General features: G+C 31.1%; 10 protein-coding genes, 1 long non-coding RNA gene and 6 pseudogenes across 13 annotated transcripts; 11 read left to right on the forward strand and 6 right to left on the reverse strand.

Annotated features, from left to right (window-relative positions):
* Positions 1-15,787: 15,787 nt before the first annotated feature.
* LOC114407123 (zinc finger protein ZAT5-like) lies at positions 15,788-16,906 on the forward strand. The gene has a single exon (XM_028370101.1). It carries the CDS (start codon positions 15,994-15,996, stop codon positions 16,852-16,854), a length of 861 nt encoding a protein of 286 aa, XP_028225902.1. The 5' UTR covers positions 15,788-15,993; the 3' UTR covers positions 16,855-16,906.
* A 3,698-nt stretch (positions 16,907-20,604) lies between these two features.
* On the reverse strand, positions 20,605-24,465 carry LOC114407124 (annotated as a pseudogene). The gene is made up of 6 exons (XR_003665603.1): positions 23,804-24,465; positions 23,264-23,332; positions 23,018-23,083; positions 22,293-22,414; positions 21,379-21,507; positions 20,605-20,961 (listed from the first exon to the last, which is right to left on the reverse strand). The product of XR_003665603.1 is annotated as a ras-related protein RABC2a-like (transcript).
* Positions 24,466-29,608: 5,143 nt separating this feature from the next.
* On the reverse strand, positions 29,609-37,624 carry LOC114407125 (phosphatidylinositol 4-phosphate 5-kinase 9-like). Of its 2 annotated transcripts, none has more exons than XM_028370102.1 (10): positions 37,455-37,619; positions 36,702-36,736; positions 35,315-36,594; positions 34,270-34,437; positions 33,763-33,928; positions 33,130-33,240; positions 32,711-32,898; positions 32,069-32,226; positions 31,796-31,958; positions 29,609-30,102 (listed from the first exon to the last, which is right to left on the reverse strand). In XM_028370102.1, the coding sequence occupies exons 3-10, from the start codon at positions 36,532-36,534 to the stop codon at positions 29,820-29,822; spliced, it is 2,457 nt and encodes an 818-aa protein (XP_028225903.1). In that variant the 5' UTR covers positions 36,535-36,594; positions 36,702-36,736; positions 37,455-37,619; the 3' UTR covers positions 29,609-29,819. The 2 variants fall into 2 exon arrangements, with proteins under 2 accessions (XP_028225903.1, XP_028225904.1); XM_028370103.1 differs by lacking the exon at positions 29,609-30,102 and adding an exon at positions 30,115-30,253 and having other exon boundaries at positions 37,455-37,624.
* A 9,115-nt stretch (positions 37,625-46,739) lies between these two features.
* Positions 46,740-55,599, forward strand: LOC114407126 (WD repeat-containing protein 3-like). Its single transcript, XM_028370104.1, has 12 exons — positions 46,740-47,027; positions 47,117-47,332; positions 47,893-49,020; positions 49,722-49,844; positions 50,921-51,102; positions 51,213-51,444; positions 51,584-51,793; positions 52,375-52,500; positions 53,785-53,853; positions 54,278-54,400; positions 54,879-54,929; positions 55,009-55,599. The coding sequence occupies exons 1-12, from the start codon at positions 46,794-46,796 to the stop codon at positions 55,144-55,146; spliced, it is 2,832 nt and encodes a 943-aa protein (XP_028225905.1). The 5' UTR covers positions 46,740-46,793; the 3' UTR covers positions 55,147-55,599.
* A 547-nt stretch (positions 55,600-56,146) lies between these two features.
* LOC114405288 lies at positions 56,147-57,467 on the reverse strand (annotated as a pseudogene).
* Positions 57,468-61,473: 4,006 nt separating this feature from the next.
* On the forward strand, positions 61,474-68,681 carry LOC114407127. Its single transcript, XM_028370106.1, has 9 exons — positions 61,474-61,932; positions 62,916-63,141; positions 63,250-63,397; positions 64,924-65,003; positions 65,095-65,137; positions 65,620-65,676; positions 65,824-65,911; positions 68,150-68,244; positions 68,328-68,681. Exons 1-9 carry the CDS (start codon positions 61,779-61,781, stop codon positions 68,421-68,423), a joined length of 987 nt encoding a protein of 328 aa, XP_028225907.1. The 5' UTR covers positions 61,474-61,778; the 3' UTR covers positions 68,424-68,681.
* An 8,163-nt stretch (positions 68,682-76,844) lies between these two features.
* LOC114407128 (UDP-glycosyltransferase 73C6-like) lies at positions 76,845-78,519 on the forward strand. Its single transcript, XM_028370107.1, has one exon. The coding sequence runs from the start codon at positions 76,954-76,956 to the stop codon at positions 78,481-78,483; it is 1,530 nt and encodes a 509-aa protein (XP_028225908.1). The 5' UTR covers positions 76,845-76,953; the 3' UTR covers positions 78,484-78,519.
* Positions 78,520-81,873: 3,354 nt separating this feature from the next.
* Positions 81,874-83,656, forward strand: LOC114407129 (UDP-glycosyltransferase 73C1-like). The gene has a single exon (XM_028370108.1). It carries the CDS (start codon positions 81,982-81,984, stop codon positions 83,461-83,463), a length of 1,482 nt encoding a protein of 493 aa, XP_028225909.1. The 5' UTR covers positions 81,874-81,981; the 3' UTR covers positions 83,464-83,656.
* Positions 83,657-83,663: 7 nt separating this feature from the next.
* Positions 83,664-86,959, forward strand: LOC114405289 (annotated as a pseudogene).
* Positions 86,960-89,308: 2,349 nt separating this feature from the next.
* On the forward strand, positions 89,309-90,921 carry LOC114407130 (UDP-glycosyltransferase 73C5-like). Its single transcript, XM_028370109.1, has one exon. It carries the CDS (start codon positions 89,350-89,352, stop codon positions 90,814-90,816), a length of 1,467 nt encoding a protein of 488 aa, XP_028225910.1. The 5' UTR covers positions 89,309-89,349; the 3' UTR covers positions 90,817-90,921.
* Positions 90,922-91,779: 858 nt separating this feature from the next.
* On the forward strand, positions 91,780-94,590 carry LOC114405290 (annotated as a pseudogene).
* A 2,390-nt stretch (positions 94,591-96,980) lies between these two features.
* Positions 96,981-98,719, forward strand: LOC114407131 (UDP-glycosyltransferase 73C6-like). Its single transcript, XM_028370110.1, has one exon. The coding sequence runs from the start codon at positions 96,981-96,983 to the stop codon at positions 98,445-98,447; it is 1,467 nt and encodes a 488-aa protein (XP_028225911.1). The 3' UTR covers positions 98,448-98,719.
* Positions 98,720-101,398: 2,679 nt separating this feature from the next.
* Positions 101,399-103,259, forward strand: LOC114407132 (annotated as a pseudogene).
* Positions 103,260-103,638: 379 nt separating this feature from the next.
* Positions 103,639-105,330, reverse strand: LOC114405547. Its single transcript, XR_003665262.1, has 2 exons — positions 105,228-105,330; positions 103,639-103,997 (listed from the first exon to the last, which is right to left on the reverse strand). It is a non-coding gene; the product is annotated as an uncharacterized LOC114405547 (long non-coding RNA).
* Positions 105,331-110,005: 4,675 nt separating this feature from the next.
* On the forward strand, positions 110,006-112,360 carry LOC114407133 (UDP-glycosyltransferase 73C6-like). The gene has a single exon (XM_028370112.1). The coding sequence runs from the start codon at positions 110,093-110,095 to the stop codon at positions 111,554-111,556; it is 1,464 nt and encodes a 487-aa protein (XP_028225913.1). The 5' UTR covers positions 110,006-110,092; the 3' UTR covers positions 111,557-112,360.
* A 231-nt stretch (positions 112,361-112,591) lies between these two features.
* Positions 112,592-116,578, reverse strand: LOC114405291 (annotated as a pseudogene).
* Positions 116,579-129,902: 13,324 nt separating this feature from the next.
* Positions 129,903-133,231, reverse strand: LOC114405292 (protein DMR6-LIKE OXYGENASE 1-like). Its single transcript, XM_028367888.1, has 5 exons — positions 133,036-133,231; positions 132,448-132,749; positions 131,952-132,199; positions 130,877-131,198; positions 129,903-130,433 (listed from the first exon to the last, which is right to left on the reverse strand). The coding sequence occupies exons 1-5, from the start codon at positions 133,229-133,231 to the stop codon at positions 130,182-130,184; spliced, it is 1,320 nt and encodes a 439-aa protein (XP_028223689.1). The 3' UTR covers positions 129,903-130,181.
* Positions 133,232-144,179: the final 10,948 nt, after the last annotated feature.

The following is a 144,179-nucleotide window of genomic DNA, read 5'->3' on the forward strand; positions in this document are numbered from 1 at the left end:
TTTGGATTGTTTCAATGGAAATTCTAGCACACTATATGTATTCGAAAATTCGTCCAATTGAATTGAACGTCAATCCACGTCCTTTCTTTCTTTTACGCTTACTATTTGGGAAAGTGGAACTTTCCGTTTACAATCTTTTCAACAAATTTTGAAACACACCATGAAAAATTTAAACAATATAGTTGGATTATGCATTCAACCATTTCAAAATTTCCACTTTAATTTTATTTATTAATCATGAATAAAGCTATTTGTGTATATAATTGTGGCAAAAGGTTAGAACCTAAAGATCTTATGTAAGTTATCCAAATTTTCTGTCACTAGATTGATCCTAATGGTTCATATAAGGTTTAAGATTTAATATTATAAATATAAATATTATGCAATGTAGGTAAGAAATGGAATTAGAAAGGAAATTAAGAATGGAAAGAATACAAAATCACAAATAGTAGGTTTAAGTTAAGAGTTTTTTTAGCTTATAGATGGAAAAAATGTAGTTAAAAAAAACCTCTCCAAATGATCAACCAAAATTTTCAATAAAAATTAGTTTTGACAGTTATAAAAGATTTTGTTCAGTTTTTTCATTCTTCTAAAAAATAAAGTCAATACCTGTAGTCCTTTTCATCATATTTGATTAAGTGCTTATGTATCGAATAGAAGGGCACATAATCATTCTAGTTAGTACCTAATAATGTATGTTTAGTGTGTTGTATTTCAAAAGAAAAAAATAGTGTGTTATGTCAACACATGATTTCTAAAATTAACTAAAGCACTGAAATAAATTATATTTATTTTTCTTAAGATGAAAATGGTAGGGATTAAAAATAATGAGTCCAAAATTTAAACGGATGAATTTTTTATTTTTTTTCATAGAAACCAAAACAAAAATTCACTCAATTTTCTGTAAAAATAATGATTTCGAATTTTAGAGGGGTAAAATCTAAATAAAAAATATTTTATAGACTGAAATAAAAATTTGCTCAATTTACATAACCACAAACATAGTTTACGCTATTAGAAATATACACATGATAATTTCATCTAGTTTTAATGTTCACAGGTTCTTAGTTAGTGGTTATTAGGTACTAACACATTGCTATTTGTTTTAACTAACATATAAAAACAAAATATATATATATATATATATATATATCTCATTTTGGGAGTCGGACTCTGTAGCAGAAGATTAGTATCTTACTAATTAGAGGGGGAAATTAAAATTGCATATCATTAATGGTTTTATATTGACTTTATTCATATTTTTACTAAGGGCCGGCACCGCTTTTCAATTTTTTAAGGATCTCCACCAAATAATGGGACCATTTAGTGGTTGGATTTCGATATTATAAACAATGAGTGGATTATGTAAACCCAGACAAGGCTGCAGGTCGATTTCAAACATAATATTGCTAATGAAGTTACGCAATATGATTTGCAAATTAATGAATCTGTTGGACCTGTTCAATTAGCCATGAGACTGGTGTTTTCATTTGATATATCGTGAAAACTCAATTATTATTGGCTACAGCCCCATTAATTACTAATTAGTACATTTTCCCATTTTGGTACTACAAAATTCAGTTCTTTAATTTCTTCCTTTTGAGACTTTTGTGCTTGCATGATTTGCGTGACACAACTAATAAAGGAAATATCAATATCTTTCGGTGGAAAAAGTATTTATATATTCAAAACGAATAGTTGTTTTGTTACTTGATGACCCTCATCCGGAACTGGTAGAAATATATATTTGATCAAGGTATTATTGGTATGGTGGAAGAAAAATAGAGAGTTTTGAAATTTGAATACAAGAAAAAGTAGAAAAAAGAATTTTTTTTTTTTGTTTTTGTTTTAAGCAATCAAATTTTGTTAATTTATCTTTTTCCGGTTTTCTTTCTAACCAAATAGAAGAAGGTACGTCCTTATTTGTGTTTTCTTTCCTCCAATTAAAATTAATTATGTTAGATAAGATATTTAAGTTGATTTTTAACTTTTTTTTATTAATTGAAAAACTTATTTGATAAATAATTTTTTTAATAATTTTTAGTTTTTTTAAAACGTTAGCGTTTAATTTTTAATTTTTTGATATTTTTTCATTTTTATTTTTAATATATTTATCTAGTTTTTTTATTATGCTTTTCAAATAAATTATTATTTTATTATTTTTATGTCATTTTATATTTTTAATTACTTCAATTATTAGTTTTATTGAATATTTATAATTTAATAAACTAATGTTTTAGCTATTAGCTTTCAGATATTTACTAATTTTCATCTTTCAATTAGTTTTCTATCTTCTAATTAATTTTTCTAATCAATTTTTCAATTAGTTTTATCGAACATGATACTTGGAAGCTTTTAAATTAATTTAGTAAATCATATCTATTTGGTAAGTGTTGAAGTAGATGAAAAATATAAAAAGACATATATAACATATTTAAAAAGGATAATAAAAAAATTGAATAAATATTTAAAAAATAATAACTAAATAAATAAAATATAAAATTATAAATTTAAAAAATATTACTCCAAGTAATATTTCAAAAAATAGTAAAAACTACTTAAAAAAAATTAGTTTAACATTCAAACAAAATTTTGAGCTAATTAAATCTATAAACTAATGGAAATAATTTGTGAAACATAACTTAAATATAGCAAAAATATTAACGATAAATCAACATAGTATTGTATGGTTACCGACAATTATATCTTTTAAACATATAGTTCTTTAAATGAGTTTTTATAAACAAGAGAGTTTAGTTTTAATTTTCGACAGTCGTCAATATTATGCTAGACACCCAGAAAAACAAATAAACATTAAGGATATCCCGTAGCATATGCCAGCTTTAATTCTCTGTTAATTTTTATTTGTGAGTCTCTATGTGTATATGATGGAAGCAAATTGAGAACAGAAATGGCCCACCCATGGGCTCCAAAGTCCAAACAAACCTCTTATAATTCACGACCTTGCATATCGAAACAAAAGAGCAAGTTATAGTTTTCACTAAGCCGAAACAAAACCAACATCATATTCTATGATTTTGTTGTCAGACTGCACATAGTGTAGTTTATCAATGATTAGGTGTTTGCAGGAGAAGTTGTGTGGCTGAGATTAATTTAGCGCTCGCATAACAGCGATTTATGTATAATTCATGTACGTCAACGTGCTAATACAAACAATTATTCAATTAACCTAATAGAATAAGAATACAACGAGAGTGACTATATTTAAAAATCAGCCACCCAGTGGCACATGAAATATTAAAGAAGAAACTGGGTGGGAATGTGGAGAGGAAGTGTAGCGTTGTCTTAGTCTTTGGTCAGTTACAGTGTAACCATTTGCAATTGCATCACTCACCAACCTAGCTTTTTTCTCATCTTGAACCAAAATAAATACCAAACAGCTACGGCTACTGCTTTTCGTGCTTAGTTCATTCCACGGCCGCTATAATGTTGTATTATTAATTGTTACCGTTCGTTATGATCGATGTGTTTGGGTTGAATTAGATATCCTTCCGCCCAAAGTTAAAAGACTAATTTGTTAAGATACCCACATTCTTTTAAGAAGTTGACTTTTTTTAATAAACATATATTTAAGAGATAAAATAAGGTTATTTATCCATTCATATCACGTATGCTATAATTGATGTCACCACTCACAATTCACACTTTCACATGACAAATTTTTATTACTAAGAGAATTTGTTTATAATGTGTCTCAATTTAATTCTGTTATATACTTATTTTGTTTTAAAATAAATGTTGTCTTAGGTTATCTTACACAAATAAATAATTTATAAATAGATGAAAATTAATAATAATTTAACAACACTAATTTTGTTGATAGAGTTTGAGAGAGAAAAAAGAAGAAGTTAAAGATATTATTATTACTGATTCAAAATGAATAGACAATTACAAATGATTAAAAAGTTATACTTAATCTGATTAAATCAGTTAACTAATGATGGTTAATAATTATTCTAGCAAAAATAATAATTCTAACATAACAACATAAATAAAAGAATTACAATTGTTCTAATTGAAACATACATAACTATTGTAATAAATTACATAATAATTCCAACTGAACCATAAAAGTAAAACTTAGTTAATATTACTGAGAGTTATGTTAATCAGTGTCTTTAAATAATTAATTAATTAAGAAAGTAAAAAAAATAAGTATTTAGGGTGAAAATCACAGGAGAATACAAAAAAATCATAAATAATGTAATTTTACTTATCTTAATAAAAATATTATTCTTTTTAATTTTTTAATTAGTTTCCTAAGACATTAATTAAAACATATCAATATTACATTGAAAACGTAAAGTGATATTTTTTAGGAGTTTTAGTGGAAAAAAAATTATTATTATATTAAAAAATTAATATAAAACTTATTTTGGAATGATTTTTTAAAATATGACATTTATTTTAGCACAAGAGGTTAATGTTAACTTTTAAAATAATAATTATTTTGATAAAAAAGTTAATCATTAATAAAAGTTGTGAAGTTGCATACTTAAAAAGAAACATGATAAAAAATAATTATTGTATTTAAATTTTTGAAATGATAATGGGCATGTGTTTTTAGAGTGAAATATCAATAGGAGATCTCTTGAAATATAAAAAAATGATTAATTTCCTTAAAATCACATCTATCTAACAGAATGAAACAGTGTAGACAGATAAGAGAAAGAGAAAGAGAAGGTGGCATTGGCGTGGAGGAAGGCAGAACATGGCACGTTAGTTTACAGGCTGCCACTGTGATTGGTCAATGCAATACTGAGAAGCAGCAATTACAGCTGTACTGAGTGGGCCATCACGTGTTGAGTTGGGTAGCCCAGAAGGCAGGTGAGCTTCTAAAATATTGGCTCTCCAAATTAAATCAGATAGATATCTACAACTTCTTTTGCCACATCATATAATGAGATTCTGTTTGAAATACACTATAAATTTATTTGAATGTCTGTCTTAACCCAAGTTTAAACCATGATTTATTATTTTATAAAGGTAATCAATTCCATTTAGATCAAAACCTTGTTTTTTGTATAATGATTGTAAATTGAATCCAAGTTTTAACCCAAGTCAAAACCTTGTTTGTAAATTGTCAAATCCATAAAATAAAAAACTAAAACTTACTCAAATAAAAAACTGTATAAACAAAAAACTTAAAAAATTATATATTTGTTGATTTGATTTATTTTTGGATCTAATTATAAAAAATCGAATCAAATCCAGTCATATATTGTATTAATTTTTATTGTAATAATTAATAATAAATATTAAATAATTTATTATTTTTTCTTTATTTTATAATCAAGATATATATTTTATTTTCATGTGTTAGAAAAAAATGTACTTGTTAAAAATTAATATTAAATATCAAATAATGCATAAATTATTATTATTATGTTATAAAAATAATTAATAATATTATTTTAATTAATACTAAATAGAGGTGAAAATAATAATTTTTAACTGAAATATGCTAAAAAATATTTAATAAAAAAATAAAATTTATTTTTAAAATAACATAGCAATTATGTAAGTTTAATTGATAGATTTTAAATTATGAGAATATATTAAAAAAATGACGCAACATAATAATTCTTAAAGATAAGACAATTTTAAATCATTTTATATCTTGCAACTCATTTCCAATAAAGCTATATTACGAAATCATCTTCATCGACAAGAAATAGGTCATGCATTTACATTCATATGAGGGAAAAGAAGATTAAATAAACGTACTAATTCTTTTTTCAAAATAAACTTACTAAGTTTTAAAATTCCATTAGATCTCTTAACCTTTTATTTATTTATAAGAATCCATGATATTTACAAAGAGTTTATAACTTACACACTATATTCAACCATATGTGCAAGATCATCTTGATTTGCTTGTCTATGTTTGGTATGATGGAGAAAAAGTGAAGAGAAAAATTTGAAATATTTATCTTAAAAAAATAAAAGGAAGGAAAAATTTGTTTTTAGGAGATTAGGAAGATATATGAAAAAAAAAAAATTCTTCTCAATTTTCTTCCAATGCGGATACGGATTATAGAATATCAGGATAACAAAGTTTATATTGAGTTCAGGCTCTAAAAATAAAAATCAAACCTAGTAAAACTTTAGTTTTTTCATTTAATTTTCCTGAGTTTTGTAGACAAAATCAAATCAGAGTATCAGACTATGACCAAACCAGATAAAAGAAGAGTGGATTCAATTCGGGATCAAAATTTAAAACTCCAGCTTTATAGTACTTAATTGAACCACTGTTTCTTTATTGCATGAAGACCACTACTTTGATTTCGTCAAAAAAAAAAAAAAAGTAAAAAGTAGTTTAACGTAGTGTTTGGATTTCATCAAGACCTGTTATGTGACTTCTAGATCTTTTGATGAACTAATCATTAATTGTTTTACATTGGTTTTGCTAATTTGTAAGCATGATAATTTTAGGAATTAGTAAAATTCTCAATAAGAATTTATATAGGAGAAGAAAAATTGAAGTTAAATAAGAAAAAAATTACAAATTAATCTATGCATAAATTCATTTTAATTTAAAAAATAAACAGTCATTATACCTTCGTATTTTTTTATTCAAAATAACCTTATAAAATTAAAGAAAAGGAAAATAAAAGCCAGAAACTAAGAAAAGTCGATTTGGATTTGTTGTGGAGAATCGAAAATTAATTTGTGGGGCAAACAGAAAGTGTCCCCATTTTCCACCGGCCGCGGGATGTGTGTATATAAACTGTGTTGCGAGAACAAAAAAGACAACGTTTGGTACATTTATCATCTATGTATGTATTATTATTATTATTATTATTATGGAAACCAAAGCCGTACGCTAATCAGATGAAAAAGAAAATGTCGTATGGGTTTATTCCACTATAATGAAATTTGAAAATTACAACCGCTCATATATGTTCTGTTCCACCTAATCATCAATATAATAGAATGTTTTGGCCTTGTCGTTTACATGCAATTTTGTCTGCATTCCATTCCGATGAAATTTAAATAGCTAAGTGATTATCGAAAGCAACAATTTTTTTTATTTTCCTGTGAAACTGTTATTAATTACAGTATTAGTTTATTACTGATGAGAAGCGCTCCAATAGAAGTCAGTTCTGTTTTTGTATTAGGTACATGTTTTTATTTATTTATTTATTGTTAAACAAAGTTTATATAAATCTTATATTAAACAATTGTGTCGTTATCGTATTGGGGTTGCAGATCGTCAAGAAAAGGAAAGAAGTTTACAGAACATGTCACCACATTCAGCAGTCAATTCATTCGGCCGAAATAAATGAAAATCTTTGGTTAATACGGGACCCATATTTTCACAGGGAGAAGATTATTAATTTATTCTGAACCACACACATTCCATCATCAAACATAAGATAGAACTATAAACATGTTTAAAATGGTTGTGGGCTTGCAAAAGTGATTTAGCTAGTAGCGTGTGGTTGGTTTCTTTCTTGTGATCGAGTTCTTTACAATTACAACATCAAACTCAGAGAGTGGCTGTGTGTCAGGGTCAGGTTCCTGGTCCAGGATGAATGGTCGGTCAGGTCGGCCACACTCACATTATGATTCTGGGACAACAAGGGCACCATGTCTCGGGTGCTAGTGTGTGCTACATGTTCAAGATATTGTTCGGATTTGCGGGGTCTTATTCTGTTTGTTTTGCATTATTGTGAAATTATCAAGGCTGTAACACAAAGTTTGTGTGTAATTGACGCTACTACCATTGTATAAAGTTTAGCATTTTTAATTAAAATTATAAATTCTTTTGTATGGGTATATGTAACTTTTGAGATAACATGTAAGTTATTATTACTTAAAAAAAAAAACACTCTAGTGAGGTCCTCACAAGTCACGACCATACACTTTTTGTGATTAGGTTCATTCTACCATAATGTAGAAGGATCTTAAGGTGTCATGTGCGTTTATTACGGGTCAAACATGGCAATATCTTAGTTCTGTGAACAATTGGGTTTTAGTCACTCCGACGGGACCCCTCCTAAGTCCTCATTGTTGGGAGTGGCAAAAGTGAGAAAGAAATTTCACATCAGGAGATAATGAATAAGTTAATAAATTATGTATAAGTAATACAAGAGATGTGATGTTCAATTATTACATTTATGTGATTCTCACATATATAGCTCCTTAATGAGTATTTAGATGATGTTTTAAACTTTTTTTTAGACCCAATAAAAAAGGTGATTTTAAAGTAATTTATTTTGTTTACTTATAAAAAAATAGCTTTTTTTTATAATATTACAAAAGGGAGTATTTTTGTTGTTGATAATAGGAAATAATCCCGTTGAAAATGATAATTAATTTTTATTTTTGTCAAGATCCTGAACACATATAATATTAATATGTTTGTTTCAATAAGTTTTATTTTATATTTAGGGTCAATTAGGATTTACAAAAGGTAGTATTTACAAAAGGAAAGTATAAAGTTATTTCTAAAAGGTGATTTTTATTTAAAATAACTTGCGATAAAAAATAAAACGAAAAATAGAAAATAAAAAATAATCTAATGGTTTCAAATATAATTTTCTAAATTTTGTTTCCATTATTTCTAAAAATAATTTAAGCTTCAAAATCTTTTTTTACACAAAAGTCAAAGATGACTGAACAGTTATTTTAACACTTTTTTTTAGTGAAAAAACTTTATTTTTTTATTTTTTTACCTATAAAATATTATTTAGTCTTAGTAAATCATATCAATTGGTAAGATATGCTATCATGCATTTCAATTTTTTTAAAATTAAAATGTTTTTCTTTATATTATATTGGAATTTCAATCTTTTTAAATTTGAAAATAAAAATTAAACTATATAAAAGAAAATATTATTATTACTATCATTAAATAATAATAAAATTACCTAGTTTAAGAAAAAATGTATAATAAAAACCAACTTCATTAGTAATAAAAAAATAAGTTATGCATTAACAGTATAAAATAATTTTATATCATCATCTTATCATAATTCATCATATGTGTTAAAATTTATATTTATAAAATAATTTTAAATGTCATATAAATGATTATATGTGATTAAATGATAATGTAAAATTAATACATGATCATTAAATCCATATTAATAATATTAGATAAAAATATATTATATGAAGTGATAAATTTTAAGATAAAGTAAAAAGTTATAATAAATTCTTTAATTTAGGATATATTTTTTCCATATTTTTTATTTATAAAGATTGATAATGTTTACATTTTGAGCACAGCAAGAATTTATCCCTTTTGCGAGTGTTGTAGCAGTGCATTCTTTTGTCAAACTAGCTTCGCTTTGAGTGGACAACAATTTATCCATTGGGCTCATGTATACTTTTTGTATGATCCAGCAAACTTTTTTATTTGGATATATAGCCCAGATTATCTACGGACCGAAAAAGGTAACGCTCAACTATTTTATTTGATCACTTTTCTCTTCCTTTTATAAAAAGTAGTTAATGGTATTTTTAATTTTTAAAAAGTTTTCAAATTTTGGTTTTAGTTCTCAATTTTTAAAAAAATTACTTTAATCTTTGTATTTTTTTCAAATGCTTTTTGATTCCTGTATAGGAGGAAAAAACGTCAGTTTTAATTATTAAATATTAAATGAAAAGGACCAATATTAAATTGATTTCGATACCTTAAACTAAAGTGTTCCATCCATAAACCCGTAGTTGGTACCGTATTTGATTGTTTTTAAATGATTTTTCTATTTTCTTTCACTCTCCACGCAAATAGTGACAATAAGTAAAGAAAAAAGGACTAAATTGATGAATGTTGGGTGGAGTTGGCATAAAGTCGTTATCTTTGGAGAACTATCCATGACTTTAATTGCTGAGTTGCCCTTCGTTTTGCTGAAAATGCGCAATTGGTACACAATATACAAATACTTACTAATCCATTGGAAGTTGGGGCAGGTTTACAAGAGCTCTACCAGATGTTGAGGATTTATAAGCAATAAAACCGTTTCATCTGTTTCGATAAAATTTGGTTGAAATATTTTTAAATGAATTTCAAATCCATTTTAACTCAATTTTGATACCTTGAAACCATTTAACGTTATTTAGGCTTAGCAAGTAAAAAGCTCACATAAATTAAACTTTTATCAAGATTAAACTTTATTTTAAATATCTAAATTGAACTTGGATCTTTGTCCCGACACGCAATAGTTTAAGACTAATCTAATCTTAACTCGTCTAATCAAATGTAGAGTTTGAAGTTTAAATTTTGATCATGAATTAAGTATATAGGCCTTTTATCTAAACAAAATTTTTGTTCAAATTTAGGCTTAGTCCACAAAAAACTTGTACAAATTATGTTTAAATCTCATCTTAAAAGCTCAAATTGAATTATAGTCTCATAATCTGACCTAAAGGTTCATAATTTGTCTTAATTCACAATGACTAATTCATTTAAATTTACCAGAAGAAATTTAGGATTTAAACTTCAAATTTTATGTACACATTAAATTTAGATCTTTTTAACTTAATTTAGTCATAGCTTGATATGAGTGTAAATCATAAAATCTAATTAAAAACGTAATTCTTTTTATTCTATTATACCCTCACTCCATATTCTCTCATCATACTGTTATGTGAAAAGTCTCACACCTTTTTAGTAAAATTTTAAAGAAAAATTGTAAGATTGGCAATAAGTTTTTAAACTTATATATCAAAACTAAAACCACAAATTAAAAATTGAAAAATGGTTTCAGTTTTAAAAAATTTAAAAACTAGTTAAAACAAGAAACTCCCAAAACAGGGCCTTAGCTCGCTCCTATATTGTGTTTACTTAGCTAAATTTTGAATTGATCAGTTTTAAAAGGACTTAATTAATTATGTTTCTAGTCCTTAAAATTTTGGATAAATCTATTTTTGGTCTCCAAATTGAAAAGGACGACATTAACGGGCATGGTGAATATATATACTTCTACCTTAAGGAAATGGAGAAAGATAGTTGGCACGCCTTAACTACTGTTGTTTCTAGAACAAAGCAATACACAAGAGTAGTAGTTTTGCTTGCCATATCGCGATTGTTGTCGAAAATGAAGTCGCAGGAAGCAAGTGAGGATAAAATTAAAAGATCACCAAAGTTTTGACTCCTACTCTAACCATACCAGATAACTATATATAATATATTAATGTACTTTGCATGGACTTGTTCTGAGTTACAATTAATTATAGCAGTGATCTCGTTGGCTAGAACCTGCTTAAAGTTTCTGTGGGTAACGTTCTTTTTTAATCTTTAATTTCCTTGGTTTCAACTTTCAAGCCCTTTGTTTTTTTTTTTTTGTTTCAATTATCAAGCTTCTTAAGATCTTAAATTGTATAAATGCAGATTAATTACATATAATTATAGGTCAGATATCGATGCATGTAAATATGTACTGCTGCTGTCTATTTAGCTAATTAATTGACCATGCTAGTGATGGTGCATGTTTTTATCTGTATAAACAACCAAATTAAAAAAATGTTTTCTATTAATTATAAAGGTAAGAATCGATACCTTCGTTCGTGTCAATATGATTCAAATGACTGGTGATGTGGGTTTCTTCGTCTGAATTACAATATCATCGCTGCAACATAAGATATGTGATATTTAATAATATTTTCTTTCTAATACTTATTATTAAAAATATTGTTAAATTTATTTTACAACATTTAAAAAAGTTGTTAAATATAAATAAATGTTATTAATATATTTTCATGATATTTTATCAAATATGTATAGTTCATGTTGCTAAAATCTTTAAACTACAAAAAATAACATATTAGTAACATTTATTTTTATTTGATAATATTTTTTAAATGTTACAAAAAGCTTTTAAAAATATTTTTAATAAATATTAGATAAAAAAAATATTAGTAAAGATCAAATATATAATAATGCATATACATATACGTTCAACCCTCCTAGAAATGATTAAATCTGGATAGTCTAATACCATCAGGTGTCGATGATCTCTTGATCGATCAATATACATAACTAATTTTTATTAACCTTTTCTCTTAAATTTTAAAAAAATAAAATTGACTATATGTTACGATGTCCTCCCAAAGAACACAATTTTTTCTAGCAAACTTTTGACTGTAATTTTCAATGGGTATGCAATGTGTTTATAGCGTGTTTGACACAAACTATTAGTGGGTGGGTTTGAGAAAGAATGAGATCTATTGTATATTACACGTTGTTCTGGTGGTCGACCGGCAACACAGAGTCGCTTTGTCTTTTAATCTGTCTAAGCAAGTAAGCAACATATTGATGATAAGTATATTATATATTTTCTAAGAAACGAGAAGGTGGAGAATAGTGCGGCTACATATAGGTATTCTTCTTGATTGTTTAAAAGTTTAGATCCACAAGAGTTTTATTAAGATTAAAGATTAATATATATGCACGTACTGATGATGAGGAAGATGCTTTGCTTTGAGTCACTGTCAGTACTAGCAACACAAACCTAAACTTGATGCTGAATTGCTGGCCAAGACCCTTTACGTGCCTCTCTCAAACTCAAAGCCCCTTTCATTAGAATTCCTTACGCTAAGAATCTTATCTATAATAATCCTTATATAGTCTATACCTTACACCACGGAACCTCTACACCACCGCCGCAGCAACCTCCATCTGTACTACTCCTTATTCTTTACTTTTCTTCATTCATTCGATCTTCTGGAATAGAAATGGAATGATGTTAATTACTTACTTACTTTTCCATGCATATTACAAAAAAAATAATAGAAATATCATGACTCCACATTAACTGTTAGGCATTCATCAGTTTGTTTGTTTTTGTAGTTATAAATTATATCTAACGAAAAATTAATTATTAGTATAAATTGATTTTTTTTACTTCATTACATTATTTTATTTTGACTGATAATATTCATAACAGTTAAATATAAACTGTTTTTTGATAATGAAAATATCCTTAAAAATAATTATTTAACATTTTTTCATGCTTAATTGTTAAGAATTAATTTTTTTTCTATTAATGGCTTGCAAATGTGAAAAAAAAAGATTAAAAGCCTAAAAGATGAAGAAAATAGCAAAAAGTTGAAAAAAGACCTAGTCCAACAAGTGCAGGGGCGCTCAACGCAAAAGCAAGCATTGACGTTAAGCGAGGAAGAGGTGCGCTAAGCACGAATAGAGGCACCCGCGCTGTGAGTACGCATGGTCAAGTCCACTCCAACAACCGTAAAAAAAGAGTTAAGCCGAGGAGAAAAGACACATCGAGTCTCAGAGCACTCTCTAATACACACCTAAAGTCTGAGAACTCTCCCTTAGGGGATTCTTTCTCCCATCATTTTTTGTTCCCTTTTTTCCATTCCTTCTCTTCCATGAGTTTTTAAACCCCTTTTCAAGTGTAAGACTCTTTATGGCTATGAGAAGTTAAACCCTTAGTTAGGATCTGACAGGCCTAAAAAGCCAAAAGATGTATTGTATACTTCATATTTATCAATGCAAACAAATGTTTTCTTTCCTATTATCTTTTCTTACTTTTAATTTTATGCATCATTCATCATTGCATCATCTTTAGGGGTTAGGTGTTCGATAAAGGATAATCCTTAATAGAAATACAAAGAAGGTTTTGCATGTATCAGTTTTAGGAATTAATCGTTAGATAGAGAATAATTTCTAATAAAACTAAAGGGAAGACTATCTTAATAAAATCATTGCTAGACATAGAGTGATTGCATTATGCCCATACATTAAAGAAAACATTTAGAATTAGAACTTAATGCATTTTATCTATTGAATCTTTGCAAAGACATTTGAAAGATAAATAGGTAAGATAGACTTGTTTGTCGTCGTGTGAGACATCAGGGACAAATATTCTAATAGATGTGGGTAGGAAAAATTCACCTAATTAATAGAGAAAAATCCAAAATAATACATCTTAGACAAATAAGACATACTAGGTCCTAACATTCTCATCTCATTGAATTCCCTACTATTTTTTTTATTTTCTATAATATATATTATTTAGTCAATGTTCTTTTAACTCATCTTTAATTATCTCATCTTATTTGTTTTATCTTATAAATTAGAAATTATCCAACGCAACTACAAAATAAAATTTATGTAGAAATCAACACTCGGACTTCTAAGTCTCTTCTGAGTCTTTACTACTTACGTATTTGATACACTTGTCTAACGGTTAACAAATATATTATTTAATATATATATATATATATATATATATATATATATATATATATATATATATAAGTAAATGTTATCATAAAATATTACTCCATAATCCGTATAGTTATGTTAATTAGTGCATGCCCATATATCCTATATACATTTGTTTTTTATCAGTAAGAAGAGATAATAACAATATAAGCCTTTTTGGCCCCAGGAAAAGCAAAAAAGAAAAAGAAAAAAGAAAAAAGAGGAGATAACAAGAGAAAACCCAAAGGCAAGAAAGGTTACAAACGTTAGAGAAATATTGATCCTAATGCTTATGCTTTTATATACATGTTCACTTAGAGAAATACATCTTTCAAAGTACGTTCTGTTTAACGAGAACTAGGATATTGTTGCATTTAGTCAAAGATACAACTATCCATCTTGACTATCTTACCATCTGACTGTCTAACCCTATGGCTTTTGTAATTCCGCTCCCTATTTAACTAAAGAGCATGTTAATTAACAACACATTTTTTAAATATATTTTTATTATCAACTAAAATTTATTACAAATTATAAGATTTCAAGTAAAGATTTACTACACACAATGCACTAGACCCCCTTAATACATCGCGTGAATGTATATAAGATAGCAAATTTTGAGCAACAATGTTGCTAATATATCTTGTTATTAAATAAAATAATTATTAATGTTTCACAATTAATTTCTTGTTACTATTTATAATAGGTGTGGTTTTTATAAAAAATTCTTTGTAAATATTTTGTAATGATGCAAATAAAGACATACATAATATTGTTATGATTTCTTTATGCTTGATTGAAAACTTATATTTATGTATGTTAACTTTAAGATATATCAATAAAATTAACATAAAAAGTAAAAAAATAATAATAATTATGAACATTTAGTTCTGTAGTTTTTGAAAGAAAATAAAAACTCATCTGATAAAAAACATTTTATAATATGAAATTAACTTCAATTTATGCTACTACGCACACGTAAGCTTATTAATTTATATACCAATGCTATTTGGATCATGTTTATGGCCGTCGTCTTGATTATATTATAGACTTGTCCGGTGAGGCCACTGAGTTGTGATTAATAATTTGTAATAAGAAATGGTTGGGTCAACAGCACATGAATTCCCTCATTATTTGGCAAGTATACGTAGTTTAGTAGCATTCCATAAATAATCAATCATGTAATAGCATGGCAGACATTAATTGCTCGAATGATAAATTAATGGAAGATAATCTCGTATATCACAACTCGAAATTAATTGAGGATTGTGTTCTACCCATAAAAATAATCCTAAACTTGGAAGTGATTGATTGTTACTTGTTAGGTAAAATGAGGTTAGAATTAGTTAAATTAAGCCGTAGTGCTTGAAGTAAAGGAAGCTAAAAATTAAGAGCAAACATATATAAACACAATCTAATTAAGAAGGAAAAACTAATAGAAGGAGAGAGATGAAAGTTTGGAAATATTGTGTGGTTCCAGGCTTGCAAACCAATCCTCCAGAAAGGAATCGTTGCGAAAAAGTAATGGGTTTGCTTCAAAGCCAACCGAATCTCACTCGTTTCCTCGCCTCCTCATGCTTAACATTGCATCTTTCTCTCTCCCTCTCCCTCTCCCTCTCTCTCTCTCTCTCTCTCTCTCTTCACTTCACACCTATAATATAAGACTTCCAAGTTTGGAAACGCAACTCTGGCAAACCCAAAACACGTTACTAGCTATTAGAGGTACCCTTTATTAATATTAACTCCCACTCTCTTCATTGCTTCTATCATTCTCTCTCTGTCAATTCCTCACCATGCAAAAGCAAGAGGAATTGAATGCCGAGTGCAAGGATCACATGCAAATCATCAAGGGCAAGCGCACGAAGCGACAAAGGCTTCCATCTCCACTTAGGTTAACCATGTCAACAACATGTTCCAGTTTAGGAGGAAGAAGCAGCACCGAAAATTCCCTAGGATTTGATCTACCAACAACCTCAAATGAATCAAGGAACGAAGAGGAAGACATGGCAAATTGTTTGATTCTCTTAGCTCAAGGTGATCGCAACAATAGTACCCCAAAACCCTCACACAACAACAAGGGGGGGTTATACCTTTATGAGTGCAAGACTTGTAACCGATGCTTCCCTTCATTTCAAGCCCTTGGTGGCCACAGAGCCAGCCACAAGAAATATTATTCCAAGGCAAGTGCAGAAGAAAAGCAAGGAGTTCTTGCAACTTTTGTGAATGAAGTGGATAATAATAATAATCATAATCATGATGATTATTATTGTGACACCACAAGCACCACCCTCACCTTACAATTATCAACGGCTTTGTATAATAATAATAATAGTAGCAGCAACACTAGGATGAGTACTATTAATGCTAAGTGTAAAGTTCATGAGTGTTCCATATGTGGGGCAGAATTTTCATCTGGGCAAGCCTTGGGGGGACACATGAGAAGGCATAGAAATTTTGGGAGTGCACCTACGTGTGGGGCAATTAATGCAAATAGAGAATCCAAGAAACACAACAAAGATGTTTTGAACTTGGACTTGAATCTTCCGGCACCTGAGGATGATCATCACAGAGAATCCAAGTTGTTTCCTTTTCAGGCCAAAGAAAAAGTTATTGTCTTCTCAGCAACTTCTTCTTTGGTGGATTGCCATTACTAAAGTTGAAGTTTGTCCTTTCTCTATAAATTAGCCTCACCGAGAACTTCTCATTCATCTGTTTTTAGTATTGACCTTCTTTATTGTTTTTAGCCTTGTATGTACACAATTGTTGATTCTTTCCATTCATATTATGGTACACAATTCATCAATTCAAATTGATTCAATTAGTGGGGATGTAAATATGTGATTCACACTTTTATTCATTTCTTTTATTATAATCATTCTAGTTTTTGGTGTTTAATGTTCCTTGGTCCTTTATTTAAGTCGATCACACACACCACCGTCATGCTGTCAAGCATGTGAGAAAATTGAGAGAGAGAGGGAAAATATCAAAGCAAAAGAGAATAAAGTGCAGGTATATATGAATGTGGTAGAAAGATAAGTTCCATCAAACTGATCAACGGAAAGCGAAAAAACCCGATGGCAAGCAAAGCCACTGCCTAACTGATAGAACTTGTGTCATCAACTACGTGTAGTAATTAGCTGTTTCAGTACTCAAAACTTGCCTTACTCTGCAGTTTATCGTTCTAGCGCGAGACCAGCCATCCAAATCCACTACTTACTGCTAGTATTTACATTAGCATCTTCCTAACTAATATTCTTATGTTATCATGATAGCACATTTAAAAATCATAGGATAACGCATTTTTACTAATTCCTATAAAAGTCTTTTTCTCTTTATTTTCTTAACTAGTATCTTAATGGACCTAGTTAATTAGCATGTCGTTACTTTAGCTAAATTACTAAATTAAATAAATGTGACTCTTTACTTTGTGTTGTTACTTGTTTCTCTACAATTAATGCTTCAGTTAAGTGTATATTTTTTTTATTCTTGATTTTGAAATTTAAAATGATTTATATTTAAGTATTTTTATTTTAATCATAAGTTAGTAATAGTAAAAGTCTGTATAATTTTTTATATCTGACACAGGTTACAAAGTTATTTCAATTCAAAATCCACTTTAGATGTAAAATCAATTTTTTTAAGTGAAACAAAACATATAAAATTTTATTTATAATTAGGTTAATTAGATGCATTTTAAGAGTGATAACTTTTAGATATCTCCTTTTTTACTGTAAAATAAAAGATATCTCTTTTTTTTAAAAAAATATCCCACAAATATTTCTTATTTCTTTCTTCTTATCCCATTATATTATGTATTATATATATATTTTCTTTATCACTAAGTATTGAGTAGTATTTGGGGTGTCTAAAAATCATTTTTTATGTTTTAATGTGATTTTTGAATTAAAACATGCACTGAATTTGGGACATCCACACAGCACCTTCTCCAGCGTGAAGTCTCACTCCACGTTTATACATCTGCATTTTGCCCCAAAATTAGTCGCACTCCCCTGTTCTTCAGCGTCGTCAACTGTGGTAAAATTTGTTTGAAAACTAATTGACAACGTTTTCTTTCTGAACTTGATTTGTGACTAATTGCTATTACACAATTTTTTTTAGTTATTATGTTGTGAATGAACAAATAAGTTTCATTCATCAATATCATTGATTCACTTAAGTTGGATAATTTTGTGTTTAGGTGGTTGGTGGATTTGCTAGCATTTCTATTTAACTGCAAATTTGTTTGCAAGGGAAGTAACTAGACCCTTGGCATTTTTTGTATTGGTTAGGTGAGATGAGAATGTACGAATACAAGCTTTTATATTTTTGAAACGTGTGGAGATGGAACATCACAAACATTGCTACTTAAAGTTACACGTTAGCTTGTAGTGAAGCCATTTCTTTGTGAGAAAGTAGAAACTAAAAATGGGAGGTTTTAAATAGTTTTATATTTTAACATGGCTATTTTTTTAAAAATGCGAGGCGTTTCCTTGTTGGAGAATGAATTGACAACACCAAAATATAGTTGTTGCTTGGACAAAAAATGTCAACACAAAATTCTTTGGGTATACCAAATAGCCCCATGAAAATATGCATTCACAAACTGATGCACATGACTTGAATTTCGATCATAGTTGTCAACCATATAAAGATATGTATATCAGTATACTGCAGAACCCGTGGTAGCATCGCCTTCGACGGAGCATGTGAGATAATTCCATATATTATGTATTTTTTTTGCTAATATTTTATAGGAGATTTAAGCCATTTATTGCAAATTTGGGCTTAGATTGATCATCAAAAAAATTATGTGCGTCAAAGTAGAAGAAACCATCTAGTTTACTTTTCCAAAATTTAGCTAGTTAGAATTCAACTTTTATCTCTCTTTTTTCTTAGGTTTCTATGTTGGGTAATAAAAAATGGAAAGAGAGCAAGTGTAAAATAACCAAGAAAAGAAACCAAAATGCAGTGTTTCAAAATGTTTTACGGATTGCTCGATTCATAATACTAATAGATTTGTATGTATTATGAATTGCTTAATCTATACCTAAATGGAGGTGATGTGGCGCAATGCAGGTTTGGTGCAGTGTGGAGGTTCTTGGGTCATAATAATGCACATGGCAGTGGTGGGTGATTGAGCGGCGGTGCAATGGTGGGTTTGGTGTGCAGTGGAGGGGGTGTTGGGTGGTTGCCGTGGTAGTGTTTGAGTGTGGTGATGGTGTTGGGTGCAATGGTCATGGGAGATTGATTTGGGGAAGAGGTGGATAGGTTTTCTTAGTAGAGGGAGGGTAGGAAGGGAATATTAGGAATTTGGGGAGTGCATCAAGCAAAAATTGGGGTGCATTAGGTAATTGCCTATATGAAGTTTGAACTTGGCACTATGCACCTCTTCTGGATATTGCTTTTTCTGCACTGATTGAAACTTTTCTGAATAGCGTGGCAAAACAAATTTAAAGGTGGAACAGATTTTTTCTTTCCCAAGGTACATAAAGCACAGATTTTTCCAGTGTGATCCAAAATCAGAGGTACATTTTTTACTTACTGCATTTTCTTATACAAGTACTTGATTGATTTTCTATACTACTTTTGACTTTTTAATTTATTATGTAGTCTCAAACCATCAAGATCAGTAAACCTCAACCAACCAGAGGCTCACTACCTCAACAGCATCCACCCTGAAACAAGCATGCTGCAGCTTATGAATCTGGCAGTTACTGAAGATTCAGCACGAGTTCCAGACATTATGGTGTTTTATACAGTTTGCAAATGCAAACTATAAATTTTCTATTGAGGAAGAAAATCATAAGGATATAAAGAAAATGATGTAGCTGGACATATGTTTAGGAAAAAAAATTATTAGAGCTTCATTTTGACTAGTCAGACTACTTATGGGCATGTGAGATACTTTGCTGGCAACATTAGATTGAGCTGTGAGATGCTTCTAGCATAATCTCACTTATGCGGATGTATTAAAATTTTCAGGTACAATAAAATATTTCAAAGAAAGGTAGAAGTTGAGACACCGACACGATTGTTTGCAAGGAATTTGACAGCCACACTTGTAATTATACAACAAAAAGTTGCGTACAAATTTGCAATAATATTTGCACAACATATTCTCAAACATGTACTGATAACAACGCAGACTATATTATTGCATTCTTTGACAAAGCCATCTGTATAGTTTGTATAAGTTTGTGAGTACCAAGTCTGTGCTGGTCATGTCCTACATTGCAATGCCAATCTCCAAAAGCTGGTTATGTTATGTAGAGCTTCAAATAGTACTTTGTAGTGAAACAAAATTCTAGCTTATTTTACTTTCATTTTTCCTTTCAACGGGGTTAACAAAATTGTCGGATTAGTTGGGTGTAGTGTGAGCAATAGAAAATTGCATGAAACTGCAGTTGTAGTATCAGGATTGACTTGTGACTTGGGAGCAACACATAAATGATATAGTCATTCGTAGGCAAACAAATTTACACAAGCTAATAGACGCCATTGTTGCCAATTTCCCCATTCCGGTAATACAAGTAATTACGCAATCAAAAGACAGTGGCAGAAGAAACTAAGGAAGAAGCTTACATATACAAGACTTGTCAAAGATTGCTAGTTAAGAAGACTCAATGTCCACACCACGATGTTGTATCATTTTAAGAGCAACAACCACCATTTTGGGATGCTTGGGATTCTTGTTTTGGTTTTAAAACACTCCTTTTAACTGCTGTTGATCCTTCTTCCAAAAGACTAGGAGCTTCCATTATCTACGAAATGGTGCCATATTTGTCATGATAGGAAAAACAAAAGACAGCAAACAATTCACTCATTCAAAATATTATCTCTGTCTTATATTTTCCAGGTAATAATTATTTCCTATAATCAATAATGAAACTTTTTTTAGAATAACCAGATAACATACTCATTCTTCACTATTATGTCTATTCTTACTGATAACTAAAGCAAATATTAGGTAGGAACTTCTGCATCAAAATCTGTTAATGTAAGCCCAAGAATTACTAGCTAAAACACCCACACTTCACACAAATTTTTCATTTGAAATATTATATTTTTGAAGCAAATGATTAGGCTTGGGTTAATTCATGACCCTACTGTCAGTTAATTGGAAAATTGACTTATGTACAAGACATAACAGCACTGAAGCAAACTTCTAAAAACTGTACCTTTAGAGCAAGTTCCTCAAAGCACTGCTCCACATTTTCCCTTGTTTTAGCACTACATTCAAGAAGCAAACACCCCAATTCTTTAGCAAGTGCTAAACCCTCTTCTCTGCTCACAGCCCTTTCAGTATCCTAGAAACAGAGATAAACCATTAAGAAATTAATGAACTGAATAAATTATGAGGACAGTGCTGCCTGTCAAGTGAAAATCTCATGTGGGAGGATTCATTCCTAGGAATCCTAGAAAGTTGGGGGTCTATATTTTTTTTTTATTTTGATAAATTTAAGCATCTTATAATCTTAATAACCTATGCTATATGCATTGGGAAATGACACAATGCAACACAATGTCAATGTCATATTTCACATATCTCCACAAGGTTCTTCATCAGTTTCAGAATGTACATTAAATTGTTAATTTGCTGGCTTAATTAGGTTTCCCTGACAATACGGAAGGTTCCAGATGACAGTGCCGCATAAAGTGCATGCATGTAATAATCCAGATATTCATAATTCACTGAATTGACATTGAGTTAAAAAACAAATGCTAGTATGCTACATGAGTATGCAGTGAAAGTGTTAGGGTGCTATTTTGCACTAAACTGGCTGATAATGCAAGGATCCAATTTTCTGATGAACCTCATCAGATAGACGACTACAGTGGCAGAATAGTATGGAGCTTTGGTATGAGCATCATATGCATATCCGTGGGTATCAACCATAAGCTAGACAATGTCTTAATTTGCTTCAGATGGAAAGACAAAACTTGAATTTTGCTTCATTGTCTTAATGCATATAAGAATCATAAGATTAGAGTCACTATTTTCAACAATTTTAATGAGGAACATTTCATGAAAATTACAAATTCATCGCCTTTGGTCATATATTCAGGCCCAATACTGGAGCATAAAACTTACTCTATCAACTTTATTTCCAACTAGTATCTTCACACAATCCTGATTAGTTGAGTAGAGTTCCACTTCCTTAGACCACACTTCTGATAAGTTTGTAAAGGTTTCTCTCCTTGTGACATCATAAACTAGAAGTGAAGAAAATGAAGCACTCTATAAGTAGAAATCATTAAAATTTAAAATATGTTAACTAGCAATGATTAAAATACATGCTTTAACCAAGTTAGCTATATTACAAAATTATGCTTTCAGAAGGCCCCACCTTAAGCCCCAAGAAAATAAGTTTACGAAATTCTTCACACCATAAAAGGGACATGAAAGACAATGGCAAGAACTGTGTTACTACCAAAAAGATAAAGCAACAGGGGATGTCCTTGAGAAAGGCCTTGTTTCCCTAGTTGCTAATGTAAAACCTATCTAATAATTGATAAAAATTGCAGAATTTATTTTACTACAAATATTTAACCTAAAACATCAAAGGCATACCTTGAAAACCAAGGTTCGTAATAAATGTTATAATTCCTTGCAATTGCTTAATTTTAATCCAGCTTTATCAGGCATCACACTTGAATAACAAATATGAAGAGCATCGATGGGAGTATAATGTTAAAACAGAGTTCAAAACTAGTTGCAAACACAAATTTCTCCCTAAAGAAATTCTAGAGAAAGTTTCTGTTGTGGATGAATCAAATAATCCTACATTATTGTGTACACAAATAAAGTCAGCATACCGAGAATGATTCCTTGTGCTTTTCTATAGTAGGAACTGTTTAGAGTCCTGAACCTTTCCTGCCCAGCTGCAATAGATGTAATGTTATTTTAAGTCAATATACCACTTGAATTGGTCATTTTGGTCAATGAATAACCAAAACACTATCAGAGATATTTCATTCTATCTGTTTGAATCACATGCTGCAGGGATTGAACAAAAGGTCTAATTTCAAGAACTGAAAGCAAAAGATTTGACTCTATATTACCAGTATCCCAAATCGTCAATTTCAATCTCTTGCCACCTACTGTGAGAGTTTTGATCTTAAAATCAACACCTACATAACATAGAAAAACCATTAGATCATATCAAAACTAAAGTCGGCCAATACATGAAGAACATAAATTGAATTGCTAGTTAATTCCAGTGGCATAAAAGAACCATAACAATAGACCAGTTAAATCCTCACAAGTACAAGGCGGAGTCAATTAACGAAGACCAAGAGATTCAATCATGAAAGCAAAGTAAAACATAGAAGAACTTGGATGAGCCTGAAATGCAAAGCAACTTTTAAACTAAAAATCATTTGAAAAATCACAAATTTAACACTCAAAACTTCATCAGTGTCACTTTAAACAATAGATCGACAAGCTTGAGACAGAGACACCTTTTGGTTGCAAACAATGTATAAGAAACAAGTGTGACACCTAAATTCCAAGCATGCAAAGGTTCAACATAGAAATAACAAAACTAAGATAAATAAATAAAGGGGGGGAAGAGTTGAATGTAATGAATGGATTACAATTACCAATGGTGGGGGAAAGATCTTCAACAGAACTTGAAATAAAGCTGACAAGTAGGCTACTTTTTCCCACCCCGGAATCTCCAATCAACAAGATCTTGAAAGAGAGATCATAGCCACTGCTCTGACCTGAGGATGAACTCATTCTCTCTTCCTCTGATGAATGTCTTAGGTGTGTGTGTCAAAAAGTACAGTGAAAGGAACGTATGCAAGGGTGAGAGAGAGAAAGAGGCTTATGGGGTTGGGCTAGGGAAGGCTAAGCTGTAAGGAAGTGCAATGGGGCAAGCCCTTTCATTTATTTGGGGTGAGAGTATAAAGACAGAGAGAGAGAGAAGATAAAAGAAAGGAAAATGGCCACCCTTTGGCTGAGTTCAGGCACAATCACTTGTCCAAAGCTCACACCCCACACACACCAACAACTTATTTATTCTTTTCTTTTTTTCTGTTTTCTGATACGTATAACATGTTGAGTTCCCAAGTTCATGCGAGAGGGTCTTGTCCCATGTCCCAACTTCATGCCCCACGTGCAAGGTACTCGCAAAGCATGCTGCTATGCTATCTGCTATTCAAGCACTTCTTCCACCGAGTTTCGATTTAACCTTCAAACTAGCTTGCTGCTTTTTCTCTTGCCTTTTCCTTACACTCCCATCTTAAGAATCACTGAATCACATGTATTGGAGGAAAGTTTTGTTTGAGAGATTATAATGGCTGATTATTTCTTTTCAAATATTTAACGTTATTATATACTCAAAGGATATTATTGGAACACAATATTTATCATGAAGAATCTGATTTATAAAATCTTTCGTCTTATTTTTTTTCATTCATAAGTCTTAAATTAAAATCTTGTTCAATGAAATCAAATTCAATTTCATTTAAATTATTGACTTGTTAATTAAAACTATCAATTAAGATAAAATAACTATATATATTAAGGCGATAAAAATTCAACTCGTCCCACTAATTTAATTTGGTTCTAAAGTTGGTTTGGATGGATACAAATTTTGAAATTAGACTTTATATATTTTTTTCTTTGTTATGTGTCTCGAATACTAGTATTTATTTTATTTTCACTTTTTATTTTTCTTTAATTTATAAAAAACTTTTATAATCTTGTTGTATAAAATAAATATCTCTTAAAATAAAGGATGTGATAACTGCCAACTATTTATAACTAATTACTACTAGTTGTTTATCTTCAAACACCATAATTGATTATTGTCTATTGATGCCTTTCATTCTCGTACTGTCTCCCCTCCCTGAAAATTCAAGTTTTTTACTGTAAAACTTGTACATAAATTTATACACTATATTAATTGATGCCTTAATCTTTCGTAATCTGGTTGTATACTTTTCTACGCATTCCACAATCTACCATTATCATGCTTCTTTCTCTTTTTAATATGGGCGTGCTCGTCCCATCTGTCAAATCTGCAAATCTAGATATTTTATAATTTAGGATTCATATATACTTATCTAGGTGTAATAGTATGTGTTTTTGCACCAACTAATAAATTGTTTTTTGTAATGTGATTTTGGAATTCGTACAACGAAAATTAAACGTGAACACAAGCATGTTATAACATGTGGCTAGTAGGCAACAATGATAATTCATTGTGATATTTTAATTTATTTATTTTTGTGACCATCCTGGCGTAACCAAAACTAAAAAAAAAAAAAATCAAATTAAGTAGGGGTTAATGAATTCAATTAATTTAAAAACATAGTCGGATACCAAATTTAGAAAATTTGCATCTGATCCAATCCGACTATACTTAATATAAAAATCTTACCAAAATAAATACTAAATATAATTTTCTAATTTTTAGTTTTTTTATTTATTCTTTTTTATATAAAACTCCTAAGATAAAATATCTATGTTCTTTTATTCTTTATATGTATTAGTTTTTTGTTTTACTTTTAAAATTTAATTTGATGATCCACCCAATTCAAATCGATCACAATCAAATTGAGTTGAAACTTGAGTTAACACTTAATTACAAATTGCTTAGAAAAAAAACACTTAATTACAAATTGAATATATTCAACCTGACCTTTCTTTTTATTCAGAGTTCAAAGTTCCCTTAAACTTAACCTCTCTAAGAGTAATTTTGAGGGGATCAAAAAAATTCTAGACAACTTTCATGTGAGAAGAGATAAAAAAAAAAAAAAATCTTCAACTTTCTTTAACAATGATACTTCAACTTGGTCTTCTTTGCTTCCTAAATCTTTTCAATTCTCGAATTTCAACTCATCTAAGCATTAAGCTAAAAAAAAATACCATGGTTGAAATTTTTTTAATGATACACAACAGTTTTATGAGTAGGAAGGTGGTAATTTCCACCAGAAAAATTTAATGCATACTCACATTCAACCACCACGGTCTTCCCTAAGCAATTAAAGAATTTGAAATCATTTTTTGGATTTTTATTTGGTTCAAAAAAGGTAAAGTCATTAAATGATAATGAATGCAAAAATATTTTGTTAATTGTCACTTTACCCTCTTCTTATGTTGATTTATTGGATGTTGATTTAGATCATCTTTTCTCTAAATTGAAAGAGTTGCAAATGACTTTGTCCACTGAATTGATGTCAATCATCTAATTTCTTGAGTTTGTCCGAGCTATAGATTGTTCTTACATAATGTACTTGCGGTAGATCAGCTTAAGTTTTTTATAATTAAAATAAATAAAATAAAAAAAACACTCAAGGTCATAAATGCCACAACAATATTTGGTTTTGAAATTTTGTCTAGAGGATATGTTGAAAAATATTGATATTAATAATATTATGGTTAATGATTTTGCATCTTGAAATAAGATAAATTTTTTATGATGATTTGTATTTTTTTTTTTGGGGGGGGGGGGATTTTGGATTTTTGGATATTTTATATTTTATTTTGTAAATGACAGACAACAATTCTATGGTATAGTTTGTATACTTAATTATTGATATGTTATAATTAATGATTTTGTATTTTGAAATACTTCAAGAAATTTCCTTTTATGATAATTTGTATTTTTTTTAATGATAGACAGCAATTTTATGAGTAAGGAAATATTTTTTATGTAATGAAATGTACCGGTTTTATGAAATTATGTGCGTTATTTTTTTAAGGAATATATACTTATATTTTAAAATTATTTTACAAACATGCATTAAACTCAATTTTAAAATACTCATACATATTACATAAAAAACTTTATATATTGCTTCACTTTAAACCCATAAAATGTTAGGACCTACACTACATATGAACCATGTTCATTTCTAATAACATGTTTTTGAAAAGGGATTTTCGATAACATGTTAATTATCATATTTTAAGGCTGGCCTAATTCAATATTATTATTTTGGTCACCACAAGCCCATAAACATTGATGTGAAGTAGTTATTAATTTAGTTAATAATTAATCTTCATTTAAAAATGTGATTACTCATCTTTAATAATATTTTTTATTAAAGTTTTTTCATGTACAAAATTTAAATATTTAAATATGAAATCTCACTCAAAAACATCAAGTCAAGATGTACTAAAACTAACAACTTATTGGTGATCTAATTAATTCAGTGTTCCAATAAGATAAAAATGGGAAAACAAAACGAAATCAACACGGAATGCAAGAATGACATACATATTATCACGAAGTTTAGGCAGTGATCAATTGAGATGGGATATTGCTTTCTTCACACAGTAAATGGAAACAACTATGGATATGGGTCTTCAGGTGTGCATTTTGTATGCCCCAGGTGCTGAACCTAAGAGGGATCACCCCCGCGTGAAAGAAACTCCATCGGACCCAACCCCATGATGGCCAAGACATGAGGTGGAGTTTCGCTGTCACCAATACGAATGACCCATGTTATGTCAAGACGAAACTTCCATTGTTGACATTGGGTAAGAGGTCTTTTCCCCTCATTCATTGCATATTTTAAACCAAAAATGTTTCCTTTGGAGAACACTTTCTATCCTCATTAGAGTACTGTTTAGATGGATAAGTATTTATTGAGTTAGATATTATTTTTGGATTTGTTCTCTGGAAGGATTGAAAAAAGACTGATCAGTTTCTCCTTTTAAGAATATTATATGGATTTTCTTTAAAAAAATATAAAATAAAATCAAAGATTATAAATGTGACTTTACTGCCATAAAGTTACCCTTCAGTTTTTTTTTATTCCTAGAAAAAATATAGGATCATTAAACCATATTAAAATAGGCACACCTTTTATGCTACTGATGGTGATTAATTACCCAGTAAAGAGTATTAAAAAATACTCGTATAAACCTAATAAACTTAAACAGTTTCGCAAAAAAAATAATCTTAAATTGAATGAATTAGGTCAATTATATCTTTGATGATGATAGATTATTTGTTAACAATAAAAATGATAATGATAGATCATAGTAACTGATCGTTGATTAACTAATGATTATTTATTAATTAATAACATGACTTGCTTCTAAATATATGTAAACATTTTTTCGTAGGCATCATCACTCTTAACTGGAATTTCCATGATTCATATCTATTTATTTTAGTTTTTAAGAAAAGACGTTAATTATGGAAGCTCGTAATGATAGTCGATTATATTGGTTGCTACACCTAGAAAACACTCTTGGCATGGCAAATGACCACGCCTACTTAAAAATTTCGATTAATCATTTATTAAGTGATGCCCCATGTTTTGATGACCATGTTATTTTGAATTTTTGATGATGTATAGCTGTATGTGTTGCCAAATATTGCTACGCATTTATTCTGCCCAACCTCCTTCCTATCTAGTCTCTGCATGGAAATGAGATTATTTTCATTACAGATTGATCAAAATGAACATCAGAACATGAAATCATGTGGTTTTTATCTTCGATGCCTGGCCAAAGATCCTTATTTCATGCGCAATCATCTTGGCAGCTATGAATGCAAGCTTAATTAGCCTCACTTTAAACAATTATAAGGCCAATTATTTTGCCCCCACCCTACACTAATTAGGCCAAGAGAGCATCGCTATACGCCAGCCCAAAGACACTCCTGCCATTTGGTTTTACTTTTTTTTAATTTTTTTTATCGATATGAATAAAAAAAAATTATAACAATCAATGCACGTTCAACCAGTTAGACGTACTCCTTTAATAAAGTTATATGTTTAATCTTATTGTAACATATAAATTACAATTAATCCATATTAGAATATATCTGAAACAACAATATCTTAATTCTTATGTTATTATCCAGTCTCACGTTAATAAAATTTATTAAATGTTCTATGAAAGAAAATCAAAATTACATAATTACCATACCTCAAACATCCAATATTTGTAATCCAAATTTGAGTGACAAAAATCACATAATTGTGATACTTGGAAAAAGTAGAATTAAACCTTTTATTTATTTAAATATTTAAATAATAAGAAAGCTTAATCGAAGGATATTTATAAGAGAAGTGCTAATACTACACTCTTTATAAATTTTTTTTCATTTTTTATGCTTTAACCAGTATCCACTAGGAGTGATTGTTATAATTTTCTTTTCTTTTATTTACATAGAAGTTATATGAGTGAGAGAATTTTGATATATGAAAAATCTTGATTGTATTATAATTTATAATATCTTTTTTTTTCTTGTAAAAAAATTCAAATCATAGACATCTACAAAATAATGACATTCTTAATATAGACTATGGAGTATATTTTAGAAAAATTATTTGAGTTATCTTCTTTAAAGTGAACAAATATATAAAATTAAGATTATATATGCACCGTTGTTTTAAAAATTGGTTAAGATTATTAAAAACTTTAACTTAAGTCAATAATAAATATAACACTTTTTTTTTATTATATATTTACTCACTTTACATGAGATAAATCTATTTACCTCATTATTCACTTGATTCCTATTACCACCATCAACAAGGTGCCCACGTGGCCACCTACTATAAAAATTCTGGAGCAAGCATGAAAAGTGCAATATTCACACTTTCTAAATAAACTTACTGGTTAAATATAACCCCAAAATTATCTTGATTAACCTGTCGTTGCATTTGGTGGAAACACCTTCTGAATAAATTCCAGGAAGCGATGCGAATAGAACGTAGGGTCCACAGCTGAGATAGACAATGAATCAAACTGAAGAGATTTATAAGCATGTTCAATCCTCTTAGTCATGTTGTAGTCCTGCAATATGTCAATGATACCAAGGTACAGCACCACATCGTACACTTCATGAAACATTTGCTTTTCTTGTTTTTGTTTTCCTAAAATCTGTTCTGCCCTTGATGGCATGTTCACACCAAGCTGTATTTGGAGTCTGCTCAACAAATTGGAAAGAAAAAAATATACATATTAGTCTGCAATATTGTGGCAATAATTAATACATATGGTGTACAGGAACAATTTTAATCATTATGGTCTTCATATGAATAGCTCCAATATATCATGTAGCAATAATCTGGTAGTCTCTGCATAATAGCAATAACACATTACACACGTAACCATCTGAAGGAAATGAATAGCCAATTTATGATCTCACTTTCAGACACAATTAAATTTCGATGATTAATAATGAAATTTAAACTTTGAAGTCAACGCATAATTAATACTATTTTTCTTATCTTTTTCTTGTGTTTCTTTTCTACAGATTTTCAGAAGCCTAAGGCTAAGACAACAGCAAGAATGAATTCAAGGCATCGTCCATTACATGCTTGTGGAGTCTCCATCTTAGCAACTGTTGACTTTGCCATAGGAAAAACACAACATATCAATGGACCAATAGGTTCAACACTGAGAAGGGTCGCAAAATTAGCCAAATTTGCCACCCCTTTTATCTACGCCATGCAAATCCAATGGCTAACATTTCTCTCCTTTATCGATGATGCCATTCTAGCAATTGAAAAAATTACCGAGAAATTGTTTCCCCCTTCAGCCCGCGTGTTCGACAAAGTTGATGAAATTGTGCTAATGATAGTGTTCCTCCCAGAAAAATTTGATGGTGCGCTGAACAAGTTTTCTACAATAATCCACCGAGTGCCATTCTTAGATCGGGCACCGACCCTTGTGATCACAAGTTTGAACAGTTTGGTTTCCATGCTGAACTATTGGGGACATGAAAATTCAAGAGTAAACGAGAAAACAATAGGTGTTGATAGGAGTTGCAATATGGATTCCTCGGATGATATTAACCATGCGAGTTTGGAAAACTTTCCTCCGATGATATCAGAATGTGAACATAAAGCGGTTCATGACATTTCATTGTCGAGTCGTGTGAAAGGGTCATACAAAGAAGCACTGGAGAGGGGGAAAGAAGAGACCCCAAATGAGATAATGGAGAAAGAGTGTGAGATTGAGAAGAAGATTGTTGAAAATTGAGATTTTTCAAGGCTGTTACAATAAAATATTTTATCGTCTTTGTAGTTTTTCTCATTGCTTATAAAGTTGGTTAAAAATGTTGCTTATATTCAGAAAAAGCTAGCTGAAATTGTAGGCTAATGCTTTCTTTTTAACTTAGTCATTTGTGCTTTTTACTTTGCTCAATGAGGGGTTTTCATAGCCTGTGTATTTATATTTGCTGGTTTCTAATTTACAACCTTTTATTTTTCTGCATTTAGGCTGTTCAGTGCGATGCATAGCCTGTTTTTATAGCTTAGTCTGTGAGTTTTTTTTCTGTTCAGTCTTATACGATCTTCTAACAAAGATGGACGGAGGTGGTTGTGAGTGTGAAGGAAGAAAGAAGAATGATGGAAATAATGATGAGAGTGATGATGCTATTATGAAATGTAAAGTTGGAGGGAGCGAAAGTGTAAAGGATGCTCTTCTGAAATGTGTTAATTATGCGTAGACTTCAAAGTTTAAAGTATTCATAGACTTAAAATTTAATTTTTATTTCCCACGGATATCTTCTTTGGGAGACACTTTTGTTCAAGGCATGGGCAAGTACTAGATGTTTACAGCTATTTAACCTGAAGATTAAACAAACCGAGCCAAAAACATCAAGAAAACCATACCTTGCTGTACCAGGTAGAAGTAGATCCACCTCCTCATCACCAGCAGATGAAGCTCGCAACCGGCTACCCCTCATGTGTGAGCCAACAACAACACTGTCATCATCTCCTCCTCGAGGAACTAGAACAAGGCCTTGCGGATAGAATACTTCATCCTCTAGAGGATCTATCAAATCGTCATTAGCATAGCAAAGTTTTTAAATGGATCAGTTCATGATTATAAGTTGTACTTGAAAAAGCAATAATATAAGTCAATAAAGGAGACAAAAGATTCACCTTCCTCTGCAAGCATTGCTAATCCATCCACACTTCTACTTTGGTTGTATGAAACGTGAGAACGTAGATGCTGGGGAGCTCTATAGTGAACACCTAGAAGAAGGCTGTAATCCATAATGTGCTGTGCTTCCAAAAATTTGCTGTCTATTTCAATCTGCCTGCATATTTTTGGAGCTGTCTATTCAGTTTTTGCAGTTCATTAGAAAAATATGGCTTATATTTTATCAGGCTGCAAGCTTGAGATGTATCATGCCAATTAACACTAATATTCATAAGCATGCAGAAATATACGCATCATAAAATTTTGGAGCAAATTAGCTCATAAAAAAAATCCGCATCATAAAATTTTGGAGCAAATTAGCTCATAAAAAAAATCCGCATCAAAACAGCCATTAGGATTCACTACTTTTAATAACAGCATATTTTGTTGGGGGTGGGGCATTATTATCTCTAGACAAATATTTGCTTATTCATATAATAGTACAGTGTCAAAATATGATCCAAGGATTTTGCTGCATACTTCAGAAACCAGGAATATCTTATCTTCCTTTTCTTTATATTTACCTTATAATAAATTTTCTTCTTTTACCATATCTAAGAAATCCAAATGCAAAAGAAGATTTATTTGTAATTGCCACTTACTTTAGTAAAGACTCTCGCCAAGATGGTTCCAGGTAGAAGCTGTAGTTCAGATCCAAATCTTTGAGCGTAGTACTCTCATCAATTTCTATCTTGTCTGATGATCTTCCAAGGGAAGAACCTTTTAAATCAAACCTCCGATGGATCCTTAAGTCTGTGCAGAACATATTTCCCATTACAACAAAGCGAAACTGCAAGACAGAAAATCATATTCAAGTATTAGCCTCCTATTTGAGGAAATGTACATGAAATTGAAGATGCAAGTTATGATAGGCTCAAATATTTGATCATTTGATGCCGTATATGATAATTTTCATACTTGATGTTTCATATTGCAAGTATTAAGAAGTGTGTCATGACATCCTTATTGATACAGAAAACGACTCGGGCTCTGAAAAATGCTGAGGCAATATGCACATTACCTTTTGACCACTTGAAGGTTTAATCCTGTGCAGACCAAAAAATTTTGTGATAAGTGTATTTTCATATGACTTCACATGATGATGATAGTCTGGAAGCATTCTTAGAAGGACCTGCATGTCAAATTTTGGACAAGGGAATTAGTATTTTATACTGAAAAGCAAGTAGAAAATAGCAGGTAAATACTAAGATATCATTACTAAACATTTAAAAGTTGCTTCAGCAAGTATTAGCTGATGCCTAATAGCTTAGTTTCCTTCAGTAAGTATTAGTTAAAAGCTTCTTCTTTACGAGTTGCCTCTGAAAAATCTAGCATTGTTCTACAACTACAACAAAAGCTCTATTGCAAAATCTGAACTCTGCCACAGAATTATTTCGGACTACTTGTTTCTCTGGAAACCTTTAAACCAAGAGAACTTAATTAAAATTGAACATTCACTCTTTATTTCTGTGAATTCCATCCTGAATTTCTTCAAATAAATTGTTAGCTTCAATTTACTACACTGTATGTACACAATAGAGACCATTCAGAATATAAGAGAGATCGACATGAAACATTTGCAAATGTTATTAAAATACTAAATGCAACCTTTGATCTTCTATTGGTCCTAACTGAAACATTTATTTGAAAGTACCTTGACTTCAGATCTTCGCAGTGTCTTGATCATGAAACGATCATCCTGAGACAGGAAGAAGACACTACCACTTTTCCCCGGAGAAGATAGTTCCCTCAGAGTATCGTTTCCACAAATGGACATCATGTAATCGGCAGCATCAATCTTGAACAGCTCTCTCAAATTTCTGCAACAGGTCTCTAGAAGGTTATATCTAACAAACTTATGAAAAGTGAAAGGAAGAAAGAGAAGAGAAAGATGAGCTGTAACAGTTGTCTATAAGAACAGGTATCTTCCAAAAGAAGCAATTCTGTTCAAGTTAGAATTTAGAAACATCCAAAATATGATGGAGCTAACAAGGCTAGCTCTCCCAGCAAGGTTTTTTTTTTTCCATGCCCAAATTCCCAAAACTTGAATTCAAAATCTTGCTTAAAGAGAGATTTACATGCACACTTTAGTCAGTACAAGAATGATACAAGGGCCACATGAAAGAAAGAAATAATCCAAAAATGAGCGTTTACTACTAACCTAAATACCATGGGACAATAATCTTTCCATTTAAAATCATCTGATTGATGAGTAGGTGTTAATTGAGAACCTTCTTTAGGAAAATCCATCCAAAAGCTTGCTTTGGGACCAAAATCTGATGCTCTAACTCCTCGAGTCGGTATAGGTGTTATCTTGCCCACAGTATACCTAACCAAATAGAAGAACATTTACATTATCAAGGAAATCCATGCAAAAGCAACCATATTGAAGAATGATAGGACACTCATGTGAATAGCACGATAGTTATGGATGCATTTAGCAACTAAAGGGCAGTTATGTGTTTAGTAATCCTGCTACAATTATGTGTGTCTCTTATGTATATGGCATGTGAGTTCCTGCATTTTGGGTGTAGATTGGTTTTTGAGTTGGATTGAGGGAGGAAGACTCTCTGTAAGGGCTTAGGCAAATTTATTGTGTATCAAAAGAGGTTACTCTCTGACAAACTTTGTCCAGTGTTTTTCTTTTGCTGTTTGGTATCTGTTGTAACTTTTTTTTTCTGGTTTAATCCAGAAAATATAAAAATAAAACTACTTAGTTTGTGTGTAGTTCTCTTGAGTCTAACAAAGAACGTTTGCATTATTAAGAAAATCCATGCAAAGAAAATCAAGATACTCTTGGATAGAATTTTAACTTCAATTTAGGTGGATTTTGTGCCTTCAATTCATAGTTTTTAGCCTCATGACCCCTCCCAAGTCTCAAAATTGGATTAAGAAAACAAGACAAGCTATCTAAATTCAACTGTAAAAGTTGATCAACACAACAAAAAACATTTGTCAAGTTTATTAGAGCACCCCAGTTTCTATTGAAATGATTAACGAATAGAACCATCAACCGTACATATATCCTAATTGTGGTTTTATGACTTACTAGTAGTTATTACCTTCCAACATGGATTCATCTTGAAATGTTAGCATATACCATGTGCAATAGAATAAATATAGAAGCATGTAGATACTTGCAGAGAAAAATCATGCAGCATTGTAATAAATTATAGTGTGCTACAAATCAAAATAGTGCCATTTACCTTATTCCAAGCTGCAAACTGAGCATCAGATCATAACTCCTGTGACCTTTAATGATTGCCTCACCAGGTCTTTTAATCTCTTTGACAAGCTTTTTTTGAAGTCGCCGTGCCCTTCTAGACATTGATGAAAACATATTATTTAACACAACCTCACTTATTAACACACCTTGCATGTACTCTCGTTCCAAAATTGGGATCATTGCATCAACTTCTCCATCTCTACTTTCTGGTACAGATTCTGCAAATCTTAATGCTGAATCATATCCAATCACCTTCTCAATAGACACCTCAAGACTCCAACGCCTTTCGAGAGAGACATTTCTTCTATTAGACTCTTCCAGATTTAACAGGTTTCCTTTTGCAAACTTATCAGATGAAACATGACTTGACATATGGTTCTCTGGTACCTTGACATCTCTCACCTGTTTCTGTTTTCTCAAATCTGGCAGCAACCCTCTTTTTCTCAAGGCACTGAGGTAAATTTCTTGCACCCAAGGAAGACGGCTACCTCTCGGGTAAAAGGTTCCTTTGCCATCTTTTAGACCAAATGTCCAAGTCCCAACATAGCATCCTCCATCACTCCAAGTATAAACTCCAAACCCATGCATCATGCCATTTAACCAGTTTCCTTCGTATGAGTCCCCATTTATCCAAGTAAGAGTTCCTTTTCCTGACATTATCCCACCTTTCATATTCCCTACATACACATTTCCATTGGTCCAGGTATACTTGCCAGGCCCCTCTTGTGTTCCTTGCATCCAAGACCCTTCAAAGGTATCTCCATTAGGATAAACTTGAAACCCCAAACCATGTTTAAGATTCAACCTCCATCTACCTTTATATTTCAATTTATCAGAACGAATGTATGTGCCCGTACCATGGATATATCCACCAGAGAAATCACCTTCATACACTGCTCCTGAAGGCCATCTTAGTTTTCCATAACCATTTCTCATCCCTCTCCTCCATTCACCCTCGTATACGCAACCATCACACCACACGTACGTTCCATGGCCTTCAGAAACATTGCCATAAAGGGATCCAGAATATGACTCCCCATTAAAAAGTAAGAGTTGTCCAACACTAAAGCCGTCAATTTCACCATTTGTCAATATTGACAGATGGTCTAATTCAGGAATCGCATCAACAGATTTTGTTCTCTCTGCACAAGAAAGTGCTCCTCCATTTGAATAATCAGCTATGGTCACGGGGCCAGACATGCATAATTACCAGATGGAAAATTTCCTTGTAGAATATTAAGCACCCCAATTTTTCAACAGCTACAAGACAAGAAATATGTTATTACTTAACCTGGAATATATAATATACTCAGCGTGTGGATCAACAACTGACGTAAATTTGTTTCAGCTTAACAGTATGATCTTACCTGACACCAGAAAAATTGGCTTTCATAGAAGATACCTGTCTCAAACAAAAGAAAAAATACATGTTATATCCTAGCTATTATAGAGGAAGGAGAAGAAACAAAGATCCTTGAGAATTCAAGAATCAATATCATATTCGAGTATGTATATCAAGAAAAAAAATTGTAATTCTAAACCGCAGGGTGACTAAACACACTATGTTCTTCATTGACTTTTGCAGACCACAAATTACGAAAAAAGAAGCATGGCAAACCACAACGTACGATCATAGTATTAAAATGGAGAACAGAAAGCAATTAAACAATAGTATCAAAATTTTATAAAAGGATAAAGATTAAAAGAAAAAAGTAACAATATTTTTCCTCATTATGAGAGCATTTATCTAAGAAAGTAAATGAAGCAAAATAGTATACAAGGCAGAGTAGGTGTTTGGGAATGTTAAAGAACAATAGAAGACTAATAATAATAAAAACTAAAGCAAATGAAGCTCCCTAGTCCATACATCATTACATGGCTAAAGAATACTTGGAACTCTAGTTTTTAGATATATATATATATATATATATACACACACACGCTTATAAGGATAGGTTCCGTAGCTTTGAATTCAGAAGGAACAACTTAATATCATAAACACGCAAATGACAGAAGAGATTGGAAGGTGAAGATAACAAAGATTATGAGATACGACATTAATGAATATGACGTTGACATCCATTAACTAACAATAGAAAGGAAGCATGAGAGGAGTTTACCAGAGAATTATAAGCAATGATGGAACAGTGTAGTTGCCGGAGAATGGAGGAGGAGATGAACTCTGTTCATATGGAAGATTATTTCAAAAAAGGTTATAGGCTAATTGCAAATGTACCATAGAACTTGCCTATATAAAAATATATCATATATGTGAGCTTGTATTTGGCATTCATAGTTGTTTAAAAATTTCTTAGGGTGAGACATGGGGTGTACTCTAGTTTAGTAGGTCAAAAATTAATTTCATTTGTAAGTTTAAGAAAATTTTACGACAGATTATTTTTGTAAAATATAATATTTTTTCACGTGTGAAAAGTAATATAGTATTACAACACACTGAGCCTTACATTTATAGTTCTTCTAAAATTTTTAAAATTGAATGAGTTCATTTTTTTAAAATACATTATTTAATTACAATTTGAACCATGAACATGAGTTAGGTCAATTGATCCAAAAAAAAATGATAGGTTAGCTAACTTACAAGAGCTATTTTTTAAAAATAATAGCAAAGCAGCATATTAACGATAGAAAAGTAAAAACAAAATATATCTATTTATTATTTGGTATGATTGTCAGTATTAGGTGTAACAAGTGGTCAGGAAACTACTTAGTATCGATTAGTCATATAAATAATCTAAAATATAAATGGGAATTAGAGTACCGAATGATTTATTAGGTTATTCGTTCAATACGATAAGGTTGAGAAATTAATTGCCCAGATACTAGAGAAATTGTCTCTGAACAACATTTTTATACAATAAAGAGACATAGAGCACAGAAAAAAAAGTATGAAATGAGATAATTAATATGACGGAGAGAAATAAAGAGAAATATTAACATTGTTGAAAATGTTGTATAAGTAGTATAACTCATTTTATTATTTTATTTGCATAATTTTATAATAATTTGTTGGGATTTTGTATCTTTTATTTAATTATATTATTGTGCCATTTAAAAACTTTAATATAATAACAATTATAATGAGATATTATGATTTAATAATATAAAAATTATCGTAAATACAAAGTCATTAGCAAATTTGTAATATATAGTAAAAACACAAATTAAAAAAACCTCATAAGTGATAAACACATGGCTATTGAGAAGACAAGATTATCATTGACAAAAAAAAACGGAGAAAACAATATTATCCCCTTTGAGGGGTTGAATCAGACTTGGTAAATGCTATAAAATTAGAAAGGATAACTCTTATGCAATATTGTTGAAAATACCATGTCAAAATTTTAAAAACATATACAACACATGATACCATATATACCATATACATACATATATATATATATATATATATATATATATATATATATATATATATATATATGTGTGTGTGCGCACGCGTATTATTCGATAAACCTAAATAAATTATGTATATTCAGAATATATTACTTTGAAAGTACTATAAATATTTCTTTTCAAAATGCGGATATTAAACAGTCACTTGAAGTGGCCTTTGAGAACGCTTTCGAGAAAAATAACAGATAATTTTTAAAATTTGTTAAAGAAAGGTAATTATTTAGTGTTTGATTTTTATAAACACTCAACGTAAAAAAAAAATTATGTTGTCAATCAATATAAAATTTTATGATAAGAAAATTAACAAAAAAATTATCGTTAGTATAACCTAAAATAATTAATATATAAAACAACAAAATTATTACACACGATGCGACAGTTTACGATTAAAAAATAGTATAAAAAATTTATATTACGAGTACGTACATTATTTATTCATTAGTTTTATTAAGAATATTCATTAATTATAAATACAACTTAACCTAAATGCATTTATTTTTCAAGTGTAATAACTAAAATAAAAATCCATACAAAAAAAATAAAAAATTCCAAACAGGCATGCGAGCTAATACAGCGGAGCGTCCTGATTAAATCTTATTCATGGCCTACATTGTCCGTAATTTCAAAGACGGTTGGTGAATTGGTGTCCCTGTTACCTAACCAAATCTTGTTCATGGCCTACGTTGTCCATAATATTTTTAATTTTTTTAGTCTCTAGTTAGTGTGAATAATTACGGGTTAAAGAATTAATAATAAATTTTTTATTAAAAATTACTTTAGATATCATATTATCAATTTTGAATCATTATAATATTAATGTGAAATATCTATCAATTTTATTTTTATTAAAATACTGTTTAATTAAAAGGTAAATGGAGTGGAAGAAAATAAAGGGAGGAGTTTTTTTAAAAAAAACTTTTCTTCTAGGAGGGGATGAGGTTGAGAGGAAATGAAGGCGGACTAAAATCATTCCTCTACCTTTTACTCCCCTCAAATATTGGAGGGGAAAAAATGAAAGTTAAAACATTTTAAAGTGTATGATTAAGATAATCCTATTTTATGTTTTAAAATCCAAAACTATAAATAAGAGTATACAAAAAAATAAATTTTTAATTTTCTTTTCTCCCCTTATAAATCAAACAAAAAATAGTTATATCTATTCTCTATTTTTCTCCTTCCTTCCTCTTCACCAAATAAGATATCTAATCAAAATTTGTCAGTTTTTTTTTTCTTTCTCTTCTCTCTCCTCCCTTAAACTCTCTCCCTCTTTTTTATCCTTTCTTTTGAATCAAATAGTTAATAATAATAATTTAAAAAAAAATATGATTGATCACTTTTAATAAAATCTTTTTTAATTTATTTTTTATTCATAAAATTTAAATTTAAAATTTTATTCAAAAAAATTGAGTTTGATTTTACTCAAACTAATGACATGTTCATTTAGTAATTGTTAGTCTAATTAATTTTTTATCAAATATTTTTTTGCCATATAAACCCAAATTTAAATTCAATGATTTTACACAAATCAATCTTCTATAAAATTGTATAAAAATCTTAATAAAAGATCATTGATAATGAGAAACAATAAATCAACTTACAAAATTAAAGTAAATCTAATAGTGTATAAATATGTAAATTAATATATTTTTATTTATCATGATATTCGATGAAATATTTACCACCTTGCTAATAACTAATCTCAAATTCGTTATATTGATTAAAGAATTTGAATTTAATTTACCAGGACCAATAACATGTTGGCAGTAAATTAATGCATATGATATTATAGAAGTTTAGTTTTGTTTAATTTACCTTAATTTAAATCAAGATACACCGGTGAATTTTTACATTAACAAATAAACGAAATTATTAATTCAATTGATTTTATTTTCTTTTATTTTTTTATTCAAATTGATTTAATTCGGTTGCAATGACTCTTGACCGATTGCAGTTGTTTTTTTTTGTTGCAGAAAATTCTGTACGGTCTTTTACACAATTTACATGATAAAAAAAAGCATTTATTAATTTTTCCTCATGTTTTTTGGATTTCCATTTTTAGTTTCTTGTAACCTTTTTACTGGTCTTATCCCCTAAAAAAATTCCTTTCCATTTTTGGTGCCTATAATCTTTTCTGTTTTATTTTTTAGTCTCTAAAAAATTCTACATCAGCGACCAAAAATATACTTTTTTTGAAAGACTATAAACCGGAAAAAAAATGAGAGACTAAAAAGAAAAATTCACAAAAAATGAGGGAAAAAATATAATAAACCCTAAAAAAAAAATACTCTGCTTATTTGTACGATGAAAACTAAACGGGCAAAGCTTAGCTGTCCATTATTTTTCATTTTTTTCTCCTATTCTTTCCTTTTCATTGTGTCTTTTGTGTGCTCTTACGTTGCTATTATACTAGGTTATCTTTTTTCGGTCGCTATTACTTTAGACAAACTTATTGAAATGATCAGCGAAAATGAAATTAGATGAGCATGAAGATAATGTATTTTGGTAATAACGTGCATTCTGAGTTCCAAGTGCTTTCAGGGAGGCTGTTACATTTAATTTTTTAAGTATTCTTTATTGAAATTTGATAATAAGATAAAGTCAATGAAAATAAAAATCTCGGATATTTGAGAATGTTATAATTAAATAGGATAAAAATAGTTAAAATTTACATATATTTAAGTCATAAAACTTTTTTCTTTGGTTGTTGCTTATAATTGAGTAATATAATTATATAATCTTTGATTGAAAAATATAACTATTAAGATCATGGCAAAATACATCATAAATAAATTGTAAATTTTTTATTTTTTTAATTTATTAAAGTCTTAATTATCATTACTTTTATTTTTCTATCTATTGTTTAAGGTTATAATATAAAGTTTAATTGAGAAACAAAATGTTTTTATTTATATTAAAAATAATTGTAATAATGAGCGTCTCATTAACCCACCAAATAAAAAAAATATAAATCAAGCATAATATAATATCACCAAGAAGATTATCTTATTAAATTGTCAATGCAAATGTTTTCTTGAAACAAGTCAAATAAACATTACAAAAATATAATTTAACGCAATAAAATAACAAAACTATAATAATTTTTCAAAAAAAATTGATCCTAAGTTAGAGTCTCTCATAGATCATGGATGTACTCTAACTCACATGATTATAGATTAATTTCTCTTAGTGATATATAATTATCATGGGTTAAAAGAAATTTTACTCACGATAAAAATCAAATATAAAATCTTTTGTTAAATAGATCATTTTTATAAATATGAATATAACTAAATTTTATAGGAAAATCTTTTATCTTATAATAATTCATAATATTATGCTTAACAAAATAATATCTATTTATCTATTATATCTAAGAAAAACAACATCTATCCAGATAATTCTTCAAAATACCTAATAAAAAAATGTCTAACTCAACAAGTTAATAATCCAGTTTGTTATTGACTTGTTGAATTAATGGATTTTGTATATAATTAAAGGATTGAAACGTATAATTCAATGTAATTTGTTGTTTTTTATAATAAAAAGTTAATTGAAAATTTTAAATTTGAAATCTCTTCTTTCTCTTTTCACTCTCTTCTTCTACAGACTAATGTTATATTTTCCAATGTAATCCATGTTTAATGGTTAAATTTAATCCCATTTTGATAAGTGTTTGTTGGAGTGCCAAAAACTATTACTAGTATTATGAAAGGCCACACATCTATCAAATCAATTTATTCATGTTAATAAATATTAAAAAAACTACTAGAATTTATTTAATAATGCTAAAAGAGAATTAATTATTCTATTTTGATAAAAGAAAAATGGCTAACAATTTGCCTCCTAAAGTTTGCGTAGGGGTATGAAATTTACAGTAAAAAACTAAGGCAAAGCTGAACTCGCATTCATTTTGGGCTGAATAAGACATATGGAAGTGGCCAATTTAAGCTTTGCTAGTGACTCTTAAATTCACATATTAATGTTGGGGCTTATTATGGCCACATAACTTTATGATAGCTCAGCCCCACTTTTATCATCTCATGATTACGAATTATTACATCACACCCAAAATGTCGGTAATTATTATTCTTCAATTCTCTTGCAGTTATCTACTATGTTTTTTCTTGGCACGACTATCCCTTAATTTCTTAAATAAGATATTAATCTTATTTGTAATATTGTAATTGTCGCTCACTCTGAGGATTTTTTCAAATAACAAACATTAAATACAAGATTTCCTGTTAAATAAATCGTCATTACAATATTTAAGCGCGGTGTGTTTAGCCACTATCCCAATTAGTTAGATTAATTTCTTTCCACGTTTGGTTGATTAATTTGTTATAACGTTTGTTCCGGTTGGATAATTACGTGGATTTTTTAATTTCTATGGCGGCAACCGACTGGCCATCCACACCCTCCTTTCCTCCATTTAGTAATTTTGATTGTTTGAGCAAGTTGATTACTTAACTCTTTATTTGGTTTTCATGTTATAATAAAGTCTGAAAAAACAATAGAAGCCACTTCTCTTAGTCTCTCAAATTTATTTTATATTGTTTCTATGAGTTTTTATTTATTTTTGGGTCCTTTGCAATAGCAATGCTGACGTACCATTTCTAGGGTCCAGCCCACGTTTGACGTCGCAACATGAATTTGTATTGTGTTGGATGGCTGCTCTGAGACCTATACGATGTATTATGTATTGGTGGATTTCTTATCAAATCTCAACCACATAATTAGTCAAAAGCACGCATGGAAGGAAATGAAATAATGCAGAAAACGTTAAAGAATATATAATTATGCATATGTGTATTGCGCTTACATTTTAGAAAATTGTCTCTATCAAAATGAATAAGTATTTCATTTATTTATCGACTAATGTAAAATAAATCTATGCTAGTATATAATTTTATTAGATCTACACGTTTTATTAGATAATTAAATTCTTTAACTGCTCTCAAAAGTTCAAACTATTTATTGTCTTTTAAACTACACTAACTACTTTCCTTTTCCTTTTTCGTAATCATATTATTGATTGATATTTATTGAAAAATTTAATTAATCATTTTTAGTGAAATTCTTTTTCCAATCATATTTTTTTTTTCCCATAAAACTTGAACCTGAGTCTTACTAAAAAAAATCGAATTCAACATCACTTAAAATAACAATATTGGTATACTCTCATTTTCCAACTTAACCTTTATCCTCTCTTTCCTTTTTTTTTATTTTAATAAAATGTGGAAAGACACATGGTGTCTCTCTTTTCCCTGATCTTTTATAATGGAAAAACAAAATGAATGAAAAACTATATTTTTTTTCTTTTTTTATAAGGGAATTAGAGAAAAGTAATTTTGAAAATTAAAATAAGTAGATTTGAAACAGGTAAAAACACTACAAAACACGATAAGAAAAATTTGAATGTGAATCTCGGCATCTCGCTATAAAAAAAATGCTACCTAGCTTGTTAATATTACATGTAATGCGATATTAAATCATACATGTATTAAAATATTAACTATTATTTTCTTATAAATATTACGAGTCTATACTAATGAAATAGAAGGTCCTTTTATCAAATAATTTTGTTAAAATAAAAATTGATATATTATCATTATATCAAACATTAGTAATACATTATATATAGGGTAGAATCACTATATGTATACTAATAGTTTCATTTTCCTATTACTATTTGTAGTTACAAACCTTGTTAGTGGTGTTATGTGCATTTTTCCATGTTAATGATTATATCCACTAGATCTTGTCAAGTTAGTATATTGTGTTGACTTATGGGATGTGGATCATGTGATCGAGTAGTGGCCCCTTAAGATAGTGTAATTTGTGGGTTGTTTGAAGAGTGGAGGTAATTTTCCAAATAAATGTCTTGCTGCAATTAGAAGTTGAGGGCAACTTTTAGGGTGGGGATTGAAACAAATCTCTCCTCTTGGGAAATAAATATGATTCATAGGATATATGCTTTTTTGAGATGTGTATGAGATTACTGTAGGCATACATATACTAAAACAAATTTTAAAAAATACACTAATCTAAAATATTATTAGAATATCATTTTCGTCTTCTCCATTGTTCTGCTGTCGTCATCAACACTATTCACGATCAGGTGCGATATATGTTCACGACACACAACAAGTCATATTTTTAGGTGAAGTTCTTCCTCTTCGTCCCAACACTGCTTCATTTGACTCCATATTGCTTTTAATGATGGATCGAGAACCCTTTTGGGTAAGGACTTAACCAAAAGACACCTATTGAGTTTTAACTCCATACAATTGATTCCCCATACCGTTTTAACCTCTATGGTATATCGAATACATCACCATCGACTCCATCAGAACATCTCAGATTTTAACCCACATTGTTAAAATGGAGTCCACAACAAGGTTTTTCCTCTTCACAACAACTCTCTTGTTATTACCATGCACCCCCCACACGTCCTTTGTGATGTTGTGTTCTCCTTGCGACAATAAGTGATTATGAACTTGAAAAAGGAGTTTGGATTCAAAAGCTTTTTAGGTGTTTTTTCCCTAAGCACAACATCAACATGAACTTGAATGGACTTTGGCTTTCAAGCTTAGGATGAAAAAAGGAATGATTATGAACTTGAAGGGGTAGTTGTGCTCCAACACGAGACACTCATTGTTAAATGTAGGAAGAGAGGATTTTTTTTTATTTCAATTTTTTTATAATCTTCATGGTGTATGCATGTCTACTATAAATCATTCACATCTCCAAAAAAACCTATATCATGTTGACTTGATTTGTTTCTCATGGTGGGGGATTTGTTTGAGTTCCCCACCCTAAAAGCTGTCAGAAGTTGAAACAATGTTCCAATAATTTTTTAGACAAAAGGTCTTGAAAGTTGCAACTATTATTAAGATATATTACTCTCTAGAGTTTACTCAATATATGCCCTTCTAGTTGTGTTAGTTTAAAAATCAAACTTATAAGTTATGCATCATTGGTTTGCTTTTATTTATTTTTTTGGATTGTGGTCTCTTAAAGGATTAGTATCTAGTGAATCCTCATCTATCAATATTGTTGATATCTTTTTTTGGTGAATAAAAATTATATTGTTGATATTGAGGACAATACTTTGATTATTTAAGATTGTATTTCATTATGGATGTGTTTTCTTCAAATTGATCTCATCCTTATACTCCCAACATGTAACTTATATTTTAACCCCTTCAATTGATTCCACATTTATAAAGAACATTTTTTTTGGAGGAATCGATAAGAACATAAACACTTAAAATAAATACTGGATTAAAATGTACGATTATCCTAAAATATAAATAATTTGAATGAAAAAACAATTAATTTTGATGTTGAGTACTTAACCTTAGTGTTAAAATGAATAAAAAAAAGACAAAGAAGGAAGAGACCAGTAATGAGACAAGACCAAATTCTAAGTTATGTTTGATGACATCTCATGATCAAGTACATGTTTTTAACCTAAAATCTATTATGAAATTAATTTAAGTATACATTTTAATTACGTCTAACAATTCAAAATAAAACAAATACTAGAAAAATTATCATTATATCATTTTTTAAGTTGCCAACATTGTTTAAATTTCATATTATGTATTCAAACATGTCGGGTATATGTTTATGTGGGTTTGTTGTATCTATTTATAACTATTAATATTAAAAATTATTTCATTTGGTATTCATATTTTATTGGATAATTTTATTTTTCTTAAATTTTAATTTTTTCTTCTAACCTAAATTAACTTTTCAGTACTTATATATTATTAAATTTTTTTATTCTGTCATTTTTTTATTAACTGTATTTAACTTTTATATATTTTATTATTTAAAAAATTTAGATCCCCTAGTATTTAAAATAAAAAACTTTGTAACTCAACTGCAAGTTTGGGCTAAACAAAGGCCCAATTTTTGGCAGGCTCAACGATAAAAAAAAGAAAAGAAGGAAAGAGTCCTCACTCATATCATAAACCCTGCCCCTTAAACCTCTCGACTCTGATAGAGTCACTACAGCAACCATGGTGAAGGCCTACCTTCGATACGAGCCGGCGGCGTCGTTTGGAGTGATAGCGTCGGTGGTTTCCAACATAACATACGACAGCTCTGGCAAGCACCTCCTCTCTCCGGCACTCGAGAAGGTCGGCGTCTGGCACGTGCGCCAGGGCCTCTGCACCAAAACCCTAACTCCTTCCTCTTCGTCGCGCGGTCCTTCTCTCGCCGTCAATTCCATCGCCTCCTCCCCTTCCTCCCTGGTAATTATCGCTGTAGTCACCGTCGAATCTCGATTGTGTAAACGTGAATTCGCGGTTTCCTTAAACGGTTTCTTATGATTGCGTTGCAGATTGCTAGTGGTTACGGTGATGGTAGCATAAGGATTTGGGACTCTGATAAAGGAACGTGTGAGACTACGTTGAATGGACACAAGGGAGCTGTCACTGCTCTTCGTTACAACAAGACTGGCTCCTTGCTCGCCTCTGGTAGCAAGGATAATGATGTTATTTTGTGGGATGTGGTTGGCGAGACTGGACTCTTTCGCCTTCGCGGTCACCGCGATCAGGTTCGTTTGAATTTGAACTCAAGTTGTTAGTGCTATATTTAATTAATGTGGTTTCGTTCTATGGTAGGTGTATTTTATTTTTATCTTTGGGTTAGGTCATGTTTGGCCAAACTTCTTAATAAGCACTTGTAGGAGAATAAAATAAAAAGCAAAAGTAGTCAAACTTCTTTCATAAGTTAAAATGAGCTTATGCACCTCAGCTTTTAGAGAAGTTTGATGAAAGAGTTTATATGCTTATATAGAAGTTGGAGTGAATAAGTTGATTTTAACTTATGAGAGAAGTTTAATTTATTTACCTTCTTATTTTTTAAGCCTTTGGATACTTATCGAGAAGTTTTTCTGAACAAGGCCTTGAAAGAGTTGTATAGTGTTTGGATAAGTGATACTGGAAGGATTTGTGATAATATATCATCTTGTTCATTTCATTCTAAAAGTTCTTAAATTAGAGAATAGTAACATTTACCTGAAATGAGAGTTACTTTTCATTTCCCTCCAAAACCCTCTGTCTCAAACATAGGTTGAGAGTTTTTTAATATGTATTTCTCATTCATTTGTGGCAGGTAACTGACGTTGTTTTCCTGAGTTCTGGGAAAAAGCTTGTTAGTTCCTCCAAAGACAAGTTCTTGAGAGTGTGGGATATTGATACCCAGCATTGTATGCAAATTGTTGGTGGCCATCATAGTGAAATATGGTCCCTAGATGTTGATCTGGATGAAAGATATCTGGTCACTGGTTCTGCGGATAATGAACTTCGTTTTTATTCAATCAAGCATGAGTCTGCGGATGGGGAGTCTGTAAATGGCGGTGAAGAATCTTCCATTCAAAATAAATGGGAAGTGTTGAGGCATTTTGGTGAAATTCAGCGGCAAAGTAAGGATAGAGTTGCGACGGTGCAGTTCAACAAGTCAGGAAGTCTGCTAGCTTGCCAAGTTGCTGGAAAAACGGTAGAAATATACCGTATATTGGATGATGCTGAAGCAAAGCGCAAAGCAAAACGAAGGGTTCACCGTAAGAAAGAGAAGAAACATAGTAAAGAGGCTTTGGAGGGAATAGAAAATGTAGACGGGAATAATGAGAACAAAGGAAATGATTCTTCTGTCACTCACGGGCCCATTGAAACAAGTAACCCCACAGTTACTGTGCCTGATGTTTTTAAGCTGTTGCATACTATCAGAGCTAGCAAAAAGATATGCTCCATTTCTTTCTGTCCAATCACTCCGAAGAATTCCCTGGGTAGTTTAGCATTGTCCCTCAACAATAATCTACTTGAGTTTTACTCCATTGAACAAGGGGAAACCAAAAAAACACTTGCTATTGATCTTCAAGGGCACCGTTCTGATGTAAGAAGTGTCACACTTAGTTCAGACAACACTTTTCTGATGTCAACCAGTCACAATGCTGTAAAGATTTGGAACCCAAGTACTGGCTCTTGCCTAAGGACCATTGATTCTGGGTATGGACTATGCAGTTTAATTCTTCCCACCAACAAGTATGGACTTGTTGGAACTAAAGATGGAACCATAGAAATTATTGACATTGGAAGTGGAACTTGTGTTGAAGTAATGGAAGCTCATGGTGGTTCTGTTCGCTCAATTGCTGCCCTACCGCATAAAAATGGTTTTGTCACAGGAAGTGCAGATCATGATGTGAAATTTTGGGAGTACCAAATTAAGCAAAAACCCGGTCAAGTGTGTCCTTCATATCATTTACTTTTTTTTAATAGAAAATTGTTTTTTTTTAGAAAATGCTCAAATTTAACATTTTGTTTTGTTTTACTCTGCACATAAAACATAGGTAAGAATCTAGAAGTCATTATGTTAATATGCAATATTTCATTGAGAAACTTATCTGTATTAGTCTTTCTGTTTTATATTTAATTCATAGAATCAATTTATAAACATTAAACACATAACTGTTTGCATTTACATATTATAGGTAGAAGCTACTGAATACTAATAACAATGGAGATGAACGCATTGGATCACTGCAAATATTAATAAATTTAAACTAATAATATTCTATCTCTCTGCTCTGATACTAAATTTATCACTAAATTAGCTTGAACTAACATTATAAAAATTAATAGAGAAATTAATCAAAATTTCTCTCTTATCTTTCTTTGTAGATGCACTTAACCTACTTCCTCTCTAATAAATTTCTTTTTTGGATCCTACATGAGAAAGGTGACAACATTTTTTTTAATGTTTATACTGGTTTTTCCATTTCTTTTTTCCTTAGATTTATGTGCATGTACTCCCCTGCTCTCTTTTGCTATCTCTTCTTCGTTATTTATATGTCCTCTAATTAGTTTCAATTTAATGCTTGTGAAATCATCTCAGAGAAATGATTATATCAATATCTTATTTAGTAATTATTTGTTCTGTTACAGGCTGCTAAGCAACTCATTGTGTCAAATGTCAGTACCATGAAAATGAATGATGATGCTCTTGTTGTCGCAATTAGCCCTGATGCTAAATATATTGCTGTTGCTCTCTTGGATAGTACTGTGAAGGTTAGTAATCTTGTCTCTTCGAGTTCATAATCTTTGGTTTCCAAAAACAGAAACTAAGTTGTAAGTTTCACTTTGTTTTTGCCATTTTCATTTCACCTGTGCACCTCAAAAATGCATATTCACAGAGCATATATTCTTTACCATGTCTTGGTAATCTGGGAACTTTAGCATTATTTCTGTATGAGCACAAACATCTGGAGACTGGGAACACACACATATATGCATTACACAGAGAGAGACTCAGCATGAAATAGGAGTAACATATAAAGATCTAAATTGATAATCATACCTACATTCTTGCATATTGACTTTTTTCCTCACAAAAGAATACTAAGAGACATTAATTTACTAGATATAATGAGACACATTATTTTCAATATTTTATTTTATGCTTAAATATGTTTTTAGCCCCTGTAAAATTAGCGAATTTTGATTTTAGTCCTCATAATTTTTTTCTTTAATTTTCTTTTCTCAAAAAGTTGAAATTTTGTTTTTGGTCCTTACTATTTTGCGACACTCATTTATTGAATATGTGTCTAGCGGATGGTCAAGTGAGCATCCTAGGTAACATTAGTGTCTATGGTACAATGTCAACATGTGATATCTAAAAAATTTCTATATCTCTAAAATAAATGCTATTTATCTACCTTAAAATAGACTTGAGGGACCAAAAATAGTGATTTCAGATTTTTGGGTGATTAAACCCAAAGAAAAATATTTTACAAGGACCAAAACCAAAATTTGCTCATTTAATCGGGACTAAAAACAATAATTTTAAATTTTTGAGGGATAAAAAACAGAGAATTTATTTTACAAGGACCAAAATCAAACAAGTTCCTTTTATAGGGACTAAAAACATATTTAAGACTTTATTTTATATTCTAAGCTGACTTTTCTGAAAATTTGAAAAATATTATTTTGCTAATAATATTAGCCTGTGTACACCCACATGGAGGTGTCAGTTCAAGTATTTGAGTTGACAATTTTGTGCTATGAGCTTCTGGTTGTTCATTTATGCATTAGCCCTATTTTACTATTTCAAGTATTTTTTAATTATAATTTTTTTCATTTTTCAGGTTCACTTTGCAGACACATTCAAATTCTTCCTTTCATTATATGGCCACAAGCTGCCTGTTCTGTGTATGGATATCTCCTCAGATGGAGATTTAATTGTAACTGGCTCTGCAGATAAAAATATAAAAATCTGGGGTTTGGACTTTGGTGACTGTCATAAATCCATCTTCGCGCATGCTGACAGGTGCTACATAATCTGTTTCTCATGATAGTTGTTTTTTCTTTATTTCTTTTCTTCATTGGGGAGCATGGATTGATCTGTATTTGAAATATCTAATGCGATTTATGTGGCAGTGTTATGGCAGTGCAATTTGTTCCCAAGACACATTATGTGTTCAGTGTTGGAAAAGATCGCCTAGTAAAATATTGGGATGCAGATAAATTTGAGCTGCTGTTGACTCTCGAAGGACATCATGCTGATATTTGGTGTCTTGCAGTCAGTAATCGTGGTGATTTTATCGTCACTGGATCTCATGATCGTTCTATTCGCCGCTGGGATCGCACTGAAGAGCAGTTCTTCATTGAGGTATACACAACTTGTATGAGATTGGCTACACTTAATGCAGGACAAAGTCTAATTACAAATTTATAACATTAGTACTTTTCATAGGGTGTTTTTCTTCCTGGATTAAATTTTGGAATGAGATAGACCATTTCATTTGCAGGAAGAAAAGGAGAAAAGGTTGGAGGAAATGTTTGAGGCTGATATTGACAATGCATTTGAAAACAAATATGCATTGAAGGAAGAAATACCAGAGGAGGGAGCTGTGGCTTTAGCTGGGAAACAAACCCAGGAAACCCTTTCTGCAACTGACTTAATTATTGAGAGACTAGACATTGCAGAAGCTGAAGAAAAGTGTATTGCAGAACATCAGGTTTACAATGTTTTCCCTCTTAGATGACTACTGTCATCTGGACTGATGTTTCATCTCAAAAGTGAATCTGGAAAACATGCTTGCATAGTTATATGGTACCGTTGCATAAACACATTTATAAACAAGTATGCTAGCCTGTGGTTGAAGTTTAATAACTTGACCACCGGAAGCAGTTCCAGAATAGAATGCACCCACTTTCATCCATAAACTGCAAGCAAATTGTTCCATTAAGCAATATGAATCTATCAACTTTTACCAAGTTATTTGTGTTAATCCCTATCAAGTACTCTTATTCAGACAAAAATCTCCTCTCTTGATTTCCACTAGTAATTATCAAATTTTATGTACAAGTTAACAACTTTAGCCTTGGAAATATGCATACCATAACTCCAGTAAAGCCTTATCCCACTAGGTAGGGTCAGTTACATGCATCACATTACACTCTTGGTTCTATTAAAACAAATTTCAATAAATCCAATTCATCTTGAGTGTGACAGGTAACAGAAAGTGCTAAGGAATTTGTCTTGTATCTTTTATTTAATAACACATAATGTTGTTGTTGCAAATTATTTTGCATTCAGGAGAAAAATAGCAGAAATGTTGCTGTTTTCCAAGCAAATCCGCTTATGAATGGGCTTTCACCTTCTGACTATGTTCTAAGTGCATTTTCAGATGTTCACTCCAATGATTTGGAGCAAACATTATTGGTATGTCTGGGACTTGTATTTTTATTCCATGTTGTTCTCATGCATAAATATAAGGCACTTCAGACTACTATCTTTGGGAACAGTTCATTTTTCATTGTTATTAAGTTAATCTCATTTCTAAATCATTGCTCTGAATGAGCAATATCCTAATGAGTAGGTCGGACTTCTTGATCCAGTAGTAGTTAATTTAGTTTTTCATGTCTCATTTATCATCTCTGTTAGTTCTTCTTAGTTCCTTTTACCTTTAAATGCATCCATTTATGAATAAAGTTAATTAAAATTTGACCTTTTCTATGGTAGTTTGACTTGATTACATTTTCTCATCAACTCTATTTGGTTTAATGTATTTTTTCCTGGAGCATAATAATATTTCTGCATCTCATATCCGGCTTATAAGCATGTATAGGGTCAAACAAGTGGCTCAAGGGCCCGTTTTGATAAAATAAACAGCATAATTAAAGATTTATTGAATAAGTACATATTATGGAAGCTCTTGTGTACTTGTTTTTATAATTGTTGAGGAAATAAGGTTAAACTGTTTTCATATAAGATATAAGCTATTTTCATAAGCTATCCAAAAGTGCTTACTGAAATAAGTTGTCATAATATAAGTTCAAATAAGCTCTTTCAAACAAATACCAAATATATTTTCTGTTCATCTAATCAAAATTATATTAACTGTATGATTAAACTTGTGACCTGTGACTAGTTAATAAGTTGTACATTTCAGTTCATGTCTTAGGGTAGCTTGCATGAAGTTATAGGTTCAAACCTCAAAGCCACCATTATAACAAAACAAAGTTCATGGGTTCTTTATTTTTTAAGAAAATAAATTAAATTGATATAAATTTATAAGTGATAAAAAATCTATGGTAGTTCTTTTAGTTTAATGTTTTTACCATTTTTTGTGAAAGTTGAAGTGTTGAACTCTAAAACAGTATAACTTTGATTACAAAACTCACTGTGATTAAAAGTTAGAACTTCTATTACAATAATATTTGTTTATATAATATATTGTTTAATGGATATAATTTGTTAAACAATTATATGGTTTACAGAAGAGCATCAGTGCATCCGGTGTTAGTGGAATGGCCATAGGTGTATGTAGTTTGTCTTTCTTTTTATACTCTGACCCAAAATGTAAAATCCAAGAATATAAAGAAAGATTATCTATACTTGACTTTTTTCATGTAGAAGTGGCTCAAGTACAACCACCAGAAAATGGTAGCTATACTTTTTTAAATTGTAAGCATTATGTCTAATTTGTACCATTCCTTTATGCAGGCTTTACCATTTTCAGATGCTTTGAAGCTTCTGTCGTACTTGAAAGACTGGACTTCATACTCTGATAAGGTTACTCTGTCTGCCTTGTGAAATTTCGTTGTTCTTTAAAATATTGTTGTGTGTATATCTCCTTTTCTTTTCTTTTGTTGCTTGGTCTGCAAAAATCTTATGCTCATTCTCTTTGTAATCCTTTCCTTCTAATAAAAAGTTCTTTCAAAAACAAAAAGTATGCACATATTTTCTCATGTACCGAAGTAAGTTGTATTTGTCAATCTCTAGTAGACTCCGTTTCCTTATTATCACCCCTTTATCCCACGTGTATTTATATGCCCCTCATATCGTAATTTCTAAGTAGGATATATTTATGACTTATCAGACATAATAATGATGATGATGATTAACTTATCACTTATCAGCAAAAGATGTATAGAAATTTACTTAAAGCAGATTTTCCCGCAAAATATGAGTATTTATGTTTTCCTTATAATTGCAGGTTGAGCTTGTTTGCAGAATAGGCACGCTGCTGTTGCAGACACATTACAACCAGCTTCTTGCCACGCCAGCTGCCCGACCTATCTTGACAGTTTTCAGTGACATTTTTTATGAAAGGGTCAAGGTAAATATGCTACGGGTTTTTATGTTTTTCTATAAATTGAAGCTTTGTCATGTTTGGTACATCAAAACTTTGCTGTCAGAAAGCAGGTTTTAGTCTTAAAATAGGTTTTTAATACAATTATCCTAAAATCCCTGGTGTCTTGTATTAATTAATAAATTATTTAGGTGTAACATGTCCGTGAGTGTGGGATGTTTTGTGGAGAAATTTATGATACTTATGTATGTTTCTTTGGTTGTTGCTTTGTTATCAATTTGAACTAATAGATTGCTGGATAATTTTTAAATTTAATTTATCATGTCACTACTATTCAGCTTTTAATTTAGTGCTAGAGAATATTTTCTTCCAATTAGGTAATTCATCCTACTCAAAGGATTTCTATTTTAAAATTAAATATTTCTGTTATTCCATTATTTTCAGTATAAATAACTGATGAACTTGACTGTATCATTGACAATTTGGTGTCTGAACCTTGTGCCAGGGATGGAAAGACATCTTTGGTTTTAACCTTGCCGCCATGGATCATATTCAGGTTTGTATCGAAGTTTCTGCAGAACTGTCACTAACCACTCATAGACACAGGCTGATTCAATTTTGAAATGATCTTTCAGCAAATGATGGCTTCAAGATCAGATGCTCTTTTTCATGATGCAAGATCAAAACTGCTAGAGATACGTGCTCGGCAATCCAAACGCTTAGAAGAAAGGTCTGATACTGGGGAAGTGAAGCGGAAGAAAAAGAAGACATAAAGTATCGTGTATATTTGGACATGGTTACGCACTTAGATTATGTCAATGACCTGAGTATTTCAACCACGGTGGGAGAAATTTGCGTCGACTGTCGGAAGTGATTGATGAAACACTGCAGATTCAAAGCAAAGTTGTCATAATATCACCTTCAACGAGTAGAGGTTTGGATCACCAGAAAAAGGCTTTATGACCTTGTCAGCGCGATTCCTTTTACCAGATAATTTTGCTGTTTTAATCTGCGGCTTATATCTTTTGATGTCAAGATGATATCATTTGAATTTTGAAGAGCGAGTTTTTCGGTATACGATTACTGATGTGGGTAGATCAGAAAAAGGTCATTACTTTTTTATGTTATAATGTGTAACATTAGAAATTTCACATAAGTTTAATATATTATACAACTTTTTCTCATAATTATTTACCCTGTCGGCGAGTAAAATTTTCCCCATGTAATGTTATTAGTGCATGCTTGTGTTTCAAGTTTCCACAATTTTTCTTCTTTCCTCCCTAGTGAATGAATTTGATAAATAATATATAGCGAGGCTAAAAGGAAGAATATGATTGTAGATAGATGAATGCACTGCCTCACCACCACGCGATGTGTTTTTAAGCATGTAGTATTTTGATAAGTTACATTAAGGAACTTATTGAATAAGTTAAAAGAAATTTATAAGAGTTACAAAGTATTTTCGCAAGTTTAAATAAATTTCTCGCGAATTATTTTAACCGCTAAAGTGAGGAAGAAAAAACCCCTAAAGAGTGAGGAATAAGAGGCCGCCAAAGAGAAGAAAAAGGATAAACTACAATTTATTTTTTTACATCAATTGTTCTAATTAAATTAAAAAATATTATTCATACATCATACATGTCTAAAAAGATGTAATGTACGAGTAATATTTTTCTTCATTAAAGTTAATTTCGACGTGGCCAAAGAAGCCACGATGCCTAAACCAAGAAGAATATGCACCAAAAGTCGAAGTTGGAGAGAAGCATGCATATTTTATGGGAAGTTTTTGCCTTCAAAGGTTTGACCAAAACTGCCATCACTGGCTTTAACCCTAAACGTCAATGTCTCTCCCACTAACATGGCATTAGTCTCCCATTTCTCACCCCAATTTCGCTTCAAATTTGTCCAATTGAGCAGCTTCTTGTCACCCTTCACCTGCACTTTTGTGATGTCCCCAGCTCCTCCCACATTCCACACTTCTACTAGGTTGAAGTAAGGATTCCCAGTGATTGTGAACCGAATACCTCCTTGCTTCTTGCACGGTACCCTGAATATTTTGAAATGAAAGACGCATATTTTTAATCAATAAATTAGGACACTTCAAAAATACTCATAAAAATTTCGTATTATATGTTAGTTTTGTACTCAATATTATAGTTAAAAAAATGTTTAACATTTTTTAACACTTTTCTTCACACAAGTTCTACTAGTTATAAGAGTTTTTTTTAAACTAGTGGGATTGACATAAATTTTAAGTAATAAAAGTGTGTTAGAAAAAAAAATATTAAAAAGTATATTGTTAATACGGTTGTACTCTGGATCTAATCTTTTTAAATTTATCATATTCTTTCCTATTTATTACTAGTATGTTGTATTAGGTATAGGTGATTAAAAGCGCTACCTGATCCAATGCAAGTTGTAGGTTATAATGGGTCGGGTCATAAAATTCAAATTTATTTTCGGCCTAAAAAACTGAAACCCAGTCCTGTAAACACTTAATTTTTGTGATTTTTAATGAATTTTTGCGGACTTAAACCACGTTGAATCCTAATTAAGTTAGACTAAAATGTTCAAAAATTTAGTCTCAAATCTTACATTTTATTGGACAAGTTTGGGATCACCTGATCCATCTTGTCACCTTTACCTCTAGTATTAGGGTTTTGTTTAATATTGTTCGGACTTAGTTTCTAGCTATTAATTCCATTCCATTTTACTTGTAGCATGCAAATAAGGTATGCTATGAACATTCACGTATATAATTTCTGTAATTATGTATGTAACCTGCGATATTGGACTGGGACGATGCCAGCCTTATACTGTGCAATTTTGAGATACGCAGGTTTGGCTAAATCAAAGTGCTGGCGTGGAGGGTTGCACCATCCTCCATTGTCACCTAGTTGAGCATAATTGGGGGGGCAAAGGTTGGTTGCCGTGACAAAATAGAGGGTTTCCCTGGCTTACACCACTGAGGAGAGTTTACACATTTGATCTCATAACATGCCCCGCATGCCTCACCGTGGTTAAACAAAACTGAGCTCAATGCTGCCATGTCAAGCCCATAACCATCTTTAACAACATCATCATAATCCTGCATGCATGCAATCAAGTTAATATTCTTCTTCATTAACAAATCAAAATTAAAATGATAGTTAAGGCATTATAATTTCAGATAATATTCATTAAAGGTACATTTTTTTTCTAGTCAAGGGTATTTCTGACCGAGAGCTAGAGAATAATTCCTTGAAATACAAAAATTTATTTAAAAGATTAATCTTTCTCCGGATATGTTTTTCTATATACATGATCAAATCCTTAACTATTTACTAAAACAACATTAAACATATTTTTGTTTTGTTTTAATCAGAACATATATGAAAAAGAATTCAGCATGACAGGATCAACAAATAATTTAATTCAAGAAGTACAAACTAAAGTTTTTTTAGAAGTTTCAAAATCACCCATCCCTGACAAAGATATATAGTTGAATCATAATGGCGTGGCTCCATGACAAAGAAGCACGTATTTCAAAATTTTCCCATTTTAATGGTTTGATTTGAAGGGAGCTTCAAAAAAATCTTGGTCTCTACTACATCTTTCCTCTTATGTGTTAAGCAATGCTCCACGACAAGGGGGAAATTGATGTTGCTGCATTGTTGTATGCCTGTTGCATTGCAACCTACATTAGTCACGCATATATAAATCTGCACTTGCTTCACATCTCAACTTTTATCACCTAAGATGTATAAATCTAATTAATGGCCAGTATCTCTGCTGCAAAGTCAGCAAATCCAAATTAGCTATGAAGTTGCCTCAACATGATAAATGGCCAAACACAATTAAGTGGATAAATTTGCTCAGGCTACTTGAAGGGAATGTGAAGCAACCTTTTGCATTCTAAACCAACACCCGAGATTCTCTCATACTCTCATTCAAGAGCAATGGCTTTTAGTCAAACAACGAAAGAGGCTCCTTTTTTTTAATTCTGCATATATGTAATGTAATTTAGAATGGTACTGTCTCTACTCTTTATCAGTTTTTAAAATGGAAACCATGTTCATGATTATACATTTATACCAATATCAATTAATATATGCATCCATGAGTAACTAGGATAAATAGAGCTATAAAACTATATAAGCCTATAAAGAACTCAAATACAACGGAAATCTAAAAAAAAAAAGATGAGACTCGATAGTTGTCTCTTCATGCATAGACTTATGTCGTTAATTTAAGTTTATAAATTTTTTCTTGTTCAATTTTCTTATTTTTATCTAATGCGAAAGTTCACTTTACAGTTATACTTCAACAATAATCAATTGTTCTTGTAACTTGTAAGACAACTAGATAAATGCAAAACCGGTCCTAAGAACATGTGAAGTAAAAAAGAGAATATAATATAATTATCAGAACAATTTAGCCGATAACATTGTATATGTCGGAATATTAGCCTGAAATATGAAGTTCTTCCTTTTAAATGCTTATCATCAATTCTACTTTATTTTTCCTTAAAAACAACCTTTATTTTCTTTATTTCTTTTTTATTTCTGATTTTTTCTTTTAATTTTCACCTACTTACCCTTTATTTTTTTCTCCCTCTGCCAAACAAAGAGTTACACACTTACACCTCAACGACAATTATCTCTATCCTTTATCTATGACATCAATGTCTAGTGTGTGTAGCTTTGAAATGAGGTTCAAATTTCAACATTTCTCTAATATTTGGCGGGAAGTGAGTTTCTATTTTTTACAACTGTTTTATGGAGGTGCAAATGACAACAGCGGGATGGAAACATAGTAAATTACGATGTGTTGGGTTTAGAGGAGAGAAATAAATGAATTTTTTTTGAATTAAAACAAAATAAAAGAGATGTATACAAAATTTCTCTTGTATATTATTTCTTTCCTTCAAAACAAACACATCCATCGTGTTTGGTTTAAGCAACTAGCAGGCATTTGTGAAAAATAATTGCATTCGTAAATCATCTCCAAACACATTATAAATTCAAGTAGAAATGTAGGATAACGGCGTCCCCCAACTCCGTCCTTTCCCGGGTGGCACGTGGGTCACTCCTCTTCCCACTCTTGCCATGGCCGTGGCTACCATATCCTCCGGCCCAGGGATACTCTCCGTTTCTGCTGCCTCCCCAACTCCGCCTGCAACAATGGAAGGACACGGACAGATTCCTGGGCTGGAGATTTGGTCGCCACGACTGGTGGCGGATCCACACCAAATATATGTTAGTGCTAAATTAGCAGCTGCTGTGATTGAAACTTATAGTCCATTTTAATTGTTCTGTTCATAAGCAGATTCACAAGATTTTGGTTTCTGCTAATGGAAACTAAGAAAGAATATAGTTTGAATTGGGCTTTTGCTTAAACAAGCCAAATTGCTTTTCCATTTGGGAAATGAATTTTGATTTTAGATTTGTTTAAATCTGTGTTGCCTTTTTGATTTGTTGGGGAATGGCTAAAGAACTAATTCACGTGATTGTTTCCCAAGCAATGAGTCTTATCTGGGATTTAATGTTGGAGCTGGAATGCATGTAAAGTTGCTTCATGATTGGGGACTTTGACCCGTTTGATGAAGTTCTGGATACGATGCTTCATGAGCTTTGCCATAATGTCCATGATGATCATAATGCCAGCTTCTACAAGCTCTGGAATGAACTTAGAAAGGTTGGACTTGTTACTTTGATGCATGTTGTTATAATCTATGCAAAATGATCAGATTTCATGCCTTTTGTAACACTCTTTGCATTAGAGAAATACCTTCGTGATTTTTTAGAGGTTTATTTGTCATATTTCTTTTCTAGAGTATTTTTTTTTTTTCTTTCGAATATTTGTCTGGTTTAGTCCTCAAAATTTTCTGTTTCTTGCTACACAGATATTTTCATCAATTTCATTGCCAGGGTTCCAGGTCTATGTAAGGGTCAGATTGTTATGAATTACGATTTACATATACCATACTGAAATTCACATATTGTCAGTTTCTATTGTTTTTTTTGAGTATTTTTATTAGCCAATTTCCCAACAAATAATAAATAAGAAAGGAAATGAAATAGAAAGACATAACTTTTTCCTAGTAGTTTATCTCTAACTTCTGGTCATGCTGGAAACTGCTGGTTGCTAACAATACATACATTTACGTACGGAATCCTCTCTATGTAACATTCTCTTTTGAATAGTGAAATTTTCTCAATATTTGGAAATTGAATATGAGAGAGCAACTACATACGATGATGTATCATAATGTTAAATACATATGCAAAATAAATAATTAAGAAATATTGCACACTGTTCAAGTACTGGACATTTCACAATCTATGCTAAAACATTATGAAGTTTATTGATCTGTATGTATCTAAGTGAAAGAATATTTCTGAAAAGTATATGGTTGTATAAGGAAGTTGATAATTCTATATTGCTTGAAATGTATCTGTAAAAAAAATGTCAAGTTATAACATTATACGTATGTATGGTGTTGGGTATTGAATAAATTTCTTATTTACTTAGCAAATCATCACCATAGACAAAAAAAAAAAACATTTATCTGTAGTGATTGATGAACAAAATTTTGCCTTTCATGATAGCGAAATGTAAATCCAAAGCAGTTCGTAACCTTATTTAATTTATGATTAAACCAATCACTTCAAATTTAGTTTTAAAATATTATTAATCACAAAATTAAAATTATTTTTTATGCAAGGAACCATTTTATTTTTTATAAACAATTAATGTTCACTCTCTAGTCTCTTGCATAGTTGCATTTCAATCATGCACAATTTGTAAAGGCACACCAACATTTTAAAGTTTCTCAACATTATCACTTCTCCACCTTCCATAAACATTCATTAGTTGAGTGAGGATTTAAAATTTTCACTATTCTACTCAAATAACTGAGTTAAATATCCTTGATGAAACTTTTACTTTCTAAAACATAAAAGTGAGAAGCAGTTCCATTAAAAAAAAAAAAAAGAGAAAGAAGCAACCCATTATTAGTTATTAGCAAAATAAATTATTTGTACTAGCACGCTTCCACTTTAATAAATTTTTTATCACGTAAACTATAGATACAAAATTTAAGCATGTAGTATCCATTACTGTTGAAAAGAACAATGTCATGCATTATGGAACATGTTGGGAGCAGTATTTTAGTCGGTAATGGTGGCAACTGTCAAGTGTCAGGTTTAAGTTAAGGGAATTTGTTTTCGTCCTAGAATTCCGATTTATGTTGTTGTTGGGTTGGGAGTTACTAGGATTAAGGAGTGAATAACTAACGACTTGCGGAATAGGTGGCCCCTATCTTAATGTAATGCATCCGTAGTTTCAACGTCGTCAATCCACAATCTTTAGTTGTTGCCAACCTCCTCTAGGGTTCCTCTGTTTCTTAACTTTCTTCACATCAATGGCAAAGAAGAGAACCGCACCTCAGAACAAGACCCAGATGATGAATCCCATGCCAAAACATTCTCAACAGCCAAGAAGCTCACCTCCTAAACGCCGCACTGATTTCTCTTTCTTCACGCGCTCTCCCTCCTCCTTCTCCAACCCTACTTCTGGTACCTTTTTTTTTTGCCTCTTCTAAATTCCTTCTTTCACGTTCAGTTTTAGTCTTTCTTGAATTTGTTCTGGCTATTATATTTAATTGTTCACTTTGTGGGTTTGTTGTTGCCAATTGATTTTGGTGATTGGTTTTTCTTGTGGGGATCTTTTTTGAATTAATCATCAACTGTTGACTGTAAAGCTAGTGCCATTCGCGCAATTCCCCAATTGAGTTTTCATGTTTTCGTATAGTATGACAAGCAATTCTTAATGAAATCATTAAATTCCTTCTCCTCCTTCCTTGGTCTGGGAGTGTGATTTCTTGTATATGTCACGACTTTGTAGATGATGATGTACTTTTAAAAATTTGGTACGATGGTAGTTTGTTAGCAATGTGGTTGAGCTGTGAAATAATTATGTGCTTTGACGAGTTGCGTGTTCTGACAATGAAATGAAATCATTGTTTTGTTAGAATGCTAAATGGTTTGTGCATACTGAAATTATTTTAACTGTTTGATTTCAATCTTCCAGTTATGCATATTTGTGTTGGAGGATGTTGTTTGCATTGATAAATAATGAACACTTGTTGAATTTAGCTCCTTGGTTTTATCTTTTGTCATTTACAAAGTCCATATCCGAAGTCACATTCATCAACCTTTTAAGGTTGACTGCCTCCATTGAACTAATGTTTCTGATAGGCCTTGTCAAAGTTTTAAAGGAATTAATTTTGTTCGTTATATAATATGACTTTGTTGGAGCTAATTTTATACACTTGGTACTCAAAATCTTTGTTGTTGATGTTGCCAAGCATGGAGGTTTGGCCAGTAGTCTGTTCTCCTTCTTCAAACATCTTAGTATGTGTAACATGTGATTCAAATTGAATTATTCATTCTGTTAGGATTTAAACTCAGTGTCTGTCTTTCTCCTTCATAAGCAAACTTTGATTGAATTTTGTTGAAACAGATGGCTGATCTTTCATCTGACCCATTCTTCCATGCAGGTTCCTCACCAGATTCATCTTCTGGTGAAGTGAGGTTGTCCGATGTTGCTTCAAGCTGTTTGCAGGGGAGGAGAATGACAATGAAACAATTTTCTGAAGATATGCTGGTTCGATGCAGCTTTTACCAAGAGGGTAGACCGGTATGTTCATCTGAGTCTTTTGATACTCCGGTTGTGGAAGTTGATTCAGCTGTTCAAGATGAAAGTCTCAACCTTGGTGGACATAGGTTTGTTTTGTGCAAGCGTGCTAGTACAAATAAGTGAAGTTTGGAACCTTTCACCTTTTTTTTGTTTTTTAGTAGACTGAAACTTTTAAGTTTCTTATTTCTTTATAGGGATGCTTGCAATGAAAAAATTAATATTTCCAAGATGTCAGAATCTACCCCTCTTGAATCATCTGTCAGTGATAGCAGTTCTCTTGCTGTAACTCCTGGAAGTGTTGTATGGGCGAGGACAGATTCTCAAGTGTGGTGGCCTGCTGAGGTATTTACATATCCTGCAATATTTGTTGTTTTCTGTCCCTATCTATGTACTGGTTCATGAGTCAATATGACATATGATTAGACAAAAAGAATCCATAGTTACAAAGGCCATCCTCTCTTCCAGACGTCCTTGAAGAATCTCTTGATTTTACATGCAGTTCACTTACCACCTAAGTTCTTCAGTGGAAAATACACAGGCTGATATCGTAACATGTCCTTGTCTTGCAAATTGGAGAATTTGCTTTCAATATTAAAATGAATTTTGATATAATCAATAGAATAAGTTATATATCAGTTTAAGCCTCATGGTCTTTTTCTTTTTCCCTTTTTAATAATTGATGTACAATAATGCAAATATAATTGTTGCTGATATAAATACAGGAGATATCATCTTTATTATCTTAGCTGCAAACCATGGTAAACTTCCCTCTTATATCTCTGTTTACCCATTCTACCATGTTCCTTTCTTTTGCTTTGGAGATTTGTGAGACAATGTTCTCTCATGGAAACTAAGTTAAGATTAATGTTGATAAGTGAACACTTAGGATCGTCTTGAAAACAGGTATAAAAAGAAAGAAATTTGACCCTAACCGCGACCTGTCGGTGGAATCAAAGTTATCGAAAGGAGCGTGATCCTGATCCTGACTGCGACCTGCCGATAAAACCAAGGAAAAACTCTCACAATAGAGAAATTCTCAAATTTCATTAATCTTCCAAATTTTTCCAAAAAAGTGTTTAAGGAGTCTATTTATACTCATACTATTAACCCTAATTTAGGTCCAAGACCCAATAACTAATCTAATAATTTAAAGACTTTAAAATAACAATAAAAGGTCGTGGCTGCTCATTACAAGCTGAAAGATAGGCCTGACGTGCTGTGCTTAATTATTATCTAATCAGCCCAATATTAATAGTCGACCAAAATTGATCAACTCAGTTCATGGATGCTTCTTGTCTTGTAAATTGAGCTTCCCAAAGTGATTCTTCAAGTTGACCTCGATTAGGTGCAACCCTTAATTCACATTGGTCTTTTTTCTCTTTGATTTTTAGAATCAGACCTTGCAAAGCTTGCTTTATTCTTTTAGTCTTGGACCTTGTCATAGGACCTCCAATCCCATGTAAATGATCATTAGACGGGCTGGTTGCACCTCCATCAAATGTTTTGAATCCATTCTTGTTCATTGGAAAATTTTAATCCTTCAATTATTGAAGATTGAACTTTTTGTGCATATTCATATATCTTATACAATATGCTGCTTGATTTGTCAAAACTTTTCTCATGTTGTTAAACTACATTAAAGATGAGGAAAATCAATTACTTGAATGCTTTTGTTGTTTACATGATTGAAACTATTGGTGCAAATCTGTCATAATTTTGATGTTAGATGTTGAATCCAACCTTCTAAACATACTAGTTAGTAAAATGGGTTAGTTTATGACTTTGGTGTGAAGTTTATTTCTATGTGTCACTATTTTATTTTGAATTTCATAACCCATTTATGTATATTAAGAAAATAAACTTTTCAGATCATGGAAGAAACATCTGTGCTATCCAACCCTGGCAATGATGGACATGTTTTAGTGCAGTTTTATGGAAATCTTCCCAGGTATTGTAGAATATATTTTCCAGATGGAAGTTTCTTGGATTTTCCTGACCTGTCTACTTATTGTACTGAATATTTCTTTGTTCCTTAACAGTGCCTGGATTGATCCAATGACAGATATTTCAACTTTTGAGGATGTGAGTTTAATTAATCCTTTTCATGTAATATTCTTTTGCACATATAAGTTCATGGTATTTAGAACCTTAGAAGTCAAGCCACTATCTTGTATTTACATCTTGGTAACATTTAACATCCAAAGCCATGCTAGAAGAGGAGGCAGATAGAATGCCTCATCCTCAACCTCAAAATGAAGAAAGAAAAGGGTGGAGAAATGCTTACTAATTGTACATTTTCTAATATGTTTCCCTGCAGCACGTCTCACAATTTTTGTAGTAAACTATTATATTGTGTCTGCTGTTGCAAATCCTTCTATTCTACATTTTTTTTTAATTTTATGAATTTTCCTTTTCTTTTCTGTTGAGAGGTGGGTTGTTGAAGAATTAGGAGGCTTTTTTACTCATTTCTGTTAAGCAGGACATAAATTTCAACAACTGTGAAGGAGATAGTTCTATTCTATGATTGTTTGCTTCATTACATCTGTGCATGATTTTTATTGCAGTCTTTTGAAGACAGGAGCAACAACCCTTCAGAAGATTTTCAAAAGGCTTTAAAGCAGGTATGTTTAATCTAAAAGAAAACTTTGGTATGCTCCAATAAATTTTACAATTTTCAGCCAAGAGAATCTGTATTTTATCTCATTTATCCCTCCTCCCCCTTTCCAGGCAAGCTTTTTTTATTTGTCTTTTTATTTTATTGATACTAGGCCTTGCAGAGGAAGGCACAACTTAGCTCTTGCCAAAAGTTGACTCCTGATAGGTCTGCTCACTATGATCTGCAAGAACGTTCATCTGGTACCATCTTTATTTCTACTTTAAATTATGTTGTGTTATGTGTATGGTGAAGTGGGTTGTTACAAAAAGGGTCATGATGGAGGATGACTCAAAATAGAATAATAAAAGGTTTTAAATGGAGTTGACACCTCTGTCATATGATCCTTGTTGTGACAAATGGTGATTTCACAGGAGACTTTGCAGTTTTTCAAAGGCTTCTTGGCCATCATCATTCAACTCCATGTGTTGATTTTTGCGTAATAGTTTGAAGATTTAGTTCACAAGTAACTGTCAGCTAGGTTATGAAATGGGCAATATAATTCAATCTCCCCCAAACCTTTGGCTTCCTTTATTGTGTGAGTTGACATTTCAAGAATTGCTCAAACTTTGCAAGGATCCACTTCAATTTCCTTTTGGTGGACTACAAACCCCAAAAACTTGCCAAATTCACATCAATAGTGCATTTAGCTAGTTCAGTCTCAATTTAAACTTCGTCAAACGCTTCAACGATTTCTGCATGCGAGTTACATGATCTTCTTCATTTCTTGACTTTGCAATCGTCTAGGTTAGCTTCAATCTCCTTTTGCTTCATATCATGGAACAAGGTCGCTATTTCCTTTTGATATGTTGCGCCAACATTTTTATCCTAAGCGGCATGACCTTCTAGCAAGGTGATGAATGTGTTTTTAACCTTATCATTTGAAGGCAATCCTTGCACAATGGATCCAAGGTCTTCCCTGAAGGCAACTATAAGTTGGTGTGCATTTGGAATGCTACCTCAAAGGTAATAGGGTAAATCTGGATTGACAAACTTATCTTTGAAATCACTTCTCCACGTGACCCATCAAAAGCTCTGACTACCATAGTGCTTGGCTTCATGTCTGATCCATCGTATCACAGTTTTGCAAGTGGTACTTTTGGCATCACTTTCAACAAGGAACTATTGTCAACTTTAACTCTTGCCAAAATATGGTTCATGCATTTCACTGAGACGTGCAGGGCTTTATTATGCCCTGCTTCTTCCCCTAGTATCTCATCATTAGTAAAGGTAGGGTAATTATTGGTAGTGATGTTACCAATGATACCTTCGAATTTTTCCATGGACATGTTATGGATGACGTGGGCCTTAATATCTTCTTGTGCAGTTCTGAATTAATCATCAGTGAAAGTGATATTTTAGCTCAGATTTGGGTTAGTTGGTTGATCATTGTGTACTCACTCTATTTTAGAAGCTTTAGAAACTCAGGTTTTTTTATCAGAAACTGGCCTCTTCTGTTCCTCCTTCCCTTTTACTGTATACATAATAATGAGTTCCTGATTAGTCATTTATTTTCCTCTCTTTGTCCTTCACCACTTCCTTTGACTATTTGCCTCTTAGCCCGTTAGGATTGTAGATCTGATCACTCCAAGTCACTGCACAATCCAAATGATATTCATAACACCACTCGAGCTTCTAAAATTGATGCCCTTTGACTGGTTCTCGTTAGAATTGTTGACACAAACTTAAGCATAGAAGAAAGACATCAAAATGGCCACAATCATGAAAAAAATGAGCGCCACAAGCTGATAAAGCTTTTACATGATACTAGTGATGTCTGAGTAAATCAAATAATATTTTACAAAGTCCTTAATGGAGTCACCATTGAGAGTCCCAACGGAGGTAGATACTCCACTGAATAAATAGGAAATCTTATTGTTACTTTTATATTTTGCGACGTCCTCCATTGTGGCATGGGTCAAAATAGGAAATCTTATTGAGTCCTATGGCTGCATAAGCACATTTAATAAATAGGAAGAACCAGTTTTATATTAGTGAAATTACTACTATTTTAACTAACAATAACATGCTCCATGTGTTGATTGAATTGTTTAATGCTGTTACACTCAATTTTTGTAAAAGTAGAAATAGTAGACCCAAAAATGTTTCAACTCATTTACAATATGATAAGTCAGTTTTATTTTGCGAATAATTTTAGCAAACAAAGGGTTTTGGGACACTTTAATTCTCATGTGCATTGTTTGTTATCCACACATCATTTTTCCTGTCCTTGTATGTTTTATGTGCTTGTCCGCCTCAATTACAAAACTTTGAGACTCTTGCCACTAAAGCAGACACACATAACATACCATATACTGGATACTTCGTAGTTCATATGATCTTCTGACCTGACTATTAATGTCCATTTGAAGATTATAACTATCTATTGATTGATAATTTTCTCCTTTTGCCTTCCTAATATGAATTTATGGTTTGAACAGATAAATGCACTTCAACTAGCACTAGCAAAACAATTGATGATGTTCAAGAGAGACGAAGAGGGAAAAGGGAACGTAAACCGAAAGTTCACTTTGATGTAAGTTTCTAATTTAAAACTCGCGGCATGATCACTATTACAACTTGTTTGTTGCAGGCTTAAGTGAATAAATAATCTTTCAGGAGGTAACACATCCAATGAAATCAGAAACAAAGGTTCGTCGGTTGAAGATAATGCGGTACCTTGGCCTTGCACCTCCAGTTGGTTCTCCCTTTTGAGTTTTGACCATGATCACAAGTAATGCATATTTCAAATGTTTGCAGCCTAACAGCTGTAGTTGACCCTCCCTTTTTTAACCATAATAATCTTGAAATATGGATATTTTAAAAAAAATGCTTCTATTTCTTGCCATTAGCTATGTAAAATTTTCTAGGATTATATAGTCTCATAGTATTACATTACTATCTGTAAAAACCATATAAGAATTTCACGGAATATCAGATTAGTTCTCTAATAAAAGTTCAATTTAGCACATATATAGTTTGGATTTTTTTTATGGTCGTATTTCCACTTTTTCTGTATAACATCCTATAACTTACTTAAATATTGGGTCGTTTGTTCACTTTTTTTGGGGGTCAAATTAAGGCAAAAGAACTAAACAAATTCGGAGTGAGAGCTAAACTTGTTGCAGCTGTTCAGTCTTGTTTTATGACCTATCATCAGGCAATATTTGCCAATCCTTAATGATCATATCAAATGTACATTAATTATTGAACCACCAATTCGAAATATATGTCCAAAAACTAAATTCAAAAGGTATTATGGGTTGTAATTGGAATATTCTGATTTGGAAGCATCCGTTTTGAGAGGTTTATCATGGTACCATGCTTGAAATGCAGTTTATATCTTTGATAGAAATTTTGTTGATGATATTAAAAAAGTGAACTTGTCAGGGAAACATTATCTATCGATGATGAAGCCAACGTGATACCCAACCACTTAGATCTGTATTATTGGTGATTCACAGCAGTCAGTGTGGCAAATGATTTGCCTAATATCCAGTCTCATATGTGCGTCTTATTCAATTTGGCAGAAACTTACAATAAAAGTTTCTGATACTAACATGATGAAAAAAAAATCAAATGATAATCTGGAAATTGAATCAGCCAAAAGAATGAAATGAATAAGTAAAAGACGAAAGGGAACATGAAATACTGTTTGTGAAGAAAACCGAGACATTCATTCCACACAAGATAAAAGGCCATCACATCACTTTAGACAGAAGAAGCAAATTCAAAATTTCATTATTATACAATGATATGTTAATCACATTATTTAATTATTTTGACATTTTATGTACTGATAAACTTATTGAATAACGTTATTGTAAAAAAAAAAAAAAAACTTACTGAATAACGTGATATTAATTATATCATTAGCTAACAATATAATAATTTTTTATTCATCAAAAATAATCTCTACAAGATGTGTTTTCAAATACATTTTGTTTGACTTTTTTGTTTCCTAAGCTATGTGCCTACCTTGTGTTGTGGTCTTACTGTGCCAGTAAAGGATTCCCTAGCCTAATACTTGTAGAGGAAAAGATAATTTTGAAATCACGAAGAACACTTGTAGAGATAAAATATCACTACTCCCTCTACATGTCCATACATCCTACTCCCTCTGTCAAGTAAGGACGGATGTTTAAGATTTTTTACACAGATTAAAAAATAAGTATTTCAAAATAATTAATATATATTAAGAAATAATTTTACTAAAATATCCATATTTTTTTAATCCCAATAAATATATCATTAATTTTTTTAAGACAACATCATTTATTATAAGATAAAATTGAAATAGATATTTGAATATATTATTAAAAAGTGATAAATAAATTTGAAACTTTTTTCAAAAGTTAAAATTATAGTCATTTTGAGATAAAGGGAGTACAAACATCAGTGTTAATACAAGACAAATTTTTAAGTGTACAAGATGGAGGTGTTCGTGGGATTAGGTGATGTAGTTAATCTATTCGTGATTTATTTAAATTCAATACATTAAATGCTTGGTTAAATTTTAATTAGGTTAAGCAATTACTTTTAATATTTGAAAGTGTAATTTATTATCACTTGAGGTCCTTGAAAGTATTGAAATAATTGTTTGACAAGAAAAGTATTTTAATTTTAAAAAGTTGTTGAAAGGACAATTTGTCTGCCACTTTTTTTCTGCCATATCATTTATTTTAAAATCAAATAAATAGTACTGCATTTGTTTTTATTATTTTAAAATTTTAATTTGCCTATACATTAGAATAGATCAATAATTAATATATTATTAGTTGAATAATATATATATTAATATTTAAATTTTTTACACTATTATATGATTATAAATGCCGTAAGCAAAAAAATATTGATTTTAAGTGGTTTAGAGGGAAAAAGTGTATATTAACTTTTACTTACTTTTTTAATTCACACTATTTTTTCTAGTTTGAGTATTTATGAATGAAAGAAAATATAATTAAGAGATAACACTTTATTAAAAATGATTAGCTAATTTTTTTAGTAAATATTATTTATGATCAAAATTATTATGAATGAAAAAAAGTAATTAAGAATTAACACTTTATTCAATTCAGTCCTGTAACCTAGATAAAAAAACGTGAAAAACTTTTTTTTAGAGTAAAAAAAAGAGTAAAAACCTAAAAACTAGTACATGTAGCTTTTCACCAAACTCAGGAACAAATGTAAATTTCCTGTGAAGCAAGAGTGCAACACAAAATCAAACATGGTATTGGTGAAAGCTTCATCACACTTATAATACAGTAATAAAAAAATTATTAATCTTTACCATAATTATCTTTTTTTTTACAAATTTACCATAATTCTCTTAGAGAGTACTATATTATAAATAATTTATAATTATTAACACTACAAAGGGGTAGAATGGTAGGGGATAAATTTTTTCATATCTGATAATCATGATTCTCATTCTTAAGAATAAATAAAATTTGTTTGATTAATTATTGAAAATATTTAGATAAATTTTCATTTTTCCTTCTGTTTAAATCTAAGGCCTTGAGAATTTAGTTGTTTGCTTTCTTGATGAGGCAGGCTTTTGACGCACCATGGCCCATAATTCAGGCAAATGCTATATACTTCTGCAGCAGCATGCTCTCTCTATCTGACAATCAGCATATTTTAGCTGTTTATCATTCACAGGTATTTCCAGGATGTGCTCGCAATTTTTGGGTGTTTCAGCTAAAACTGAAGTTTCACCATATTTGTTTGTATCTTCTTTTAGGTCTTTGATATGCTGGTGGGAAAATTGAGTCCATCACCTGATGCTGTCGTTAGAGCAACAAGTTCTGCTGCTCTGGGCTTGTTGCTGAAATCCTCCCATTTATGTCATGTGAAAGTCACCTGATATTGGTAAATCCCGTTGACGTTCGTGTACAGTGTTTGTGTTAGCAATGGCCTCTTCTGTACTTTATCCATTTTTTTTGTTGTAAAGCTTGAAATAGACCATTTTTCTTTGTAATGTACATTTATGTTATGATCGTGTAAATTATTGTATATTAGTTACACTTGAAACTCTACATCACAGAGATTTATGTACATTTCATTATTTGTTTTAATATTTTATATTAAAAATTAATAGATAACCAAGTTATTTTAAATATTTGGTGCTCTTCTGCTTCCCTATCTCTTGCTCTGCTTATATATATATATATATATATAAACAACAATATAGTAAACTTCATCAGGATTTATTTGAGCCGCTTGTATGTGAAAATATTTCCAATGTTTTAGGTGTTGTGCTAATTTCTGTAAGAAATTAACGATGTAAGGTGTTCAGAAACAGTCTTTTTATAATGAATATGACACCCTTGCTTCATTAAATTAGTGTAAAAAAAATGTAGCCGTCTTTTGCAAGGTATAGGGAGGGAAATTTTATATTCCCATAAAGTTATGAATAATACTGCATAAGTTACTGCTTACTGATAATTGTTATCCATATTTTTGCACTTAAATTATATAATAATTATCTCATTTCTATTATTTAATTTTTTGTTTGATCCAAAAATATAGAAATTTAGGTTTTTTTTATTTTTAGCTTAAAAAAGTTGAAGTTAGGGAATTTTATAATGTTTAGCTTTATTTTGTAGACGTTGGGTAGAACAACAATGGACTGAAATATGTGTGAAGAATTGGAGCAGCTCGTTGTCGGTGTGTGCTTAGCGTGAGAAGCTCAACTTAAAGAAACACGTGTAAAACTGGTGATTTTTCAAATCAGTTGTACTGTGTATGTGTGTTCAATGCATACATGTAAGCTTAACGCAATGTCACTTAAGTCAACTGGATAAGCACAAACACTGTAGCGTTCTTGTCGTGCGGTTAAAAGAGGTCTTGATCATTGGACAAAGAGAGATATCCTAGGATATTTTTCCTAGAGACAATAGTCACTTTGAAAGCTCTTTTCTTTTCTTATTTTGGGTCTCTCGTGATCATGAATGACTAATTTACTCATTATTATTAGGGTTTGAATACCAAAAATTTCTGTAATGTAATGTTTTCTATTATTCATTTAATATTATTTTAGTATTATGACTTCCTTTCTATGTTTATTATTTTATTCATGATTTGATCACTCATATATATTTGTGTTGTGTGTTAATAATTGGAAAATATTTTTACACTAAAAACTTAAAAGAATTTTTAAATAATTCATATTTAAGGATAGGATGGTGTTTTTAAATAACCTTGTTTATACATCTTTTATCATTAAAGAAGTTATTTGGTTTAACTTTCCAAAAAATTATGAGTGAAATGAGACTTAGATTCTTTCACATGAAAGATTATGACAATAATAAATTAATTGGTGAAGGTAATAATTGAAATAACTTTAAATAATGAAAAATTTTTAACACATAAAAGTAATATATATATAAAAGAAAAACCATTTAACTAATTGTTTGATCGTATCATATATACAAGAAAAAGAAATGGAACGGTCACGGGATGTTGTTCCAAGTAGGGTAAGGAAAAGACCATCTAACGAGTTGTTTGGTATTGTCGTACATGAATTAGATGGATCATGGAACGAACAGTCACGAAAGGTTGTTCCGAAAAGGACAGCGTCCTAAGAGCAACTTAAACCAATGTTATTAGTCTTCCCACCCCTAACTTTTTCAAAAACCAAAATAAGATGCTTACACTCGTGTCCAGGGAAAGAAAATTCCAAGAATCTAAAGGAATGAATGAGGTATGAAAGTTAATTGATATGAAATGAGATAAAATATTCAAATAAAAGTAGAATATAAAAATATGAGACTTTTACCAATTTTTAAAACTTTCGTCTTAAATGCACTCAAGTATAATCAAACCAAATATTACCTAATATCCATACACGAATTTTGGAGTGGTACCTGTTCAAGAAATTTTTGTAATATATATTTTTATTTTCTTATTTACAATATTCAATTTTATAATTTTTATTATATATATTATTTTTAATTCCTTAGTGCACTCGTCAGTATTCTTATCTATAAGCAACAAGAACGTTTTACGTGTTGTAGAAGTCCATATATGAATTTTAAAGAATCAAAAAGTGTTTTTTTATATAAAAAATGTAGCATTTAGTCTTACAAATATTTCAATAATTTTCTAATAAAAAGCTTCCATTTATTGATTTACTATCTAATGCCTTTAAAATACTCATTTGCAAGACTCAATTTTTTAGGCTTGTTTGTTATGAACTCAAATCCAACCAATGTTGGCAGGTTTAAAAGAATGAAACTAAATCAAATCAGAAAAATCGTGAGAAGAACTAAATTTACCAAATAATATTTTTTAGAGAACTCAACAAATCAAACCATGTTGGATTGAATTATTTATATTTAATCTTTGCGAATCCTTTTTTTTTTAATTTATATGTGATTTCATATTTTAGTTTGCCTTATTCTAATTAAGTTTATTTATATTTAGTTTTTATAGTTTCTAAATTGTTAAAATTAATGGGAATGTAACAATGATGTGACATCATATTAATTTGCACATATTAACAGAAAAATGTATAAAACATTTAAATAATAATGATGAAGATTAAGAAAACAATTAAACCTGTATTTTTTTAATCTGTGTCTTTTGTTAATCAAATAAAAAATATGCTAACGAATATTTTAAAAATTGAGGAAAAAAAGACTATATTCAAAAGTTGAACAATTATGAAATACAACAAACAAAAGTGTTATATAATACATCACATTAATCCACTAGGATCGATATAATGATCAAGGATTGAGGTAGTATACATAAATTATACATTTTAATTTTAGTGCGATTATTATACACTGAAATGGCACACATCACATTCTTTAGCTTGTATATACTTGATGATACTAAAAAAATAGTGAATTTGTAAGATGGAATTTGGGGAATAATTCTTTTAAACGTTTTTCCAATATTTTAATATTCTTAAAATATAATAATTTTGTGGCCAGAAATTCCGTGTATTAATTGAAGTGGTGCAAAAAGCTCAGAACTTGTCACGTATAGTTTGGTTGGGATCTTATTTATTCGGAGAATGTTGTCCCTGTCTTTTTTTTTTTTTTTTTTTACAAGAGTGGTCCCTGTCTTAAACCTTAATAAATAATAATAATTTTTTATAACGTGTTTAGAAATTAGGTATTTACGTCGTCACTCATGGTGAGATAAACTTAAATTCTTCTGTAACTATTATTTGATTGGAACACAATCCCTTTCATCTAAATTTGTGTGATCACAAATAAAAACAGATATTCTAGAAAAAGTACAATACTCATAATATATTTTTTTCTTTATGACTCCATTACGAGCTGAGGCCCACATAAAAAAGCCACAACTGACAGCACAATTATCTTTTACATTGGTGGGTAAGAGTGTGAATCAAGTGGAGTTATTTTAGGATGTGTACATCTTAATTAAATGTTTTTTAAAATTTTGTATCATATATAATAATTATATCAAAATTACTTTTAGTAAAAGATAATTATGTTCTTAGACCAAAAAGCATAGAACTCTATCTTCACATGGCTTCTCTTTTCCTTTTTGTTTGAGTCTCCGCAGAGAAATCTGTGATAAAAAAAAGCCTGTTACACCATCCACGGGATAGTACTAGTCCCATTCGTGCACCGCAAGCACGTACTACAAATAATCCCACGCTGATTGCGTATGCTCTTACATCATCAGCACCTAACAATAAGTTCCACAGTCCCCAAACAATGCCACACTTTATACTCTTATAAGATGGAACAATCAAGCACACTCCAAAGAGTAACACCAAACCACACATAAAAAAACATAGTGAGATATTACTAGTTTACTACCCATGCAATGTAATTTTGTTTATGTGTGTATGTATTTATATTATACTCCTCAATATATATATATATATAATTTTTATTTATTATATCATAAATAAATGTAATTATAAATATTAATTGTGCCATTGATATGTTAGTTAATTTTTATATAAATTTTATAATTTAAAAAATGAAATAACGTACGTACAAAAATAAAAAGGGATGAAACATGAAAACATGAATTTCATTTCTATGTAATACATCAGTGGAAAGGGATGAAAAACTCTAAGGATGACTAAATCTAGAATCAAGAAATAATCTCATAGTAACTTTAAAGTTTGAGAGGATATTTAGAAATTTTATTGGAGAGTGAAATGTTCTAATTATATTTTTTACAACAGAGTTAAAAAGGGATATTAAAGACATGTTTTTATTTAAAAAAATAGAATTTATAAAATAAATAATGTAGAAATTAGAAATGAGAAATAATTTTACAACTTTAATTTGTATAATATTTTTTATAACGTGTATGTTTAGCAATGAGAAATTAGAAAAAAGTACATCATATTTTCATTATACTTTTTTTGTCTAGTACAGACCTAAGGTTTTTTTTTCTTTCTATCCCTTTTTTTATGAAAAATATTATAAAAGAAAAGTTATATAAATTAAAGATAGCTAGAGTATTTCATCTTAGGTTTATGGAGGCGAAGAGGCGCCACAGATAACAAGAGGCACTAAGCTAACCACATGCAAGAAGAACTGCCAGTCCAGATTTTCTTGGCACTTCTCTTTCTCTCTTTGCGTCTCGGCAGAGAAATTTGTGATGTAAAAACTTCTTAAGTCGACCACACGATGCTATTGGCATCCCATCCTTGCAGCACAATCACGTACTTACTCACTTCACTTAATCCAATTCTCATTGCATATGCTCTTACGTCATCATCACAAATATAGGTGTCTAAAAATTAGTTCTATAAAAAATCAAATTAAACTGGTTAAAAATTGTTTAAACCGGTTTAATTTTATATTCAAATAATCAAATTAGTTTAAAAATCCGTTTAAAATCAAATTGATTTTGAATTAAATTAATTTTTAATTAATTTTAAACTGATTATAAGAATCAAATCAATTTTAAATTAGTTTTCGAACTATTTTATTCAAATAAAAAAATATTTAAGTTAAAACCAATTCAATCAACCAATCGATTTTGTGGAAACAATTTGATTAATCGAATTGATTTTATAAAACAATACAATCCTTTTTTCTTGAATTATTTTGAAAAAAAAAATCGATTCAATTTAGGTACAATTACAATCTATTTCAATCTGGACCAGTTTTTTTAGAAACTCCTACTCACAAACTGTGTCACTCTTTATAAAAATAGGAACAGCAATCAAGCACACAATGCAAAGAGCAACAACGTGACTTACTACATCTAATTTCATTTGCCTCTTTTAGTAGTCATGGTTTTCCAAACAAACAATAATCCTCACTTTATCTTGTTTCCCTTAATGGCTCAAGGCCATATCATCCCCATGATGGACATAGCAAGACTATTGGCTCACCGTGGTGTGATTGTTACAATATTCACCACCCCAAAAAATGCATCACGTTTTAATTCTGTTCTTTCTCGTGCTATTTCATCAGGCCTCCAAATCCGCCTAGTACAACTCCACTTTCCATCCAAAGAAGCAGGACTACCTGAAGGGTGCGAGAATTTCGACATGGTAACATCAATCGATATGGTGTACAAAATGTTCAATGTCATCAACATGCTCCATAAGCAAGCAGAGGAGTTTTTTGAAGCACTAACACCCAAACCAAGTTGCATAATCTCTGACTTTTGCATTCCTTGGACTGCTCAAGTAGCTCAAAAGCATGGTATTCCAAGGATTTCGTTCCACGGATTTGCTTGCTTCTGCCTCCATTGCATGCTCATGGTACACACTTCAAATGTTTGTGAAAGTACGGCTTCAGAATTCGAGTACTTCACCATCCCCGGCATACCTGACCAAATTCAAGTTACCAAAGAGCAGATACCTATGATGATCTCAAATTCAGATGAAGAAATGAAGCACTTTAGGGAGCAGATGCGTGATGCTGACATAAAGTCATATGGGGTAATCATAAATACTTTTGAAGAGTTGGAGAAGGCGTATGTGAGGGATTACAAGAAGGTGAGAAATGATAAGGTGTGGTGCATTGGTCCTGTTTCATTATGTAACCAAGATAATTTGGATAAGGTTCAAAGAGGCAACCATGCCTCAATTAATGAGCACCATTGCTTGAAATGGCTAGATTTGCAGCCACCAAAGTCTGCGGTTTATGTTTGTTTTGGAAGCTTGTGCAATTTGATTCCTTCACAACTTGTGGAGCTGGCCTTGGCCTTGGAAGATACTAAGAAACCATTTGTATGGGTCATTAGGGAGGGAAATAAGTTCCAAGAGTTGGAAAAAAAATGGATCAGTGAAGAAGGGTTTGAGGAAAGGACCAAAGGGAGAGGCCTTATAATTCGAGGTTGGGCTCCACAAGTGCTAATATTATCACACCCTTCCATTGGAGGATTCTTAACACACTGTGGTTGGAATTCAACACTTGAAGGGATAAGTGCTGGCGTGCCAATGATTACGTGGCCTCTATTTGCTGATCAATTTTTGAATGAGAAGCTCGTCACTCAAGTGTTGAAGATTGGTGTGAGTGTTGGGATGGAGGTTCCCATGAAGTTTGGAGAGGAACAGAAGACAGGGGTGTTGGTTAAGAAGGAAGATATTAAGAGGGCAATATGCATTGTGATGGACGATGATGGAGAAGAAAGCAAAGACAGAAGAGAAAGGGCAACCAAACTCAGTGAGATGGCAAAGAGAGCAGTTGAAAAAGAAGGCTCTTCTCATCTTGACATGACTTTGCTTATTCAAGACATCATGCAACAATCAAGTAGCAAGGAGGAAGTAAGGACGAGCCTTAAAGAGTCGCAATTTTCTTGTAAAGCTTGATTTTTTCAAGGCTTAAATCTAATTTCAGTCTTTTTTATTTTTTTTTAAATTCTTAATTTTAGTTCCTCTATTTTAAAATAAAGATATTTAGTGTTCATATTTTAAAAATCTTCCTCATTTTAAAATAGAGCCATTTAGTATTTCAGTTCTATAAAATTCATAATTTTAATTCTTCTATAAAATTCAGAAAGTATTTATTGGTAAGAAATTAATATGATGTGACTTAAATTTAATGACATAATATGAAATTATTTGCTTGATCTAGGTTATATATAGTCAGTATTAATCTTTTAACCATCACACTTTTGGTATGATAGAATTATCAATATAGAGAATTTTACAAAAGTTAGGGACTAAATATTTCTCTTTTAAAATAAGGGGATTGAAATTAGGGATTTGTTTTTTTATGTATGAAGTATGACAGAATTATGAAATTAGGGATGAAGTATGACATATTTAATATTTCTCTTTTATGTATGAGATTAGGGATCTCTTTTAAAAGTAGGATAGAATTATCAATATCGCGAAATTATGGATATTAAAAATTAGTAAATTAAAATTATATTTAAATCATTTTTATTTTTTATGTATGAAGTGTTTGATTTGTTTTAACTATATATTTTTACATGCTCATTTTATTTATGTTATTTTTATACATATTATATACATTTTATTAGGGTGTTAGTAACACATTTTTTAATATTCATCTTAACACAACTTTGTAATTAGTTAAAATTTATTGGAAATTTCAAAATCTTGAGAAAGAGACATTAAATATAATGTAAGACCTATGACTTTTTATAATTCTAAAGGAATTTTAATCAATAAGAGAAATAGTGTTCAAAAGAGTGTGTTGTTAGTATTTTTTTTTTTATATATACCAACAAGATTGGATCTAACCGAAGCGTGATGAGTCCTAATTTGAGAATATTTAGTGTTTGATCATACCTCAAATTTGATTGTTTTTGAAGGAGAATACATCTGGACAAAAATACATATTTTTTATGGTTAAAAAGATGAGAGAAAATTAAATTTGAATTTCTTTTTATCGTAAAAAATATAAGTGTGAGGATAACCCAAAAAAATGAGTGGGACATGGAATGATTTCTTTTGTGAATCATAATAATTTTAATTATTTTATTCGAAATATACTTCTTTGCGAAGTGACTTAATTTCGAAATATCCTGGAATGATAACCGAGGACATCTAACGAGAATGGGAAATAAAAGGGAGAAGATGAGGCAGTATATATATATATATATATAAATATTCTCAGTTTCATTATATTGTATGTTAGCTGCACAAGCTGTTCCTAATTCTTCATTAAAATGTAGGGTATATTTATCAATGTACTGTTTTTTTTTTACTAATTATATTCATAATCACAGGCATGAAGCTGTTTTGTAGTGGCATAGTTATTTTTTTAGGGTTTTTAAAATTGTGAGAAAGAATATATATATATATATATATATATATATATCTCTTACATCGTTTATTTGCAGAGGATTTAATGCAGAATATAGTTGCTATAAAGAGTGTACTAGCTAGATATGCATTGAGATGGTGTCTCAAGCTTAAGATTATTTTTAATATCTTTGTTGCTTAAGGTGTGTTTGTTTCATGGATATTTTTTTTAGTTCCAAGGAATATTTTTTTCTTGAAAATATAACATTAAAATGTTATTCTTAGGTATTATTAAAAATATATTTGGCTAATTATTAAAATTGGTTGAGATTATTTTTTATATTTCAAAGAATGATTAAAACACATGTTTTAGTTGAGTTATTTTTTCCTAGGAATATATATCATAATTACCAAAATATTCTTATTAAAAAAACTCTCAAAACACCCCTTGTTTTCTCCCCATGTGTTGGACGATTACAATAATTGAGAGAGAAGTAAGAATTGTCTATTAAAAAGGAACATTGAAGAAAAATGTAAAATGATCGTAAAATGTTGAAATAAAATTGATAGTAAGTCAAATTGTGGGAACGCTAATTCAGCAGAAAAGAAATTTGCAGGATTAAAAAAAAGTTAAGCACAGATCATGAATAATCAATGAGAGAGTAGTAATATATAATGGTTAGTAAGAAAGTATATATCAAATTTTTCTCATAAAAAAGTATTCTTGTCTCATGAAAATAATTTTTTCGTCTCCTTTGTCGAAACTAAATATTGATATATATTATATAGAATGTGGGATTATATCTTTTTAAAAATAAAATATACACAAGATAATTTTTTTAAGATCTCATAACAAATGTGAGATAATTTGTTCGATCTTATATTTCTGAGAATAATTAAATAGTCAAACGTGTCCTACGAATAAATTGGTGGGTATACAAGTGCAAGAGAGTATTAGAGAGAGTTATTCATCCAATATCTCTTTTTAAAAAAAAAAAAAATTGAAACTCAATGACCATCCAATATCTCTTTTCTTTTAAAAAAAAACAAAGCAAAACATGAAGTTATTAATTTTAAAATTTTTCAATAATAAGCTCTTAAATTGTTAAATCCTGAGGTTGTTAACTTTAAGAAACGATACACAATTAATAGTGAATACGTAAGATGGGCAGATTGTTTTGCCTTTAGAAAAAAAAAACATGTCTGGGCAGATACATCGCAAAGAAAGTTGAAATTCCGTTGATTAATAAGGGGGTCACCAAAAACAAACGAAAGGGTGCAAAAGGCTTAAAACTTTCCACGTTCGGGATCTTTGTCGGGAGAATATTATTGTCCTTGCCTTGATTAATCTTAATAAATAATAACGCATATTTTAGGTTAACTTTTTTATTCCCTAAACAAAAGGTTAATTTTTTTTTATAGCATTTTTATAATGTGTTTAGCCGCAATCACAAATTGTAGAAAATGTACAGCATTACATTTTGAAAATACTTTTTGCATCTTTTATGTCTCTATTCCATATCTCATTTTTTTTTCTTATCTAACTTCTATATCCTTTTCTTGTTATTATATATAAAAGCTATCATAACAAATTATATAAAAGTAACGTATTCCTATTTTCTTCTTAGTTTTATGGAGGTAAAGACGCCAGAGATACCTAGAAGCTGACCACATAAACCAATTGGTAGAGCACGAATACCTTTTATTTTTGTTTGTCGATCGGAACATATATAGAACTGAACCTTTTATCGTGACTTCTAGCTCTTAACCTTTGTGCTTGCGTCTCAGCAGAGAAATCTGTGATTCAAAAAGCCTCTTACATCGTCCACAAGATTTCCATCCAATCATCCGTGCACTACAAGCACGTGCAGACGTGCTTATTTAAAATAATCCAACTTTTATTGCATACGCTCTTACATCATCAACAACTAAGATGTTCGAGAACCCCATAAACTACGTCACTATTTATTATTATAAAGAGAGACAATTAACCAGATGCAAAGAGCAACCCAAAGCCACTCGAGAAAAGCAGCATAGTGAGATACTACGTATACTACGTAGTACTACACATTTCATTTGCCTCTTGTAGTAGCCATGGTTTTCCAAACAAACATTAATCCTCACTTCGTATTGTTTCCTCTCATGGCTCAAGGCCACATGATCCCCATGATGGACATTGCAAGACTATTGGCACGGCGTGGTGTGATTGTTTCCATATTCACCACCCCAAAAAATGCATCACGATTCAATTCTGTTCTTTCTCGTGATGTTTCATCAGGCCTCCCAATCCGGCTAGTACAACTCCATTTTCCATCCAAAGAAGCAGGACTACCTGAAGGGTGTGAGAATTTGGACATGGTAGCTTCAAACGATTTGTACAAAATATTCCACGCCATCAAGCTGCTCCATAAGCCAGCAGAGGAGTTCTTTGAAGCACTAACACCCAAACCAAGTTGCATAATCTCGGACTTTTGCATTCCTTGGACTGCTCAAGTAGCTGAAAAGCATCATATTCCAAGGATTTCATTCCACGGTTTTTCTTGCTTCTGCCTCCATTGCCTGTACCAGATACACACATCAAAGGTTTGTGAAAGCATCACTTCAGAATCCGAGTACTTCACTATTCCTGGCATACCTGACAAAATTCAAGTTACCAAAGAGCAGCTACCTGCAGGACTCTCTAATGAATTGAAGGACTTTGGAGAGCAGGTGATTGATGCTGACATAAAGTCATATGGGGTAATCATAAATACTTTTGAAGAGTTGGAGAAGGCATATGTGAGGGAATACAAGAAGGTGAGAAACGATAAGGTGTGGTGCATTGGTCCTGTTTCATTATGTAACAAAGATGGCTTGGATAAGGCTCAAAGAGGCAACCGGGCCTCAATTAATGAGCATCATTGCTTGAAGTGGTTAGATTTGCAGCAACCCAAGTCTGTGGTTTATGTTTGTTTTGGAAGCCTGTGCAATTTGATTCCTTCACAACTTGTGGAGCTGGCCTTGGCCATAGAAGATAGTAAAAAACCATTTGTATGGGTCATTAGGGAGGGAAGTAAGTACCAAGAGTTGGAAAAATGGATCAGTGAAGAAGGGTTTGAGGAAAGGACCAAAGGGAGAGGCCTTATAATTCGAGGTTGGGCTCCACAGGTACTAATATTATCGCACCCTGCCATTGGAGGATTCTTAACACATTGTGGTTGGAATTCAACACTTGAAGGGATAAGTGTTGGAGTGCCAATGGTTACCTGGCCTCTATTTGCTGATCAATTTTTAAATGAAAAGCTCGTTACTCAAGTGTTGAAGATTGGTGTGAGTGTTGGGGCAGAAGTTCCAATGAATTGGGGAGAGGAAGAGAAAACTGGTGTGTTGGTGAAGAAGAAGAACATTGAGAGGGCAATATGCATGGTGATGGACAATGATGAAGAAGAAAGCAAAGAGAGAAGAGAAAGGGCAACCAAACTCTGTGAGATGGCAAAGAAAGCGGTTGAAAAAGGGGGGTCTTCCCATCTTGACATGACTTTGCTTATACAAGACATCATGCAACAATCAAGTAGCAAGGAGGATGTAAAGTGTTGACGCCTAAGAGTCGCAATTTATATGTAGCGCTTGATGTTTTTAATGGTTAAATTTTTAAAAGTTTACTAAATTTTTTTCTTCTTCTTATGTAACTATCTTTCCTGGGTAATGTAATGAAAATGGGTACATGTCTTTTTCATGACAAGTATAGTGTATGGAATTTATTTTTTATGCATTTCACAAAACCATGAATGAAATTGATGGCTATATATGGTATTACAGCAAAATATAGAAGTTGTTTTGCTCTCCCATTTTTCTCTCCTCTGTTTGTGGTTTCTATTTTTCACGGTTCTGCTACTATTGTTGTATGTTCTAAACTTCTAATAGTGATGTCTACAGTGGTGTTCTAATAGATTATGTATCTGGAAAAATTGAGAGGAGAGTTAAACTTTGGTGAGAGATCAAATGGCTTTAAGGAGTAACGTTATCATCTTTATTGTTCTTCGAATTTTGAAGAAAAGTATCACATATAGACCGTAAAAAATAAGATCGTTTTTTTAAAGTTTTTTGGCTTATGGTAGTATGTTGATCAAGATAAACAAGTTTCACTATTGAGAGTTAATACTACAATAACTCAAATCAAGCTACATGAAGAGGAGACTATAAAGAAGGATAAATATTTTTTCATTTGTGCATTCAGCTTTGACAGAGGATAAATTTACAAGCATTACTCATATGGAAACAACATATAAGTCATAGTCAATCATTAATGTTACAATTGAACCTTAGTTATTTATTGATCATTAGCTAATGGTTAGTATAACACACCACTCTTTCTAGGTTAATTTTAGTTAATCATCAATGTTATAGTTATATTTTATTAAGCTTTGGTTAATCAATAGTGTTACACTCCTTACTTCTTCATGAATTATCAATGTTACAATTGGACCTAATTAAGCATAGCTCAATCATTAGTGTTTGGAGTAGGCTTCATTATGTCTTGGATATTCATTAATTTTATAATGGGGGACTTATTGAGCTTAATCAAACATCAATATAATACTTCATATTGTATTTATAAAGCTAAATTCTTATTCTTACTTATTATTTCTAATATATTTAAATATTTATTATATTTTCATATTTTAAGTTTATTTTGCACCAAAAAATATTATAATTTTTTTATTATTGAAAATTTTAATTATATAAACTGTGTATTATATTATCAATATTGATATTTTTAATTTTATATTATAGGATAAAATATGATTTTAGCCCTATAAAATATTTATTGAGTCATTATACTTATGTGAATAGTAATTAATGACAAAATATATAGAATTGTAAATAGAAACAACAGACAATAAACATACCGCAATGTTATTGTGAGAATCTCGATATGATACCTTCATATAGCACAGGCACAAGTTTCTTCAAAGCAACAAGTCTTCTACAACAACCAGCGGAAAAACTCTTTGAAGAGTTAACACCACTAGCAAGCTGCATAGTCTCTGAGTGTTTGCCATATGCAACCCAAATCGTAAAAAAAATCAACGTTCTAAGGGTTTCTTTTGTTGGAGTAATTTACTTCTGTCTTTTGTGTATGCATAATATAACCACTCATACTGTTAGGGAGAGCATAACATCTGAGTCAGAGTGCTTTGTTCTGCCTGGTATCCCTGACAAAATTGAGATTACCATAGCACAGGCTGGACAACCCATGAACGAAAGCTGGAAAAGATTAATGAAGAATTTGGGGAAGCTGAAATGTCTAGTAACGGGGTAATCATGAATTGGCCCTGTGTCTCTAATTAACAAGGATCATTTGGATAAGGCTCAAAGAGGTAAGGCCTCAATTGGTGTGTCCCAACACTTAGAATGGCTTGATTGTCAGAAGTCAGGGACTGTAATCTATGCATGTCTTGGAAGCCTTTGCAATTTAACAACACCCTAGTTGATAGAGCTTGGTTTGGCCTTGGAAGCATCGGAAAGACCCTTCATTTGGGTTATTAGGGAAGGAGGTAATTCAGAAGAATTGGATAAACTAGTTAACGAATTGAGAAGTGTTATAATTGTGTGACAAGTAGTAAAGTAATCGGAAATCCGAGTGTTTGTATTTAATTGATGCAAACTTAATTATAAAGCAATGAAAGGAAAATAATAGATAAGAGATAAGATAAATATTTAAAGATAAAAATAAAAGATAAAAAGATAAAATATTTGAATTAAAAGATAATAAAGATAAAAGAAGATAGAAGATAAAGAAAGATAAGATAAGATGAAATTTAAAGTAGAGAAGATAAAATGAAAAAATAACAGAAAATTAAACAACAACTTTAATATTAAGGGACTATTCATAATAAGATAATATTGGGTGTTAGTAGACCAAAACTACTTATGATATCATGTTTTCTAATTTCTTGTTTTCACCCATATCTGCTAAAATATTTTATCTTTTATTTTCCATACGAAAGGTCTAATTTATTTATAACCAAATGCATTAAGACAAGAGATGCACAATTACGTGGACAAAATAAATATATTAAGATAGTCTGTCCCAATTCTTTAGAAAATAACCATTTTTCAATGTATTATTCTCTAAATAAACAATATATGAAAACAAAATAACATTAATTAGATAATAGACAAAAGATTACATCATGGCTATGAAAGACTTTACACTTTAAGGGGTTGATGTAGATGAAAGAAAGTGATAGATAACTAATACAAAAAAATGGGTAAATGGTTAAGGAAAGAGGGGTTTTCGCTAAAGGAGAGACTCGGACTTTAGATTTCTGCACTAGTTCTGAGAGTTGGTATGTCTTTCCTTTTTAGCTTGACTCTCTTTTTATAGGCGTGGACTTGGGTTTGATGCAAAAAATCTTCCTTATTTATATTTTTAATATTTTTTGATTTTTTTTATTTTAATTTTTCTTTTTCATATCTATAAGTCATAAATAAGAAAATATTAATTTATATTATTTAAGTAAAAACTAAATGCTAAATAAATATTTTTAAAAATATTTTCAATATATTTTTATTATAAAAAATAACTCATATTTAATCGTTATCAAAAGTAACAGAAGTGGATTAAGGAATATGGATTTGAGGAAAGGACCAATGCTAGAAGCCTTCTCATTCGGGGTTGGGCTCCTCATATTAATATTATCTCACCCTGCTATTGGAGGGTTCATAACACAGTGGTTGGAACTCTACCTTAGAAGCAATTTGTGCTGGGGTGCCAATGCTTACAAGGCCACTTTTTGCGGATCAGTTTTTGAATGAAATTCTAGTCGTGCATGTACTAAAAGTTGGAGTGGAAATTCCGCTTACATGGGATAAGAAAGTGGAAATTGGTGTGCAATTGAAGAAGGAAGATGCTGAAAGGGCAATAGTAAAGTTGATGTATGAGACAAGTGAAAGTGAAGAAAGAAGAAAAAGGGTGAAAGAACTTGCTGAGATGGCTAAAAGAGCGGTAGAGAAAGCGGGTTCATCTCATTCTAATATGACCTTGCTTATCGAGGAAATCATGCAAAAAACCAAGAGAGATGTGTGATAATCTCATTTATTGCCAGAAACCAATTTGAAGTAGAAGGCCAAACTTTGTAATTTTCACTTAATTATTATTATCTATCTTTTAAATGCTGTTCGGTGTCCATGACCTCTTTCAAATTTGCGAATTATCAATCTTTTCTTTTCCCGAGAGCCGAATTATCTCTCTTTGGAATGGTGTACCATGACCTCTTCCAAAATTTATTTATAACTAAACTCAATTATTCAAACTCTGTTTTTTGTTTTTACTGTATGCCCATTCACCAGGCCTGCATCAATATATCTCTTTTGAAAGGATAAAAGGGAGAGTGTGTTCTGTTGTATTCCTTTGTCATTTTGACAGACATACAGGGCTTGTTTGATTTTCTTTTCTTTTTTATTTTAAAAACTGTTTCTTAAAATAATTTTACTTTACTTAAAACATAAATTTATCATGCATAGTTTATTAAATTTTGAAAACAGTTTATAAAATAAGTATTTTAAAAATAAAAATCAAACACACTTTAACTATACAATATTTTTATTATTATTTTAAAGGGGGCGAGTCTAAAACATATAAACCTAAACAAACACATTACCAAGAAATAAAGGGGAAGGTGAGGAAGGAGGAAAAAGGAAAAGAGTGGAAATGAGTTATTTGGTAGGTGAAAATAAAGAGAAATGTTTTAAAAAAAATTATGTAATTGGATCCACCAAAAAAAAATTCACGCTTAACTACGCGGATATGCATAAAATTGTGCCACCCACATGCTGTAATCGATTATGTGTGGGTTTGTTTCGGCGTAAAAAAACACACGTATTTACTTATTTTCACGTTCAACTTGAATAAGGACGCATAAATTACAAAGGAGAGCGTTAGTTTGGATGTGGATCGGTGGATTCGATTGCTGAGACATATATCCAAACACGTTATATGATGATTCCACGTATAATCAATTAACACAATGTCTTTTTTTACGAAAAACGCACCAAAAGCCACCCGATTTTGCTTTAGAATTAATAGGCAGAGAGCGTCTTGTTGTTGTGTATTCCTTTCTTTTACTTTCTTTCTAACACGGAAAATTCTACGGTGAACAAGGAGTTTGAGCAACACCGCTTTCTAACATGGTGATGTCAAAGCTCAACTAATTAATTATTGGACTTTTTATAATTTTATAATTGATTAAATCTTATGCGTTAATAATTTATAATATATTTAACAATCACAATTCATAGTTCACCTGTAAGTGAACCACTTATTGTGTTCTTCACGGTAGAATATTTGCCTTCTTACATTACCAAAATAGTAATAATAAATATTTATTTCTTTTTTAAATAAAACAATATCAAAATTATTTTTTTTTCATTTTTTTTCAACCAAATCATTTCTACTCTTTTTTTTTTCACTTCCATTCACTCCCCATTCCTCGCAGTCAAACTGTACAGGTGAGACTTGGGAGACAGAACCATGCATGACATGCATCCTGCAAAATGAAAAAGAAGCGCATGTGACCGTGAAGGGATTTAGAAAATATAGTTCTTTTTTTATATGAATCAAGAAAATTAAACAAATTTAACTACTTAATTAATATAAAATTAGATATTTTTGTTTATATTTGATCGAGTCCAGATAAAATATAACTTTTTTTTTACTGCCCACATAAAGTATACTAATAAACATTGAAGTATTGAATTATTTTATTTTGACTTTTTTTTTATATCGCAATAATATGCTTGTGTAAATAAATATTGAAATCTTGATTAGTATGGTTGTTGGTTGCTTTAAATAATTAAGGCTCCCATGGCCGGCATGCCATCGACAAAAGGGACATTTCTTATGACGATACATAAAAATAAAATTAACTTTCCAGCTTCGTGTATTTGTTCCAACAGATGATGCAAAACTAAAAAGACAAAAGACAGGGAAATTTTCAATGCACTGTCTCATAATCCAACGCAAATTGTGTAGCACTTGCATCAACAGTAGAGCGATGTATAAAAATAGAAGTAAAAAAAAAATAGTTATATGAATTCTCTAAAAAGATGTTAGAATTTCTCCACACATTGCGATTAATTAATTTACATGGTCCAATAATTATATATATACCGGGCATTATTCTCACTCTAATTACGACTCTTGCCGGCTTGCGATCGACAAAAAGGATTGGACATTGCGATATATAACAACAAAACTTTCCAACTTCATCTATTTGTTTCAACAGAAGATGCAAAACCAAAAGCGACAAATGGCACCGAAATTTGCAATGCACTGTCTCATAATCCAAGGTGCTAACGTAATTGTGTAGTATGCTCTTACATCAGCAATAGAACCATGAATGAGGAATATAAATACTGTAAAAATAAACAAGCTGAAGTGGATTCATTTTGTCATCATATCTTTCCACAACAAGAATAATGGGTGCCCAAGAACAGCAACTCCACTTTGTCTTGTTTCCATTGATGGCACAAGGCCACATGATCCCCATGATGGACATTGCAAAAATATTGGTGCACCGCAATGTTATTGTGACTGTAGTCACAACACCGCATAATGCTGCTCGTTTCACTTCAATCTTTGATCGTTATATTGAATCTGGATTTCAAATCAGATTAGCTCAACTTCAATTCCCATGCAAAGAAGCTGGAGTCCCAGATGGATGCGAGAATCTCGATTCCATACCTTCACTTGGCATGGCCGCGGGTTTCTTCAATGCAACAAACTTTCTACGTGAGCCAGCGGAAAAACTGTTTGAAGAGCTAACACCACCACCAAGCTGCATAATCTCTGATATGTGTTTACCATACACAAACCACATTGCTAAAAAATATAACATTCCCAGGATTTCATTTGTCGGAGTAAGTTGCTTCTATCTCTTTTGCATGTCTAATGTACGCATCCATAATGTTATGGAGGGAATAGCTAATGAATCGGAGCACTTTGTTGTGCCTGGTATTCCTGACAAAATTGAAACAACCATGGCTAAGACAGGACTAGCAATGAATGAAGAAATGCAACAGGTCACTGATGCAGTGTTTGCAGTTGAAATGGAAGCTTATGGGATGATCATGAATTCATTTGAAGAGTTGGAGCCAGCATATGCAGGTGGATACAAGAAGATGAGAAACGATAAAGTGTGGTGTTTGGGACCACTGTCATATAGCAACAAGGATCAATTGGATAAGTCTCAGAGAGGTAAAAAGGCCACAATTGACGAGTACCACCTGAAGAGCTGGCTTGATTGTCAAAAGCCAGGGAGTGTAATATATGCATGCTTTGGAAGCATATGCAATTTAACAACACCACAGTTGATAGAGCTTGGTTTAGCCTTGGAAGCATCAGAAAGACCCTTCATTTGGGTTTTCAGGGAAGGAAGTCAGTCCGAAGAATTGGGGAAATGGGTTAGTAAAGATGGATTTGAGGAAAGAACCAGTGGTCGTGGCCTTCTAATTCGGGGTTGGGCTCCTCAGTTACTAATATTATCACACCCTGCTGTTGGAGGGTTCATAACACACTGTGGTTGGAACTCTACCTTAGAAGCAATATGTGCTGGGGTGCCAATGGTTACATGGCCACTATTTGCTGATCAGTTTTTGAATGAAAGTCTAGTTGTGGAAATATTACAAGTTGGAGTGAAGGTTGGGGTGGAGAGTCCTGTGACATGGGGCAAAGAAGAGGAAGTTGGTGTGCAAGTGAAGAAAAAAGATGTTGAGAGGGCGATCACAAAGTTAATGGATGAGACAATCGAACGAGAGGAAAGAAGAAAGAGGATAAGAGATCTTGCTGAGAAGGCTAAAAGAGCCACAGAGAAAGGGGGATCATCTCATTCTAATGTGACCTTGCTTATCCAGGACATCATGCAAAAAATCAAACGAGATGTATGATGATATCAGCTTTCAGTACTAATTTGAAATAAAAGGCCAAACCTTGTAGTTTTTCACTTAATTCTCTATCTTTTGAATACATGATCATGATCTCTTTTAAATTTATTGCCAGTTTGTGCAAGTCATACAATTTTTTAGGAGATTATTTTGTCTCAGCAGTACTGAATTTGCAGTTCGTGTTTGTATTCACGTTTCATCACCTAAAATCATGTTAAAATGCTGACTAATGAAATTTCAAAAAGATATTCAATTATTCACCCGTTTGATCATATGTTAAGGAATTGATTCCTAATCTAAAATTAATTTTCAATCAATTTCAATGTCATCAGAAGGATGTAATTTGATTAGCCCAGAGGAAATGTCATTTTCAATGTTTTGACTTGGTTTTCCAATGAAGTTGGATCATATACGACAGCTTTTGTTAATGCCAGCTACATGGGCCTGCGACAATATTTTATTTAGGATAAACGGATTGGCTTCTTCTGTTTGTATTCCCCCTGTCAGTTATAATTAGACAGACATATAGAATGAAAATTCATTTGCGCTAAGCAACAAGTAATAAACAAATAAGCGTGGCAACAAGACAGAGAGACAACCAAATTTTTGTATTGGGAGCCCCTTTCTGTGTTGGGGTCCATTTCTACACAATCAGCTAATACAAGTTTTAAAACCTCATTTTATTTTTTTACTTTTCTTCCAATATATTATGCTTGGATCGATTTATCCTTTTGTAGGGAGAAGTCTCGTTGAAAAAAAAGAAAGATGAGTGCAACGCTATCTTAAAAGAAAGTGTATATTATGATTTTGATTTCCAGAAATCAACATTTTGATTTAGCTACTATAAATAAAGGCTGAAATAGTGTATTGTTAGAGTTGGAATTAAAGTGTCTAAATACAAGTTATATAAGTTTTTGAAAAAAATTCTCTCTTAAATACAAAATGGATACATAAAATGCAATCTGCATGCGGCAATCTTTGATGATCAAAACCAATTTGGAGCTGGCATTTGTTTTCGAGATGTTGCAGGAGATTTCATCAAAGCAAAAACAGCTTTCTCTCATGGTATTCCAACTCCGGCAGAGGCAGAAAGCTGGGCTCTTCTCCAAGCTATCCAATGGGCAGCACATCTTGGTTATGAAAGGGTAGTTTTTGAGAGCGATTGTAAACTGGTTGTTGACTATGTCACTCATGACACCAATGGTATATGAGTACATCTAACTTGCATGTTCTTATAGCAAAATGTAGAGCAAGCCTTTTATGAATTCCAAAGTTTAGGACGAGTTTTTATTAGAGGACAAGTTTTATTACAGCATCTCTAATGAGTGTACTTACATTAGTTACTTAACTTTAAGTAAGGTTGCTTAAATTTTTTTCTCACTAGAATATATGAGGTGAAGTTACTAATATATGTATTGTTGTTTAACAATATTATACTATAAATAACATATTTTTAAGTATTGTAAGATCTCATTTAGCCTATAAAATATTGAGATGTGGACCTATAATTACTTGGTACTGGTTGGTACAAATATTATTAGCATAGCATTATTCTCAATCTAATTACAACTCTCGTGGGCGGCTTGTGATCAACAAAGGACATGCTGATACATACAAATAAAAACTTTCCAACTTGAGGTATTTGCTCCGATGGAAGATTCAAACCAAACAGACAAAAGGCGAGGAAATTTTCAATACACCGTCTCATAATCCAACGTAATTGTGTAGAGCTTACATCACCAATACAGCCACCTATATAAATACCCTAAAAATAAACAAGTTGAAGTATATCCATTGTACCATATCAATTCCCATGTGAAGAAGCTGGAGTACCAGATGGATGCGAGAATCTCGACATGATACCTTCACTTGGCACCGCCGCTAGTTTCTTTAGAGCAGCAAACCCTCTACAACAACCAGTGGAAAACCTCTTGGAAGAGTTAACACCACCACCAAGCTGCATTATCTCTGATATGGGTTTACCGTATACAAGCTACATTACTAAAAAATATAATATTCCCAGGATTTCATTTGTTGGAGTAAGTTGCTTCTATCTCTTTTGCATGTCTAACACACGCATTCATAATGTTATGGAGGGCATAACTAATGAATCGGAGAACTTTGTTGCGCCTGGTATACCTGACGAAATTGAAACGACCATAGCTAAGACGGGAATAACAATTAATGAAGGCATGAAGCAGGTTAGTCATGCAATGTTTGAAGCTGAAAAGGAAGCTTATGGGATGATCATGAATTCTTTTGAAGAGTTGGAGCCAGCATATGCAGGGGGATACAAGAAGATGAGAAACAATAAAGTGTGGTGTTTCGGACCTCTATCATTTACTAACAAGGATCATTTGGATAAGGCTGAAAGAGGTAAAAGGGCTTCAATTGACTTGTTCCACCTCAAGTGTTGGATTGATTGTCAAAAGCCAGGGACTATAATATATGCATGCCTTGGAAGCATATGTAATTTAACACAAGAACAGTTGATAGAACTTGGTTTAGCCTTGGAAGCATAAAAAAAAAACCCTTCATTTGGGTTATCAGGGAAGAAAATCAGTTAGAAGCCCTGGAGAAATGGGTTAAGCAAGCCGGATTTGAGGAAAGAATGAATGCTCGCGGCCTTCTAATTCGAGGTTGGGCTCCACAGTTACTAATTAGCACACCCTGCTATTGGAGGGTTCATAACAGACCCGGGTTGGTGTCGGTAAATATTTGTGTTTTAATTTAAAATTTATAAATATATATTAATTTTATTTTATAAAATAAAATATTTCTTTTAGATTTTCTTAAAATTTTGTTTTAACAGGTCAATTAGTTTGTTATGTTTGTTGTGACGATTGTAAGTTGGTTTTTCAACCGTCATAATTTCAACGGTGGTCATATTTTGTTTGTTGCTTAAGATGACATGTGTCTATATATTCTCTTTCCTCCTTTCTAAAAAGAGATGACAGAACTCTGGTTTCTTTCTCCCAAAAATTTGTCTCTTTCTTCTCTTATAAAAAACTTATTTTTGTGAGAGTAAGAGCATTGATGTTTAGAAGGTTCGGGAATCCTTTCGCTGCACACGATTGGAACCAACGAGTTGTCGTATATTGGGAGAGGAGCGTAATCAAATTTTACTAACAGTGCAATGGGGCGTTTTCTCTTTAAGGATAGCATTTACGCGCTTCAACCCAAGCTATTTAATTCTTTCCCCTAATTTATTTTTTCCTTGTGCTCATTGTAGGTTATAATAAGCTGTCAATTAAATTTATTTTAGTACTGTTATTTTGTTATTTAATTTAAGACAGTGCATCTTCTTCGTATTTATTTTCTTTCATTTTATTTTATTTTCTAACAGTTGGAACTCCACCTGAGGCAATATGTGCTGGGGTGCCAATGGTTACATGGCCACTATTTGGTGATCAGTTTTTGGATGAAAGCCTAGTTGTTGAAATATTGAAAGTTGGAGTGAAGGTTGGGGTTGAGAGTCCTGTCAAATGGGGCGAAGAAGAGGAAATTGGTGTGCAAGTGAAGAAAAAAGATATTGAAATGGCAATAGAAAGTTTAATGGATGAAACAAGTGAAAGTGAAGAAAAAAGAAAAAGGGTGAGAGAGCTTGCTGAGATGGCTAAAAGAGCGGTAGATAAAGGGGGTTCATCTCATTCTAATGTGACCTTGCTTATCGAGGATATCATGGGAAAAATCAATTTCTGTATTGGAACCCCTTTCTGCGTTGGGGTCCATTTCTACACTATCAGCAAATACAAGTTTCTTTTCAACTTCCAATAACGGATATCTGCATTGATATTTGCTCCTGTCTTTCTTCAATTCGGTATCTATCTATGCTTTGTTTTCTTTTCTGTTAGGCTAAGACGTATCTGAGTTTTGCTCCAGAGTCGAGAAAGAGTATAAACTATAAGGGTTCGGCCCACCCTTTATGAATGAGTTTATTTAAACTTATTTTTTTTTTTAAAAAATCATTTATTTTAATAAAATGAATAATTTTTTTTTAGTGTGTTTGTATGAATTATTTTTGTATTAAAAAAATATTTTCTACTTATTTTGAGAAGCAAATCATATTTGTTTATTAAAATAAATTATTGACTTGGTTTTTTTTATATTTTCCAATATTGCATTCCACTTGTAGGTTTCTAAGTATTTTATGCTTCTGAACATTTCATTTTATTGCATGGTGATGATAATAATAATATTTTTTTTTACTTTTTAAAATAAATTACCCCTTCTTAGATCCATATGGTCCTAGCTTAGGCATAATAAGCCTTAGTCCCATATGCATGAGGCTAACTTGCACTTGGTCTCTAGTCATACCTCATCTATTTTGTGTCGCTTGCAAGAGCCGAGCTTAAACAACCTATGCAAAGTGTTATTACTAATGGTTCTGTTATTACAAACCGAAATCAGCATCACTGTGAGTTGCTGTGAAGCCCGAATACATGAAAAAAGGAAAAGTATAGGTGTCACACTTGTAAAAGTATCGGTGTCGTACTTGTATCTGACACCGATACTCCACGGATATGGCCACATACGTATCCTAGGAGTATTCAATTTTTTTTTTAAATACAAGATACGATTGGGATACGGCTTAGATACGACTTTCTAAGGTTACACACGGCTTCAATACGACTCCAATACAACTCGGATACGGCTACAACATTTAACCCCTTTTTTTTATGATTTTTTAAACGCAGAAGCTTTATTATTTCACAAAACTCACTTGCTTCTCTTCTTCTCTAGGCTTATGAAGCTCAAACCCATTTTCTTTTTTTCTCCACACTACTTGGCAAAACACTATACCAAGTTGAAAGCGTTATAACATAATAAAACTTACCTCTTCACCAATCACAACTCAACACCTTCTGTAACAGCAATTATTTTCTCTTTGTGGTAATTTTGATAGGTGCGTTGGTGAGGAAGGAACTGTTCTGTTCTGTTCGAGTATTGCTCCCAAAGGACCTGTTGTGCTAATCCACTCTCACAGGTTTTAGATTTAGAAATTATTACGCTTGATTTATTTTACAGGTGGATTCTTTCGGATTATATTTTGACTCGATTTAATCTAGTTTAAAATTTAATATATACTTTGACTTAAGTAATGTTTTATATAACATCTTATTATATCTATATTTATATTATTTATGTTGAAATATATATTATAAAAGTTATTTTCTTTTAATAAAAAGTTAAAAACTGATTTTCCTAACAAATGCAAGGATGAATGATATTTGTAACAACCTATTTCATGTTAAAAAATGTTAATGGGGTTTTAGGAGTTTTGTAACTAACTACTAGATGATTGACGAAGTCTCCTCTCACTTTACAAAAATTGAGCTTATATTCTAAAAAAAATAAATCAGTAAAGCATATATATAATTGGATTAATTTCCCTTAAAATTTGATAAGGTACCTTGCCACTTAACGATCAAAGATATTTCTGTAAATTTGGAAAAAAAGCTCACGAGGTATTAATGGAAGAACAGAGATAATAATAGAACAGAGGTAATAATGGAAGCTCAAATTATATATAACTTTTTATATATTTTATTAATATATTCAAGACGTATGATATCTTTAATTTTAAAATTTTATCGTATCTCTATATATGTGTTGTATCGTATCTCATATCTGTATATCTATATTGTATCGTATCTCGTATCTAGGCTTCATAGGTGAGTTGTGAATGACATTGTCTATTGCAGTATTGCAACTTTGTTTCATTTGGAGGTTGTGTTTGGAAAAAAGCCTATATATTTTTTAAAAAAAGTAAAATTTTCTCCAATTACCTCATATGCTAGTTAGCACTAATAGGAAGAAAAAGACAGAAAAGAGGGTAAGCATTATGCATTGGACGGAGTTATTCTGACTCTAATTAGTAATTACAACTCTTTTTGGCCGGCTTGTGATCGACAAAGGGACATGAAGATACATAAAAATCGAAACTTTCCAACTCCGTGCATTTGTTCCAGCAGAAGATGCTAAACCAAACAGACAAAAACCGGCAAGGAAATTTTCAATGCACTGTCTCATAATCCAACGTAATTTTGTAGGCACTTACATGGAGTTACCTCAGCAATAGAGCATGTATGATGTGTATAAATACCGTACTAATAAACAAGTTGCAGTAAATTCATTCCATTGTACAATATCATTCCACAACAAGAATGGGTCCCCAAGAACAACAACTCCACTTTGTCTTGTTTCCATTGATGGCTCAAGGCCACATGATCCCCATGATGGACATTGCAAAAATATTGGTGCACCGCAATGTTATTGTGACAGTAGTCACAACACCACATAATGCAGCTCGTTTCACTTCAATCTTTGATCGTTATATTGAATCTGGGTTCCAAATCAGATTAGCTCAACTTCAGTTCCCATGCAAAGAAGCTGGAGTACCAGATGGATGCGAGAATCTCGATACCATACCTTCACTTGGCATGGCTGCGGGTTTCTTCAATGCAACAAACTTTCTACGTGAGCCAGCAGAAAAACTACTTGAAGAGTTAACACCACCACCTAGCTGCATAATCTCTGATATGTGTTTACCATATACAAAACACATTGCTAGAAAATTTAATATTCCCAGGATTTCATTTGTCGGAGTAAGTTGTTTCTATCTCTTTTGCATGTCTAATGTACGCATCCATAGTGTTATCGAGAGCATAACTGCTGAATCGGAGTGCTTTGTTGTGCCTGGTATCCCTGACAAAATTGAAATGAACGTAGCTAAGACAGGAATGACAATTAATGAAGGCATGAAAGAGTTTACTAATACAATGTTTGAAGCTGAAACAGAAGCTTATGGGATGATCATGAATTCTTTTGAAGAGTTGGAGCCAGCATATGCAGGGGGATACAAGAAGATGAGAAACAATAAAGTGTGGTGTTTCGGACCTCTATCATTTACTAACAAGGATCACTTGGATAAGGCTCAAAGAGGTAAAAAGGCTTCAATTGACGATGGCCACCTGAAGAGCTGGCTTGATTGTCAAAAGCCAGGGAGTGTAATATATGCATGCTTTGGAAGCATATGCAATTTAACACCTTCACAGTTGATAGAACTTGGTTTAGCCTTGGAAGCATCAGAAAGACCCTTCATTTGGGTTTTCAGGGAAGGAAGTCAGTCAGAAGCATTGGAGAAATGGGTTAAACAAAACGGATTTGAGGAAAGAATCAGTGATCGTGGCCTTCTAATTCGGGGTTGGGCTCCTCAGTTACTAATAATATCACACCCTGCTATTGGAGGGTTCATAACACACTGTGGTTGGAACTCTACCTTAGAGACAATATGTGCTGGGGTGCCAATGGTTACATGGCCACTATTTGGTGATCAGTTTATGAATGAAAGTCTAGTTGTAGAAATATTAAAAGTTGGAGTGAAGGTTGGGGTGGAGAGACCTATTACATGGGGCAAAGAAGAGGAAATTGGTGTGCAAGTGAAGAAAAAAGATATTGAAAGGGCAATAGAAAGTTTAATGGGTGAGACAAGTGAAAGTGAAGAAAGAAGAAAAAGGATAAGAGAGCTTGCAGAGAAGGCTAAAAGAGCTGTAGAGGAAGGGGGATCTTCTCATTCTAATGTGACCTTGCTTATCGAGGATGTCATGCAAAAAGTCAAGAGAGATGTGTGATAGTCTCATTTATCATAAACCAATTTGAAAAGGCCACACTTTGTAGTTTATCACTTAATTATCCATCTTTTGAATGGTGTACAATGACATCTTTCAAATTGATTCATAAGGTGTGCAAGTGAATACAACTTTTATATGCAACTGTTTCGTTTCAACAGTACTAAATATGTAACCCATTACTCTCTAGCAGTCTAGCTTTTAGTATTCCCGCATATTGATTGAATTTCTTGTAAAACTCAATTTCAAAGGCAGAATATTACTTGATTAGCTGAGGGGAAATGTCATTTTCATTTTATGCTATCAACGAAAGGTATATTGGTTTGGACAGTTAAAGTTTTGGCTTGATTTTTCTATGAAGCTGGATCATATACGAGCACTTCTTGTTAATATATGCCAGCTAGATGACCAGCCATAAATTTTTAAAAAGGATAAACCGATTGGTATGTCCTGTTTGTATTCCCCTGTCAATTATAATTAGACTAACATTATATAGTATGCAACTAATAATAAACAAATAAGTGCAGTAACAAAAGAGAGAAAACCAATTTCTGTATTGGAATCCATCTCTACACCATCAGCTAGTATTACATGTTTTGTTTCAATAATAGATACTCGCACTGTTATTTTCTCCTGTCCTTCAATCCCTTGTCTTTCTATGCTTTGCTTTTCTTTTTTGTTTGGCTGAGACCCTGTCTTAGTTTTACTCGAGAATAAATATAAGGGTGTGTTTGGTAGAAAGGAAAAAAATAATATTGAAAAAATATTTTATATTTTAAAAAAAATTTATATCTTTTACATTTTATTTTAATTCATCAATTTTTTCTATTTTCATCATCTTTATTTTTATCCTTTAAACTAATCACATCTTAAATATTTTAATCACTAAGGTCATGTTTGATAAGTTACTCAAACACTTATTAGAGAAGAAAAAATGATAAGAAATTTATTTCATAATGTTAAAATTAACTTTTGCGTAAATTAAAATTTACTTTTTGTAAAAGTTACATGATTTTAACTTTTTGAGGAAAACTGATTTTAATATATAAGTTAATTTTAACTTATAAAAAAAAGTTTATTTCTTTTATTCTTTCACTATGAGTTTTTATACAGAAATTTTTTTAAACTGGACATAACTTATTCTATAGTGATATGAAGCTATCAAGGTCCAATAAATTCAAAGATCTTTTGCAATAAACAGAAGACCCATCAACAAGAGCAAGCACTAAGAAACAATTTTTAAAGCTTAGTCATTTAGTTGCAAACTAAGTCTCACCTAAACTAAAGCCCAATTAAAAAATTGTCACATCTCTATCATTTGAAAATAATTTCAGCAAATTTAAAAATAATAATTTAGAGAGCAAAATGACTCCAACACTTAATAATCAAGGTACACTTAAAAAATCAATTAATTCCTATTTTCTTAATTTTCTATTAGTTTTAGTACTTAATTTTTATGTCATTAATTTAGATACACATTACTGACATAATTTAAACACACACAAGTCATTAATAATTAATTATTAATGTTTAGACATATTACTTCCTAAAGATCAGACATATTACACATTTATTATTTTCGTATTTGAACTTTACACAAACCCATTATGTTAGACTTTCCTTTACAGTAGTAGTACCTGTTGAAGATGTACTTTTGTAACTGTATAATATTTTATTTTTTAATTTTTAAAATAGAATTTAGTAAATAAGTTGATTCCCTATGTTTTAGGAGTAAGACAGTTTTAATGGATTAGCCTAGTCAAATAAGTGATTCTTATCTTTAAGGAACAAGTTAGTTTTAATATTCTGTTTTACTAATATCTTGTTATCTAATTAGTTTATCTTTTGCTATTTATTGTATCGCTGTTGAGAACAATTTGAATTAGAATAGAATAATTCTATTTCCTCCGCATACGCATTGTCTCTCTTCTCTCCTCTGTTTTTTATAATTTCCTCCACAAAACCAACAGTACCCCCTTTCTGTGTTAATCCCATTTACCCAATATAATCACCTGTTAGTTACATGGTGCTTTAAGAGAATTTTTATGATAAAAATACTCTTGTCTTCTTCTCACCATCAGTTTAAATCATATATTTCAGGGGTTTTTCATGTCTTTGTTGGTTTTTATTTGATTTTTGTTGACCAAATCGATTTCTTCATACCCTTGTTTGATTTCTTCATGTCTTCGTGAGTTATTAATCGTGGTTCGTGAGTTTCTTTTGTATTTGTGCTGAAGGTTTCCCAATTCGATATAAATCACAATTTGTCTCACAATTAGGTGCATTTTTTTCCTTTCTATATCTATTTGATGCGTTTTCTAGGTTAAAGGTTTACAATGTGGGTTTGTTGGGTGCTGTTTTGTGATGTTGGGTGGTGTTATTGTTGCTCATTGTTTTCCAAATTTAGAATGCTATATCATTATATTTTTGTTTTAAAGTTTTTGTTTGTTGATCGTAGGATATTTGACAAAATGTCTCATCCAAGGGATGCTTCTCCTAACAATGATAGTGGGGACCTGGTATTTGTGAAAGGTAATTTCAACCTTTTACAACTATACTAACAACGTTAATTAACGGATTCTATCAAGGATACAAAAGAAATGCATTTTAAAAAAGAAGATACACGTGGAATATATTCAATCTTGAGGGGTCTAAATCAAACTATATCACCTTTTTGACATTTTTTATTTATCAGGGTATGTTTTTTAATGCTATTAGGACAAAAAGCATTTTTACTGTAGTGTTTCCTCGTTGCTTTTGCAAATGGCAACTATATAGTGTTTTGTCTGCTGCTATTGAAGAACAGAAACATGAGTTGACCTTAGCAAACTTGGACAATAAACACGAACATAATCCAAAGTTGTTTATGTAAGCGCTTACGTGATCAATAGAGACCTAAAGATGTGTGAAAAATGAAAATCAATCACTTAGCACCAAGCACTTGGATGAGTTGGCGTGGGATTGTTCCAAACTAGGAGTTTTGAGTTTGAGTCTTGAATGTATAATTGTATTAAATATTTGGAGGAAGAGCTTTACCGTCTTTAATAATTTTATCCAACTCGAACAAAATTTTCACCTACAAGATACTTGTGGATAGACAAAATAAAAATGAAAATCACTTACAAATAAACAAGTTGAGGTGAATTAACTCACCCTACATACCATTCTACCATATCCTCCCACCCACACACGAATGGCTTCCCAAGAACCTCAGCTTCACTTCGTCCTGTTTCCATTCATGGCACAAGGCCACATGATTCCTATGATGGACATTGCAAAAGTATTGGTGCAACACAACGTTATTGTGACAGTAGTCACCACACCACATAACGCAGCTCGTTTTGCATCAACGACTGATCGCTGTATTGAAGCGGGGTTTCAGATTAGAGTAGCTCAACTTCAGTTTCCAAGTAAAGAGTCTGGATTACCAGAAGAGTGTGAGAATCTTGATATGCTACCTTCACTTGGAATGGGGTTCAGTTTCTTCTGTGCAGCAAACATTTCATGGCAACCAGTGGAAAAACTATTTGAAGAGTTAACACCAGCACCAAGTTGCATAATCTCTGACATGGGTTTGCCTTATACAGTCCACATCGCTAGAAAATTCAACATTCCTAGGATTTGTTTTGCCACTGTAAGTTGCTTCTTTCTCCTATGTTTGCACAATTTACAAACCTATAATATGATGGAGAACAAAGCTACTGAACCGGAGTGTTTTGTTTTGCCTGGTCTCCCTGACAAAATTGAAATAACAAAAGGCCATACAGAACACTTAACGGATGAAAGATGGAAACAGTTTGTTGATGAATATACTGCAGCTAGCACTGCTACTTATGGTATAATTGTGAATTCTTTTGAAGAATTGGAGCCAGCATATGCAAGGGATTACAAGAAGATCAATAAAGATAAAGTATGGTGTATTGGACCACTATCACTTAGTAACAAGGATCAAGTGGACAAGGCTGAAAGAGGTAACAAGGCCTCAATTGACGAGTGTCACCTAAAGCGTTGGCTTGATTGTCAGCAACCAGGGACAGTAATCTACGCATGCCTTGGAAGCCTATGCAATTTAACACCACCACAATTGATAGAGCTTGGTTTAGCCCTGGAAGCATAAAAAAGACCCTTCATTTGGGTTATCAGGAGAGGAAGTATGTCAGAAGCAATGGAAAAGTGGATTAAGGAAGAGGGATTTGAGGAAAGGACCAATGCTCGAAGCCTTCTAATTCGGGGTTGGGCTCCTCAATTGCTAATATTATCGCACCCTGCTATTGGAGGGTTCATAACACATTGTGGTTGGAACTCTACCTTGGAAGCAATATGTGCTGGGGTGCCAATGGTTACATGGCCACTATTTGGGGATCAATTTTTTAATGAAATTTTGGTTGTGCAGATATTGAAAGTTGGAGTGAAGGTTGGTGCTGAGAGTACTATCAAATGGGGCAAGGAAGAGGAAATTGGTGTGCAAGTGAAGAAGGAAGATATTGAAAGAGCAATAGAAAGTTTAATGGATGAGACTAACGAAAGTGAAGAAAGAAGAAAAAGAATAAAAGAGCTTGCAGAGGTGGCTAAAAGAGCTATAGAGAAAGGGGGATCCTCTCATTCTGATGTGACCTTGCTTATCCAGGATATCAAGCAAACGATCAAGAGAGATGTGAGATAATCTCATTTGTCATAAACTAATTTGAAGTAAAAGGCCACAGATTGTAGTTTATTCACTTTATTATCTATCTTTTGAATGGTGTACCATAAACTCTTCAAATTTATTAATAAGTTGTGCTAATTTTTGTTGGCAGATATTTTGTTTTAGCAGTACTGAATATGTAATTTACCATTGCTTTCTAACTTTTAGTATTCCCGCAAATTGATTAAATTTCTTGTAAAATAGAATGTCAACAGCAGGATGTAATTTGATTAGACGGTCAAAGTTTTGACTTGTTTTTCCTATGAAGTTAGATCATGCACGAAAACTAACGAATCAGATATCTTGTTTGTTTGTATTTCCCTGTCAGTTATAATTAGACAAACATTTTAAAGGTGCATTATTAATCAGACTTATTAGTTGTTTACGAGTGTCCAGTAGGTAGCAACCACAAGGGTTCATTGTCCTTGTACAGACATAATAAAAATGTGCAGAAATTAAAGTAGCACAGGGACCATTTTGTTTATGTGAATAGAAGGTGCAAGCTCATAGTTACAAATGGATAAGGAGAAACATAATTTTATTGAATAAAAATCATTTTAAGAAGTTCAAATCTTATACATATAGTTGCAAGTAAATCTCCAACTAGTTATATATACATAATACTTCTCAAATTGCGGGAAAACTTGCTCAACTTCTTCCACTTGACATCCCCATATTTGTTCTCTTTTTATTTTTCACATATATATACCAGCGCTTAAGACACATGACTCGTGAGTGTGATGGTAAATTGCTATGATTTGTAGATAGTGACACTAGCAAGGTTCACCACTTTTGGCATCCCTGTGTCTATACACACGACACACCAGGTGCAAGCCCCATGCATAAAACATGCATTACTCAGGTGAATTCTGCAATCATAAAAAATACTATAAGCAAACGTTGAAAAGTGGTGATTTAAATTAGTAACTTTGAATTCTCCTTAATTTGTACTAGGAAATACGTAACAACAAGAGATCATCTTTGGCGAGTTAATAAAAACACATTTTCAAAATAATTTTTGTTTATAACTAGTAAAAATTATCAATCAATAAAGTTAATAATCCTAACTCCACTGGTTACTTTTTGAATCAAGAAGCATGTTAATATGTCTCCTGCTTAATGTTGATATCCCAACTCTACTTAATGTTAATATGTCTCCATGGTTTTTGGAGGCAATATGTCTCCATGTTAACAGACGAGATTTAGATCCTCTGCAGACTGCAGTTATTTTAATTTAGAAATTATGGGTTTTCTTTAACCCCATCACAGACTAATCCGAATCAAATAAAGTATAAGAAACGTGACTAGAATCAGACCCTATAATTACACATGACTCCACAAAATGTGGTACTGGAATGCCTTGTGTCAAATTTTATTTGGACTGAATATTATTTTTAAATTAAAAACTTAATTGTTATACTTTAATTAAATTGTTTATAATGTCTCTGTTTCCATTTAATTTAATTTAATTTTAGTTTTTAGTTTAATTTTTACTTAATACATATTTATTTGTACACTTTTTTTTATGTTCTGCATTATTTTCAACTTGGCAAATGGTTTGAAAACAATTCGATCCATGCGATTCTGTATATAGAAAAAAAAATGTCAATAAAGACAACCTTGCAAAGTTACACTAAAGAAAGTTAAGTTAAACTTGGGTGGAAGAGGAACAACACTCTAAACTAGCAGTACTCCTATCAAAAGCAAGGCATACTGCTATTTTATCATTGTCGAAAAATTTATAGACTGATCAAGAGATTCATACATCGTTTCTATTTGTTTATGATTAGAACAGAATCTGTCTGAAAAAGTTTTGAATCCAATGCCAATAGAATTACCATCTTCTTATTCCAGATGCACCAGATTCTATAAATAAAAATGTATAAATATAATCCAGACAGAGATTCTGATTATAAACATGTTCCTCGAGAGACAATATTTCTGTGGGTTTATATTATACATATTTCTATGTCTCTATAGCTATATTGATTCTTCATAACTTTTTAAAGGCTCGGAAACTTCATCAATTAATACATATTAATGGGATACATATTGGATACGAGAACATAATTAATTTATTTTTTCAATTAGGAACTAACCCCGCAATTTCTTGAATAAATAATTTGCAATTTGAAGCTGATGATCCACCGTCTTTAACTGCCTTATGAGCCATTTCTTTTATCTCTCGAGCTCTGTTCCCCATCCCTACCTTCTCCATAGCTGGTCAATAGCCTTTATCACATAGATATAGTAAATCAGTTCCGCCTCCTAACAAAAACTCCACGTGTCATACTTGCTGTATTTACACTTTTTTCTTCTTCTTTTGTTTGCATTTTAAAAAAGCAAAATTATAAATTTCATCCTCGTCTTAAATTTATGATTTTGGTGTTCTTATAATTTATGAATTTAGTTTTTCAATTTTCTCCAATCACTTTATTTTAGCTCTTAATTTCAAAATTAGACATTAATTATTATTTATAATCATTTATATATATTACATATTTATTGAATATTAATTTCATACACTTAATTAATGTTAATTTTTAATAAAATCATATGACGATTAATATCCAATAAAAATATAACATGATAATGAAAATAAACAATTAACAATCACATTTAATTTCAAAATTGGGAATTGAAACAAGAGCATGACAAGAAACAAGAAAACTAAATCCGTAAAAAAAAATCAGAATTGAGACAAATAAAAAATCAAATTTATAATTTTACTTTTTAAAATATTTGATTCTGTTTTGCTTTTCTTTTGCCGTACAGATTACGAGCCTCTGGTCTAGTTATCAACCAATAGGTAATTAATACGAATATATATATTGAATATATATTAAATAGTATAGTACATATTTCTTAAAAAAATACTGTACAAATTTTGTTTAACGCTTTTACTCTAGATTTTTATTGAGTAACGGTAAGGGAGTTAATTGTTCCCTCTGTCACATAATAATTGTGTTTTAAAAAATAATTATTATTTTAATTTTTAATATATTATGATAATATTTTTTTATCTTTTATAATATTAATAATATGAGCAATAAAAATTTAAAATAAATTAATGATGATAAGATTAATTTTATAAAATTATTTTTTATTTATTTATTAGGTTTGATAGATTTTGCGAAATAAATTAGAATCACAATGATAATAGTACAACAATATTTAACTTCCTTCGTTATTATTAATATTTTTTGTTTTGTTTTAAAGGTTATTTTTTCTTCTCAATTCCTTCATTACTTTGTCACTTCCTCTTTCTCATTTATGATTGATATTTAAGACTTTTCATCAAATATTTTTTAAAATAGATATGATATCAATTCAAATAACACGTTGAAATCAAAATAAGTGGAAGCATAATCAAATCGACCTAAAACAGTTTTAGTAATATAAAAAATTTATATAAGATCTACTTCAAAGGATTAATTTATGTTAATGTTTTTTTAGATAAAATTGTATTTTTGATTTCCTTTATCTTTAGTTTTGAATTTGGTCCTTTAGTAATTTAATTCATAAATTTAGTCTCCATATTTTGTAAAATTGTGCAATGTTAGTCCCTCAAACAACACAATATTGTACTTTGACACATTAACCAAGTAATATTGAAGGTCACGTGTGATGTTCTTATTAATCAATGAAAACAACAATTCATTTCATATTTTATGGAATTGACATCCAATCAGAACATGAAAATAACAGTCATCATCACATAAGAACGTAACACGTGTCAGTCAACATTACTTATTGGCCGTTAACATCGTGGCCTGCGGACCAACATTATAACCAAATTTGTGAATTAAATTAGTGGAGGATCAATCCAAAACTGAAAATAATCTGGAAGACCAAATTTATAATTTTACTTTTTTTTATCATTCATCAATCATAAAATATTTTCAACATAATTTATAAAAATAATTTATAAAATAATTATTACAATCTATAGATATATCTAAAAGAATAGTCCATTAAAATTATATTTGTGCCTCTTTAGTTGACTTACACGTATCATTTTTTTGATTTTGATCTTTTCAGGTAGAGGAGCTGTCAAAACAACCAACCGATACATTACCAAAAAGGTGACAGCAAAATCAATGACGAAAAAGGAGGCTGAGACAGAGCATCAATTGCTGTTCTAACTTTTTCAATTTTTCTTCTTTTAAATTAATCCTCACTTTACATTCTCATGCAATTTAAATTAATTATTACAGTCAATTTTACTTTTTTTATATAGCTAAATTGTTTGTACAAAAGTACATAAAAAAAACCAGATATTTATGTTGTTTAGTCTGGGAAAAAATGATTTTTTAAAATGAGTAATTTACTGAAGATTATTTATGTTGTGTAGTCTGGAAAAAATGATTTTTTTAAAATGAGTAATTCATTGAATAATTAATGGATTTTAAATATTTTTTATATCATCGTTTAATCAAAAGTTAAGAAAATTTATTAATTATTAAAAATAGATGCTAAAAATAATTTCTGATTAAAATTTTTTTTTGCTAAAATAAATATGATATCAATTCAAACAGCACATTGAAATCAAAATAAGTGGAACCATAATTATATCGAGTTAAAACAGTTTTTAGTAATATAAGAAATTTATATGAAATTTAATTTAAAAGATTGATTTTGATTAATTTTTTTTTATCATTGATCAATGATAAAAAAAATTTCAACTTGTAAAATAATTAAAATAATTATTACAATTTAATCTATAAAGTATCTATAAAAGAGAGTACATCATATATAAATATATAAAAAAAGTATATAAATATTTAAAAGAATAGGCAAGCAAAATAATTAATTTACAAGAATATATAAATATATAAAAGTTAATTTAAATTTTTTATAATTTAATCTATATAATATAATGATTTAGGTAAAATTAACAAAGTTTACAACTCATTGTCATTCATTTTTCAATAAATAAATGGTTGGTCTAATTATATGTCTCCAGTTATTTTATATTATTAATGCGTGGCTTAAATAAAATAAAAATCTGAATTTTAAAAACTAAAAAGAGGATGAAAAGAGCATGAAACATACATTGACCTATGAGTGTTATTTGAAGGAGAATATAAATGGAGATGTCCATTTTTTTAATTAATGTAGAAAGATCCAACTAATGTCCTTCACCGGAAAGTATTTTCAAAAAAATAAAAAATGATTTTTATATTTTTTCTTAAAATTTTTTATACTTTTATTCATATTTTGCTTTTTAATTTAAGTATAATTTCAGGAAAAAAAAAAAAAGCGGAGCGAAGCTGTGCACTGATTACTGACCAGTATCCTAACTAAAAACTCCACGTGTCATACTTGCTGCATTTACACTCTCTTTTCTTCTTCTTTTGTTTGCATTTTAAAATATTGATTCTGTTTTGCTTTTCTTTTGCCGTACAGATACGGGCCTCTGATTTATCAGTATAAACCAATAGGTAATTAATACGAATATATATATATATGTATATATATATATATGTATATTAAATAGTATAGTACATATTTCTTTTAAAAAAAATACTGTACAATTCTTGTTTAACGCTTTTACTCTAGATTTTTATTGAGTAACGGTAAGCCAGTTAATTGTTCCTCTGTCACATAATAATTGTGTTTAAAAAGAAATAAATTATATAAAAATAATTATTATTTTAGTTTTAATATATTATGATTATATTTTTTATTTATATCTTTTACAATATTAATGATATGGACAATAAAAATAAATTAATAATAATAAGATTCATTTTATAAAATTATTATTAGTTCTGCGAAATAGACTAGGATAACAATAATAATAGTATAAAAATATTTAACTTTCTTCATTATTATTAATATTTTTTCTGGTTTTTGAAAGGTTATTTTATCTTCTGAATTCCATCATTACTTTATCACTTCCTCTCTCTCAATTTATTTTGATTTTAAAAAAATATAGAGAGGCACTTGTCGAGTATCAATAAAGATTATATATATATATATATATATATATATATATATATATATATATATATTGATTAAAATAATTTATTTTCTTAATTTCTTCATCAATTTTAAAATTATCGTCTCTTTCGATTATCTCTATTTAATATAATAAAACATTGGTTTTTAATAACGAAAATCTTCATTATTTTCTTTAACTTATGTTCATTTATAAATTTTATTTGAATTTAAAACTATTCACGCAATGCGTGAAAAAAAGTTACCAGTATATATATTTATAAGTTTCTGAAAAAAAATTTAATATTTTTTTCTCCAAAATACTCTTATTTAATATTTATTACTAATGATGTTAGTATCCAATATCAAAGTATTAAATAAGGATATTTTAATTTAAGTATAACAATTTTTAGTTTTATTAAATATTTCTTAATTCTAATGTAATAACTTTAAACATAAAAAATATAATAAAAAAATAAAATCTACCATTAAATTTTTACATTGGCAAAGAAACTAAATTTTTTTAATCATGTTCAAACCAAAGGAACCTTCGATTTTGGCGGAAAGCCACACAATCCTAATTTACATAGAGTAATGATATAAAAATATTTGTTTATTTTAAACACTTCACTAATAATTTTTATTTTATTTTATCTCTTCATATTACATAAGAAAACTTTATTATACTTATATTTTTTTTCTAATTATTATCTCTTATCTCTTATGGATAAGTCAAGGACTTTTCATCAAACATTTTTCATCCACATAATATTAATTGGTAGATTTTGAAGACGTGTTGACTTACAATACTTAAAGTCTTCCACTAATAACAAACCATGCCGGCTTGACTCATAACTTTGCATAGGTAGGCGCTTACATCACACAGAAATAGCTATAGCATACTTTCTATTTGAAGTGTCTTTAATATCTCTCTGTTGAAATACTTTATCAAAATGATTTAATAAACAAGTGCATTTGAGAATTGAAAATAGTGTCTGTTATTCGACCAATCTAAATCCAAATGGCATCCCAAGAACCTCAGCTTCACTTTGTTCTGTTTCCTCTCATGTCCCCAGGCCACTTGCTCCCCATGACAGACCTTGCAACAATATTAGCACAGCATAACATCATTGTTACCGTAGTCACAACCCCACATAACGCTTCTCGTTTATCAGAAACCTTTAGTCGTGCTTCAGACTCAGGGCTTAACCTCAGATTAGTTCAACTCCAATTTCCATCCCAAGATGCTGGATTTCCAGAAGGGTGTGAGAATTTTGACATGCTTCCTTCAATGGGTATGGGTTTGAATTTCTTCCTTGCTGCAAACAACTTTCTACATGAACCAGCAGAGAAAGTGTTTGAAGAGTTAACACCAAAACCAAACTGCATAATCTCTGATGTGGGTTTGGCATACACAGCCCACATCGCCACCAAATTCAACATCCCCAGAATTTCTTTCTACGGAGTTAGCTGCTTCTGTCTCTTGTGGCAGCAAAAGTTGGTCACTTCTAATCTTCTCGAGAGCATAGAAACAGATTCAGAGTACTTTCTGATACCTGACATCCCTGACAAAATTGAGATCACCAAAGAACAGACGTCAAGACCAATGCATGAAACCTGGAGCGAGTTTGTCGACAAAATGGCTGCGGCGGAAGCGGTTACTTATGGCGTGGTCGTGAATTCTTTTGAGGAGTTGGAGCCAGCATATGCAGGGGATTTCAAGAAGATCAGAAACGATAAAGTGTGGTGTGTTGGCCCTGTTTCACTCAGAAACAGGAATCAATTGGACAAGGCTCAGAGAGGGAACAAGGCCTCAAGTGATGCGCACAGTTGCATGAAGTGGCTTGATTTACAAAAGCCAAATTCAGTAGTTTACGTGTGCCTTGGAAGTATATGCAATTTAATTCCGTTGCAGTTGATAGAGCTTGGTTTGGCCTTAGAAGCATCTGAAAAACCATTCATTTGGGTTATCAGGGAGAGAAATCAAACAGAAGAGTTGAACAAGTGGATTAACGAATCAGGGTTTGAAGAGAGGACAAAGGGAGTGGGTCTTTTGATTCGGGGTTGGGCTCCTCAGGTACTAATACTATCACACCCTGCAATTGGAGGGTTCTTAACACACTGTGGTTGGAACTCTACCATCGAAGCAATATGTGCTGGAATGCCAATGCTTACGTGGCCGTTGTTTGGGGATCAATTCTTCAATGAGAAGTTCATTGTGCAGGTACTAAGAATTGGAGTGAGAGTTGGGGTGGAAACTCCTGTGAACTGGGGCAATGAAGAGAAAAGTGGGGTCTTGGTGAAGAAAGAACATGTTTTGAAGGCTATACAAGTCTTAATGGATGAGGGAAATGAAAGGGAAGAGAGAAGAAAAAGGGCTAGAGAGCTTGCGGAGATGGCTAAGAAAGCTGTAGAAGGAGGATCTTCTCACTTCAACGTAACCCAGCTAATACAAGATATCATGCAACAGTCCAACAAAGACTAGTACTAACGATCATCTTCGGTTATCAAAGGCATATTAATATATATACACTATTTCAGAAGAAGTTCCTAATTAGCTTGCAGAGGGTTGTAACATATACTGTGTGGCAAGCCTGTGAAGGCTCGAGGAAGAAGAGTATCCTGTGTAAACTCGAGTGATTACTGTAATAAATTAATCCTACTGGAAACAAAGAATGGATATAATCATATAGACTAAGGATTTGAGGGTGAAATATACCTTGAGCTAATTGAAGTTTTAATTTTATATGTTTGATATCAAGTTTAAGCAAGGCCACCTTGAAGGACTAGGGAGGCAAGAAACAAATTTAATATTTTCTGTGTTAGATGTGGCATCTGAATCAGCAATTGGTTGTTGCTAAAATGGTGTTGCTTCTTGTGAAATATACATATCCTCTATCATGGGTGAATGATCAACAATTGATACTGGTGGAGCATGGTATATGACTTTCCTATGCTAATGCTCAAAAGAATCAACATATATTGGCTCAAGTTGAGCTAATACTCCTACAACCATATGAGCATCTGATCTAGCATCTTGTTCATTATCCAAAGAAGCTTCAACCGCTACCACTTCCTTGTTTTGAGTTGATACGTCTTCATCTTCTATGATTTTAAAATCTCAGTTTCCCAGAGCGTGTGGATAAACTTTTATTTAGAAGTAGTATTAAGAGTAGGGATTGCATGACTACCTTGTCTGTTAGTTAACATTAGATCTTCCCTTTCTGCTTATAATATTAAAATGTATTTTATATTACATCGAGTAATATTTAGCAACGCATTACCCAAATAATGAGACTGATATTTATTTAAAGTTTTTCTTTAACCAATGCTTTATATAATTTTGTCCCTTTATCCAATATCATAAATTTGATCACAACACATAAGACATGTCTTCGAATAGAGTTCAGTTATTTGTTTCTAAACACTTGGGCGAATATGATGAGAACAAATATGATGAAAATTTTATATCGTAATGCATTTTCCACTCTCATTCTATCAAAAGGAGGCTTTAGAGAATATCACTAATGTTAGTTGATTCATTAAATGTGTTATAAGTGGACTAACATCATCAGCAAAAATATAGGGCAAGAATCCTTTGGCACGCTCACACACAAATCAAGATAACAAAAGATACCAATATATATCTTACTGATTTGCTAATAAGCAAATAAGGAACTTTTCATGAAATAAGATATATAAAATATATGTTTTTGATAACTGAAGATAATCCTTAGTCTTTGTTTTTTTTTACTGTTGCATGAGATCCTGGATTAGCTGGGTCACATTGAAGTGAGAAGATCCTCCTTCTACAGCTTTCTTAGCCATCTCCGCAAGCTCTGTAACCCTTTTTCTCCTCTCTTCCCTTTCATTTCCCTCATCCATTAACTTCTCTATAGCCCTCACAACATCTTCCTTCTTCACCAAGACCCCAGTTTTCTCTTCATCGCCCCAGAGTACCTGGCTTTCCACCCCAATTCTTAGTATCTGCACAACAAAACTCTCATTCAAGAACTGCTCCCCAAACAACGGCCACGTAAGCGGATATTGCTTCTAAGGTTGAGTTCCAACCGCAGTGTGTTAAGAACCCTCCAATTGCAGGGTGTGATAGTATCAGTACCTGAGGAGCCCAACCCCGAATCAAAAGACCCACTCCTTTGATCCTTTCCTCAAATCCATATTCCTTAATCCACTTCAATCCTTCCCTCTTGGACTGGTGTCTTGCCTATTACTTGTTAATTAATACTTGGCTGAAAGAAATTCAGGGTTTTGTGTTGCAAAACCAAACAATAACAGTGTACATTAAGCTTGTATATTTCTTGCGAATAACAATAATGGAAGCTACGAATTCAATCCTTCAGAACTTTTAGCCTTCAGTTGGGTTAAAATAAATTAAGAGCATAAATAGTTTTAGCAGATATATTTTTTAGTATATCAAGAGTACTGCAGTGAGCTATGCCAAAGTGACATTTTAGGACATATGTTGGCATCATGAATATATTCGTATGCTATCAATCTCATGAAACGAATCACACACGGCATATGTGATTATTCAAAATTCTCGCAGAAAGGAAAACGACGTATGTTCAAACACCTACATAAAAGAAAAAATTAGAGAAAATGAGAAATACCCCATGAAACCCTTAATTAAAAAAGAAAAGAAGAAAGTTTTGTATATCTTTTCCTCCTAAGTTTTTTTTTTTTTTTTGCAAGGCAAACTGACAGTCCTTTTTTTCGTCGGCTATATACTCTTTTTTTTTTTAACAGGACCAAACAAGAGAACCTTATTCTCTTATCAGTTTCTTTCTCTCCTCTTTTACCAATATCAAACACTGTTAACTATTAAGCTGCGTAAACAATATTTTTTTTAACTTATGAACGAATACTAAAATTACTTTTTAAGTTTTTAAAATCTTTTAGAAAAAATCCATACATATATTATCCAGTATATTAATCAATTTAAATGTATAGTCATCGATATTGTAATGCATTAAAAATTGTAAAGCAAAGCCTACATAATCCGTCAACGAACTAATATCCGGAAAAAGATATTTTATTTTTCAAAGCACTTGTCCGAGATCAAGAACTTCTGAACTTGTATATTAAACCAAAATCAAAATAGAACACCTGAAATTATGAATGTGTTGAATAAATGATTTCAATCATAATTGAATTAAGTTTTAAAATTGTTCGACTAACAAATTTTAAACTCCTTTTTAAATGAGATATCATAGGCTCAGAAATGATAGGCTCAGTAGTCAATGATTTTTAAACTTGAAAGATAAAATCAATTGCAATAAATAAATGAAATAAAGGAAGAGAGAATTACAAACTTAATTTATACCAGTAAATTCTTTACAACTTTTGAACAAAGCTTTAGATTCCTCACCCTAGTGTTTAAGACCCTTACAAGTTAAGAGATGAACAATCTCTTAATTACAACTGAGTTTTTTAAATATATAGAAAGATTTCTCTTCTTTAAAGTAGATAATACAAATTGAAGGTTCTAAAAAAATTCTTAATAGATTTATAAATGTTTGACCAATATTTGTTTTGAGAGAATTTTTACAATCAAGTTCTCTAAGAATATTCTTTATGTCTTTGAATTAAAGACATAAATATATATAAACCTTTTTGTGGTTGTTCAAAAATAATTTGAAGAGATGTTTTTAAACATCTTTTGAGATTCTTTCACTAGTAATGAAGTACTTTCCTGTTAATCGATTACTGAAAAACTTCGTAATTAATTACACAATTCATTAGTTAATGATTGAAAATTCATTTTTTCCGGTCACGATGCTGATATGAAAAAACAGAATCGGAAGTCACCCTGCGTCCATGGCATAGACTGGCACGAGCACAATATTCCCCATCTCTTACACAATTCATTAGTTAATGATTGAAAATTCATTTTTTCCAGTCATGATGCTGATATGGAAAAACAGAATCGTAAGTCACCCTGCGTCCATGGCATAGACTGGCACGAGCACAATATTCCCCATCTCTAATCACACCTCGTAATCCCGAAGCCTATAATAATGACAATAAACACAACATATCAAACTATCAACTCTAAACAATGTGGGCAAACAAAATACTAAAGCAACCTTTTTCAAACAGAGCACCGAGCACCATCTAGAACGATAATTATGAAATAATTTCACAGGTCCGAATTCTTAGATGCTCAAAGAGCTAGATATAATAATACTAATAGCCGTGTCCCACTTTGAAAAGGTTATTGAATCTTAACGCTTCTCCTAAGTTCTAATGGTTCATTTAATTAACTAACTATTCACTCAATAAGTCCCAAATTACTTCTTTTTAAATAAATAAGACGTGATACAAACTTTTTTGGTTGTGGAGAATATCCCGACTCTGTCAGACCTAGAATCAGTCACTAATGACTGGAGGTATGAAAATCCATTTATAGAGCTGATTTTTTAAAATAAATTTTCTTTGGTATACAGAAATTTGACTTAAGGTGGTGTGATTCAATTGGTCCAATAATATGTGTGAATTGTTGTAAAGTTTCTGATTGCTTCTGATATTTGACATTCATGCTACACACTATGTTAGTGACGTGGCACAATTTGTCTACTACTAAGTAAAAAATAAGTTTACCTTCAATTTAAAATACATTCTAATATTTCCCACTAAAATTGATAACTAACATACAGTCTTACTATGAAAAAAAAGCAACTTCTAATATTTATTTTTTCCAGAATGTAATCTTCTTCCATCACGCAGAGCATATGAAAACGAATGAACCTTCTTAATGTGATAGCAACAACAGCCCAGATAACACCAGGCCGACAGGAACACACAAGAAACCAACATACCTGCACGATTACATTTGATTGCACCCTTTTGGAGAGACCCTTATCGACTAACATTACCCATTTTGTTACTAGCCATTATACTAGTTGTTATTCTGTTATTCCTTTCTGTTATCGCTGTCATCGCTGTCCTATTTCTGTTATGGCTTTAAGGGTCAGATCATCAGTGTATATCACTATAAATACATCATTTCAATGAAATAAAAAAAAGAATTAAGAAGGTAATCATTAGTGTAGTTTAGCATAACTAGCTTTGTCTTCGCAACAATTTGGTCTGACTTGTCGTCCATGACTGCCTCCCACGACTGCCTCTACATGCCGGAACTCCTACCCACTCACTATAGCCACCAGACCACCCTAGACTGCCTTGAAGAGGCTGTATACCACCTCACCCCGAACCTATCCACCATGACCACCCAAACTTTGGAGATGACCACCAAGACTCTAGAGATGACCATCAAACTTGACGTCATCCTTGACTGGCTATCCACTCTCACACCCAGTCCCTTTCATCCCAACTCATTCCCAACAGACACACCACCACCAATGGAGACATTAACAATAGAGCCACAGAATACAGAAATTGACCTCCTGAGTCTTCGCTCCGCTTTCATCACCACCGTGGACACCAAGAAGCGCATCAACCTCAGCCCCGCAATGCAGTTACGCATGCTTGAGCATGCCGACTCCATCTCCCTCCATTGCCGACAACCCTGTCTCTCCTCTCTTAATCTCTCTCCCTCTCGCTCCTGTGACGGCCAGAGGAACATTCGCAGTCACAATCTCTCACTCGGTCCCTGTCGGGCTCCTTCTTGTATCTACCGTTCTCACTGTGGATCACGTCGTCGACCCTCAACCTCTTGCTCTGTCCATCATCGGCAATGATGTCCGCCGCCACACACGCCACCACATCCACCACCACCACCACCGAAGCCACCGCCTCCACCACAACCATGACTGGCACAGGCTGAACTTCGTCCACACAAATGTTACGGCCGTCAACATTGAAGCCAAATCATTTTAACAAAAGGGTAGCCACTTGGGGTAGAAGACTGTAGATTCCGAATGCAATAGCCTTCATCAACTAGACCCAAAGAGGCCCACAAACAAAGCAAGTTTACTCACGTACCTTTTTTTTTTTCTATATCCATCCCTGTTCAGCTTGTTTATATTGTCCAACCTTGAGGACAAAGTTGGTTTTCCAATGGTGGATATTGATAGCAACAACAGCCCATATAACACCAGGCTCACACGAACACACAAGAAACCAACATACTTGCAAGGATTACATTTGATTGCACCCTTTTGGAGAGACCCTTGCCGACAAACATTATCCATTCTGTTACTAGCCATTATACTAGCTGTTATTCCTTTCTGTTATGGCCTTAAGTGCCAGATCATTAGTGTATATCACTATAAATACACCATTTCAATGAAATAAAAAAAAAAAAGAATTATGAAGGTAACCATTAGTGTAGTTTGGCATAGCTAGCTTTGTCCTCTGTTCTGTTCGTAACATAATGCCACCCATGTAAACCACCGAGACGCCATCAAGAAAACCTGTATCCAAAAGCTCCTTAGCAGTCATAGGCTTCCTGTTGATCACAATCTTTTTCGACATCTTCAACTCCATCTTGTTCCTCGGAGCTCCCAATGCAGCACCGTTGATTCCACTTTCGCCATTCTCAACTACCTGCTCCGACTCACTCACCACCGTCTGATCACAACACTCAACCTTCGCTTTCAACTCCGATTGCCGGCACCGCTTGCGCGTCCTCGCAACCACCTCTGTGGACTCATTCTTCAGCTTCTCACACTCTCCGTTCTCCGTTTTAACTTCAACCTTCGCGTCCTCCTTCAATTCCGCGCGTTCTGAAAAACCGTTGCACGAATCGAGTGACCTCTTGGCGCAAGTGTAAACAATGTAACCATCACCACCGAAACTTTCCGAGGCTGATCCGTCGAAATGGTCGCGGATTCCGGTTCCGGCTTCATGGCGGCATCCATGGACGGCTAAATCTGCGAGAAATCGAAATGAACCCTAAGCGACGGAGACGAGAATTGAATTGAGGAAATGATCATAATTGAGCATGAGAATCAGCGTAGGGGTTTTGCTTTTGATTGGATTGCAAGAAAAAGGGAGCAAGAAAGGAGAAAAGGTTCCACTGGTTTCACTCACTCTCACTCAGTGACGCACACAAACATAGAAGGAGAATGAGACAGATAACGTCGTAAAAGATGAGGTTTGAAGGAAGGGGAGAATGGCAGACCGTAAATAAAATTCATCAAATTAAAACGAAGTCTTCAATTGACCCAAATGTCCCCTGTCAGTTCGGAAATCAAATTATAAAATATTTAATTATTTAAAATTATTTTTAAAACTGTAAAAGATAGATTAAAGAGATAAGCAATATTATGTGTGTAAATAAAAATAAAAAGTGAATGGTTTAAGATAGTAAAAAAAAATCTTAGTATGTACCAAACAAAAAAAAAAGGTAGTCATAGGTTAAGTTTCAAGTAAAAAGAGGAACGCGCAAAGATTGCTTAAGCATGTCACGAAAAAAGTAAATAAAATGAAACGCCGTTTGATGACCTGATATCACAGTTCCCATAAAAAGGAAGTAACTATGCGTTAGTGGTGGATCCGATATCTTCCCTTTTAAGTCACACAAAAAATGGCTTCAGGTTTACGTATGATTAAACTGTTTTTGTGTTTAACAAATACTAGTAGTATTTTATCGGTTTGGTTTTTTATTTATTTAAAATATTTAATTAGGTTATTCTATTTTTAAATGTCTTTTTATTTTTTAAAATGCTACAATTAGATCATTTTCGTCTAATTGAGATTGACCATTAATTTGTGATTTCTGACGATTTTCATTTTTTTTTTTCTGAGGGAGAGAGGAAACGACAAGTCGTGGCAAGTTCCAACATGCAAATAAAATCTGCAGGTTAATTTTTGAAACTGCTATTTTACCTTATTTCCTGGGAGGTTGCAAAACACGCGTGTTTACCACACTAGATAGCGGAGAGCTGCTTTAACTTGAAAAAAATGTCTTTTACCCATTGCTGCCATTATGTTCAATTCTAGACTAAAATGTAAGAACTAAGAAGCAAAATATCAAGGTCAGAGCCACTTACCCAAGTGAACACAACAACAACATACTGTGACAAGAATTCTCTAAAAACCAACATTTATTGGTTGCCTACTATATATAGTAGGCAGTATCATATCATATATGTTGATAGTGATACACTGATACATATAAAATGCAGTTCTAATTGAAGCACAAAGTACAAGATAACAAAGAGTACAGTATATAGTACATAGTATAGGGATATTATATACTATATTGCCAAAGTTCCTTCGAGAACTTGATTCACACACAAAGTGAAGTGAGTTTGAGGAATTAATTGGAAAATGCCAAAGGATGGAAGTTGCCCTTTTCGAGGGAATTCGCCCTTAAGAAGGACGGTTCGTCATTCCCAGCAATCTTTTAACTTATTACATATTCTTTCTCCACCATGATTGAACCAAAAGGAAACATTGACAAAAACGCACCATCTATGAATCTCCACCACCTCCACTACCACAGAGGGCAGCGAGGGTTATTCGAGAAGGGGGTGCAGTTTGGAGAGGGTTCGAGAATGAATGTTGGGTTGGGAGTTATAGAATGAAAGTGTGAGATGACTTATGTATATAATAGCTAGTCTAGCTAGTGTGAGGGGGTGGCTTTTTGTCTAAGGTAACATAAATAAAACAGAAACATGGCGAAATGGAGATTCTCAATTCAGCATCATCTAAAGCATATGCCTCTGCCACCTCCATTGCTCTCCACATCTGATATACACTTTTCCATAAATCTCACATCATACGTATTTTCTTTTTGGCATTACACGATGGACCGTTTCCAAAATGATTTAGTACATCCTTGGATTAAACTTTGCAAAATTAAGTTTAGGTTAAATTTATGTTTGAAAATTAAATTTATAAAAGCATCTTAAGTCTTACTTCTCATATATACTAAGTTTCCAGACAAAAATATATTCTCAAACATACTTTTAAGAAATAATCAAATATGATGTTAAGCTTATCTTACTCTCAAATGTACTTTTGAAATCCTTCCACCAAAAATCCAAACACACCCTTAGTTGGTACATAGTATCCCCCTATGGCACTATCTCTAAGCTTTCTCCTAACTAGCTACTTAATTGAGCAGTTGAGGTATCGGTTTCTTAATTTTTACCTAAACTACTTGAATATATATATAGTATCCTTTCTACTTGCCCAGTTCATCACTCGAGTTACATTAGTTAATTACCTAATTATAATACCTAATCTACCTTTAGGAAAACACTCATTTATAACAATTATGAGTAGGAAAAACACGGATAGAAAAAATTCAGATAGACATGTGTTTTCTTTCTCATCACATCAACACTGGTCCACGTTTAAGCCAATACAGATATTTATAATTAACTTCTTGGTACTTACATGCAACTCTATTTGCATTATGAATTAGAGAAGGACTTCCACGTATAATGGTATATTGTATGTTAATTATGTTAATTCTCAACTTATTATACTGACTTGAGCGTGGATTCTAAAATTCCTCAGAGCACCATCTCATTAGGAATACCTGATTCACAAAGATTCGTGGATTGTATATTGTGATGTGACTGCAATTGCGTTAGATTAAAGCGTAATATTAATATTACGAGAGAAATGCTTAAAATACAATCAATAACACACTTTCTGTTCTAAATTAAAATTTATTAAAAAATTAATACAATATTATGAGTAAGATTTATTAAATAAAAAAATATGTACACAATTTTTTGTAATTTTAATAAAAATTCAATAAATCGTCTAAAAAAGATTAAAAAAATCAATCAACTGTGAGTATATTTAAATGAATATATGAGAAAAGGTGTGTTGCTGGTTTTCTCATGACAATAAAAGTAACTTAAAATTGTTATTCACAAAGGTTGTTAGAAAGAGAGGGGTCCCTAACTTGCTCTATTTCAGAAGGGATAGCAATAGCACACTTGTCATAACTCATAAGGCCTTTGAAGCAGGGGAACTAGGGATAACAAATTTCATACACTATGATATTTAGTCTGCATCAGAGGTTTCTGTTGTTGTGCTTCAGTATGTGACTAAATAAAGATTGCAGAAAGAAACTTCATTTCTGGGGAGGAATTCAAGCATTTGTGCGCCAAATCCCACCACATTATTTCATTATGTAGCCGAAGTTTGGCTGTGATCTTTGATAAATTACAGACAAATGCACTGATGCAACTGTAATTGGAATAACAAAAACCTAAAAAATTGATGTTGTGGAAGCAATTGCAGTCATGGATCACTTTTTGAAAATAATATTCCTTGCACATTTATTGCTCTATCACTTTCTTACACCATCAATACTGGCAGCAGCTTAATTTGTTAATGACTTCTGAATAATAGTTACTCATCAAACTTAGAATAACATAATGAGCTGAAATTTTCCTTATTGTTGTTTGCTTGACGTATAAGTTTCATTTCTTTCCCTTTATATTTTTCACACTAACAAGGTTTCCTCTGTAGTAGTATTAAAAAATAAAAAGTAAAAGACAAGAACAAAAAGAACAGCACCTAGGAAACTAACTGTTTTCCTGTCTTGCATGTGCATTAGGAGAAGGGATGGGCAAAAGGCATAAAAGGAACAGCCTCGGCCACGCGTCACCGAATATTTTATTGTTAATTTAGGCAGTTATGTACTCCTTTACAAGGAAAAGAAAATATGAACTTTAAAAAGGTTTTAGTTCTATTCAAATGTTAGGTTGTTAGGCTTTCATTTTCTTCCTTTTCCTCTTTTTCCTATATATCTTAATCTTAGTGATTTATATTCTTTAATCTTTATGACAACTGCGGCATCATTCTTAGCTCCCTTTTAGATATACTATATAATCTTCATTTCATTGAGTAATGCATTCCTTGACTAGAGGATTTACTCCTTGAAGAGTATCTTGAGACCAGTTTTAAGTACTTAATTAGGGGGTTAAGAAAGACTCCCCCGTGATTAGCGAAGAAATAAGTGGGTTTACACAAATCAATAGCTGATTCAAAACAAATGAATGAAACGCATAGTGTGCACGTTAAGCCAACCAACTATATATTATGAGAATTTTGAGATTTTTTTTCCTTCTAATTTTCTAAAATAACTTTTGGAAAAGGACAGAACCGTTATATAATGAACAGATTTCACTTAAAGGGCAAAGTAAATAATTTAACTGTGTTAATATAAAAAAAAATCTGTCAAAAGCAAAACTAAGTTGATTGGCACAAGCTACAAATATTAGTGTTGACATGAAGGTGGTCAGGTGGATATGTGTTGATGTGTGATGAGAAAATAAACATCTCCTGATGAGAAAACACTAGTAGAAAGAATGGATATAATATCATTATATTAATATCGATTTTTTAGAAAATCGATATTAACAAAAGCACGGTAGCATATTAGTAAATAACATGAATTTGTTAAAAACTGATGTTAACAACTCATGTTAACATCGATTTTTTCCAAAAATCGACGTTAACAAACTCATGTTAACATCAATTTTTTTGGAAAATCAATGTTATTTTAGTTAAATTAAATTTGTCTTTTCCTCTTCTCATGCTTATTCTGAACTATCTCTCACTCTCACTCATCTTTGGCACTCTTGTTCTTGCCCCATCCCTCACCTCTTGCGCTATCCTTCTTACTCTCACTCTCACGCAACCTCTGCGGCAGTGCAGCCATATCGTTGTCATTCTCACTATCATCGCATTCTCGCACTCGCGGTTGCGTTCTTCCAATCACTCTCGTGCTATCATTCTCGTTCTCTCACTCACTCACGAAAGTTTAGTCTTCTATAAATGCTTGTTTCTGTGTTTGGTTTTGATGGTGATGGTAAGCGAGAAGCTAGGGCTCGTTCTTGGTTTTGATGGTGATGGTAATGCTTGTTTCTGTGTTTATGTGCATATTGCTTCTTGTTAATGTTTGTATTACTAACATAAAAATGTTTGTTTCTGTGTATGTTACTAAAAATATATGTTATTTTCTGGATATATAAATACTAATATTGGGACTTTGTGCATATTACTAACATGAAAATATTTGTTAATGAAACTTTGTGTTGATGTGAGAATTCTACCACAACCTTAGGCCCCCAAAATAGAAATATCATTGTTGGTTTTCAAAATAGGAATATCTTTCTGTCACAGACTTTGTTTATGCTGGTGTTAGAATTCTTGGTTTTGCATATTTATTGGTATCATGTTGTTATGTCAAATGTATCAAGCATATTATATTAGTTGAATGGAATAAGCTCCTACATAAGCATGGTGCATAGTCAGTTTGTGAATAGATAACTCAATGGATTTAGTTGGTTTGACAAAATCTACTTAATGGCATGTTTATATTGTAAATGGAGTTTAGAAATGATGGATGAAGATCAATAAAACTAGAAGGAAATGGCTAGCACAATGACGAAGATTAACAAAAAAACAGAAAAAATATTCAACATTGTTCATGTTATGGATCAGGTTAAAAAATTCAAGACTATTCTCAAATAAACATGACATGATATTTGCTTATATTACTTTACTTGTTAAATGTAGTTTTATGGTGAAGTCAATAGGTCATTTGTTGTAAGATGGAAGGATGAACTAGATCCTACTTGACATCTGTTACACTTTAGTGGCAACATACACTCTGTTACATATAACCAAGATCTGTTGAGTCCAGTTCTACTAACTAGATGGACAGAACTCACAGAATTCTATGGGCTCACTAGAAATCATTAGATAACCTTGACCCACTTTAGATAGAGTGTTTTCCTCCTCACCATCTTCAAAAGCAACTTTGAACCAAAAGCTTATCCTAAATGACACTCCTTGTACCACCAAGTTTCTAACTCAATCACTTTTAAAGTCCTACTGACTGAGTACAAAGTGACTTACAACAATTTGATGAGTAACTAAGCATTCATTTGTATGTCAAATTTTAAAATCATATACATATCTAATACGAATTTCATGTTAATTTCAAGATGTGTAAAGTACCATGTACTCATTTATAAAAGCTGCAAGAACTTGAAAGATATTATGGAGTGTAGGATAGTTTATAATCATCATAAGAAAACTGCAAAAATTGGAAATGGATAGAGAAATTTTGCATAATCACAGAATTTACTTACTAAGTCTCAGATGTAACTTCTAACATTATTTTATTTTAGCTTTGTTTGTAATTAAAGTACATTACTACTCTAATATTATCAATTTGTAAATTTTTGTTTATAAGTCTTCGTGCTATATTTTGTGAGAAATATTGGAACATGCTAAATACATTTATGGTATATTTTGTTTATAAATGTTTATAACTACTCTTGTTTTATTTTATGTGTTTTTTTACAACTTGAAATGATAAGTTGTGATATAAATTAATTACAGGTTGATAATTAAAAAAACAAATAAAATATTTTTAAAAAACCAGAAAACAAGAAAAATCGATATTGTCAGTAAACAACAACATCAATTTTTGAAAAAGCTGATGTTGTTTTAGCAAAAAACAACATCAGTTGTTAGGAAAATCGATGTTATTGTTTACTGATAACATCAGTTTTTCTGAAAACCGATGTTGGTAAGAAGAAAACATCGGTTTTTAAACAACCAAGGTTAACATTGATATTTTAACGTTGGTAGTTTCAATATCAATTAATAACCGACGCTAAAAGTCCTTAATAATCGATGTAAAAAGTCTATTTTCTAATAGTGAACTAAGATTATAGAAAAGGCTAAAATTATTATTTTCTATTGCACTCCTTTGCATTCTGAAAAGTCCCATTATTGCTTCCTATCATAGCATTATGAAAAGTTTTGTACAAAATGTTTTATAAAACAAGGCATGTGCATGTATCTATATATGTTCATCATAGTTTGTTGGGTGAAAAATTAAAATAGTGGGCCGGGCAATCAGATTATAGTTTTCAAAAGAGTTAGTTAACTCAAATATATATAAGGCCCAAAAAAAATTGTTGTTAAACACAATATACTAATTAATGGACAGTTGATCTCAACAATTAAAATATTTTCTTCCTCTATGTCACTATTCATCAGTGGTCGTTAAACATATATTGATAGGGCAAAAATATATTACCGTTATTTAATTATATAATTTTTTATATGAATTATATGTATTTTTTACTAAATATTTTGAACTTAAATTCAACATCACTAATTAAGTTAAAATAATCACAAATCATTTGATCCACGTATATAAAAATTGTTCTATGGTTGTCATATATCGACCAAACATGTACAGTTTTTATGTAATTATCCTTTTCTTAATTTTATTCTCGTTTTTTCTTCTCTGATCTTTTACTTAGTTTAATCATATGTTGTTGTTTTTCTGAGGGAAAACATATGTTGTTATACGTAATAAGATTGTTCATTTTTCAAATAACTACTTTTTTATAAGTTATGTTATGTTAATTTTCGTTCTTAAAAACTAAAGTTTTTTTTTTATTTTGTTGTTGCTGAAAATCTAGCTAAATGAAGGCTCTTTGCCATCCCTTGCGTGGATATTTGATTTTTTTAAACAGGAGGGACTGATCATGTCATCCATATATCAACCACTATATGAAGTAAACTCCTAAAATATTTTGAGGATGAGATCATGGCACGTCAGAAATGAGTATGATAATGTAGAATGAAAACGTGATATATATAGATTGAGAATATTAAATTAAGTCAACTATGTTAAAGACCTGCATGTGGACATGCTAGCTGGGTCAAGTCAATTAATTTGGCACATATAGATATAGTCCTAACTCCTACCAATCCCATCAAGGTCAAGGTACACGCACAAGGCACAACACAACGCATCTTCGTTACTGCATAGATTTATCAAGATCTGCATGCGGCGGCTTAAAATATCAGTTTGGACTTCTGAAGTTCGGAGTTGGACTTTCAAAACACAACGGTTTTCTTCGTTGCGATACGTTGATTAAACTTGATTATTTAGCAATCTGTACGTCGGCATCGACTTTTGTCTTAATAACTTTTAGCTTTCCCGTCCTTAAATTTATTTATGTTAGATTGAGTCGAAATCCACAAAGTACAATTGCATCATTTGCCTCTAGTTGTTCTTCTTTTACTTTTATCTTTGACAAAGGTTTATAGGATTAGGAGGTAAAATTAATATTAGGAATTTAAGATTGATATTGTCTGATTTTTCTTTTTAATTAAATAACTTTCTCTGTCTGAAATTAATATTACTAAATAATGTGCTTTCTGTATGGGACCCCATAAAAACATTCACTTCTTAAAATGTGCTGATATGTAAGGTACCAAGGGCATACTAAAACTCAAACTATTGCTTGAAATACTACTTATTAAGGTGTCGTTGCAGTAGAGGCAACGGAAATGAATGGAGATATTTGGTGTGGAGCAAATAGAGCTTAAATCCAAGAAGCAATACAATGGGATCATGCATGCCAATATCTGAAGTCATGGCTACACCAGCTAACTAGCTAGTGTGTGCATCTCGATTAGTGGATTTAATTGATTAATTATTCGATTCAAACCTTGGTCATTATCGAAAATAATTTAAAATTTTCTTGTAAGGCAAAACAAATTTCAACACTCACTTCACAGTTCACACCTCCCTTTATATCTTCTCTTCGATCCGTGTTATTATATAACCTCCAAATAGTGTGAACACTCATTTACATCAAACCAAATTGAAGGTGTCATAATAGGGACATTTTTTTTAATAATCAAATTTATTTATTAATATAGTAGTACAAAGGAGGCAGCAACGGTCCAACTGTACAATCTTTTAGACTAAATCAGACTTCACATCTTGACCATATATATGATGATATCTACAGGATTAAAACACAGACGGATCTGAAAATAAAATTTCTGACCCATCCAACCTTTCTGCAAATTAAGACCAAGAATGAATGACTTGTATATTTTCAATAATTGCATAATTTGGCTGAAGTACAAAGCCTTAAATTACACGGAAGAAGGATGGAAGTACAGTACACATCCTAATTAATCCTAACATTATTGAAAAGATTAAGTAAAGTATGAACAATTCCAGCTAGCTAATCATACTAGCTAGTCTACAGCAGGGGTGATATACATATATATATTCCCGCAAGAGGAAAATTGACGTGCTTTCCATCTATATACTTGGAATTAGTAATGAAAAATTGAGCTAATAACTCACTGACGAACATGAATTTCCAGTTAATCAATCATATGGGGATGCTATTACTTTTTTGGTATCAATCTAGAATCCCTGTGACTGATATTGTTATATGAGGACTGAGGCATCTAGCAAAAGAATATTATTTTTAATGTTTTTTGGTTTGCATGCATAATATTCCTCTTCATATAATTTTAAATCTACATTCTTCTTGGTAGAAAAAAAATCTGCATTCTTCTCTATTGAAAATACTTAATTATACGCACGTGAAAATCCCCTGCAACCCAACGGTCGTGAAAGTTTTAATGGGGGACCCATAAAGAAAGCACATTCAGAAGTAATACTTCAGACAGATAGTTATTTATGTAAAAAACAAAATTCAGACAGAGGCACAGAGCTAGACTTTTTTCTTTTCAAGAACTTAAATAAAGAGCGTACAGGAATTAGTCATAATTTATGTAATTTAGACAGACATGAGACATGTAATGTGAAAAATATTTGGTTAACGTCAAAGTGGGGCAATAATAAGTCATCTCTTTTTATGTTGAGCTATACTATGCGTGTATACAAAAAAGATTAAAAAAATGAGAGATACAAATAATTCGTACATTTAAATGATAGAATTAGAAATATATATAGGTTGTAAACCGTGTGATGATAAGTGAAGTAAAGATTTGACAATTATGTGGAAAATAAATAAACAAATATATATAAAAGATATTGTAATGCACTGGCTGCTCTGGTTCAACGTGGAAATGCTATTAAAAATTTATGTAATAGTAAATTTTCTTATTTTTAATTATTGGGCTGAAAATTTTAAATATCCTAGTATTAGTCGGTAGAAAATTTCACTTACCATCATATCAATGCGATGGCGTACAAGACACTTCATAGTTCATAATTCTGGCGTGCATGGCATATTGACGTGATGCACAAAGTTTCATATACGTACATTACACGAATACGGACAAATAAAGGGTAGCTGGTAAAGAACTCTTCTCGTTTGAGAAACCGCGAAGAACTTAATTTCTTTTTTTTTTATATAGGCAAAAGAAACTTGTATTATTAAGATAGAAAGATAGTGGCGCCAGAAGTACCCCTGATACAACCAGCCACGTAAACCCAGCCTACCAAAAACTACTCGCCGTGAAGAAACCCGTCAAAACCGATCGAGACAAAGACCACCAGCCGAGCATCACCATAATTAATTTTAGAATAAATTACACAAATCTATTTTAAAAAACTGCACATATTTCTTTTTTTTAAAATACAGAATTTTTTCTGAAATTTAAGAAAAATACACATATCTTTCCTTCTTTGTTAAAATATATCTATATTTAATGTTATTATTACTGGTATAAAATTAGTTCATATGATTTTTTGTGTTGGATCATTGATGGCTTGAGTTGAGGTAATTTCATTTTTTCTGAAACTTATAATAGTTCATTTGACTTATGGGTTTATTGAAATGAACTTTTATTTAATTTCTAAAATCTATAATTGTTCGTTTGGCTTATGAATTTGTCAAATGAGGTTAGTTCAATGGTTTCATTGCTCGTCATCAGGTTCATTTAACTTGTAGGTTTATTGGTATATATGACAGCTTGATCGAATTTTCTGCAATGTGTTTTTTTTTTTTTTTATCAAAATTGCCTACTTGAAGGAGAAAGATAAGGATATTCTTAAAAAAAAATACTCATGTAAAATGTTTAGACAACATTTAGAAAAATTTGTGTAGGTTTTAAAATGAAAAAAAAATACATGTGTAATTTTCTTAAACCTAGAAAACCTTAAGGAAGGTTTATGTGGGTTTTAAAATAGAAAGAGAGATATGTGTAATTTATTTAAATTTAAGAAAAAGTTTGTGTAATTTATTCTTTATTTTATTTATTGATCACTTCATCCATATGAGATGAATATGTTTTTTTAGACAAAGATTTCAAATATTTATGATGTTTAAGAATTTTTTTTGTTAAGGATAAGATGGCAAGTTCATAAGGATTTTGAGTAGTAAAAGAAAGGAGGACAACCCATCAAACTTAAAAAATTTGCGAAGATTGATGTATAAAGCAGAATTTTCAATTAATTAGACATCTCAATAAAATGATATATTTGCAAGAGTTATATTTTTGGTGAAATATTTTTATAAGATTGTTTAGAATTTTACTTTTTTTTCTTATCACATTAATATTTGTTTAGATTTATATATATATATATACACGTGGTCTGATTATAATTTGGAAATTACACCAAGAAAATTGTGGATTAGCGACGGAAATTGTCTCTCGCAAATCCCTCCTTAATCGCTTGCTATTTCTTTTAAAGACAGATTAATGAGGGATAAATTTGGCAAATCCAATTCACTAATTGGCAACAGGCTAAATCCCTCGAAAAATTAACAATAACTTTTGTGAGAATTTAGTGAGCGCTCTGAGTTTTGTTGTTCTTCTCTTATTAGCATGGACATTGCCAGGAATGAATTATCTCAAATCCCTCGCTAACTAGCAAAGAAATATTACTTCCACACAACATTCGCTAATTAGCGAGAAATTTAAGAGGGAATTTTTCCTTGTTAATCCGCAAATTTATTATAGTTAACATATAAATTTAATTGTATTAACCATTATAATCAGCCAAGAATGTTCAGCTCTAATACTTCTCTTTTTAAGTTTTCGTAGAATATTACAAAATGTGATACCTACTAATTACTATATTTTATTACTTAATTCTTGAATAATTTAATGAAACAAATAAATACCAGCTTAGAATACCACCATACATTATATATTATTAACACAATTTCCAAAATTTTATTCAATAACTCAGGCGTACGGAGAAGATCAGCGAGAGACTGATCACACTCACACACTACACACATAACAGTAATAGAACAAGACAAAGGAAAGACCGCAAGACTGTAATTCATGAATCATAGACATTCAAAGTTAAACCATGATTGATGTTGCATGTTGTCTCCCTCACTTCAACTAATTATATCCGTAATTCATGTTTCTTTATTTTGGTCTGATATATATCAATTTAATGCAACTTTTCTAGACTCCAGGAAATCCTTTTTTTTAGGCTCTCTGGAGGATACGTACGCAAGAAAGGTCCTAAAATCAGTGTCCATGTAACGCTTGGGATTCGCTTCGTCAACGAGTTTTGGCGACGGTCTCACCGTGCAGTTGAATGGAAGGCTATGCAGCGAAGCCACCGACACCCTACTCTTAGCTTCATTCACCACAACTCTATGCAATACGCTCTTGTATTTTCCATTGCTATATATCTGATCATTAATTCCAACCCATAAAGTAAAATCAGCGCAATACAAACCACAAATATCATATTTTTACTATTTTATTTATGATCTCTCTGCAATTTCTTATGTTTTTTTTTAGCTTAACTTTATTTCCCACTATTTATTTTAACAGCCGCTCTCACCTTTGTCCTATTCAGTTTATAAGATGCAGTACACGCACTCACTGTTAATCACGCGATGCAGTACACACGCAATATTCCCACAAAATCACACCGTAAAAACACAAAATAATAGTACTAATTTATTAACTTTGTATCTTAACAGAGTTAGTGGTTGATCGATCTAATTCTGAAAATATTACTTTTTTGTTATAGTGATTTATATTTGTGTACCCGTCGATCTTACAAAAATTGTGTGTTAGTTAAAACGCATGTAAGTTGTAACTATATTAATAATTAGTTATGGATTACCTCTAAGTGATCACCAACATTGACAACGAAGGCATTGGGAATGGGTTGAACAGTGATCCATTTGTCTTGGTGTTGGATTTGCAAGCCTTCTACCTCGTCTTGTAGGAGAAGAGTGAGGAAGCCATAATCGGAGTGAGGGGGTATCCCAAGTGTAAGGTCTGGTTGAGGGCATGCTGGGTAGAAATTGGCTACCATCATTTGGCTCCCATTTTCAAAGTCTTTCAGAATATTGTCTTCCATGATTCCTAAGCTCTCTAGGATGGCATCCATTACCACCAGGAACAAATGTTTGGTTTCTTCTGCGTAGGTGCCCACCACTTTCCTGGTTTTAAATAAAAATTAAAATTATGTATGTATGAAAGCCAGCACTTGCATGACAGGCTGTAATTAAAATAACAGTATTCTCACAATACTTTTTCTCTCTCTATTTCTCTCCAATATTGCATCATTTATTTTATTTTTTACGGTCCAAATTATTATCATTATATAATTAGTGAAAACTGAAAACCAATATTGTTGCTTTTGGACCATATTTTTATAACAAAATTCAGTGATAATTTGATAATTTACAAGATATTAAAAGTAAACAATCTTGTTTTTTTTCCCTATTTTGATCAGTTGTTTTAAAAAAGAATTTTTATTTATCTATCATTTAAAAGTTTAAAATAACATTAAATTACAACTTTTTCAATTATGTTCTTAATTATAGATAGTTTTTAAAATTTTAAAATGACATGAATTACAATAACAAAGGAAATGTTAGAGAAATAAATAACAACAAAAATTAATTCAAATTAAAGAGAGATAATTATAAATGGTAAATAACATAACAAAATACGAAAATGATTATTATATTTCTTAATTTGTGTATCATATATCTTAATAATCAACAAATAAAAAGAAAAAATGAACTTTTTTCCTAAACAACATATACAGAAAATGTAGTTGTCCACTCAAATATTAGAGAGGGGGAGGGGGTTAAATTAATGAAATTACTTAATTAAATATAGTTATGATTCTATCTAATGAATTGAGGTGAGCCTTGGCTTGCTTGCAGTAGTACTCCACAACTCACCGAAAGTCCACTGGTGAAGCAGGCCAATGGGGGAGGAAATCTGGTAAGGGATGGCACAGAAGTTTCAAGAAATCCCTCCAACACAACACAGTGTCTTTGGTTTGGCTGAAGCTGGTCCCACATCGAACCGGTGCTCGCATATCAGTTGTCATGTACTTAGCTCTCTCCTCTAAAGGGAGATCGAAGAACCTACCACTCACATCTATCATGCTCCTCACAACATCCTCCAACATGCAATGATTTACCAGCTGCACGCAAAAAACTTCAATCACATCATTTTCTAATTCTTCACAGAATGATTAATTTCGATTCCCTCAAAATCTAATTAAGGTTCTTTGAATATATAATATATGTATGTAGCTTCACATTCATGCACGAGGCTCCACTTTGTTTCATATCATATACTTACATAGGTAACATTAAGTGAATGCGTTAGACATTTTAAATTTAATATTATATATATATCAGTCCATGCACCAAACACTTAATTAATTACCTGGAAAAATCCATACTGTTGACAAGCATTGGCTAGGGATTGAAGGACTTGGGGCCTATTTGGACCAAGCAATTCGGCAAAATCAATGATGGGTAACTGAAGATTTTGCTTCACAACATTTGTATCTTCCACACTACTCTTGGTGGGTCTTTCGGAAACAGGAAGTATGTAATTTTTAGGTACTGCATTAAGATGACCTTTCTCACACAACTGCTTCACTCCTTTCTGATATTGACTTTCTGGGATATCATCCTTGCCCTTTTGCTCATTTAGTGCCATTGCAGGAGATCTATAAATAGGCTCTGATAAATGTTAAGTATTAGCATGTGAAAGTAAATTATATAAAACATCGATATATATAAATGGAGACAAAAACAAACACTACATACTTAATTTTATGCAATTATATAACCAATTAAGGCTTTTGTTTATATATATATATATATATATATATATATATATATATATATATGCATGTAATCTTGTGCCTGTGGGTGTTGGGAGAGATCAAAATATAATGTGATCTTCTCTTTAATTGGAAAAATTAGAAAGATGAGAATAAATTGAGTTGCTAATGCTAACAGCTACCTTGGTTGAGAAATAGGTAGTATATAATGAGGGTTAGAAGGAGAGAAACTGAAAATAAGCATGAATATGAAGTGTTATTGTTATCAAAATTTTGATGTATATATAGTGAAGGGAAGAAGGAAAAGTGGGGCAGGAGCAGCAAGTTTTGAAGAAACCGGTTTGAGAGTTCTGAATTGAACCGGACGACTAATTCCATTCCATTCCAAGTTTATTAACAATACCGTTGACAAAAGCTCAGTCAGACCACGGGGGAGGACAGATAATAAGAGCCCATCCATGCAAATTGCTAAAGTGTCTCTTTCTTGGCTTAGCACCTACTACCTCTCTCGATCGGTCTCTCCTTGTGTTTTTATTATTATTAGTTTGATTTTGTTTGTTTTCATTATTATAAAGTGTCAAGAATTTAATTTAAGAAATAGTCATTATAGAAACTCATCATGTATATAGATATATACGTACTAGTATATATAGCTGACTTTTGGTGTGCATATTATTAATTTGGGTAATAATACCGGTACACCTCTTTTAGCGCATAGGGTAAGAAGAAGAAAGAGATTAGAAAAAAGAAAATAATAGACATAATAAATTATAGAATGGAAAATAAAAAATGAAATAGAAAAAACAAATAAATGTGCATGGTTATATTTATTCTAATAATATATCACTTCTCTACATGAAACTAAATTCATATCCTATGAATAAGATTATATGTTCTAAGTATTGAAAATAAAAAAAATAAATTTTACTAATTAAAGTTAATTAATTAATTTTTTTTGACAAATAATTATTAAGAAAGTCAAAAGATACTTATATATCCTTTATCATTGGATCAAACCCAATTAATTAACAACGGTTATATCATCTTATCTCACGTGATTTTATTTTAATTTTAGTATTTATGTAATTCGACTAGAGAAATTATGTATCCTCTGATCGTAATTGGATTAAGTCACCTAACTATACCAGACTCCATTCAATATATTGATATACTTAACTAATTACGCCCTTAAGTAATCATACCTTAATATATCCTATCAAATCTTAATTAATATAACTTGTCACATCTCATCATAACTTACTTTTGGAAATTAAAGAGATATTTCATCATATCATATTTCTTTAATGTTTTGAGCAGATTACCTCTAACTCTAATCTTATTTGAGAAAGTTCATCCCTAAACAACTTTGTACTGATAACTGACTCAAAATATATTTATTCTATTAAAATATTTTTTGGTGTACTTGTTTTTTTAATGGCAGTCTCTTTTCCCACTTTTTCCATCCGATTTGGCTAAAGTCAGTTAAGTATAGCAGCCTTCATTTCATTATCATGCCTTTTCTCATAATAACTTCGTTTGTTTTTGAATTCAGTCTCGTTCTTCTTCTAGTAATTCATTTTTGATGGCTACGGGCTGTTTACATGCCTGCCTGCTAGCTATAATAAATAATTGAAAATCCAAATCTTTACTCCGTACGGGAATTTACTTTCTACGTCATGTTTAAACCTTTTGTAGCTCAAAATATACACACAATAATACACATGTTTCGCAGCTGAGGCAGCTTTTATTAGCACGCCAGCCAGATATATCTACTCTCGATTATTAATGGGTAAATAGTGTTTTCGGTTTTCCATTCTTAATATCCTTTCTTCATCTGTTTGAACGATGATTTTGATGACTCCGATATCCTTTTCAAGTTATATCTTCTAATTAATAACGATCACAAGCTTCACCTGGTTAATGGTTATTAATTAATTTTACTCATTCTTTTGTCTGCTGAGGGATCTCCATTGTTTTTATTATTTTGTTAAAAGGGTTGCACGTTTTAAATTACAGTAAATTTGGCTAGTGCCTTAATTAGACTGGACTGCTTCGAGAAGCTTTGATAGTTGTTTAGTTCGTTAGTTTCAAAATTTAATCTCCCTGTTCTCAAATACGTTTAACCCAATACTACTTAACATATTCTGTTTGGAAGGCACGAAAGTAGAAGAATAGAAAGGGAGAGAAGGAAAACAATCAATTTTATTTACTTTTTTTCATAGTTTAATTTGGTATATCACTTAGAAGAAGAAAAGAGGGAAAAATTGTAATAGTCATTTTTAATCATTTTCAAATTAACACGAAAAACAACTTATATAATTAAAAGACTGAATTTATCTTTATATATTATACTTTTTAATTAGTCATGTTTACATTATTTTACATATATATTTAACTTTTTTTCTTTTATTTTTTTTTGTTTTAAATCACATGTATTCTTCATTGGAAGAGTCAATTTTATTTGGTAGGATAATTATGCACAACAAAATTATTCTTTCAAAGTATTGTACTTAATCATATGTTAGTTGATCTACATGCATGTTTGGTGAGTTTTTCTTTTCTTTCTTATCAAATAGCTTACAAAATCATTTTACTTTTTATCTATGTTTTTCATTTCCCCTCTCTTTCTTACTTTCTTTGTATTTAGAACATAATTTATGGCCTCAAACTAATTTGTATACTAGAGATTAAAAACACAATTTATAAAAAAAGTTATATGTGACTATATCGTTAGATTTATTAATGATGTGACGAGCCATTATCATATAAATTATTATTACATCATCAATTAACACTATTACATGATAGTAAGAATAAAACAACCAAAAAAATACAAGAACTAAAAGGATGAAAAATAAGATACTTTATAAAGACCAAATTATTATTTATGCCTAAAAAGTTTTAATAAAACTTGTAACAAATAACTAATAACATTTAAAAATAACAAATTACACTAATACTTTTGGAGCTTTTTTCAAATTACACTAACTCTCTTTATGTTAATTTGAAAATATTATGCTGACACTCATATATTGTTAACTAACACCCCTTTAATGTTTAAAAATATTATACTGGCTCATTCTTATATATTATAATAACAATTTCTACAAGGAAGGTTTTTATAATTATTAAAAAAATAAAAGTGTTTGTGTAATTTCTCAAAATCCCAATAGTGATTAATGTAATTTACTTTTTAAAAAATGTTTACTGACTCATTCGGTAACATTAATTTGGAGAATATTTTTGCTTAAGGCTTGCTCGGTTTAAATATTTGAATTTATTGATGCTGATTTTTTAAGTAAATAATATTTAAAAATTAATTTATGTTTTGAAATAATATTTATAAGATTATTTAAAAACTAGTTTTAATAAAATTATAAATCTTATAGTTAGAATTAATTGTACTTATTGAAAAAAATTATAAAGAATCATGTTTATTACTTTGTATAGTGAATTAATTTGAAATTCAAAAAGTTACCCAAACGTTCGTGCTTATTACGGTTCGAACGTGATTTTGAAAGAAAACAAAATAAGCATGCTATTATTAGTTAGTAATATAACTAAACTGGAAGATGAATATTCACAAAGTTATCGTTTGATGATTAATTGCATGCTATTATTAGTTAGTAATATAACTAAACTGGAAGATGAATATTCACAAAGTTATCGTTTGATGATTAATTAGTTGAATATAAAAGTTGTTCTCTTGAAATATATATTATCGCTCACATATGAATGGAAGTAGCACCGCCAAAATGAATTGCAATTCACCAATTGTTTGTTACAAAACACAACCTATTGTTGTTACATTACTCGTCCTCTATTATTTGGAATCTATTTGAAACTACTTATGCTACGTATAAATTGTCTGTCGTCGTGCTTACGGATTTATTCAGCCCTTTGCATTCTATATGTATATATTCTTTTTTTCCTAGTTTTTTCCTTGCAATTATTTTCATTGGAAAACGCTAAATGTACACCCTTAGAATGTGGTGTATGAGTGAAAGAAAGAAAAAGATGAAGAGAGAAAATAAAAGAAGAAAAAGAAACTAATTAATGTAAAAAAAATGATGTAGTGAACTAATAAAGAAATAAATTAAAAAAAACGGAAGACAAATTACGTACAATAATATCCATTTTTAGTTTTAGTTTTTCTTTTAATACGCATTTCATTCACTTCACTTCTGGCTAGCTAGTCAATCGTGTGTGTGTATATATATATATATATTATTTTACGGAGTGAATGTCCTTTGTGATCTATCGATCATTTGGAATAAAAAAAGAGACCACTGCTAAAGTTAATTAACCTCTCATCACACTCGGTTAGAGTATGATTGTACAGTAAATTTCTCATTTTTAAATTCGTTTTCCGTTTACAGCAAGGTTAAATTGAATTCAAAAAAACTAATTAATTTATTGCCCTATATCTTATAAAAAAAATAGAACTTATATTTGTCAAAAAAACAAATCTTATATTTTCTAATTAGACTAGGCAAGCACTGACAAAAAAAATTAAATATGTAATTAGTTGGCGAACAAACGTGGATACTCTCATTTTAAAATTATATATAGATTATGATACTATCATGTAGTAATTTAGAAGAGAAATAAATCCATAAATATACGTTGGGATTTAGTATTTTCAAGTTTCAAAGTTGCGTGCTGTGTATTTGGATGGAAGAAGAATTGACGAGGGGATAATAGACTCATTGTTTGAACAAACTCACTCAAAATAATTCTGAGTTTGAATACTGTGTAATTAAGGAGGAAGGTTCCTAGACATCCCTGAGTTGTTTCGCCGATAATTAATTAATAATCATAATTAATTATTAAAATTTGATAAAAATAGGTTTGAGATGTTAGGATGACATCAAAGACAATTACTTAACACCAAAAGCTGACCATAAAAAAGATCCCTACAATATATTTTAGAACTACCCCTGTGAATATACATTCAACCAACAACATGTCATATGCCACTGTAGCTAACCCGAGAGTCCACCCTCACTCACCATCACAGTTTTTCAATATAGTTTTACGATTTACAGAAGTTCTTATAAATTAAAACTTATATTGCTATATATTTTTTAAAACTTATCAATAATACCTATTATATGGATCTGGTAAAGAATTTAATTTTTTAATTTTTGGATTCGATCGAAATTTTAGGATGAAAAAAAAAGTTACAAAATTTTACACCAATTAATTTACTTGATTCAAATTAATCAGCATCTAAATTAACTTTTAAATATTAACTATTGAGGCTTAAAAAAGAGAAAAGAACAACTTCATAGATATGTCTAAACGCATATATACATGCATGGAAATAAAACTAAAATTAATCAACCTATCAATTCAAAATAGATTAATCAAATTTCTTATATTAAATTGACTTTTTAACATCTGTAGGCTCTAGCCCTGACAAATCTATGTCATGTTTTGGATTACATTTTCGCAAGTTGCATTAAGTTTTGTCCTCATTCATACAAGATTTTACCTTCAATTTTTTTATCAGAAAATAAAAAAGAATTCATTTTTATCATTTAGTATATTATTATAAGAATTTTCTAAATTGATCACAGTTATATATCATTAAAATATTTTAACTACTTTCGTACATTATAATATTTTTTGTAAATTTCTATAATGATAAAATTACTCTACATCATTATTACATACTTTCTTAATCTGAATTAAAAAGAAAAACTAGATTTAAAAAACATCCTGTATGCATCAAAACATACATATATCAGTGTATAAATATCAATATTCAATTTTCAGCATCGAATTCTGTCTCATGAAAACATTGCTTAATTTTCTTTTCTATGGGCCAATTAAAGCGCAAAAATCAACCATAATAACTAATTAACTATGCAATGAAGACTATTGAGTACACTCCACGGTGGAGATCTATGTCCTGGTTTGGCATTTCATGATCAGACACCGCCTGCAACTCTGCAAGTGGGCTTTGTCCCATTAAATAATTTTAAGGTATTGCTGAAAATTGAATCACATCATTCCCATACGTACACTATATATTGTGTCACTTGATGAAGTTGTCAAGTGTGATCTAAGGGGACGCTAATTATATATATGGTATAGACTCTAGCAGTGAGAGTTGACTAGTTGATACTTGCAATTGAACATTTTCAGCAAAAAGATTTTCGGTTTCTAATGTCTGTCATTAAAATTTTATTGATATAATATGCAATTATATATTATGATAAAATAAACTTACCGAAATATTTTGCATGATCCTTTTTTTTTGTTATATTACAAATCTTTTATTTTTTTCGTTACATTGCATGATTTAATTTAGCTAGAAAAATATTTTTCTAGAGTTTTTTAAGTGTATATTACAATATAAACAGCTGAATATGAAATGCAAATATATATATATATATATATATATATATATATATATATATATATATATTATCACAAAACTAATTAAATAAATATTTAAGATACACATCATCAAAAGTAAATCATAAATTTATGCATGTAAGATAGAGGTACATAAGTACTACTTATAAATATACGGAACACATTGATTTTATGTATATAAGCTATGTAAATTAAGTTAATTAATAATTAATATATAGTATTGTTTTATAAAAAATAATAATACAAACATTTATTTCAAACAATTATTTTCTTATTTAAAGCGACGATGCATCAGTTGTTGATTAATTTAATATATATAACTTACTAACAAAGTCTAGACTATGGCTAGTTTCTCACCTCTCCCGTCCTGAAATTATAATTAATAAAGCTTATTCATGTATTACAGCAGTTGACCTCTAAGTTTTTTGAACTTGTACAGTTGTGTTTATATGCGATAAGAGCATTCTCTCATCAGAGTCCTGAGTTATTTAATTCTAAATAAAGTTATTGTTTTTTTTATTAGAGCAGTATTTATATAAATAATTATTTTTTAACAAATTTATATCATAGAATATTTTTTAAACAATATAAAAATTCGTAAAATTAAGTTAATTAGTCATTTCAATAATTTTAGTATTTAAGTGAATTTTATGTAGAATATTTAAATCTATATCAAATTGTAAAATCTCATAAAATTATGATAAATAGCCCATATTTAAACAATTATACATCAATCATCATAGATGATCTAATTAAAGTAATTAACGATAATTAATTGGGTGAGTATGCGCGTCAATCTATATACTAAACACTTAGCACTCAATATATAACTAGTTAGTCAAATAATTAATTTTATCAGTAAGGTGATGTTAAGAATTAATTAGTGTATAATGCAACCTGCAGGTAAAGATTTGAGCTAATTAATTAATTGAAATCCTACGAATGGATCTCTCTATCTATACTAGTAATAAAGTGACATGATATATACTAGTAATAAAGTTTATATAATAGACAGATCACGAGATAGAGACAGAGCTATAAAGCCAAGCTAAGCTAAGCATGTTAATTAACGGTTTAGGGCAAAAGTATTATTTGCTGCCCCCACCAATAAACGAATGGGGAAAATTTCCAAGTTTTTAGTCTGGTCAAGCTCTTATCATGTTTCCTGCAATGACCTTTTAAAGTGATGGAAAGTGATGATGCTAAGCAAATCAAACATAAAAAGACACGCATTAATTAGAAAAGGTAGTCAATCAAGCAAGGCGTGTTTCCTGCATGAATGACCTTTTAAGACAAGTCTTATCATTTTATAGTGATGTAAAGAAAATTAAACATAAGTTTTGAGAGTTAATAAAGACATTAGAATGGAGGTTAATAAATTGTGATATAAGTTTATTGTATAAATTTTTTTAGCTTAACTATAATTTACCTTAATTAAATTTTTTATATTTAAAATATTGGTCGTTTTCAGGTTATTATTTAACATTTATTTTTTTTAACCAAGCACTTAAAAAAAATTATTTTATTTTACTATCCGTCGTTAGTTCTCCTTCGTTAAATGATGACACGAGAGACAGAATGTCTCGTTATCACATCGTATTACTGACACCTTAACGTCACGTTATTACTTTCTTTCCCTTTTCCAATGAAAACCACCACCATGGTGCCACCACCGTGGACCACGCCGCACCACCGTTGCCATCGATCGCCACCACTGTCGTCAACTGTTATCATTGTGTCATCCAACCCCTTCTTTCCCCTATCCAACATAAAACAATCCATCCTATGCCACCAACAGAAAACAACTCAATATGAAGGTTCGACCAAAAACCAAAAAAAAAAAAAAGGAGAGGGAAAGGGAAACATTGATGCCAAATTGAAGATTCCTGTATTGATGTCTTGTTTAGTGCATTCTCTGCAACTCACAAATGGATCTGACATCCTCCTCCAGACACGTGAGTGGTTCCCTCCCTCACACGCCCTCTTCGCCTTTTGCCACACACGTCGCGCTTTCGCCTCCAACAAGCACTCCGCCCTTGACAACGCCTATGCCATGGAATTAATCCATTGGCAATGACCCCCTCGCGGCGTCCAGCGATGTCGAAACATGGCCATCTGCGAAGGTGCATTCCCTTGAACACCAAGCCAACATCGATGCCTTTACCATCGCGACCTTTGAATTGTCATCGGAGAAGTTCGAGGCCTGGGACGAGGTCATCGCCAACCTTTCCCCCACCACGTCTGAGCCTCAGGAGGAGCCATAGCAAAAGCAAGATGAATCTCAGATGAAAAAGGATCCTTTCGTAACGAGTGATGTGTTGTTTTATGTTGGTGAGGTGAGTTGTTTTTTGTTGGTGAGCTAGTCACCTATGCCTACGTGTATAGTGATAAGGTGTGATGATGTAGTACTTCGTTTGTCACGTCATCACTTAACAGAATGAGACAAACTATGGATAGTAAAATGAAATAATTTTTTTTTCAGGTACTTGATTGAAGAAAAAAATAAATATTAGATAATAATTTTAAAATAATTTATATTTCAAATATGAAAAACTTAATTAAGACTTTAAATTTACGGCAAAGAAATTTATATTATCAATTAATTAAAATTACTTTATATTACCAAAAGCTTATCCATCCCCATTTGTCTTACTGATTGAAAAACTTCAAGTTTGTCCTATCTCCTCTATTCATTGGATGGGATTGCCTTACTATTGTATTCGTGAACAACCAACAGTGCTTCATAATATTTTATGTCCTATCACCTCCATGTCGCGGCCAAACGGTCAAATGGGGTCATTTTTATTTATTTATCATATGGAAATATATTTTAAAGTGTAATAAATGTTATGAGTTCTAGATCGAAAGTCTCAATATTTGTTATGATTTTTATTTTTTTTAATTAAAATTGTAAAATATTTTATGAGTTTAACTTATTTTTTTATTTAAAATTATAACTTTAAAGTTGTAAGATTTTTTTTTGTTTTGTTTTAAAACTTTAAAGTCCTAAGTTTTATTTTTTTATTTTTTATCACTTTAAAGTTGTGAAGCATAATTTTTTTTACACTTTCCTATATTTCTTAAAAAAAATTGTAAATAAATTTTTAATTTAATTATTTAATAAATGAATGTATTTTTATTTTTTTATTTTTATTTAATTTTTTATATATATTTTTATATGGTTTTATTTAATTTTTTTTATTTAATATATTTTCTATATTAAATATTTTCTAAATTTTTGGTATATTATTTTATTTAATATATTTTCTATACTTAATATCTTCTATATTTTTTTATATGATTTTATTTAATATTATCTATATTATTTTGTATATTTAAATAAAACAATATACAAAAAATATTGATAATATTAAATAAAATTATATCAAAAAATATAGAAGATATTATATATAGAAAATATATTAAATAAAAAAATATAAAAAATATTGATAATATTAAATAAAATCTTATCAAAAAAATATAGAAGATATTATATATAGAAAATATATTAAATAAAAAAATATACAAAAATATAAAAAAAATATTAAATAAAATTAAAAAAGTAAAAATAAATTCATTTACCAAATAATTAAATTAAAAATTATTTATAATTTTTATAAAAAAATATATAAAAAAGTTGTAAAACAAAAAAAAATTATGCTTCAAGACTTTAAAGTAACATTCCTATTTAAGTAAATTATATTTAAAATATATTTATTTTAATCAAATTAATAACTTAGTTATATTTTATAAAATTTAATTGAATAAAGTGATAATAAATTCATTATAGTGGTAATAAACACTTTTTATTATTTACTATTTAAAATATTTGTATTTATTATATAGATAAAAAATAAATTAAAATAACAAAAAAACATATTTATTGCAATTTTTATAATATAAAAAGTAGATGAAAAATTTAAGTATTTAATTGTATTAAAAGATGATGATGAATCATATTTTCTTCACAACCTAAACATAAAAAAAAAAAAAATCCTCTCAAGTGATATTATCACCGAATGAGATCGATCCTAAGTCCTAACTCTTCAATAAATTTTTTAATATTATTAATTCCATAAAGTTAAGGTTTAAAGGAATCAATTCACTCGGATCAGCCTGGTGGTAGGAGTTGATGTGAATGTATATATGAGGACTTTGATTCTTATTGTTATTATTATACACAACAACTACAATAAAAATTGACAGATATTCACACATGATTATTTACGTTTTTTTTTCACTCTCTTGCTAACCTTAAGACTCATGTTAACCATTCTTACAGCATCTCTAACAATTGTTTAACTCTAAGTAATGCTGCTTTTTTTTTTTCATTACAACAAATTAAATAACATGAAGTTACTTATACAAACTTTATTTATTTGTACTATAAGTAGGACCCACAAAATTAAGTTAAATATTTTAACAACCTTAATATTAAAGTGAATTTTTAAGTAAAATACTTAAATTTTTGTGAAATTATGAAACCCATAAAATTAAGATAAACAATCCTAACACTTGAATTCAACTGAACCAATATATATTGGTTTTATTTGGATTAATTTTTTAGTAAATTGCATGGTTTGGTTCAATTTGCAATTGGTATTTGAAAAATCAAACTAAACCAAATTAAATTGCAAATATTTATATTTATTATAATACTTTCAATTGCTTTTGTGATTGGGTGAAAGCCTTTGTGGTTGTTTCTTATGGCATGTGCAAAAACAAATTAAGAACTAAATCTATGAATTTATCTGTGGAAAAAATAAAGATTTTGCTGGTTTGAGTGAGCATAAAACAGAACTTTTATTCAAAAAGAAAGTCAAAACCGATTTTTAATATCTAAATATGATTGCAGCTTGATCATATTATATTAGGTAATTCTCTAAACGCTGCTCAATCAGTGTACTGCAATTTGCTATAATATTGATAAATGAAAAAT

Source organism: Glycine soja, chromosome 3 (assembly GCF_004193775.1).
Source record: "Glycine soja cultivar W05 chromosome 3, ASM419377v2, whole genome shotgun sequence".
Lineage (NCBI taxonomy): Eukaryota > Viridiplantae > Streptophyta > Magnoliopsida > Fabales > Fabaceae > Glycine > Glycine soja.

Excerpts from the sequence above, each read along its gene's own strand:
- LOC114407127 (XM_028370106.1), top strand. The coding sequence starts at position 61,779 with ATGGCAAAGAAGAGAACCGCACCTCAGAACAAGACCCAGATGATGAAT. Across the intron at positions 63,142-63,249 it reads CTCAACCTTGGTGGACATAG|GGATGCTTGCAATGAAAAAA; the intron begins GTTTGTTTTGTG and ends ATTTCTTTATAG. Across the intron at positions 65,677-65,823 it reads TTCAAAAGGCTTTAAAGCAG|GCCTTGCAGAGGAAGGCACA; the intron begins GTATGTTTAATC and ends TATTGATACTAG.
- LOC114407131 (XM_028370110.1), top strand. The coding sequence starts at position 96,981 with ATGGGTCCCCAAGAACAACAACTCCACTTTGTCTTGTTTCCATTGATG.
- LOC114407129 (XM_028370108.1), top strand. The coding sequence starts at position 81,982 with ATGGTTTTCCAAACAAACATTAATCCTCACTTCGTATTGTTTCCTCTC.
- LOC114407128 (XM_028370107.1), top strand. The coding sequence starts at position 76,954 with ATGGTTTTCCAAACAAACAATAATCCTCACTTTATCTTGTTTCCCTTA.
- LOC114407125 (XM_028370102.1), bottom strand. The coding sequence starts at position 36,534 with ATGTCTGGCCCCGTGACCATAGCTGATTATTCAAATGGAGGAGCACTT. Across the intron at positions 33,929-34,269 it reads TATTGTCCCATGGTATTTAG|AAATTTGAGAGAGCTGTTCA; the intron begins GTTAGTAGTAAA and ends GACCTGTTGCAG. Across the intron at positions 32,899-33,129 it reads AACCTTCAAGTGGTCAAAAG|TTTCGCTTTGTTGTAATGGG; the intron begins GTAATGTGCATA and ends TCTGTCTTGCAG.
- LOC114407126 (XM_028370104.1), top strand. The coding sequence starts at position 46,794 with ATGGTGAAGGCCTACCTTCGATACGAGCCGGCGGCGTCGTTTGGAGTG. Across the intron at positions 49,021-49,721 it reads TTAAGCAAAAACCCGGTCAA|GCTGCTAAGCAACTCATTGT; the intron begins GTGTGTCCTTCA and ends GTTCTGTTACAG. Across the intron at positions 51,794-52,374 it reads AGTGTATTGCAGAACATCAG|GAGAAAAATAGCAGAAATGT; the intron begins GTTTACAATGTT and ends TTTTGCATTCAG.
- LOC114405292 (XM_028367888.1), bottom strand. The coding sequence starts at position 133,231 with ATGGAATTAGTCGTCCGGTTCAATTCAGAACTCTCAAACCGGTTTCTT. Across the intron at positions 132,750-133,035 it reads CTACCTATTTCTCAACCAAG|AGCCTATTTATAGATCTCCT; the intron begins GTAGCTGTTAGC and ends AACATTTATCAG. Across the intron at positions 131,199-131,951 it reads GCTTCACCAGTGGACTTTCG|GAAAGTGGTGGGCACCTACG; the intron begins GTGAGTTGTGGA and ends ATTTAAAACCAG.
- LOC114407123 (XM_028370101.1), top strand. The coding sequence starts at position 15,994 with ATGCAAAAGCAAGAGGAATTGAATGCCGAGTGCAAGGATCACATGCAA.
- LOC114407130 (XM_028370109.1), top strand. The coding sequence starts at position 89,350 with ATGGGTGCCCAAGAACAGCAACTCCACTTTGTCTTGTTTCCATTGATG.
- LOC114407133 (XM_028370112.1), top strand. The coding sequence starts at position 110,093 with ATGGCATCCCAAGAACCTCAGCTTCACTTTGTTCTGTTTCCTCTCATG.